Genomic DNA, 144,179 nt, shown 5'->3' with positions numbered 1-144,179 from the left:
TGGGAGTATGCAGAAGCATAACTACCTTCTTCAAATGTTGCATGCGTGTGAAGCTCTGCAGAGAGCGTGTGCTGTGTGCAAACACACGCTACACAAGTGCTGTGTTAAGTAATTGTGTTAATTACTAAGTGCAGCAGGGACACGGCGGTGCTGAGCTGCTGATTAGGAGGAGAAATGGCCTCCTCTTCCCTTCCTCTTCCCTCGGAGAACGTCATATTAGCTGCTAAATTAGAATTTATTCACAGGATGAATCAGACACTTCAGAAGCTTTAAACCAACCACTGACGGTTAGCTTTGTTTACTCTGCTCATATTAGCTGCCAATCACATTCAGAGTCCAGAGAGGTTGAAGAGTTGAAGATTTAGAGAGGTGGTAACGTGTTTCTGCTGCAAAGATCGGTTTTTGAATGGGTGTGTATGTGGCTTCTGGTGTCTCTGTGGTCAGCCTCAAGTGGACACACGAGTAACTGCAGTTTGTTTGTTTTTTTTCTTTTTTTCAGACTTTTCTGCCTTTCTTTGGAGAGGATTGGACAGTGGATAGAGCAGGAAACAGAGCAAGAACTGGGAGTGACATGCAGGTAAAGAGGCCACAGGTAACAAATAAACATTACTTTGGTTTCAGCAGCTTCATGTTGGCTGCAGTCGAGTCACACGTGCTGTAAACGGTATGGTCTTCTACAAAATAACCTCCTGGGTGAGACGTTAAACCCAGCGACTGACTGGCTACCAATAAAAATGTGCTTGATGTGTGGCAGGCACTAGCAAACATCAAAAAATGATGGGTCAAGCAATATCATCAATATATGTCATCACATTCAAGCATTATTTTAAAGAAATAAAAAAAAATGAAAAATGTTTTAAAAACATTTAACATTTTTGAAAATTTCCAAATTCAATAATTTTCAAAGTTTCATTTTGCAAATTTTTATTTTTATGCATTTTTTTGTTGTTTTGCAATATTTTGAAATTTTAAATTTGCAAATTTTTGGGATATTTAAAAAAAATGATTTAAAAAAAGACTATTTTCTTAAGTTAGAAATTTGAATCAATAAATTAATTTATAGATCACATTTTTGGAATTATTTGAATTATTCAAAATTTTAAAATATAAAAATTCACTTTTTCGATTTCTGCATCTTTTTTAAAATGTCCAATTTTTTTAAAGGTTATAAGGATTTTTTTGTATTTTATATATATATATATATATATATATATATATATATATATATATATATTTTTTTTTTTTATTTTATTTTTTTTTTTTTTTGCTGTTGTTACTTTGCAAATCTTAAAAATTTCTAATTTGCAGATTTTTCAGATTTTTCTTAATTTAATTTTCTTCAAAATTACTGTATTTTCAAATTTTTGAAATTTAAATTATTAAATTTATTTGTGTTTTTTTTTTTGCAATTGTTTGAATTCAATTTTCTTGATTTGAAAGTATTTAAGACTGACTTTTTTAAGTTCTACATCTTTTGAAATTTCCAAAATTTTTGAAAATGTATTTAATACTAAAGGTTGCAAATTTTGGAAATGTATCCCTTTTTTTAATATTTGCAAAATAATCAAAAGTAAAAAACTAAGACATCAAATATACAATTTGATAAACTCAAAATTTTTCAAATTTTTGAAATTTAAATTATTAAATGTTTTTTATTGCAACTACTTGAATTTCATTCTTTTAATTTGGAAATATTTTAAATTCATTTTTTCTCTACATCTTTTTGAAATTTCCAAATTTTTTGAAAATGTATTAAATATCATAGTCTTTTTGGTCAATTTTGGAAATTTATTTATTTATTTTTTAAAATATATTTGCGAACTTATCAAAAAAAAAAAAAAAACCTAAGACATCACATGTACAATTTTATAAACTCAAAAAAATGTCATTTAGATAATAATTCACTAGAATTTTTTACACTTTATAGTTTTTATTTTGAAGATAAAGTAGAGAGCCCCTGAATAAGTGAAACCCAAATGGGCAGAGGCAAAGTGGCTTCTCTGAAAGTAAAAGTTGCAGACCCCTGGTCTTAAAGTTTAATAATCTCTCCATTGTGTATTTTGACAAACCAGGGGCCCCAAAGCAGCAGCTTGCATAGGGCCCCCAGAAAGCTAGCAACGGCCCTGCATACTGGTCACTTTAGTCATAACTGGCAGCAGGCACCTGGAGTCACATCTGTTCATGTCTTAGAAATACAAAGTGTCTAACAGGAAATGTGACTTTATTTCTAGAGGCAGCGGGTGTCAGACTTCATGTTGCAAACAGTGACACTTACCTCTGTCGCTCTCACACTCTGGCTCTCGTCGTGTTGTCAAGGCTGTCCAATGAGCTGATTTGTTAAAGGTCAAAACTTCAGCAACACTTGTAATAAAAGGAATAACTGTTCTTTGTCGACTGATGCTTTTCAGCGTTTGGCCCCATCAGAGTCCACGTAGAGAAACTAAAGACGACATTTAAATGGGAAAGTTGTTCGTCTGAACTGTAACTTTACTACAAACAGAATCATCTCATTACAGCCGGTCATGGTCCAGCAGTTTGTGTTTTTTTCCATTAAGGTAGAAGAAGAGTTTGTCTTCATTTGACTTCATTTGTCAGCGTTAAGACTCTGAGTCTGGGAGAAATCTTTTAGAGCTTCTCCTCGTGGATGATGTTTCCTCCTGTGTTTGCCGTATTTTCACTGCAGATAAAATCCTCATGCAAACATGCTCCAGCCCCACGAGCCCCCCCATATCTCCCCTCCTATCTGTCTCTGCGCCGATACGTCCCCCAGCCCTCCATTAGTGTCATCATGCTCTATTGAGCTGCACTTGTCATACTGATACCGAACTAATCAAGACTAATGAATTCATTTAACTGATGATAATAATGTTATTAAAATGCAAATTGTTAATTTCTTTTAATTGCTCTACATCACATGTAATCAATCACAACAACTTCTATCGTCGCCACAAATCTTTGCGCTTCTTCTCCCACTTTTCTCGCTATGAATCTCCATTCTGCGTCTTTCTCTCAAGGAGCGGGGCTGTGCCGGTTCGCTCAGTCATGGTCTGGTTAGATGCGTGATTGTGTGTCATATCATTTATTCTTAATCTTCTTGTTTGTGTCTGCACCGCTGCCTGTGAATGGGATGCCGACTGTAGAGCTGTAATTGGAAAATGCCTGACTGATTTGCTAAGACGGTGCAAACATGGAGAGAGCAGTTTTTATCAGGATTCAGTGTTCCCCTCAGAGTCTAACTGTAGCGGAGAGGAGCAACATGCCAACTCCATCCTGGGCTCCAGAGTTCAGACTAAAAGCAATAAAGCAGCTCATGGAAATTATCTCTGTGACTTGTTGAGCCCAGATTCATTAATCATGTTAATCAGGCTGCTGCTGGAGTCTAAAAACAAAGCAGAGCCCTGAGGAGAGGGGGAAGTGATCTCAGTGGTCAAATCTCAATCCTTAGTTTGGTTTCTGAAAAAAGTCTAATTAAAAAGGTTTTCCTGCTCCATGGTTTCACTAAAACTGCTTCATCTTATTTATTTATTTATTTATTTGTTTATTTAGCCGACCAGCATGGAGCTAATGTATGCTAACAAAGCAGCACTGGTAGTGTTACATTTGGTCATCGCACAGTTAACAGTAGTTGGAGAAAAAAGAAGAAAAAAAGAAAAGGAGTTGGGTAACAAAAAAAGCACAAAGTACCAAATAGAAATTAAAAAATATAAATAAATCATTTAAAAAAATACATTAAAAAATACATAAATAATTATTGCACAGAATGAAAAATTAATTATAGTAAATAAAAATGTATAATTTTTTTTTTAAATAAGCACATTGAAAAAATTATATTAAAATGAAAAATAAAAAAGTAAATATTCCAAAATTTAGAAATTTCAAAAAATTAACCAAAATTTATAAATTTGCAACAAATTTAAGAATTGTAATTTCAAACATTTTTTAATATAAAATCTTAAGATGTTTGCAAAATCTTCAAAAAAATCTGATTATTTTTTACTTAATTTAAAAAGTGTCAGATGATTTTAAAAGAAATCTTTAAAAAATGGAAAGTTTTATTGCAAGATGTGATGCATATTGAGTTCAACAAAATGTTGAAGACTCTTGGTCCAAGGGCTACAGAGCACTTGAAACAAAGACAAACTGAGACCTCACTTTAAACCAGAGTATGACAAATTTCCCATCACATGAATTTATTTTTCAAATTTCTCTTTTTTTTTTTTTTAAATAGAAGTTTTGAAAAGTTACAAAAATTAAAATAAAATAAATAAAAAACAATTCCAAAATGTCAAAAATTTGCAAAAAAAAAAAGTTATTTTAAAATTTGCTAAATCTAAAAAAAAATCCAAACATTTGAAGAAAAACAAACATTTGCAGAAATTTGAAAAATTCTTAACATGTTCAAATTTTCATCCATCCATCCATCCATCTTCTTCCGCTTATCCGGGGTCGGGTCGCGGGGGCAGCAGCCTAAGCAGGGAAGCCCAGACTTCCCTCTCCCTAGCCACTTCGTCCAGCTCTTCCGGGGGGATCCCAAGACGTTCCCAGGCCAGCCGAGAGATGTAGTCTCTCCAGCGTGTCCTGGGTCTGCCCCGGGGTCTCCTCCCGGTGGGACGTGCCCTGAACACCTCTCCAGGGAGGCGTCAGGGAGGCATCCTCATCAGATGCCCGAGCCACCTCATCTGGCTCCTCTCAACGCGGAGGAGTAGCGGCTCTACTCCGAGCTCCTCCCAGATCTCTAAGGGAGAGCCCGGCCACCCTACGGTGGATCTTATTCTTTCGGTCACTACCCAAAGCTCATGACCATAGGTGAAGGTGGGAACGAAGATCGACCGGTAAACAGAGAGCCTTGCCTTCAGGCTCAGCTCCCTCTTCACCACGACAGACCTGTGCAGAGTCCGCATTACTGCAGACGCTGCACAGATCCGCCTGTCGATCTCTCGCTCCATCCTTACCTCACTCGTGAACAAGACCCCAAGATACTTAAACTCCTCCACTTGGGGCAGGATCTCATCCCTGACCCGGAGAGGGCACTCCACCCTTTTCCGGCTGAGGACCATGGACTCAGATTTGGAGGTGCTGATTCTCATCCCAGCCGCTTCACACTGGGCTGCGAACCGCTCCAGAGAGAGTTGAAGGTCACGGCTTGATGAAGCCAACAGGACCACATCATCTGCAAAAAGCAGTGATCCAATCCTGAGGTTACCAAACTGGACCCCCTCGACACCCTGGCTGCGCCTAGAAATTCTGTCCATAAAAGTTATGAACAGAATCGGTGACAAAGGGCAGCCCTGGCGGAGTCCAACTCTCACTGGAAACGAGTCCGACTTACTGCCAGCGATGCGGACCAAGCTCTGGCACCGGTCGTACAGGGAACGGACGGCTCGTAACAAGCAGCCCGACACCCCATACTCCCGGAGAACCCCCCACAGGACTCCCCGAGGGACACGGTCGAATGCCTTCTCCAAGCCCACAAAACACATGTGGACAGGTTGGGCAAACTCCCATGCACCCTCGAGGACCCTGCTGAGGGTATAGAGCTGGTCCACAGTTCCACGGCCAGGACGAAAACCACATTGCTCCTCCTGAATCCGAGGTTCGACGATCTTACGGACCCTCCTCTCCAGTACCCCCGAATAGACCTTACCAGGGAGGCTGAGGAGTGTGATCCCCCTGTAGTTGGAACACACCCTCCGGTCCCCCTTCTTAAAAAGGGGGACCACCACCCCGGTCTGCCAATCCAGAGGCACTACCCCCGATGTTCAAATTTTGTTTTCCAAATTGGAAAAAAAAGTAAAAAAAAAAAAAAAAAAGAAAGTTTTATTCCAAGAGGTGGTGCGTTTTTAGTTCAACAAAATGTAAATGCATGATTTTATTTTGTGTCACTGTCTTGTGTCATCAATACCCTCTGTAAAGAAAAATAAAAGAGACATATTCAGATCTCACTTTAAACCATAATTGACAAATTTCCCATGACATCGATATTTTTTTTAAATTGGGCTGTGTTTCATGAGTGACTGGACAGATAAGCTGCGTTCAGGAGCTGCATCAGCTACATAAGCTATGACAAGCTATCGCTACAGTATTCAAATGCTACAAGATACAGCTTCTGAATACTTTAATGTTAGCTTAACGTTTACTTTTTTCGGGGTTTAGCTGTTTATCGTCAGTTTGGTTTGGATGTGAATGAACAGTTGCATTGCCTACGACGGCCAGCGAGTGTCCAGGGGTGATGACGTCACAAGGATTGAGTGGCGTCTTGTTTCTGACCTTAATCTGCATTTTCAACACTTAACAGACTCAGAAAGAAAAACAGTTATGAAGAGAAATGCATTCAGATGAAATCCTCTGTTAGGACGGGTAGGTGTGTAAATGAGCAGAGAAGGGTGGTGCAGGTCTGGAGTCTGAATAATAAACAAACCCCAGCGTGGGGTGAGCATATTAAGCAGACATCCTTAAACTACAGCCGTGTAGTTTCCAGCTCCTCTCTGAGCCCTCAGGTAACAAAGCCTCTCTCTGCAGAAACCCACTGCATCTGAAAACCATTTCAACACTGTTCAATCTCCCGTTTCCTTTGGCTCGGCGTGCGTCGTTAATGCACAGTATGTCAGCGGCGTGAACAAGAAAAATCGCCACAACCCAGAATCAATCAACAAAAACAATGTGCCGTGCATTTAATCCTGAGGGTCTGTGACCTTCGCTGCGTGGAATATCAATTCATCTCCAAATTATTTGCAGCACTCCATCATCCGGCGTTTGGTTACTCCGGGTTGTCCGTCCCAGAGTCTTCCTCTGATTTCACCTCAGGCGGAGATTAATTTGGGTCTTATGAACTCAGAGCAAAGTGAATCTAAAGTCAGAGAGTTTTGGAGTTGATGGTGTTTTATCACAAAGGATTTGAATCAATAATAAAACTTTAACGTCTAATAAATGAGGAGTCCAGGCTCGTTCAGCGTTGAATCAGAAACACGGGACAGATCTGCCTTCAGGGTTTGGAGGCGTTAAACATTTTCACAGTTTTCACCTCGTTTTAAAAAAGCCCCAGCTCCCTGAAAACAGTTTGCTCCCGTTTATGAAAAGGTCACAGTTTGGGTTCAAAAAAACAGGTTAGCGTTTGATTTGAGTCTGACACAGGACACACACCCCGGCCTCCTGGGTGGAACAAACTGTGCTGTTTGGATCCATCCATCAAGAGACTTTCAGGCTCTTTGTACTCCCACCTTGACTCCCCAAAGGCCGCGTCTGAGCGGGAACGAGTGGCTGTAAACACATCTGAGAGTCGCCCAATCGTGGCTCTCAGAGGGGTTAAGAGCTGGACTCGTCTTAAAGAGAAAACGCAGACTCTGAGAGTTAAAGACAGCCTCAATCTGAGCAGACACAGAGGATCTGTTCTGTAAGAGGGGAGGTTTTATTCTCAGGTATAATTTCAGACTATTAATCTGACATAATCCTGTAGATTTCAGAAAAACTTGAGCATAGTGGCAGGATTTTTTCGTCTCTTTTTTGTCGACTTTGTATTTGGAGTGGATCATTACTTTGTATGGTTCATTTGTTGGTCGTGGACACCAAACTTTTTGTATCTTCCGTGATATTTTTACTATTTTTGCTCCTGTGTTTGTCTGGAGATCCTACATGTAACCATGGCTGCATTGCTCACATGTGAAATCAGCTGTTAGCAGCCTATAGCATGTTGATGCTATCTGGTGCTAGGCCGGATGTTTCCCCACAAGATGAGGAGAAAGGGGTGAGGACGATGTGCTGGTTCGACCTGTCCTTCCATCCATCGTTATTGGGAAAGTAAGATCTATCTCCAATAAGATGGACGAGCTAGCTGTGCTAACCCAGCAACAGAGGGAATACCAGAAGGCAGAGTAGCATCATGCTAGGATACAGGATCCAGGAGACAGAGACTGAACAGACTGCTGAAGAAGCTCAGTCCTGGACCCTGTGGAGGTGGAGGCTGGCTGACTGGACAATGATGGACAAGCTGTCAGCATCTATTTTACTTTTGTTTTTGACTGCTGCTGTGACTCCTCCTGATTTCTAGTCTATGACAATGACTAGTCGATTATGTTGTCTAATCATTGCAGCCCTAGACAACAGGTGTCTGTCTTACTCTGAAGCTAAGCTAGCAGGTGGTGGTGGTGTGGCGGTGTCTCTACTATCCCCACTGGACATAGTTGCATCCATGATGCTGAGCTCCAGTTATTCATGAGCGAACACACAGGGCTCTAATTTCATAGACCAGGCGCAAGCGCAAGCGCAGGCCCAGGCGCAGGCGCAGGCGCAGGCACACCTGCCCTGCGCCGGCCTTTGCCGCGCAGACAGGGCATGACTGGCGCACTTTGCAAGTTTCCTGCAGTGCAGAGCTGCGCAGAGCTGCGCGTCCACGCCTCCCTCCGCACAAATGGCAGAGAGGGAGGAGAAAAGCTGTGAGTGGGTTTAACACAGCCGAGCACTGTTTTCACCAATCAAATGAGCGCATCTCCTCGCCTTTAAATGCCCTGTGGCCGAGGCGCAGCGTCTGATTGGTCTGAGTGATCTCCAGCACCACGGAAACAGTTCTGGTAGTGGAGACGGTCAGAGCCGCTGTCCCTGCAGCAGGAGAATGGACAGCGGGCCACATCGGAGGACACGAACCGCGTCACTGTGTGGGTCAGCTCCTGGGACAGATTTAATCTGTTCCTTTGTCATTAATAGGAGAACAAAATGAAGAGACAGTTACACAGCTGGCTTATCCATTCAGAATACTTTTGATCCACCTGCACTCCTGGTTTGTCATCGCCAAGCAAAGCCTTTGGTGATATACTGTATACTCTCCCGGTGTCTCCACCTCATCCTCCTTACAATAATGTACTCCATCTTTTTAGATCAGGTTAAAAATAAAGACTAAAACAGAGAAATATGGGAAATCACAGGTAAATCCTGAGTGACACACATTTATTTTGTCTCTTTTTTTCTCATTTGTTTCTTTGAATTAAATGAAATGAGAGAACCAGATATATACTCAGTATCAGATGTTAAGGCTGTTTATTGTTTAATTGTAAGATGTGCATCAAACTTCCAGCTGCCGTCAGGTTAACTTTCCATTATGACAAACGGCTTTAATCTGACATCAGATGTGACGGGACAGTTAATATAGATACAAATGTATATGCTGGTTCAGATGGTTACATTAAATAGTGATTGCTGTGATTGTTTATTGCATTAAAATGTGCCTGACACTCTGGAAACCTGCCTCTGAGGCTTTGATGACATGTGTGCACATGTGCGCTTGTCACCAAATTACAGCTGCGGAGGGTGCACTCCGCTTTGCGCCGAGAATAGACCAGGTTGGAGTTGGCGAGCTTTCAGCGCACTTTCTGCGCTGTTTTTGGCACAAAATTGTCACTGCGCCAACATGAATCTGCTGACACCTCCCCCTGGTGCGCTGTCACACCCATCTCTGCGCACAAAAATTAGCACTGCGTGGGGTACGCCAGGCTTGCACCCCCTGCGCTGCTCCACGAAATTAGAGCCCACAGTCTTGATAGTCCATACATGATAAGAGAATTATATTCACTTTTTTTTTTAGTGAGTTACAGAGTTACATTTTTTCTTTTTCATATAGTGAAGTAAAGGTAAAAGTTGTGAGAATATAGAAACTCAAGTAAAGTATAGATCCTCCTAAAACTTAATGTAACAAAGTACTTTTTCTTCGTTTCTTTACATCACTGCTTCTTTTAATAAGCCTGTCATCACATGAGCGTGGAGGTTCGGTGAACTCTGAGTTAACATCCTGTGAATTCGCCTCGGTTATCTCTGAAATAAGAGTGAACCAAGAGACGGAGAGGATCCCTCTGCTGTGGTTCTGTGTCTTTCACCTGGAGCTGCTGGAGGAGATGATCTTCAGCCCGTGTCACGGCGCCCCCCGCGGTCCTGTCGTTGTGAAAGGTTAGCGTTCAGCCTCTGACTCCTGGACTCGTGGATCAAACGAATTGTGCGCGGCTTTGGAAAGGTTGTGGCCTCGGCTCAGGCTGCGGCTGAGCTCAGCTGTGTGTGTGTGTGATACATGTCGGTGTGTGTGGGTGTTTCAGCAGCTTCAGAAGTGCTCGGCGTGTGTTGGTGTCAGAGGTGGAGAGTCATTTGAGTACTGGTGGATAAAATCTTTTAACTCTCTTTCCTGTTCACTGGTGAAACCAATAAACCAGATTAAATGTAGCGAGGTTTAGAAATCAAAATTCTTCGAAGACTTTGAGGAGAGGATGTGTTTCCCAACCAGCGAGCGTGTGAGTCTGTCTTTACACTCTGGAGTCAAACTGGCAGCCTCCATTCATCTGCCTGTCAATCAGCGCGGCGTAACGATCGCAGTCTGAGGGAACAGAGGGACAGAGACAACACCTCATTTCTCTGATAACTCCAGGAGCTCCCAATTAGCGTCTCACCGCACGTCAATCAAAACAATTATCAATCAATGAGCCGCAATTACGCCCAAACCAGATTAAAGCATCATTATCTCTGACAGCTGCATCAGCCCGCGACATGACGAACACTCAGGGAGGTGACAGCTGGGTTCAGGAGGAGTGTGAAGTCGACTGGAGGCTGGGAAGGGGGTCACTGGGGTCACGACGCTCGCCCTTAAAAGAAAAAATAGATAGTAAAATGTGCTTAAACCCCATCACTGTGTTAAACGAACCAATCAGGGCTCAGATTAATGCCCCAGCAGCTCATCAGCGATGCTGCACAGCAGTTGTTGTTAAACTCTCTGCTGCTGTTTCCGTCCTGCTGCTCTATAAGGAAAGAGGAGCTAATTATTCCCTCAGTTTGGTGTTATCTCTGCTGCCATCATCGCTGATCTAAAGACCCCATCGAGGCCCATTCACGGCCGTGTCCACAGATCACTTCCTGATGGAGGAGCACTCAGGAGGAGTAGGGCTTGTAATTATGTGAGGATATTAACACCAACACGATGGAGGAGGTCAGATTGTAATCCAGCTTCGATTCACCTGAGCTGTTAAAAAGCTATGGCTCAGTTTTTGGCTCTTTGTAGATTTAAAAAATACTTTTTATTGATGATTAAAGACTCTGACACTAAATAAAATCCTGCGTTAACATTTAAAATCTTCATCCCATCGGTCAATAAAGCCTGCCACCGCTCTACTTCACCTCCTACAACATCAACAGCCCACCAACTTTCCATGCACCTGTGGCTAACCTCAAGTTTTACAGCCCTGGGAAGATAACTACATCTACAAAAAGACTAATCTGGAAGAAAATACAGATTTTAATTCTGTGTGGATGGATTCATTAAACTGACAACGTGCTGGATTAAAATACATGAATGATATGTGGCAAGACATTAGCTAACAACAAAAAAGGATGAGTCGAGAATTTTATTGATATATATGTTACCAAACTCAGGTATTATTTAAAAAAAAATGAAAATTTCCAGATAATTTTTTTTTTTTTTCTCATTTTTTAAATTTTGATTTTTTTTTTTTTTTTTTTTTTTTTTTTTTTTAATTATTTGGGTCATTTAGTGAATTTTTTTGCAAATATTAGAAAATTTCAAATTTTTAGAAATTTAAATTTTCAGATATTTTGTTAGGTTTCTGAATTAAAAAAAAAACTTTCTTAAAATAACTTGAATGTATTTTTTGCAAATGTAGTGCATTTTTTTTTGTTTGATTTAATTTTTTTAAAATTTCAATTCTACATTTTGAAAACATTTGGTTTACTAGCATTTTTATTTTATTTAATTTTTTTGCGCATTTAGTGACATTTTTTGCACATTTAGTGAATTTTTTGCACATTTAGTTAAATTTTTTGCAAACATTTGAAAATTTCAAATTTTTAGAAATTTAAATTTTTCAGATATTTTGGGAGTTTTCTGAATTTAAAAGAAATCTTTTTTAAATATTTTGATTTTTTTTTTGCCAATTTATGGATTTTTTTTGTATTATTGCATTTTTTAAATTTCAATTCTATATTTTGAAAGTATTTGATATATAAGCATTTTTATTGTTTTTTTTTTAGTTTTTGTGCACATTTAGTGACATTTTTTGCAAATATTTGAAAATTTCCAATTTTTTTACAATTTAAAATTTTCAGACATTTTGAGAGTTTTCTGAAGTTAAATTTTTTTTAAAAAAAATATTTTGTATTTATTTTTATTTATATTATATTTATATTATATTTTTGTATTATTGCATTTTTCAAATTTCCATTTTAAAATTTAAAAAAATTATATATATTAGCATTTTTTATTTTAATTTTTTCGCAAATTAATAAACCTTTTTTTTTTAGCTTTATCGTCAATATACGTTAATGAATTTGAGTACTCATTCAAATATGATTTTTTTTGTAAATTTGTCGATTTACTTTTTTCAATTTTTTTAACAAATCTTTAAAATTGCTAACTTATTTGATTTTTTTGTTGGTTTTTGTTTTTTGTTATTGCTAATTTCTGAATTCTTGCATTTTAAAAAAAATTGCAATTTTTTAACAATTCAAAAATTTTGCAAAATTTAAAAGAAGTAATTCTAAGTGAATAACACCAGGCATCGCATGTCGAATTTCCCAAATTAAAAAAAAAAAAAAACAGGTTTAGATATTTACTAGATTTCAACTATATATTGAGTTTTATAAACTTTATTCTCTTATTCATAAAAATAAAGTAGATTTTGTGGCTCCTGAATGACTTTACTTCAGCTGTGCTAAGGCAGACTGGCTCAGTAAAGGTTGCAGACCCCTGCACATGGTGTAAAATCTGATCCACATGTCAACAGATATATCAGCTGGTCAATAACCAAGTGTGTAAAATCAGACACTGTCCAATAGTTATTGACCTTGAAGCTAAACACTCTCCAGAGCTGTGGTGGTTTGAGGCCTAAAGCAGACTCCAGGCCCACTCTGCTGAATGTGTCTGGGTAAAAACTGTTTGGTAGCAGCAGTCTGCCAATGTTTCCACCAGTTAGTCAACAATCAGCGCCCACTTGGCAGGAGCAAAGCTGTCTGATTACAGACGCAGCAGATCCAGAGGAGCTCGGTGTTGGAGCGTCTCTCTGGAGCCTTTTCGCTCATTTTATCTCTGCTCACCTTAAAAAATCGTCTTGATTTCTGAATCCTCACGATTTCACTCCCTGCTGGACGAGCCAAGGCGCTGCTGCTGCTGCTGCACCTCACTGTCTCTTCTTTACATGAAATGATTTAATCCTTCACACACACACACACACACACACACACACACTGTCACTCCACCATGATAGATGCTTCCTCCTGTCTCCAAAGTGAAGCCTGGCGCTCACCAGGTGGGCGGCGGTGATTTGGCTTGATAATAAGTCGCCTGACTTCGTGAGTCCATTCCTCCCCCCTGGAGACACATCCTCCACGCTCGAGCTGCTGGGGGTGATAAGACTGTGGGGAGATAACGACTTTTGGTGCGGCGTGTTATAGCACCTCAGAGGACGTTCGTTACTGTGATTATGGCTGTGACAGCCGTGATGAGAGGTGAGGGGACAGCCCGTCTCTGTCAGCAGCAGCAGCACAGTCCCATCAGCACAGGTGAGCTGTATGCACGCTGCAGCCTGATGAAGTCGTCTGTACGCATCACGCTCCAGAGCCCATCATATGGTCGACCCAAACAACCAAACTTAAAGCCGGGGAAAGTTCTGCACAGATGTTTCAAACTTAACGTCGACCAAACCTTCAGACACTTTTCTTAAACTTATTCAAAATCAGCAAAACAGATTTTCTGAACAAACTCACATTTGTATTCTTTTAAATTGTATTTATCAGTTTTGAACAAATCGTTCCCAATTATTCGTCTGTTGACTTTGAAGAGCTTGAAGGCCTCATCTCATTTCAGGGTCTTAGTAGTTTTTTAATGAGCAGAAAAAACACAAAGTCGGACTTGATCAGACCGTTATGAGAGCAGGATGAATTCAAACCATGACTCCAGGCATGAAAGTGAAACTTTGACCTCCAGATGTTTTAATTTAAAAGTATAAAGTCCGTCCTCTCAGAAGTAAAAATGTCTGTCAAGTGTATTTCTAACTTTTCTGTAAAAACGAAAATAATTCACTGAATGTAAAAAACAAAAACAAAGTGAGAGTGAGACGCGTGTTTCAGTCAGCAGAGGATCTGACGACAGAAACTCTGCAGGTGACATCTGCACATGACGTGGTCTGTGGCTGTGTTTCTCTAAAAAGGCTGTTAGCCAGAACGCCCATCAGGCTGAAAATCAGAAGAACTGTCAGTCAGACGGCCCATTAGTTTAAAAAAATCAAGGTAGTTCATTAGGAAATCAGAAGGCCCTTTAGCCAGAAAATCAGAAGCTCCATTTGTCAGAATGCCCATCAGACCGCAAGTTTCAAGGCCTGTCAGTCAGAAGACCCATCATTTTTAAAATCAAGATGGTTGGTCAGGAAATCAGCCGGCCCATCACTATAAAAATAAGAAGGCTCTTTAGTTCAGAAAGCAGAATGCTGTTGCTCAGAAGGCCCTTTAGTCAGAAAACCAGAAGGTCTGTTTGTCAGATGTCTAATTAGTCAGAAGTCCCCTTAGTCAGAAGGCTCTTGAGCCAGAAAATCAGAAGCTCTGTAAGTCAATAAGACTTATGAGTTTGAAAATCAAGGTGGTCAGTCAGAAAATCAAAGGCCCATGAGTCAGAGGGCCTGTCAGTCAGGAAATTAGCTGGCCCATAACTTTGAAAATCAGAGAGCTCTTTGGTCAGAAAACCATAAGGCCTGTTAGTCAGAAGGCTCTTAAGTCAGAAAATCAGAAGCCTCAACAGACCACAAATCAGAAGCTCTGTCATCAGTTTGAAAATCAAGGTGGTCAGTTAAAAAATCTAAGGCCCATGAGTCAGAGGGCGTGTCAGTCAGAAAATCCGAAGGCCCATCAACAAAAGGCCCTCTAATCAAAAAAAGATCAGAAGGCCTGTCAGTCAGGAAATTAGCTGGCCCATAACTTTAAAAATCAGAGAGCTCTTTGGTCAGAAAAACAGAGGGCCTATTAGTCAGAAGGCTCTTGAGTCAGAAAATCAGAAGCCCCATCAGACCGAAAATCAGAAGCTCTGTTAGTCAGAAGACTCATCAGTTTGAAAATCAAGGTGGTCAGTCAGACAATCAAAAGCCCCCTCAGTAAAAAGGCCCATGAGTCAGAAGGCATGTCAGTCAGGAAATCAGAAAGCCCTTTAGTCAAAGTCCCTTCAATCAGAAAATCTGAAGGCCCATCAACCAGAAGGCTCTTTAGTCAAAAAAATCAGAAGGCCTGTCAGGAAATTAGCTGGCCCATAACTTTGAAAATCAGAGAGCTCTTTGGTCAAAAACCAGAAGTCCCCTTAGTCAGAAGGCTCTTGAGTCAGAAAATCAGAAGCCTCATCAGACCAAAAATCAGAAGCTCTGTTAGTCAGAAGACTCATCAGTTTGAAAATCAAGGTGATCAGTCAGACAATCAGAACCCACGTCAGTCTAAAGACCCATGAGTCAGAAGGTTTGTCAGTCAGTAAATCAGGCAGCCCTTCAGTCAGAAAATCAGACGGCCCATCAACCAAAAGGCCCTTTCGTAAGAAAACCAAAAGTACTTTCAGTCAGAGGGCCCATGAGTCAGAAGGCCTGTCAGCCAGGAAATTAGCTGGCCCATAACTTTGAAAATCAGAAAGCTCTTTGGTCAAAGAAGGCCCGTTAGTCAAAAGGCTTATTAGTCAGAAGTCCCCTTAGTCAAAAGGCTCTTGAGTCAGAAAATCAGAAGCCCCATCAGACCAAAAAAACAGAAGGCCTGTAGGTCAGAAGACTAATTAGTTTGAAAATCAAGGTGGTCAGTCAGAAAATCCGAAGGCCCATCAACCAGAAGGCCCTCTAGTCAAAAAAAATCAGACGGCCTGTTAGTCAGGAAATTAGCTGGCTCATCACTTTGAAAATCGGAGAGCTCTTTGGTCAGAAACCAGAAGGCCTGTTAGTCAGAAAAACAGAGGGCCTGTTAGTCATAAACAGAGGGCCTGTTAGTCATTAAAACAGAGGGTCTGTTAGTCAGAAAAATAGAGGGTCTGTTAGTCATAAAAACAGAGGGTCTGTTAGTCATAAAAACAGAGGGTCTGTTAGTCAGAAAAATAGAGGGCCTGTTAGTCAGAAAAACAGAGGGCCTGTTAGTCATTTAAACAGAGGGCCTGTTAGTCATTTAAACAGAGGGCCTGTTAGTCATTAAAACAGAGGGCCTGTTAGTCATTTAAACAGAGGGCCTGTTAGTCATTTAAACAGAGGGCCTGTTAGTCATTAAAACAGAGGGCCTGTTAGTCATTTAAACAGAGGGCCTGTTAGTCAGAAAAACAGAGGGTCTGTTAGTCATTTAAACAGAGGGCCTGTTAGTCATTTAAACAGAGGGCCTGTTAGTCATTTAAACAGAGGGCCTGTTAGTCATTAAAACAGAGGGCCTGTTAGTCAGAAAAACAGAGGGCCTGTTAGTCAGAAAAACAGAGGGCCTGTTAGTCAGAAAAACAGAGGGCCTGTTAGTCAGAAAAACAGAGGGCCTGTTAGTCATAAACAGAGGGCCTGTTAGTCAGAAAAACAGAGGGCCTGTTAGTCAGAAAAACAGAGGGCCTGTTAGTCATAAACAGAGGGCCTGTTAGTCAGAAAAACAGAGGGCCTGTTAGTCATAAAAACAGAGGGCCTGTTAGTCATAAAAACAGAGGGCCTGTTAGTCAGAAAAACAGAGGGCCTGTTAGTCAGAAAAACAGAGGGCCTGTTAGTCAGAAAAACAGAGGGCCTGTTAGTCAGAAAGCTCATCAGTTTGAAAATCAAGGTGGTCAGTCAGAAAATCAGAACCCACGTCAGTCTAAAGGCCCGTGAGTCAGAAGGCATGTCAGTCAGGAAATCAGTAAGCCCTTTTGTCAAAGATCTGTTTAGTCAGAAAATCAGAAGGACTTTCAGTCAGAGGGCCCATGAGTAAGAAGGCCTGTCAGTCAGGAAATTAGCTGGCTCATAACTTTGAAATCAGAAAGCTCTTTGGTCAAAAACCAGAAGGCCCATTAGTCAGAAGGCTCTTGAGTCAGAAAATCAGAAGCCTCATCAGACCAAAAATCAGAAGCTCTGTCAGTCAGAAGACTCATCAGTTTGAAAATCAAGGTGGTCAGTCAGACAATCAGAGGCCCATGAGTCAAAAGACCTTTGAGTCAGAAGGTTTGTCAGTCAGGAATCAGTGAGCCCTTTAGTCAAAGTCCACTTAGTCAGAAAATCAGAAGGCCTATCAACCAGAAGGCCCTTTCATAAGAAAACCAAAAGGACTTTCAGTCAGAGGGCCCATGAGTCAGAAGACGTGTCAGTCAGGAAATCAGCTGGCCCATCATTTTGGAAATCAGAGTACTCTTGAGTCAGAAAACCAGAAGGTCATTACTTCAAAGGCCCATTAGTCAGAAGTCCTCCTAGTTAAAAGGCCCTTTGGTCAAAGTCCTGTTAGTCAGATAGATAGATCTTTATTCTTCACTGCAACAGGTACAACAGCATTGCAGAAGACCCTTTAGTCAGAAAACCAGGAGCCCCATCAGACCAGAAACCAGAAGGCCTGTCAGTCAGGAGACCCATCAGTTTGAAAATCAAGGGGCCAGTTAGTCAGAAGGTTCTTTAGTCAGAAGGCCAATCTGTTTTAAAAATCAGAAGGCCTTTGAGTCAGAAAATTAGTTTGTATTAAGTTAATATTCTCAAACTCAAACTAATTTTTCTAAGAAACGAGCCTCCTGGTTTTCTGACTAACTGGCGTTCTGATGATAAGGTGTTTTCTGGAGCTTCAGGTCACAGTGAACGAAAATGAAGACGTGTTTTCTGCTTTATCCTCAGAGAGCTCCTGTAAACCTGGAGAGCTGTGCTGAGTTTGCTGAGTCAAAGAGCGTCTCCAGCATCTCATGGATATTTAGATAAACACTCCTCAAGCTTCACCTTGAATCTCCTCTTCTGTTGGTAAAAATCTTTTATGCTTCGGTCTCCTTGTTTCTCGCCCACAAATCGCTTTCATGGCGTGTAAACGGTACAGCCGGTAGGAGTGATGGGAAATTTATGAGATTACAAAATTTCTTTAAAGAGATGAAATGCTCCTTTTAAAGAACATCCCCGGGGTTTTCAATACTTATAGACAAACCTTAAAATGCATGAGCACTGACTGGGAATTTCTCCGCTCGGCAATAAAAGAGAATAAAACAAGTGGAAACGAGCGTGATTAGCAAATCGCTCCCCAGCCGCTGTTGGCATGGGAACGATTAAGAGCTGCTCTCCGTGCACTTTGGAGGAATTATCCGCACAGCTGGGGGCGTCTGATCAAACTGGAGAAAAACTTCTTTTAAAGTCACACTCTTTGTTTGATGATCATCAGGAAACACGCTAACACACGCTAACACACGCTAACACAGCGCTGTCACCAGGCTCCAAACATGGAGCTGCTCTCAGAGAGAGAACCTGTGAAAAGCTCCACAGGTGAGCTCAAAGGATGATGGGTAAAAAGAAAAAGGTGTGTGTGTGTGCTGCGATGTAATTACAGCCACTTGCATATTTCTGCCTGTCATTTAAAAATGAGTGTCTGGGAGCGGGATAATGGGAATAATCCTTCTGCCCATCTCCAAATTAAATTTGGGTGTTCATGGCGAGAGCAGAGTGTGTGCGCTCGCCTCTTGGAAGCAAATCCTCCGTTTGAATAACTCCCCTGAAGGCCTGATGGATGTGATACAGATATTAGATTTCCATCACTTCAAACTCGGGACTTTCTGCCACTGGCTGACTAAATAATTGAAGACTTCTCCCATAAAAAACGCAATATATCTGTTTGAGAAAAATGTTGCTTCCTCAAATTTATCAGTCAATATTTCAGAAGTGGGGATGAGTCTATCCCCGGCAGCCATCAGATGACTCACTTTCACTTTTATTTTGAAAAATAATCCGTCACATCTTTTCAAGCTCTCCAGCATTTTTATAAATTAGACTCAACTTTTTGGGTTTCAAGTGAGTCAAATTCTGTCGTGTTAGAGTCGATTCAAGTATCTTCAAACTTAGAGACTTTGTCATCTCTACAGGAAGTTATTTATCCTGTTGGACAAAGTTTTATAAAGAGAGGCTACGACTGAATTAAAGATTTATTAACTCTTATAGTTCATAATTTATTACTGCATCATCACATCTCATTAAAATATAAGTACAAATAAATAAACACAGGATGATTTTATGTGAATGCAGTAATCCATCCTTTAATTCAATGTTCTTCAACTTTAAAAGGATAAACAACATGCTAATGCTAACAGTAGACAACACACTGACTTACAGCTAACTCATCACCCAAACAATAAACCTACTGTAACCCTGAGCCCCACCTTTGAATCATCTTGCGCCTTAAATACACCAGATGCATCTCCCATCCGGCACAGGAAGTGACCATTCTTTTAACCAATCAACGGTCTGCAGTGTTGTAGCTCCACCTTCTGGGATTGGATCGGTTTAGTCTGGCACCCAAACGAAAGGGTTTTCGAAAAAGGGATGTGGATCTGTCCCAGGATTAGAAATTACACAGCACAGCTCTAGAAAAATAGCATGGCTGCGTATTACCTGCGACCTGACAGACCAGCCACGCAGCCAGACTGCGACAGAGCAGATCCAGTGTAAGTTGACTTGAATGAAAACCTAACTGATCCAGTGTGGTGGCATAGCAGGGATGGACTGGAAGCATCTGAAGATTTTAAGCCGTTAGTCTACATTTTCCTGCTGGATATATTAGATATAAGTTTTGCAAATTTTCAAAATTTTAACATTTTTAGATTTTTTTTTTTTATTTAACAAGAAATATTGTTTTTTCAGATTTTTATAATTTAGTTTTTTTTTTTTTAACTTATTGAAATGATTTTTTTGCAAATCTTTAAAATAATATATTTTGAGGAAATTTGCAATTTTTTTAAATCTCAAAATATTTGCAAATTAATTAAATACCCATTTTTTATTTTAAGCTGTATAATCTGTTAATGTTATCAAATTCAAGTTTTCTTTCAAAATTTTTAATTTTTTTTTTTTTGCAAATTTATTGAACTTATTTTATTCAATTTTTTACAATATTTTTGAATTTCAAAATATTTGCAAATTAATTAAATATCCATTTTTTTTATTTTTAGCTGTATAATCGATAAATGTCATCAAATTCAAGTTTTCTTTGAATTTTTTTTTGCAAATTTATTGAACTTATCTTATTTATTTTTTAAACAATATTTATAAATTTCAATATTATTTAATATTTTTGTAAAGTTTTGAATCTATTTACTTACATTTTTTTAACAATATTTTTAAATTCCAATATTTTTAATTTTTTGATATAACTTGAATTTTTTGCAAATTTTTGAAAGTTTTGTTATTGAATAAAGAATTTAAAATAAAATGCAAATTTCAACAATTTTGGAAAAAATGTGAATTTTTTAAATCTGAATTTTTGACGATTTTGCAAAATATTTAAATAGTATCGGGTTGTAAACACTTTTATGTCTTTATTGTGAAGATAAAGTAGATTTTGTGGCTCCTGAATGACTGTGGAAAAATGGCTCCTGTGAAGGTAAAAGTTGCAGGAAAGTGTAAATCTGATCCACAAGTTTTCAGATACCAGGTCAATAACCAAGTGTGTAAAATCCCTTAGATGTAAGGGACTAAAAATCTACACCTGCTCAAGGGTTTTATTTCATTTCCAGTCAGAGGGAAGTTTTCCTCACTTGTTGAGCCTCCCTCAGATCTTTGTAGCCCCTCCTGTTAGCATAGAGCCTGATATCAAATCAGGGTTTTTTTTGTTTGAACAGCAGCTTTACGACCCTCAGGTATCCTCTGGTAAAGTGATACTGGTCTGTTCGATTGCTCAAGGCAGAGAAAATTAAAAGAGAAGGAGAAAGACGCCATGAGATATAATGAGAAGCTGCTTCTGTGAGTGTCTGTGTTTGTGTTTACTGGCTCCACAGTCAGCAGTGAAAGGGTTAAAGTGTCTTTAAACCGTTTGCTCTGGTTGAAACTCCCACAGGTTGGTCTGACAGAGCTCCAGACGCTGGGAAACGGCTACCTCCCCTTGGTGTTTACCTTTCATATTGAATCGGCGTATTGTGATGGGCTGGGAAATGTGCTCATATTGAACAGCAGAGTTTTATTTGGAGAAGCGTTTTTAACACTTGCCCCGGGCCACCAGGTGATTTTAAAGGTCAGGCCTGATGGTCTCTGAGCTGTGGAGCGAGAAACGCCGGCTGCTCTCCTAAAAGCATTTGGAAGTTAACTTTTCTCCAAAGAGGTCAAGTTGTGTGTATGAAAAGATGTGATCTACCAAATGTCAGGGAGCATGAAGAGCGGAGCAGGGAGAAGCTAAACTCCAGCCCTGACTTTTTCAGGCAGCTCCACTCCAAACGCTCCTGTTTCTCCCCTCGTCTGTCTGCGGAGAGTAATTAGCAGCGCTCTTCATTAAATACACACGAGGGTTCATGACCAGACACGCCGCGCTGCCCGAGCAGGTGACTGCATCTGTCAGCTCAATCCAATTTTACCCACTCGCACAACATCCGTGATTTGTTCAATCAAGACGTCACAGACAATTTGTGTGGCGCGCCGTGTCTGCGGGCCACCTCGGAGCTCTTCACAGGAAAGAAAATTAGAGTATCCGTCAGTCGTCCCAGAGGGTCCTGCCTCTGGGAGACGTGGCGTCCTCCCCTCTCTGTTGACAGACCTGGCTCCTGCCTCACTTGTCACTGTAATTAGTTTTGTTTCGCTACCATTGTGCTCCTCAGCCACGCGGCGCAGTCAGGGCTCAATCCACGGCGTCGTATTAAAGCTGCTGTGTTTAAGAGTCCGGACGTGAAGACGTGGAAAAGTCTTCTCCTCCAGCATTGATTCCTCCTCTTCCCAACAGCCTGTAATCAGAAAACATGTTTCTGCTGTCCGTGTAGCTCCACGCTCTCTGCAGAGCAACAATCACAGGCCGCTGTTCCCGTGATGGAGCGTGTTCCCCTTTAATTGATCAGCTGGATACGGCTGGATGTGGCTGTGTGTGGGTGAAAGGGTCATGAGGGGGCATTGTGGATGGGGGCGGAAGTACGTTTCCAGTCTGTGCTGGATTTTAGGACACAGAGGGATCATGGATCAGGGAGGTAAATATTTCTGGAAAGAACTTTGTCTAAAAAAACTTCCTCCTGGATTACTGAGTAAAAACTGTGGAACCAATATATAGCAATTGTACAAGTGGGTCTTGGTTCTTTGCAAAAGTTCCTTTTTTTTTTTTAATTTGAAAAATTCACAGAAATTTCGAAAATGTTTGAAATTGTTAAAAAATGTGTAAAAAAAAAATTACATAAAAAAGGCAGTAATTAAAAGAAAAGAAAATTCACAAAAAGTTGAAATAAATTTTAAATAGAAAAATTAATGAAAATATTTAATGTAACAAATTTGCAAAAATACATGACAGTGGTGTTTTAAAAAAAAATAATAATTGCAAATATTTTAAAAATTTGCATAGAGTTGAAATAATTTTGAATTATTAAAAAAATGGTTAAAAAAAAAAAAAAAAACATTTAAAAATTGGTTAAAAAAAATTGTTAAATTTTCTTTTTTAAAAATGCAGGAATTTGGTCTTAATTCTGTCCCTCTTGTCCCCCCCTAGTATCTTTGTTTGATTGCCAACTTAAAATTGAATCTTTTGAATAAATAAAATTGTATATGTGATGTCTTAGTTCTTACTTTTTATAATTTGCAAAAAATAAAAAATTAGTGAAAATTAATTGTTCAAAATTTGCTAAAATTTTATTTTTTAAAAATGCAGTAATTAGAAAAAAATCACAAAAGTTTGAAATGATTCTGAAATGAAAAATTAAATTAAAATAATTAATGTAATGAATTTGCAAAAAAATAAAATGAAATGTTGATTTTTTTTAAAAAATGAATGATTCCAAATTTTCAAAACTTTGCAAAAAGTTTAAGTAACAATGAAATATTCAAAAATTGGTTAAAAAAAATCAAAAAATTTAAATATTTCATTTTTTTTTTAAGTTGACTTTTTCTTTTTTTTTTTCTTTTTTTTTAAAATGCAATTATTTCACGAATTTTGTAAAAAATTGCAAAAAAATTGTATGTATATAAATAAATCAATAAATAAAAAAAAAAAAAAATCTGTAAGAATACTTCAAACTCAATATCATGTATCTATTATATTGGTTAACTCACCATATGTTTTGTTTGCTAATGTCTTGGCACATAATAGTCGTGTACATCAAGCCAGCACGTTGTCAGTTAAATGAATCCATCCACACAGAATTAAAATCTGTATTTTCTTCCAGATTAGTCTTTCTGTAGATGTAGTTATCTTCCCAGGGCTGTAAAACTTGAGGTTAGCCACAGGTGCATGGAAAGTTGGTGGGCTGTTGATGTTGTAGGAGGTGAAGTAGAGCGGTGGCAGGCTTTATTGACAGATGGGATGAAGATTTAGTTCAACTAAATGTTAACACAGGATTTTATTTAGTGTCAGCGTCTTTAATCATCAATACCCTCTGGAAGAAAAATAAAAATTCTATATTTCAATTTTTTTAACTACAAGGAGCCACTGCAAAGGAGTCAAAGAGCTGCAACTTCTGAGCTGAGATGACGTGGAAATCATGGACTCAAAATCAGAGCATCCAAACTATACCCAGAGAGAGAAACTCTCCCTTTCTTTTTATCAGCGCTCTCTGGCTCAGGTGGGCTCTGGTGTAAAAACAAAATCTATTTCCAGCATGAAAAACTCAGTCTTTAAAAACTTTACTGATTAATGAAGCGGTCTGAACCGCACAGATTCAGCTCCTGCCTCTTCTGTTCTGTGGATATTAGCTCACACTGAGCCCAGCTTTGTTCTGTAATTCGCTCTCACCAGAAACAGGCTTTACTTGGTCTCGCCCACCTGAAGCGCACAATTACAGAGTTCAAGCATTCATTGAAGCTTTTTTTTTTTCCTTATTATTCCAACCCTGAAACACACACTCCTCTCCTGCCTCTCCAGGCCTCTCACACACAGGTGTCACATCCTGCGACCACAATAACAGGCGTAATGAACTGACTGGCAAGTGGCAGCTGCGCTCTGACCGCCCGTCTGGCCTAAACGGATTCACAGGAGCCTGTAATGGCTTTTTCTCCCAAGGCCCCTGCGTTACCAATACCACACACATGTTGTGGGTTCATTTATAACCGAGGACAGCCTTTTAGTAATCAGATAGTGGTTCGATAAGCGCTGAACTGCTGACTCCCTTGAGGAAGGCTTCTGAAGGGCGATTTACCACCTCAGTGCTGATGTGATGTCTATCCTCTGTTGGCTCTTTGTGTCTGTGTATGGCGAGGTGTTAGGGGGCTCTCCGTCTCTTTCTGTGTGTGTGTGTGTGTGTGTGTGTGTGTTTGCATTCCTTTGAGGAGGGATAGACACTGTGTGACAGCAGAGCAGACTGATAGGCCCAGCATCCCCTTTGGCTCCGCTGGAGGAAAGAAAACAACCGCAGCAGATAAGCAAGCGATGATGCAGCCTGCCTCTCCGCTCAATGACAACACAATTTACACCTCTGAGAAGAAACACCCGCAGAAAAAAAGCATCTTTATGACATTTTCATATAAATAAACATTTCCCTCCTCTTAAATGCCGACGGATTGAACAAAAAAGCGATCAAACCTCTGCTCGTTTGGTTAAAGCGTTCCTATTTGCATCTGGAAGAGATCTTCAGAGGAAATAATCCTCCTCCACACGGGGGAATTGTACATGTGATATATTGGTTTTTACTTCTAGTATTTTGCAAAAATAAATAAATAATGAAATTCAAAATTTTGCAGAAATTGAAAAAAAAAAAAAAAAGGAAAATTAGAGAATTTTTTTTTTTTTAAATTGCAGTTATTTAAAAAAAAACAAAATTCATAAAAAGATGAAAAAAATTTTAATTGAATAAAATATTTATATTAATATATTTGCAAAAATATGTTTAATTTTTTTAAAGAATTCAAGAATTATTCAGAAAAAAGAATCAAAGATTTTAAGAATTTGCAAAAAGTTTGAATAATTTTAAAAATTTGAACAATTTGTTAAAATCAAAAAGAAAGAATTAAATAAATTTGCTTAATTTATTGAAATTTCAAAAATTTAAAAAAGTTTTTTATTATGAAAAATACAGTTTATAATAAAATAAAAAAATGAAAAATACATTAAAAAATGAAAAGAATTTTGAAATAACTGAAAATTTTTGTATAAAAAAAAAAAAAAAAGTTTAACATTTTTTAAGAATACTTAAAACTTGACAACATATATTTATTATTAAGCACACTTTGTTTTGCTTGCTTAAGTTTTGCTACATATCAATCATGTATATTAATCCGGCACATTGTAAGTTGAATGAATCCATTCGCACTGAATTAAAATCAGTATTTTCTGTTCCTATTATCTCGGCATCTGGAGGAGACCTTCAGAGGAAATAATCGTCCTCCTCAAGGGGGAATTGTACATGTGATGTATTGGTTTTTACTTCTAGTATTTTGCAAAAATAAATAAATAATGAAATTCAAAATTTTGCAGAAGTTAAAAAAAAACAAAAAAACAAAGAAGTTTGGGAAAATTTTGATTTTTTTTTCGAAAAACAAAAAATGCAGTTATTTTTAAAAAAGACAAAATTCACAAAAAAATGAAAAAAAAATCTGTTTAAAAAAATGAATAAAATATTTATATTAATATTTTTTGCAAAAATATGTTTAATTTTTTTAAAGAAGTCAAGAATTCAGAAAAAAATCAAAGATTTTAAGAATTTGCAATAAGTTTGAATAGTTTTAGCACAGTTTACCATTTGTTTTGTTTGCTTAAGTTTTTCCACATATCAATCATGTATGAATCCATTCGCACAGAATTAAAATCTGTATTTTTCTGTTTCTTGCTCGGCATCTGGAGGAGACCTTTAGAGGAAGTAATCCTCCTCCACACGGGGAAAACCTGCGTTTCTCTGCTGCACCCACAGACAAACGCACAAGCCTTTAATGCAGAAAAGAAATTAGCATGAGCAGCATGACGACTTCCACAGAGAGAAACTTTTTTACTTTAATTTCGTCGCACTGAATGAAAAGATTAAAAAATCTTAGAGAAACAAAAACTCTGTCGAATGTGGAGCATCTTATTTTGGAAGTTCCTAAATTCATGAGCTCATTATACAGTCCTGGTATAACCGTATCATCTCTGCTCTGCTCGAACTAAAAAAAGATGCTTACACCACATAGTAAGAAAAAAAAGGAGCCTCCTCCGTCTTCTGATCCCGTGCATCCTCTTTTGTCTGGTGTGAAAAGTGTGTGCACATGTTTCCTCTCTGTTTGAACAATGCTCAGTGTGTGTGTGTGTGTGTGTGTGTGTCTCCCCCGTCCTCTGAAGATTACAGCCCCGTCATGACAGCAGCACATAAAGCAGAGAGCAGGAGGAAGTAGCTTAGCGCGGGTTTGACATGAACACAGCGTGACATACGAGGCTCAGCAATGCAAACAATACAGTTAGCATGTTCTGTGTTATTTCTGTCCCTGTGGACGAAATCTGCTGCGAAGGAGACGCTCGATGGAGGGTGGAGTCAGGGAAACACGGCAGACCCTCACAGACCTGACTTTAGACTGAGGCCTTCAGCAGCTTTAGCTTAAAGCTGCACAGAACAACCTCCCATTGGTTATTCATACTGAACTGAGCTTATCGAGTAAACCTGATGATGTGAGCACAGCTTATAACACAGAATGACTCATTTTATCATCTTTTTTTTTTAACCCGTTTTTGAAATTTCAAAATATATATTTTAATTTACTTGATATTGCAAGAGCCAGAAAATGTACTTTATATTCACAATAAAGACAAAAAGTAAATTAAATTTGAAATGTAGCAAAAATCAAGTCAATATATGTAAAGTTTTGTGTTAATAACTTTATAGTGATGTCTTAGTTTTTTATTTTTTTAAAAATTGCTGACATGAAAATATATATATAAGAAAATTGTGATGTCAAATCTGACATTAATCAGTGAACAATATGAAATTTAAATGAGATGCAAATTTGTGAAAATATTTTTTGATTTCGAAAATAAAGCAAAATTCCAAAAATTGAATTTAAAAAATTGTGCAAAAATGTGTAATATCAAATCTTACATTATTTTGCAAGCATTATGAAATTAAAATATGAAAATTTTTGGAAACATTTTCGAATTAAAAAAAAAATGCAAAATTTGAAAAAATTGACTTTGAAAACAAAATTGCAAAAAATGCAAACAAAAAAATTAAAAACTTTCATAAATTTGCAAAAAAGAAAATTCAATAATTCGCCAAAACTTCAAAAAAAAATGATGAAATTTGCTTGTTAAAAAATAAGTTTCAATAATTTGATTAAATTTGCATAAATTCAAAATTTTTGCAAAAAAAAAAATTCCAAAAGAGCTAAAAAAAATTCTAAATTTGAAAAACGGACAAAAAATGAAGTTTAAATAATTTGCAAAAATTTGTAGAAATTTTAAATATGTTGTTTGCAAAAATTAGCATAATTTGAAAAAAAAATCCAAAAGAACTACATTTTTTAACCGATTCTAAAAATTGGCAAAAAAAAAAAAAAAAAAAAAAAAGATAATGATTTGCAAAAAAAAATTGCAGAAATACAAAATATGTTGAAATTTGTCAAAATGAGCAAAATCTTAAAAAAAAAAGCATATAATCTACATTTGTTCTATTTTCTAAATCTAAAAAAATTACAAAAAAAAAGAAAACTTCCAAAAATCCCATAAATATTTGAAAGCTTTATAGCAAGATGTGATGCTTAATTGTTTTCACAAAATGTTAACGCAGGATTTTATTTAGTGTCATGTCTCTTATCATTCATACTCTCTGTAAGGCAAAGTAAAATTCTTTATTTCAATAATATTTTATTTAAAGCTACAAGGAGACAATGCAAAGGAGTCAAAGAGCCACATCAGGTGAGTTTTAATCGGAAAAGGATATTTTTTTAAATTGAAATAAAACATGACGCTTTGTTTGAGGTTTTCACAGTTTTTATTTATAAAGTAATTTTTCTTCCAGTTTTGAATAAAAATGAGGCACGAGAAGACTGTAAGGGGAGGTAAAATACAACTCAGTGTGTTGTTTTACCTGAAATCTGGCAGATTTAAATGGAGTAAATGTATTAAATTGAGTATTTTGGTAGAGTAAGCGCTTATAAAACACTCTTAGATCCATCAATCGAGCTCATTTTTGTAATAATGTCACTTGAGGATACTCACACAGAGCTCACCTTAAATAAACCGAGCGGTGTCGTACTGAATAAAGCTGGAGTTTTAAAGTATATGTGGTGTTACAGAGGAGCGTCAGTCGTCTCTGCTGGTGTTCTGCCTTCACGCTTCACCTCCTTACTCTCTAACTGTGGCTCTAATTGTGAGACGTGACAATGACTCCAGGAAGTTTCAGTTTACCTGACACTTTTATCGCACCAGCGACTGAGACCCTGGGCTCACACACCTGCTCTGTGAGAGGGGTTTACACACCTGACTTCACACCGTCTGCAGCCTGAGAGGAGCTGCTGCTTTCAGCTCATTTTCCTCCCTCTGTGCCGAGGGTTTGGAGGGTCTGAGCCATGGGCTGTGGGGCCGGTAAGGTGCTTCCCGAGGCCTCCGTGAAGGGCTACGTCAGCGTGGTGCAGTCACTTGTTGCCTTCAGCAGAGCGAAGGGTGGAGATGAAGGGCTGAAGAAGAAGACGAGAGGAACATGGTTTTCCACAGGAGATAAAAATCCTGCACCAGAGCCGAAGAGCCAAGGACAGACGCTGAGAGACGGACGAAAGCTGGACAGAGTCGCCAAGTACAAGGACACGTTTGATCCACGAGTGACAGCCAGGTAAATATGAACTCACAATCATGTACCGTCCTGTTTGGCAGAGAAAAATCAACCAAAGCAAGGAGAAAAGTTTGAAAACAGTTGGTGTTTTAATACTCAAAGCGTGACCTCAACTGTGTAAAAGCAGAGTCTGCTCTTTAATCAGATCATGAGCGTTTGTTCCTAACTGGATTATCTGCAGAACAACATGAGGTGAGGAGCTCATTAGGACGGATTGAAGATCTCACGGGAGCTTTTTAATGTCACCAGATTTTCTACCCAGACGGGCACAAACAACAATCACCATGTGATCAGATTTCTGCAGACACTCTCTTTGTTTGGCTGAGACAGCAACGCCTCAGGATGAAGACTTTACAGGAGTCAGTAAAGGCACAGTACGGAGTTTTTAACTGGTTTGGATTGGTTGTTTCTGCTGAAGTCTGATTGTGTGAAGTGAGGAAGGAAACAGGAAGAGTTTCTTTCTATTTACATAATTATCTTGGGACATGTTGATGTTATCATGTCTGACACTGGAGCATGATTAGCGAAAAGCTAGTAGCGCTGAAATCCAGAGAGCCACGTCACGCACGTGGTCTTACAAACACACTTCCTCTCACACATAAACGAAATGTCATAAAATGAAAATCAAAACATTTCTAACTTTCAAAGCGAGATTTACTGTGTTTGTGTGTTTAAATTCGTACTAGAGAAGAGAAACTGAAACTTAAGTATCAATCCCAACTGATCCCAACGTTGGTATCCATATGTATAACTATAAATGTATTTTTTATGAATGGATCGAAGTGCCACACACCAAAAAGCAAAGAGCCACATGCGGTTCGCAAGCCACAGGTTGGCCAACCTTGCCTAAAATCTCTCAGTGATACACACCAATCTGAAAGGGACACCTGCCAAGTACTCAGTGACACAAACCAATTGCTTAATGATGCCTGCTAGTCAATTAGTGACAATTTCAGTCAATCAATCAATCAATCTTTACTTGTATAGCGCCAAATCATAACAAACGTTATTTCAAGACACTTTACAAAAACAACAAGCTAATCACTCAGTGACACCAGCCACTCCCTCAGCAACACCTAAAATCTCTTAAGTGGCACATACCAATCTGACAGTGACACCTTAAAACACTTATTGACACCTGCCAATCGGTCAGTGATGCATGCCAGTTGCTTAGTGGCACCTACCAGTTGCTCAATGACACCAACCAATTGCTTAGCCATACTTGCCAGTTGCGCAGTGACACTTTCTGGTGGCTCGGTGACACCAGCCAATCCCTTAGCTACCCCTCCATTCTCACAGTGACACATACCAATTGCTCATTGGCACCTGCCAAGTGCTCAGTGAGATCAACCAATTGCCTAGCAATGCCTGCCAGTGGCTTAGGGACATCTTCAAACAGCTCGGTGACACTGGTCATTACCTCAGTGACACCTAAAGTCTCTAAAGCCACGTTTCCACCAAGCAGACCGTTTCAGTTCGTCTCGGTACAGCGCGCAATTTGCAGCGTTTCCACTGACTTATCCTGGGGAACCTTCCGTATGAGTGCCAGACTGAACCGAACCACTCTCTGTAGGTGGAGCTACAACACTGCAGGCTGTTGATTGGTCAAAAGAATCGTCACTTCCTGTGCGACAGCGGCTGTATTTCTCCTATCGGCTCACAGTCTTCTCTGAAACAAACCTTGATTGTTCTTTGTATCAAAGAGCTACATGCCAATCACAGAGAGGATGAAATGCTGCATGTCTTCATCGCTGCTCTTTGTTTGTTTCCGTCAAATCACACTTCCACATAGATAAGTGTTGATTTCTATGTGGCATGTTTGACGTGTTTTTCCACCTGCTGAAACGTCCCGCAAGCATGTTCATCAGTTACCAGATGTTTGCTTCACACAGCCACAAATATATTTGCCATATAGTTCATGTTTACACCACGTTTCAAGGCGCTGGCTTGAATAGGGCGTTGCAATACGGTAGTTTATATGAAGTTAATTTGCTCCTTAGGCCTTTGGTATGTTTGTTGTTTTGCATGATATGGACCATCAGGATGTGTCCGAAATAAAGCTCTCATTCTTTCCTTAAGCCGACAAGCAAACACGATACAGAGGCTAGCCGACACGCGAAAGAAAGTAATGTAAAGGCTAGCCGGAACGCACCCAAACATGAAAAATACAAGAAATTGGGATTAGGTTGTAGAAAACACTTAAATCTTACCGTTTTCACCGTTTTCCTTAATAAACAGCTGATTGGTAGGACGATTCTGTGCTGGTGCCGTTCAGGCGATGCTGTTGACTCGTGCGCATGCGCAGTGACGCAAAGTAGAAAATAGAATAGAATAGAATAGAAAATACTTTATTTATCCCCGAGGGGAAATTCAGGAGTCACAGCAGCATTTAAGAAAACAAAAGTAAGAAAGAGTATAGAAAGTGCAAAAATGTCCATGAGAAATTAGATGACGACATCCCGTCCACCACTCGTCCACCACTCTCCAGCCCAGCCAGCCTCCACCTCCACAGGGTCCAGGACTGAGCCTCCCCAGCAGTCTGTTCAGTCTCTGTCTCCTGGATCCTGTCTGCTCACAGCAGGTGAAGCTCCTCCGATGTGTCGCGGCGTCCGATGTCTGCTCCGTCAGCCACGTCCGTGAACAGCACGATGCCGCTGGGTTAGCACAGCTAGCTCATCCATCCCCCGGGGCTAGATCCCACGTTCCCAACAACGATGGATGGAAGGACAGGTCCACGTCGTCATCTCCCAGCTCACATCCGAGAACCAGCACGTCGTCCTCACCGCCTCCTCCTCAGCTCGAGGGAAATCATCAAGCCCTACACTAGCTAGCATTGACATGCTACAGGCTGCTAACAGCTAATTTCGCATGTAAACAATGCAGCCATGGTTACATGTGGGATCTCCAGACAAACACAGGAGAAAAGTAGTAAAAAATACCGCCGAAGCCACAAAAAGTTTGGTGTCCGTGACCGACAATGAACCATACAAAGTGATGATTCACTCCAAATACAAAGATGACGAAAAAGAGACGAAAAAATTACAAGAAACGGACAAAGACGAGAGAGCTGCTGCAACAAAAAAAAGGTAAAAAAAAAGTAGGACGTCTCAACAGGTAGGACAACTCGACAGAACACCAGCATCCAGCTTACACGCCGCCTACCACGAGAGGGCGCAGTTTTGCTGTGGAAATGCAAACGGGATCAGGCTTAACTGTACCAAACCGTCCCAAACCGTACTGAGCCGACCCGGACTGCTTGGTGGAACTGGCAGATGCTGCCCCCTGCCCCAAGCATCCAAAGCTGATGCCTCCACCTCCCCCTACTCATGCAGCGCAATCAGTTGGTGACGTTTTGACATGGCTCCAGTGTTATTAATGCTTATGCGTAACTCATATGTTAATAAATGTTGGGTTACACATTCGAATACTTATTGGACTTAGAGTTGATGCTTAATTTTGCATTAACTCTCATTAATTAAAAGAAGCATGTTGTAAAGCGTTTCCTGATCTTTCCTGCGTCCAAAAAGTGAAGAAAGTTTCCTTTAACTCAAAGTTATTGCCCAATAATTAGTTTTCTGTTTATTTCAGAGGCCTGTGTTTGGAAGTGTAAACCCCGCAGAGCTGGATCTGCCCAATAAACAAGTGATATCATCTGATCAGCCACTTTTAAACATTTATTCATAACCAGATTATTCGCAGCACAACACAAGGTGAAAAGACTTATTAGGAGCGTTGGCAGATCTCACGGGAGCCGTTTAATGTCACCGGCTTTTTTCATTCTGCTCGGCTCACAAACGCCAACCTTGATGCAAAACACATCGTCTGAGATTTTCCTCTAACGACCCAGGCCTCAGATTCCCTTCCTGCGCTCGCTGGGTGGAGGGAAGTGGCGTCTGTAGGGGACGTGCGTTTTTCTGCGTGTGAATTATCGCTGAGCTGAGCAGAAATCAAACGCTCTGCTGCAGTGCATCATGGGACAGTTATGACTCATCACCCCCCTCTGCCCCGTCAGGTACGACATCAAAGCGCTGATCGGTCGAGGCAGCTTCAGCCGCGTGGTGCGTGTGGAGCACAGAGCCACTCGCCAGCCCTTCGCCATCAAAATGATGGAGGTGGAGCTCCCGGAGGGCCGCGAGGTGTGCGCGTCGGAGCTCGCCGTGCTGCACAGAGTGAGCCACCCCAACGTGATCCAGCTGATCCAGGTCTTCCAGTCGCCGCAGAGGGTCTACGTGGTGCTGGAGCTCGCTACGGGAGGGGAGCTGCTGGAGCGCGTGGTCAGCAGGGGCCACTTCACGGAGAGGGACGCCACCCGGGCGCTGCAGATGGCGCTGGCTGGAGTGGGATACCTGCACCGCCTTGGGATCACGCACAGAGACCTGAAGCCAGAAAACCTTCTCTACTATCATCCTGGAGCCGAGTCCAGGCTGCTGGTCACCGACTTTGGACTGGCGTCTTTTGGTGGCGCTGAGAAAGTCTCAGACGACACCCGTGGAACTCCTGAGTACATGGCCCCTGAGGTTTTGCTGAGGAAACCCTACACCTGTGCGGTGGACATGTGGGCGCTGGGAGTGGTGGCGTACATCGTGCTCAGCGGGACCATGCCGTTTGAAGACGACAGTCGCACGCGCCTCTACAGATCCATCGTGAGAGGGAAGTGCAGCTTCCACGGAGACGTAAGTGTTTTTATTCGAGCAAAACAAAGAAACAACCTGGATGCAAAAGTTTCGCAGAGTTCCAGCTGATAATAAAAGTTCAGGGAGAAAAAGTCTTCTGTTGCCAGCTCAGGCTCCCGTAGAAATACATACATATTGGATGACTCTGTCCGACAGGATTTATCTCCTGTGCCAAGCGACGCTGTATATAAAGGCGAGGTGGAGCTCAGACTGAGCCGGCCGCGCTGATAGATGAGCTCAGGGTGCAGGTATGAAAAGTAGCAGGGCTGGCCGGTGATACAAATCAGGAGACGGGTCCAGGGTGGAGGAGAAGTGCAACTTCAAAACAAGAGCTGCTTTGTTTATAGAAATATTTTAAAATGGAAAACAAAAAAATGCAGGGTAAAGAGTCAAACTTAAAAAAAATGCATGAAAATAAAAGAACTGTGTTACAAAGAAAGTGACCTTTGCAGGGATTCGATGTAAACACTCTGATTCCACCTGTTTTAATGCATATTGCACATATTTTTTATTCCTAAAGCACTGAATATTCCTTTAAAATCACATTAAATGCAAACAATACTTTAAGGTTTTATTCAGAAAAACAGTAAAAAAAAAACTTTAACTTATAAAAACAAAAAAATCCTCACTAGTTATTGAGCTGTGTGGTCTGAACATCTTCTCACCCGAGGATTTGTTTTAGCCTTTAGCTTGTGATTGAGCTTTTATCTCATGATTTTGCCTTTTGCCCTAATGTTAGCCTTGAGCTTGTGTTTTAGCCTTTAGCTCTTGATTTAGCCTTAAGCCAGTGATTTAGCTTTGAGCTCATGTTTAAGTGTTTTGCCCTCATGTTAGCCTTTAGCTTATTTGTAAGCTTTTAGCGTTGGTTTTAACTTTCAGCTCATATTTTAGACTTAAGCTGGTGATTTAGCTTTTATTCTGTGACTTAGCTTATAGGGCATGTTTAAGCCCTTTTGACTCATGTTAGCCTTTAGCTAGTATTCTAGCCTTTAGTCTGTGTCTCATCCTTTAGCTCTTGTTTAGCTTTTAGCTCGTAATTTAAAATCTTTGGTCCATTTATCAACCTTAAGCTTGTGATTTAGTGTTTAACTCACATTTTAGCCTTTAGCTCATATGTTAGCTAGTAGCTTGGGCTTTAGCCTTTATCCATCTTTTAGTCTGTTGCTCATGTTTGAACCTTTGGCTCCAGCTAAGGCCTTTAGCTCATGATATGCCCTGTAGCTCGTGATTTAGCCTTTAGCTTGTATTTTAGCCTTGAGCTTGTGTTTCTTCTGTTAGCTCTTGTTTAGCCTTTAGCTCGTAATTTTAAACCTTTAGCCCATGTTTTAGCCTTTAGCTTGTGATTTAGCTTTTATCCCATGATTAAGCCTTTTAGCCTTATGTTATTCTTTGGCTTATGTGTTTTAGCCATAAGCTCATGGGTTAGCCTTTAGCTTGTGTTTTAGCCTTTGACTCATTTTTAAGCCTTTTGCTTATGTTGTAGCCGTTGGCTCTTGATTTAGCCTTAAGCCAGTGATTTGGCTTTTAGCTCATGTTGAAGTGTTTTGTCCCCATGTTTGCCTTTAGCTCATGGTTGACTCTTAAGCTTGTGATTTAGCTTTAACATCATGTGTTAGCCTTTTGCCCTCATGTTATCCTTTTGCTAACGGTATACCCTTTAGCTTGTGTTTAACCCTTTAGTTTGGGTTTTAGCTTTGAGCTCATGTTCTAGCCTTTAGCTCTTGATTTACCCTTATCTCATGATTTTGCCTTTTGACACATGTTAGCCTTTGGCTTGTGTTTTTGCCTTCAACCTGTTTTTTTAGCTTTTAGCCAGCATTTAAGCCTTTAGCCCGTGTTTCATTCTTTCGCTCTTGTTTAGCCTTTAGCTCGTTATTTAAAACCTTTAGTCCATGTTTTAGACTTAATCTTCTGTGTAGTCTTTAGACAGTGTTTTAATGTTAGCTTGTTTTGTAGCTTTTATCTTATATTTTAGCCTCTTGCCCGTGATTTAGCCTTTTAGCTCGTGCTCTATCTCTCTCCTGTTTCTCTTTCTTCTGCTCTTCTGTCCTTTTTCTGTCTGACAGTTAGGCACCAGTGTCCACCATCACTACAAAATTAAGTTCTGGTCTTTGTGGCTTAAATCGAATCATATCGAAACTGAGAAACAGCGTTTACTCTGGGGTGACGTGGTTTGTGTGTATGCTTTGTGTAGTTATTCAACAACACAAAAAGCTGCGACCAGCTCCAGAAGAAAAACTCTCCCCCTCATCATTTTTATTAAAAACACCATAAACAGCTGCAGTATTAAAGCCACACAGAGGACTCAGCAGCTCCTCAGGTGTGTAAACAGGGGGATGTTGTGTCTCCTCTGCAGCAGCGTAACGCACACCAACCACCAACCACCAGCCACCAACCGATCTGCAGGAGTTTGTCGCTGCGTCTTGAATCCAGCTCTTTGAGGAAGCTGGGAAACGTGGAGAAAGGCGGTCTGCGAGTTTTATTTTGCTCCTGGTCTGCTCTGTCACTGCTCTGAAGAAGAGGGTATTTTTAACAGCCTGGTCTGTCAGGCTCCGTGCTGAGTTCAGGCTTGTTCTTTCACGCTGATTACACCCAGGGCTGGATTATTCACTGGGCTCTAAGCCTGGCCTGATTCTCAGGGATGCAGTCTGACATTTTAGTCTGGCATATGAGAAGTTCCCTTACATAGGCCCTGGACTATTATCCCTGTGTTTACCGCTGCACTGACCACCAGCCCAACAATTGTGCAGAAAACCCTCCCAGAGTTTATGCAAGAGGCTTATTTCACGTTTTTCATGGTGGCTTTGGACGCGGCGCGTATGTAGGCCACAGTGGTGGAGGAAAATCCTGGGGAAGAAAGATGAGAAGCCCATTTTATAGAAATCCAGAAGGCAATTTGAGCGATAGAGGAGAGGATTCCTCCCTTTTTACAGGAGGAGGTTTGCCCTGGTGTAAACCTGACTGCTCCTACCAAACACACCACTCCTCATCGACTCTGCTACGGGATCCAGGACTCATCAAGGCAGAAAAAAGCCTGAAGGGCTGAAGTCAGTGTCTTCTCTTTGTAGGAATGATGCGTCATGAGTGTTTTAAAGCAGCACATGTGGTTTATTTTAGATTAGGAGATTTGACTTAAAGAGGGGTTATCGTGCTTTTTATTTACGGCTGAAACACACCAACATCTCCTCTCCGTCACGGCAACAGATCAGAGAAGTCATTTCAAGCCAATGTGTCAATAGACACTGGGTCTGTTCCCTTGCAGTCTGTCTGTGTGGGGAATCCAACATGTCGAGGGGTCTGCAACCTTAACTTTTATAAGAGCAGTTTTGCCTCAGGTCACCTTAATTAAAGACATTCTGGAGCCAGAAAATCTACTTTATTTTAACAATAAAGACTATAAACAGGAAAATATTCAATACATAGGTAAAATCTAGCGAATGATTATCAAATTGAGAGATTGTTTTAGAAAATTTAAAGTTGTGCATGTGATGAACGGGTTTTGAATTTTAAAAGGAAATTTCAAAAATGTCAAAAAAAATTCAAAAATTGTGACATTTATAAAATTTCAAAAATTAAAAAAGACAATTTCAAAAATGTTTGAAATTTAAAAAAAAATATAAAAACTGCAATTTTTTGAAATTTGAAAATGCAAATATTGCATTGTCTTTTCTGCAAAAATTGCACAAAATTTCTTTATTTGAGAAATCTGCAATTCATTCAAAATTTAAAAAAATTCAAAAAAATTGTGACATTATATAAATGCTAAAATTAAAAAAAGAGATTTTTTTTTAGAAATGTTGAAATTTAAAAATACATTTTTTTTTAATTCAAAAAAATGCAAAAGTTTCAAAAATGGTTTTTTTTTGCAAAGGTTGAAAATTTGAAATTAATTTAAAACTTCAAAAGTTTGTAGAAAAATCCCAAAATGTCTTCTATTTTGTGACATTTTAAAAATGCAAGGATATTTTAAAAATGTTTGTAATAAAAAAAATTAAACTTGCAATTATTCAAAAATTTTCAAAATTCAAAATTTACTGTTTTTTGCAAAAATTGCAAAAAAAATTAAAAATGTTCAAATTATTTTAAATTTCAAAAGATTGTAAAAGAATCCCAATTTTTTTTCTAAATTTTTGACATTTAAAAATAAATTTAAAAAAAGGAAATTTCATAAATGTTTGAAACTTTAAAAAAAAAAATAAAATGTTGATTTTTTGAAATTTAAGAAATGCAAAAATTTCAATAATGTCAAATTTTTTTTGCAAAAATTGCACAGAATTTCTTAATTTTGGAAATTTGCATTTTTGAAAGAATACTTGAATCTCATAATAAATATTGATAAAATTTGCTCAAAGTTTCATTTTTTAACAGAAAGCATGTATTTTTTGCCAGCATGTTCTCAGTTAAATGAATCCATCCACACAGAATTAAAATCTGTATTTTCTTCCAGATTAGTCTTTTTGTAGATGTAGTTATCTTCCCAGGGCTGTAAAACTTGAGGTTAGCCACAGGTGCATGGAAAGTTGGTGAAAAATTGTGGCCTTGACCCCATCTCACCTTTTATCACTGTGGAAAAAAAACTGTATCCGTATTTAATGTGAGCATAAACAGGCCCTTAAACACTGTTTCCATGTAAACAAGAGGCCAAAACACAACAATACCTTTGTGTTTCATCCTTGGACTGTTGTCATCTCAACAGCTTCTTATTTCAGCGACTGTCTCTTTAAGGCTCCCTGCTTTACAACCCCCCCTCCCCCTGATTGGCCCAGCCCTCTGGAGGCCTAACATTGGGCGGGATCTTGTTATCATGATCAGTTCACAGACAGATTCATAGATTTCTCCACCATACGAATCATCCTTTGCCTCCGTGATCCTTTAACGCCTGTTTTTAAAGTCTTGAGTCTGTTTTTGGGGGAGAAACGTTGACCCTGATTAAAATCTGTGACTCCCATGCTGCTGATAAATACGGCGTTCGACTGACACGCGGTGAAGACATCAATCTGTCCGCTCAAACGGGGACAATATGAAGACGTCAGACATGCCCGAGTAACGTTCCAGGACGTGATGGATCAGCCATCAATCTCGTTTTCATGTTGACAAGACACTTATTCTCTGTCACGCTGGAGTATCCACCCCCTCTGACACACACACACACACACACACACACACACTGGGTTTTGTGGATAATAATGTTGTAATGCATGATGAAAGCTTACAAGTATCAACCAAACGCGGACCTCTGCCATCAGGAGGGTCCTTCATGTCGCTCAGAAGTGTGCTTCTCCCCGAGCCGAGCTGCTCCCTCCACGTATTAAAGTCCACTTGAAGAGTTTTATGTGAAATGAGCTGTCCACTGCCTGAGCAAAGTGACAGGAAGACCAGAGGAGTGTGTCTCTGCTTTTCACAGCAGAGGAGGAGGAGGAGCGGGTCGTGAAACAGCAGAGGTGTGTCTCAGCCTCTTCTCTGCTCCTGCTGGTTGTTGGGAGGAGGTGCTGGTTACTTATGAAGAATAAAGAGGATGTTTGACTCAAACCAGCACTGAGCTGATGGTTTTAAAGAGTCTGACCTCCTCTGGAGACAGGACCACAGGTGTGTGTGAGGTTGGAGGCCTGGATGACTCAGCCTGCTGCTGGTGTTTATGTGAGGATGAGTAATCAGCCCTGCAGCACATGAACAGAGATAATTATTATCATTATTATAATAACGCTAATTTTATTCATACCCAGTCTAAACATCCAGTTACAGCGTGTGGAATACATTTATTTAGTTTAATCAAAGGTTTTTATGTTTGAAGATTAGGATCAGTGTAAATTCAGTCTTGAATTTTCTTATTAACTAAAGGAAAGTCTTTAATTTTCTTATTTTCCTGCGCCTCAGTGGAATAAAGATGAAAACGAATGGAGATTACTTTTTCCGTTCCAGTCAACTTTTTCCCAGATCCAGCTCCACAAGCTCATGTTTGAGCCTTTACCCTTTGAGCCTGTGTATTAGCCTTAAGCTTTTGTTTTAGCCTAAATTTTCTGGTTTAGCCTTTAGCTCATGTTTTAGCCTTTTGATATGTGTTGGCAATAAGCTTGTATTTTAGCTAATAGCTCTTGGTTTTTGCCTTTAGCTTGTATTTAGGTCTTTAGCTCAATTTTTAGCCTTTAGCTCAAGATTCAGCCTTTAGCTTATCTTTTAGCCATTAGCTCTTGGTTTTTGCCTTTTGCTTGTGTTTAAGTCTTTACCTCATGCTTTAGCCTGTGGCTCATGATTTAGCCTTTAGCTAATGGTTTTAGCCATTAGCTTGTGTTTAAGTCTCAAGCACATGTTTGATCCCTTAGCTCTTGTTTAGCCTTTAGCTGAGTTTTAGCCATAAGCTCATGGTTTTTGCCTTGAGCTTGTGTTTGAGTATTTAGCTCATGTTTTAGCCTTTTGGCATGTGTTAGCATTTAGCTTAGGCTTAGCTGTTTAAGCTATTAGCTCTTGGTTTTTGCCTTAAGCTTGTGTTAAAGTCTCAAGCACATGTTTTATTCTTTAGCTCGTGATTTAGCCTTAAGCTTAGTTTTAGCCTTTGGCTCGTGATTTAGCCTTTAGCTAATAGTTGCTAATAGCCATTAGCTTGTGTTTAAGTCTCAAGCACGTGTTTTATCCCTTAGCTCTTGTTTAGCCTCCAGCTGAGTTTTAGCCATAAGCTCATGGTTTTTGCCTTCAGCTTGTGTTTGAGTCTGCAGCTCATGTTTTAGCCTTTTGGCATGTTTTGGCATTTAGCTTAGGCTTAGCAGTTTTAGCCATTAGCTTATGGTTATTGCCTTTAGCTTGTATCTGATTCTTCAACTTATGTTTTAGCCTGTGGCTCGTGATTACGCCTTTAGCTTATGTTTTAGCCTTTGGCTCCAGAATTAGCCTTTAGCTCATGTTTTAGCTTTTGGCTCGTGATTAAGCCTTAAGCTCATGGTTTTAGCCTTTAGCTTGTGTTTGAGTCTTAAGCGAATGTTTTAGCCTTTAGCTCATGTTTTAGCCTTTGGCTCGTGATTTAGCCTTTAGCTAATGGTTTTAGCCATTAGCTTTTGTTAAAGTCTCAAGCACATGTGTTACCCTTTAGCTTTTGCTTAGCCTTTAGCTTATGTTTTAGTCATTAGCTCATGGATTTTTACTTTGGCTTGTGTCTGAGTCTTTAGCTTATGTTTTAGTCTTTGGCTCGTGATTTAGCCTTTAACTTATGTTTTAGCCCTTAGCTCATGGTAAGCTCATCAACTTGCATTGATGTCTCGGGCACACGTGTTATCACTTAGCTTTTGCTTAGCCTTTAGCTTATGTTTAAGTCATCAGCTCGTGTTTTTTTTTTCCTTTAGCTTGTGTCTGAGTCTTTTGCTCATGTTTTAACCTACAGCTTTTTATGTAGCCTTTAGCTTGTGCTTTAGCTTTTAGCTAATATTTTAAGCCTCCTGCACATATTTTAGCCCACAGCTGGAGATTTAGCCTTTAGCTCATATTTTAGCCTATAGCTTATTTTTTAACCTTGAGCTTATATTTTACCCTTTGATTCGTGATTTAGCCTTTTGCTCTCATGTTAGCCTACAGCTAATGTTTTAGCCATTAGCTCATGGTTTTTGCCTTAAGCTCTTGTTTAGCCTTTAGCCTGTGTTTTTTTTGGTCACATGTTGCTGTGTTTCCTTAACTGTTTGCACATTGTTAGATCAAATCGAACTCCTTTTTAAAGTCAAACTGTGCTTTCAGACCAAGGTTCTCTGGAAACAGGTTCAGTTTTTAACCTCACTGCAGCTTTTAGTTCAAACATGACTCACAGAGGAGCAACATCTTTAAATCATTTCAGTGAAATTAATTTCAGCAGAACTGCATCGTTCCTCTGTGACTCAATGATTTTCATTCCCATCAACTTTTATCGTTTAATTAGCTTCAATTCTTCGCCCTGTGGGAAACAAATACCGTGTTTAAGATGCAGAAGCTGCTGATGGAAAATGTTCAGACCAGTCAGATTTTAGATTTCACAAGTTTTAATTTCTCCTCCCAACCAGCTGACTTTTTAAGTAATTTTTAATGTGAAACTTTGGAGGAGGTTTTCCCTTTATGGTCTGTTCTGTAAAATACAGATTTAGACTCTGTGTGGATAAATTCATCAAACTGGCAACGTGCAGGATTTATATACAAGATTGATATGTGGCAAGACGTTAGCAATCAATTATAAACAATGAGTTGAGCTAAATATTCAGTAAATATTATCACATTGAAGTACTCTTTCACAGATTTTTTAAATTATTTTTTGCAAATTTATTTAGGTTGTTTTGGTATAATTTTCAAAAATTAAGATTTTATAATCTGTTAAATTTTTTTTCTAATTTTTTTTTTTCTAAATTTATTCAATAATTTAATACAAAAATTCACATATTTTTATTAAGTTCAAAAAATGTTTTAAAAAAGTTTAAAAAAAAAGGAAAAAAGAAAATTTTTCATTTCTTAATTTGTTTGCATTTTTTAAAATCAAAATGTTGACAGTTTTTTTAAAAACTTAATCAAATTCCAAATTTGTGTTTTTTTTTATTTTACATAGTTTTTTCAAATAATGTTCACATTTTTGCAAATATGCAATCTTTTAAAACAAATTTTTTGCAAATTTTTAATAATTTAAAAAATGTCAAATAAATGGATTTTTTTTCATTTTCTTATTTGTTTGCATTTTTAAAATAAAAAATTTGACATTTTTTTAAACTTAATCAATTTTCCATTTTTTAATTTTTTATTTTTGACATTTTTTTTGAAGTTATAAAACAAATTGTGCAAATTTTTTACCAATTTCAAAAAATGTTGAAATTTTTGAAAATTTGAGAATTTTTTTTTTTTTTTTTTTTAAATTATTGCTTTTTAAAAAATCAGATTTTTGAATTACTCAAATTTCAAAAAACTGTCCCAATCTTTTTTTTCCTTAACAAAAAAAGAAAAAATCACAAGTCTTTCACAAAAATTGTGAAATTCCGAAATTGTTAAAAAAAGACATTTTTGCGAATTATTTAAAGTATTAAATCAAGACACTACACAAACAATTTTTCTTAAAATAATAATAATAACAATAAAAAAAATTGTGTTAATTGTTAACTCGATTTGAACTATGTGTATTTTTTTTCTGGACTTTATAGTTTTCATTGTGAAGATAAAGTAGGTTTTGTGGCTCCTGAATGACTTTAATCCAGGTGAGCTGAGGAAAAACTGCTCCTATGAAAGTAAAGGTTGCAGACCCCTGGTAATGAAGAATCTCTGTAGCTGAAAATAAGTTAAAAAAAGAAGCTGGAAGCGTGCGTAAAGAACTCGTTTGACCTCTTTCATTATTCATGGTTTCTCCAGATGTTTGAAACTTTTCTTCTCGGATGCAAATGAATACACAGGGGCAGCAATTACAAAAAGCTTCCTCCAAAGGTGTCGGTAACCTTTCCTGTTTGTTGGAGCAGAATACCAACAGGCAGTACATGTGAGAGTGTGTGGGTGATCCTGTGTGTGTGTGTGGGAGTGTGTGTGGGTGGGCTGGGGGTTTAGAGAAGGTGAGAAATGCAAACAACCTGCAGCACCTGCACACAAACAGGTTCCTCCTCCTCCTCCTCCTCCTCTTCTTCCTCCTTACAGCAGGGTCCAGAGCAAACATACATCCCCCCAAACAGCCTCAGGCCTTCAGACCTGTAGTGTAAGCTCACACTGACACACAGGGTGAGGGGGGGAGAGAGGGGAGAGAGGGGAGTAAGGATGTCAGGATGGAGGGAGGGAAAGGAGGAGAAGAAGACGCGTGTAGCCTTGGGGGCTTTTCACACCTTATCACTCACTCCGTTAGCCGCACGTCGCATGAAGCGTCCCCTCACACGCAATCAGAGCGTCTCATCTGGTGTGTGTGAGTGGATTCCTCTGCATGCATGCATGTGTGTGTGTGTGTGAGTGTGTGTGTGACAGTGAGGTAACCTCCTCTGCATTCTGCTGCTGCCGTGTTATTGAAGACACACTTCCCTGACCCAACCCAAACATCTGCATCCCTCAGCAGCAAGGCAGCGTGGGTAACGGCTGTCCCACTCTGCCCCCTAGTGAGCAGCAGCGGTATAAACCTACACCCTCTTCCCTCTGCACGGTGGATTGTACATGACAGCCCAACCTCCTCGGCGTGCGGCGTATTGATATTTTGATCAGTGCGGTTTAGCCGGACTCTCACCTGAATTAGCGCCCGGCTAACCTCCCACCTTTCCCCGCCCCTCGCCCCTCGCCCCTCGCCTCGTTATGATGTGAACAGTTTTTGCAGCAGACGAGGAAAACGAAGAAGCAGCAAGGTGAAGTTTGACGGAGGAGACTCTCACTCGGAGGAGTTCATTACTCAAAAGTGCATTATCCTGGTGATCACATTAGCGTAATCCAACCTTCCAGCGTTTTCTTCATTTGTTGCAATTACAGCTCTGTCAGGTGAAGATGTAGCACGCCACGAACGCCGTCAGCAGAAATCCTCATTCAGTCTAACAGGATGTTTCTCAATAAGTCAGGCCCTGTAGCTTCCTCCACTCCGTACACGCCATATCTGCGCTCCCCCCTCCTCCTTCTTTTACCTCTGCCGGCTCAGCAGTGATGTATAACACCGGCTCTCGCCCCTTTTCCTCCAAACACAATAAAGCCTTTGTGTTTTCTGACGTGAAAAATGTTGGGAATAAGGAGCAGAGATAAAGCTCCTGCAAGTGGCTCCACTCCAGGAAAACGGCACGTCTCTTCTTCTTTAGGTGTTCGCAGCTGCAGGGAGGGAAAGTTTCTGCTCCTCTTCAGAGATTTCTCTCAGCGTCAGTCAGTGCAGGCAACAGGAAGTGGATATGAGCTGCTGTTTGGGATTTTTAACCCACAAAGAAAATATCAAGAGCAGAAGTTTTCTTTTGTGCATAAGTTACGTCTGCAGGATTCTCCTAAAAAATAAAATGTCAGCTTTTTTTGACTGGAATAATCCTACTCCATCGTCTCCTGTAGGCCTCTTGACATGTGTGTCAGTATCTGTGTCTGCCTCAACCCCCTCCTCAGCCTGGATGTTGATGTTTTGGTTGTATCAGGACGTTCCTGGGCGAAGAGTAGGGTCTTACTACCTCAGCCAATCACAGCATGCTCAGTGCACAAGGGACTGGTATGTTGCATGTTGATGCTAGCTAGTAGCATAAGCTAATCAGAGCAGCTATGCTAGCGGACGTAGCATGGATAATAATAATAATAATAATAATAATAATAATAATAATAATAATAATAATAATATTTTATTATTATTATTATTATTATTATTATTATTATTATTATTATTATTATTATTATTATTATTGTTGATATTATTATTATTATTATCATTGGAAAAAAATGCTCTCTCAACCAGGTCATTATGAAGAACTAAATGATAAATAAATAAATAAATTGTAAAAAATAAAAAAATATATTTTAAATAATTTTTATAATAACTATTATTTTTTATCAGTAGTATTATTAGTATTATTAGTATTATTAAAATGATAATAATTATAATAAATAAAAAGCATAAATCCTGAAAAGGTCACTATCAAAAGCCAAAACACAACTCAATTTAACAAAATAAATTAAAAAAACTCAACAGTTCGAGACAAAACCCGTTCAAAGAGCTGGTGCTAAACTTTGTACACAAATAATACTGGCCAAGACACTTCAGAATACAGGGAGATATACAGCAGCCATAAAGCGTGACGGTGCTGAAAACACATGAAAAGTGGATCTAATGCTATCTGTTCCTCCAAAACTAGCCACACCAGGCCATCGGTGTATCGGATCAGAACATGCCTAATGGGTACCCGCTGTGGCTGCCTGAGGATGTTAATGCCAGTAGAGGCATTTTGGCTTCGTTTTTGTGCACTGGGAGGATGTGGAGACATGTTGTCCATGCTTATAAACAGTAATCTGCTCTGGTCCATGAAAGGCCCCGTGTTTTCTTCCTACAAATCCAGAGAAGAGTCGTATGTTCCTGTGACCGAAGGACACGAGGCGTCTGCAGCACCTGCTGCTATCACATGTGTTTTTCACGGTGCAGGAACACGGAGCCCGGCTGAATCAACACCGGCGACGGAGAGGAAAAGCAGACTTGTTAGCTGTGGGAGCTCAATCAAACACTTCCTCTCCTTCCCGGGGAAAGTGTCACTCCGTCTGCCTCTCAGGTGTGAAATAACACCACAAAGAAAGAAAGTTTGAGTGAGAAGCATTTCTCTGACTTGTTCAGTGGGGCAGCTCTCTGCACACACACACACACTCACACACACACACACACTCTTCTCTCCAGTCAATGCACTGTGAGAATAGGCGAGTCCCTGCTTCTTTGAATTCCTCTCACCGGCAACAGTCTCGCGATTGTCAATTTCATGCTTGATTAATTGTCATTACTCGGAGAGAGACAAAAAAAGGGGGAGAGAGAAATGCATTTCAGGATTAAGATGGAGAGCGAGACCTCCCTAAAGAGCCAGATTTAGTCTGAGCCAAAAAACGAGGGAGTTTTTTTCTCACACTCACTCACACAAACAGATGTATCTATCTTTTATTCTCCTCTGTCAAACTGTGGGCAGAATACTTCAGCTAATTGGTCGGTAACTTTTAAAAAAATCAGACTTAAGCTGCTGAAAAATTAAGCTTTAAACTGTAAAAATATTTTCATGATATCGAATGAGGAGTGCTGTGAAACTAATGTCAATAAGTTTGTTAATAGTAGTAAAGTTACCATGGTAACGGAACACTTGGGCTGCAGGTTGCTTCCTGAAGGGGCGGGGCAAACCTGAGCTCATTTGCATATTTGGTTTCAGAAGATGAAACAGTTTGCTTGGGACATCAAATTTCCAAATCAATTAACTTTTAGTTTTTTTTTTTAAAGTTTAATATGTCACCTTTAAAGGTGAAGCATGGCCGTAGCCAGGTATGAGGTCAGCGAGGTCTGGACCTCACCTATCTTTTCCAAGGTTTTTTTTTTTTTTTTTTTTCCAAAAATGCCAAACTGAATAAAATATAAACTCATAAAAACTTGAAACCTCTCTATGAAACATGCTTGTAAATTGAATAGAACAGAATAGAACCTTATTGTCATTGTAACAAGTACAAAGAAATTGGTGTCACAGCAGAAATCAGGAAAACCAAAGTAAGAAAGTGTATAGAAAGTGCAAAAAGCTCCATTAGAAAATAGATGCTGACAGCTTGTCCATCATTGTCCAGTCAGCCAGCCTCCACCTCCACAGGGTCCAGGACTGAGCTTCTTCAGCAGTCTGTTCAGTCTCTGTCTCCTGGATCCTGTATCCTAGCATGATGCTACTCTGCCTTCTGGTATTCCCTCTGTTGCTGGGTTAGCATGGCTAGCTCGTCCATCTTATTGGAGATAGATCTTACGTTCCCAATAACGATGGATGGAAGGACAGGTTGAACCAGCACGTCGTCCTCACCTCCTTCTCCTCACCTTGTGGGGAACATCTGGCCTAGCACCAGTTAGCATACAGGCTGCTAACAGCTGATTTCACATGTAAACAATGCAGCCATGGTTACATGTAGGATCTCCAGACAAACACAGGAGAAAAAATAGTTAAAATATCACTGAAGACAAAACCAGTTTGGTGTCCACGACCCAAAAATGAGCCAAACAAAGTGATGATCCACTTCAAATGCAGAGATGACGAAAAAATGTAAATTGTAAGTTGTGGTTAACATCTATGGGCTTTGTGTTCTGTTTGTGCCTGTGTATGTGTTACGGTGAACAGCTGTTTGATCAGCTGATGCACGTACCTGTAAATACGCCCTGTGACACGTTCAGCAGTGGGCAAAACCTCATTCGAAAATTAGAGTGTTTTTATTATTAGCACTTTGTAGACCACATCCCCGCCCATCTAAACCTAGGTGACCACAATATATATATTTTAGATAATTCAGCACTAGTTCGGCCAGTGAAATCATCTGATCAAAGCCAGTTTATTTACGGCACTTTTTATATTTTGATAAGCGCCTGGCTCATCAGTTGGCCGAGCACACGTCACAATGATGCAACTACCCGAGGACCTGGAGTCACGTGACTTGTGCTCTGTTTTCAGCTCATGTTAATTTTAATATTCCCATTCCACAGTCACAGAGAGCAGGGCAAACATGTCCAACGCATGTGCATCAGAAAGAGGAGTTGAACCAAGAGAATATCCTTCGATGGTGGGATGCCTCTGGAGGGTTCAGCTAGCCTTTGATGTAAAAAGTTGTTTTGTTGTTGAAAAAATTTACATTTTTGTTTGGAAAATGCTGGATTAACACCATGAAAAGATATTTAAACAATAAATATCTTCTGTGACTCGTAGCCTAAAATAAAGCAAAAAATAAAACATCACTTTTTTTTTCCGGTGCACTTTGCGCGCTCATCATGAACTTCACGTATTCCAAAATCCTTGATACGGCCCTGGTTAGAAGTGTGCACACAGCTGTGTTGTTTGCTAAAATTCAGGCTGTCAATCGATTTAAATATTGAATCACAATTAATTGTATAGTTGTTCATAGTTAACTGCTGATTAATCGCAAATTGGTTGCACAGTTTTTAATCTTTTCCAAATGTACCGTAAAGGAATAATTCTCAAGTTTTTAAACTAAACAGGGATTATTTGGCAGCTCAACACAAACTAATAGAGCTCTTCTGTGTAAATGCAGATTTTTTTTCTCTGCGTTTTGGGGTGAAACTTCAGCGTGTTAACGGGGCCTAAGTTAGAAAGTTTGCCCCTTTGCATTCTGGGACTTCTCACCTGCATTCCTGTCCTCGTTGTTTCGTTTGTGTGACGTCAGTTTTTGATCGTCCTGCAGAGGAAAACCCGGATAAAGCTCTGGTTGTGATAGGGATGGGTACTGAGTTAGGTACTTTTATAGGTTCCTAAACGCATCCTCGTGACTGTGTCATGAACACAGCATTACAAGGTTATGTATGGAAGAGTCAAAATTTTAAGTTAAAAAAGAATCTGAGATTGTTGAGTTATAGATTTTTGACGCTTTTTCAAAATTAAAAAAAAAGTTGTCAATTTTTAAAGTTTTTGCATATATTTGAAGAATTTTTTTGCTAATTTCATTTTTTTTTAACTTCTGCAAATTCTTGCCGGTTATTTTAATTCCGTTTTTTTTTTTTTTAATTTGCTAATTTTTGGAAATTTACATTTTTTTTTATTTTAACTTGCAAATTTTTTTCTGACGCAACGTTTGGAATTTTTGCACATTTTTTTTTAAACTTCCTTTTTTAAAAAGGATTTTATTTATTTTTTATTTGTTTTTGTAATATTCTTTAATATTTTTTAAATAATTTTGCATCTTAGTGAAATTTTGCAATTTTTTGACATTACAATTTGAAATGAAACAAAACTAAGACACCACATTAACAAATCGCTTCTTTTAATAACTAGTCACAAGATCACAAGACACTTTTTTTCTGCAGTTTTTTGTGAAGATAAAAAAGATTTGTGGCTTCTGTATGACATTAATCCAGGTACAATTTTTTGAAAATTATTTTAATCCTTTTTTTTTAATTGCAAAGGTGTTACATTTTGTCTTTTTTTTACCACATAAACACAAAAAAGTAAGTAACTGATACCAATAGCCAGGTACCGAGCATTGGTATCATATCATTTCAGATGTGAAAGGTTCCCGTCCCTAAATTTTAACCTGACGCCTCGTAAACCTGTGATGTTTCACCTGAAGCTCAAAGGTCAGCAGCTTCCTGAGGACGGCTCTCCGTGATGTTTCTGATGATTTAACCCTCCTGAATCAGGATAATGATCCTGGTGTCTCCTCTCCCCGTGGAGATGTGGCGTGGCAGAAATGAAAGTATCAGGAGTGTCAGCTGAGGTCATGGCGAGGAGAGCGTTTGCTGTTTGAGTTAAAGAAAGAGACGACGTTTTCAGGCTAATGATTAACACCCAAATCCTCCACGCCGTCAGCGGGGCCGTCTCCCTCTCGTTTAGTTTGTTTCCTGCGTTAACTCCAAGCCGGCGCCCCAACCTTCGCCCCGTCTTTGTGCGTATCCTGGACTGACCTCCTCCCTCTGCTCCTTCCTCTCTCTGCAGCCCTGGCCCTCAGTCTCCAACCTCGCTAAGGACTTCATCCAGCGCCTGCTGCAGGTCGACCACGCCACCCGTCTGACGGCAGACCAGGCCATCCATCACCCGTGGGTGGCAAACATGGCGCCCAGCTCCTCCATGAGGAACCTCCATCGATCCATCTCCAGGAACCTGAGGCAGCGTCTGTCCCGCAGCTCCTCACGGTGCCCGAGCAGCGCCGCGTCTGCCGCGTCCTCCGCGTCCTCCGCGTCCTCCGCGTCTGCCGCTGCTCCTCAGCAGTAACTGGAGACAAAACAAAGCGCTGGGCCAGGCCGGGCATCTGGAGCGGCGAGTCCAGCATCATGAGAGGTCTAATGAGGGGGTCCAGCTGCCCCTGGCTCAGTGTGTGTCACTGCAGAGCCAAAGAGTCTGGGACAGGTGTTGTGACAAAAAATGCTTCCTCTGCTCTCTGGAGCTCAGTCAGGACGGCCCCTGAAGGCCCGGCTCCATCCTCCATTAGTTTCCGCGGTCGGGTTAAGCTGTTAGTGGATCTCACTCCGGGTTAGCGTCCAGGAGTGTATTGAGACAAAGCTGCCGCCTCCTCTGGCCACAGCTCGGTCTCATCTGCATCATCTGGAGTCACCGCGTCACCTGGCAGCGAAAGCTCAGATCCAGAAATGAGGAACGAGAAACGAGCGCTAACTTCAGGAGACGGGAGAAATGAAAGTTTCCTCTCCAGCGCTGAGGAGGAAGACTCTCATTTGTTCACGTTTAGAGGCGAGGAGACGCTGTAATCTCTCCTTTTGTTGTCGCTCCTCCCACGCAGCAGCGCCCACGAGTCCTGAGCAGCCGCTGAAAGCCCGATCCAGATCTGCGGTGACAGGCCTCTATCAAGCCACAATGAAACAGTGGGTTTAAAGACCCCCACACACACACTCACACACACATCTCTCCCCCAGTGGTTATGTAAGGCTGCAGAGAGGAGTCTGAAGTCAGACGGGATGACTGGAGGGGAGCTCTTTAAGTGCATTAAGCTACGTATGGAAAACACAGAGTGAGCGTTTAAGGAAGGAAACCCTCTCATGGGAGAAAACCCAAACAGAAAGAAAGAAGAAAATCCTACATTTCATTTCCACCCTGCTGTAGGAGAAACATCTGATGTTTGTGTGATCCAGTGTCGAAAAGTGGGATGAAAGAAAAGTGTTTTTCTTTTAAAGCTGCGACTGCAAAGATCAGATTTTTCTCCCGTTTTTGTGCCGTCGTCTATTTTTGTTTCCAGTTCCCGTAATGTTTGATAAAATCCTCCGTTCATACTCCATGGGAAGCTCGTTTCTTTAGCTGGATCTAACGATTGGAGGGACTTCACTGATGTGTTCACTGTGGTGACAGCTTAGCGTGAAGTCTGCAGCGATCTTTGCAGATTTGTCTCTTTTCGAAACATGCATGAATAAATTCACATCCTTTTAATAACACTCTTTGTAGGTACATACCTGTTTTTCATGTTTTTCCCAAGTTTTCAAACAAAAATACAAGGCAAGGAAAATACTCAGGAAGAGCCTCATCCAGCTTTCTCTTCAGTCAAGAAAACAAAAGTAAGAAAGTGAATAGAAAGTGTAGGGTTACTTTTTTGTTTTTGGAAATCAACATGGTTTTCAATTTTCATTTCTAAATTTGAAAATGAAAATCAAATAACCACTTGTTTTTGTTTTTTGTTATCATTCTCTGAAAGGAAAAACCAATTACCAGAAAATACACTGACCCCAAAAGGCTCAAACTAAAGGCTGGATTTGAACCGAGGATTCAGCTCTCAAGACTAAAGTTACTGCAAAAAACCACAAATAAGAGAAACAGGCTAAGATTTACAGAAAAAAAGCAAATAAGCAAATAAAAAGAAATAAAATACAGCTTGAATGAAACAAAATAACCACAAAAAAACACTACACATGGCCATACTTGGCTGTTCATTATGTCTGCCTCTGTGAACAGGTATGGCAGTTATGTGTAACCCAATGCTGTTTTATTTTTAGTACTTTTAGAACAGACAATGTAGACAAAAGTGCTGTAAAAATAATAAAATAAAATAAAAATAGGAATAAAAAAATTAAATACATAAATATATATAATGAAATCTAAATAAGTGAATGAAATAAAATGAGAAACAAAAAATGAAATAAATAAATAAATAAGATAGATATTAATAAAAAAAATCTAAATAATTGAATAAATTAAAATAAGAAATAAATAAAAAATATCAATCAAAAATCTCAATAAATAAATAAAATAAAATAAGAAAGAAAAAATACTATAAATAAAAAATATCAATCAAAAATCTAAATAAATAAAATTATATAAGAAATAAAAATTGAAATAAATAAAAAATATTAATCAAAAATCTAAATAAATAAAATAAATAAATAAATAAATGAAATAAGAAATAAATAAAAATATTAATCAAAAATCTAAATAAATAAAATACAAAAAGAAATAAAAAATTAAATTAATGAAAAATAAGAAATAAAAATGTAAATAAATAAATAAAATAGAATAAGAAATCAAAAAATGAAATAAATAAAAAATATCAAAAATGTAAATAAATAAAATTAAATTAAATAAGAAATTCAAAAAGGAATTAATTAAAAAATATAAATCAAATATCTAAATAAATAAATACAATTAAATTAATTAATTTAAAAATCAATAAAAATACAAAGAAAATAAAAAGAAATAAAATATGTAGCAGCTAGAATCAGACAAAATAACACTACATATACTCTACAAAAAAAAGCAAATAACGCCTCAATTGCTGTAACAATTTAAAAAAAAATCTGCCTACGAAACAAGATGAACTTTTCTAGTATTAAGACAATATTCTAGTTTCAAGCTGATGAGTTGAATCTGGCTCATATCGAGTTCAACAAGACACTTTTTACTTAAAGTAAGACAAAAACATTCGGTAAGATTTCATTTTTTTGCAGTGTTTTCTTTGAAATCTTCCACATTTCTGGTTGAAATGTGTCAGAGAAGGGACTCCTCAGCTCTAAGTTGTTGGTTTGTAGCTTCCTCTTTAACTCAGTCTTTGGTTAATTACCTCTAAGAACAAACTCCATCCTCTCAGGTCAAAGCGGCCTGGCTGAATGTGAATATGGATGGTGTCGTTTGGAGGTGGCTCATGCATTATTTCTCCAGCAGGGTGCATTGGAGAGTTGTTAAGGCCCTGAACGGCTGCCCATACTCACTGACCTGAGATCAGTGTCCCTCTGGGCCGGGGCGAAAGCTCCGTAAAGTGCTGCAGTTAGCCGTGCGTGGTCCTCTGTCTCTGATGAGAGCTTCACATTTTGCTGTCAGATGAACTTTTAGCACGTGGAGCGACACGCGCCATGAAGTAAAACTCCTATATTCTTATTTTACTGAGCTGCATTGTGCAGCTTCGCCGTATCTTTTGTTATCAAACGACGTTTCGCTGCACGGCGGGAGGAGGTGATTCGTTATGCATTCTCATTTGAAATTCTGTCTGCAGACGAATTCTTCTCAGACTGATAAAGAAAGTTGAATTAAACCAAACAGAAGTCAAAAATAATGAGAAGTGGCCTTTTTCTTCCTTTTCTTCCTCTAACTGTTATCATTTCATTCTCACAGCGTTATCTCTCAGAGGGAATAACAAACCAACTGTCGCTGCTCTGCTGCTGTGTCCGTTTCTGCACACACACTAATTCCTTTGTCTTCTGCAGTTACAGTGGGTTTAGAGTGGGCAGTGAAAGCTGCTTGATCTCCAGGAAATACACCCCGTATTTACTCCCAGGCTTTAATGGAGTGCTGCAGATAATCCTGCTATGATGCTGTGTGATCGCTGGCCCAGGGAGCCGACTCCTCTGTGGGAGAAAACTGCAGTCCTCCACAGATGGATGCAAATAAATCTGGGTTTAGTGTGGTCCAGTTTTTATTATGTTTGAGTCCAGCACCTTTTACAACAGGGACACTCAGCTGCAGTTCCTGGAGTGGCCACTGCAGGAAGCTTCATTTATAATGAGTGCATCCTTAACCTGGGCGCTTGTTTCCCAAAAGCTGCAGAGAACAGGCTCACTCTTCTTCTTCTACTGTATAAACAACAACCCCCGCCCTCTCTTCTTCTCTGCCTGACTTCCAGGTAGATCTAAAGACCAGCAACCAGGCTGGTACTAAAAACCACATTTAGCTTTTTCTGTCCTAAAAATCTGCCGTAGACAAACATGGCTGTTGGTTATGTCTGCGTCTGTGAACAGGTATGGCAGTAATTTGCAATCCAATAAAAGAATTAAGAAATAAAAAAATGAAATAAAGAAAACTATAATAATAATAACATAAATAAAATATGTGTGTGTATATATATATATATATATATATATATATATATATATATATATATATATATATATATATATATATATATATATATAGAACAATAAATAAAATAAAATAAATCAATAAAATAAAATAACAATACATAAATTAATTAATTAATTAATTAAAAATAAATAAATAACATGACAAATTAAAAAATGAAAAAATATATCCAATAAAAGAAAATTAAGAAATAAAAAAATTAAATAAATTAATAAAAAATATATAAATAAAAAATAGATATATTTATAAATAAGATGGAATAATAAATAAAATAAAATAAATTAATAAAAAATATATATAAAATAGACGAATAAATAAAAAAGATCATAAATTTTGAAAAATGAAATACAAAATAGATAAATTAATTAATGAATCAATTAAAAATAAATAAATAAAATAAATAATAAATGAAATGAAATTAATAAATTAACTCACTAATTAATTAAAATGAAAATAAATGAAATACTTTTAAAACAGACACTGTTGACCAAAGTGCTGTCGAAAGAAAAAAATAAAATAAAATAATAAAAAATTAAACAAAAAGATAAACAAATAAATAGAAAAAATATATGAATTAATAAATGAATTAAAGAAATAAACTAACTGATAAATTTAATAAAAATAAATTGAATAATTAATGAAAATGAAATAAATAAAATAAGTAGCAGCTAGAATGAGACAAAAGAACACTATATATAAAATAAAAAAAAACATTTTTAAAACAATTTAAAGATACAAAACATAACTGAACATAATTAAAAGGCACAAAAAGGAGCAGTTTAAAAAAATAATTAATTTGATAAAATCAGCAATTACTATGTTTTTAAGGCCAGAGAAAATAAGGTTACTAAGAAATGATTTAAAAACTGAGGAAATAGGTTGGTTTCACATGCCTTAGTGACTTATTCCAGATTTTGGAGTAATGTAATGTAAAAATAAAAGCCTTTTTATTTCTAACTAAATAAAAAGGAAAGTTTTAAAGGGATTATTGTGGGCCAAAAGCTGCAGTTCCTGAAGTGGCCACTTGAGGCAATGCAGATTCTGAAGGAATCATCATTTATATCAAGTGTTTCTTAAACCTGGTTGCTTGTTGTAAAAGCTGCAGAGAACAGGCTCGCACAGTTTCAGGAAATCAACACGATGACGGTGAAAATGCAACACATGAGGCTCCTTAAAGAAGAGTTAACAGAGGAGGAGCTGGCGTCATAACAGCTGCATCCATTATTTATCTGCTCTGAGCTCTGAGGTTTGCAGTGGAAAAGTACCAAACTTCTGCATGGAAGTGAAAAAACACACATCCTCAAAACTCATTTAGCTTGAGCACAGCTGGGTCAATATCGTCCTGTAGAGGCTTTGGTCTCGTTCAGCGGTCAGCAAGGCCGAACAATTGAGAAAGCAGAGCGCAGCAAAGATTGGAGGAGATATAGAGCTTGCTCTCTAACACGGCCGCTGTGCTTTATATTAGAGGACAAGTATGACAGGAAGTGTCTTTTTCTTTTCTTCAGCCTCTCTCAGCAGAAAACTAAAGACTTATTCTCTTTATCTCCGGCCTTACTTGAAGAGATCATTTGCTGCTCAGGACCCTGAAACATAAGCTGGCAGATCCACTTGTGGCTGCTGTAAGAAAGAGGATAACAGACGCCGGAGAGTGCTGTTGGTGGAGTCCCTCGGTTCATATCCTACAGAAAACGTCCAGAGGAATTATTTGGTCCCTCGTGTCGAAGGGGAGAAACTCACTCTTCCTGTCTCGTTTGATCCTCGCAGCAGAAGCTACGAGGTGTGATTAAGGTAACAAGACAGAGCCAGATTTTCATTTCTGAGGCATAAGATTGCAGACAAAACAAACAAATAAAAATAAGATGATACAGTGGAATGAAAATGCAAATCAAAAAACTGCTGTGAAGAATATTCTGAGCATAAAAGATGAACGACTGGATGGAAAACCAACATTAAAATCAAACACAAACAGTTGAAGTTGTCCCAAAGCAACAGCTTTGTCTAGTGCCTGCTAGCTAGCAGCTGCTAACCAGTTTTAGCTAAGGTAACTGAAGGCAGACAGCACATGGCTAACTATGAAGGTAACTTACATATTGTATCACCTGGTTCAGATGGTATCATTCATCATTGTCTTATAGTAACTTCAGTAACCAACTCCTGCTAGCTAGCAGCTGCTTGCCATTGCTAGCAAATGCAATTGATAGCAGGTAGCACAAAGCTAAGGTAGCTAACTTTGACCACAAAGTTTATCTACATATTACCTAAACTTCTTTTGTCTGTCCCTGTCTTTATTGTCCTGTAGAAGTGGCTATATGCTAATACCACTAGCTAGCAGCTGCTAAGTCAATATAGCTAATGTAAGCTAACAGAAGAAAGCAAATAGCTGAAGTAGAGCACTTTAGACTAGAAGGCTTAACTTCCATAAAACTGCAACTGGTTCAGACTGTCCACATTATCAGTATCCAAAAGAAACAGCTTTATTTAACTCTGGCTAGCTAGCAGTGACCTGCTAGTTGTAGCTACCTGTCAGTTGCGGGTCATTTTAGCTTAAAGTAGATAACATAAGGCTAAACTACCTTAAGTTTGACCATAAAGTTAGTCCAAATACTATTTCAACTTCTCCAGGAAGTCCTCATTATCCTCATTCTATGGAAACATAGGCGCTTGCTAGGTGCTAGCAAATGTAGCTGAAAGCGGAAGGTAAACATCTAAGATTGCCTACACTTGACCATACAGCTAATTTATCACCATAATGCAACTGGTTGAAACAGCGCATATCGGTATTTAAAAGAAAGGCAATATTTGACTCCTGCTAGCTAGCAGTTGCTTGTCAATGCTATCCATTATAACCAATGCTAAATAACACATGGCTAAAGTAGCTTACAGTTGCTATTTTGACTTCTTAAGACAGTCCTCATTATTATCATCCAATAGAAACAACAATACTGAAAGCCTGCTACTTAGCAGCTGCTTGCTAGCCTTGGCACATAAAGGCAGATAACGCATGGCTAAGGTAGCTAACTTTTTACCATATAGCTTGTTTTTCCTATTTATGCCACTGTTTCAGTCATCATCATCATTTACCTTTGGAGCAGCAATGTCCAGCTTCTGCTAGCTAGCTGGTATCTAGCTGATGACAGATAGCATGTGGCTAACACAGCCTGCTAACAAACACAAATGTAGTCTACACACCTTAAAGTTCTGACTGTCACGGACTTCACTGTCAAAGAAAAACAGTAAAAACCAACTCCTGCTAACTAGCATCACTTACCATTGCTAGTCAACATCTTTCTATAACTAGCTGATTTTAACAGTCGTCGTGCTCATGACAATTTGGAGGTCTCACCTTTTCTAGGTGGGCTCATGACCCTCCCTGTGGTTGACTCTAGTGTCCTTAAAGTGCCACTTCCTCCTTTCTTTTTTTCCAAACCAAAGTAGATCAAATATTGGACTTTTCGTGAGCGGCTCAGTGTACTGATTATTTTCTTTAAACAACAATTACAACCTCACTCCACCTTAATGTCCTGAGAGGAAGGAATGCTCCACATTTTTACTCCCTAAATTGCTTTCTTTCCTTTTTTTGCCACAGTGAGCCAGCTATTTACTGCTGTCCTGTTATTGTGCTGCAGATCCAACGCCACGGGAGCCAGGGAGGGTCAATACTTTTCTCATTGAGGATGCAATAAAAGTAAACCATCTCATTATTCTTCCTACTCAGAAATTCTCATTAAGATCGTTGCCTGGGCGCCACCGGTTGTGCGCGGCTTCAAATGGCGGTTGTCATCTCCTCGGGGCTGAGTGGCTCGGTGGAAGTGTTGATTCAGAGGTGATCAGACAGCAGGTGGGGTTGTTTTCACCGTGGGGCTTTCATCTAATGTAACAGGTTAGATCCAAATAAAATGAGTGAGGAAATAATGCTGTTAAACATTTTGGAAATAATGCTTTTTGCCAACAGCTGGAGGACTCTGCTAAAAAGACAAAACATAGCACTTACAAAGAAATAAAGCAATGTTCCTGATAATTTCCAGGTGTCTTTAAAGAGGGGTATCCTACTAAATGTAGTCTTTATTCTGTCTATTATCTTTACATGACTTAAAGTAAAAAACTGTATTATTTCATTTCTGGTGTTTTAGAAAACCTTTATTTCCACTTTTGTCTGAAACACTTGCTCCCAGGTCACAAACCCCCCTTCATTCTGATTGGCCAGCCCCCCTGGAGGCCTGTCAGGGGGCGGAGCTACACAGGTTGAGGGATTTCTGCAACGTATGAATCTGTAGAGGCTTGAAAATCTGCACATTTTTAGTCTGAACATCCTGCATTTGAACTTTAAATCAATATTTACAACACAGGAAAGCAGAATACCCCCTCTTTAAAATTTCTGGAGTGGTTCAGATCAAATCCTGCTTTATGAAGAAATAACTGAAATTGTCAGGAATAGGAAGTCAAGTGGCTGTTAGGCCCAGACGGTCTTAAAGCTCTTAATTGAGACGGCTCTGTTGCCTTCGAAACTGCCAACACAAACAGACGCCATCGCCTCTCTCCGGCGTAACACATCGACCGTCTTCACGTGCTGACCCTGACTGTTCATCTGTTTACTCTGTAAGACAGCTCCTCTAGCTCTAGCTCTTCTTTTCCAGCCTCTTTGCCAGCTTTTCTTCAGCCCATTGCCAACTCTTCTCAGGCTCTCTCTTCTTCTGCCAACACTTTGTTGACTCCTTGCTTGCTCTTTGCTAGCTCTTCATCAACTTTTCTCTTGCTAGCTCTTCATCAACTTTTCTCTTGCTAGCTCTTCTTTTGCCATCTCTTCTCTTCACCAGCTTTTCATCAAATCTTCTCTTGCTAGCTCTTCTCTGGTCAGTTTTTCATCAACTTTTCTCTTGCTAGCTCTTCTTTGTTCAGCTCTACATCAACTTTTCTCTTGCTAGTTCTTCTTTGGTCAGCTCTACATCAGCTTTTCTCTTGCTAGCTCTTCTCTGGTCAGCTCTACATCAACTTTTCTCTTGCTATTTCTTCTTTGGTCAGCTCTACATCAGCTTTTCTCTTGCTAGCTCTTCTCTGGTCAGCTCTTCATCAACTTTTCTCTTGCTAGCTCTTCTTTGGTCAGCTCTACATCAACTTTTCTCTCTTGCTAGCTCTTCTTTGTTCAGCTCTACATCAACTTTTCTCTTGCTAGCTCTTCTTTGGTCAGCTCTACATCAACTTTTCTCTCTTGCTAGCTCTTCTTTGGTCAGCTCTACATCAACTTTTCTCTCTTGCTAGCTCTTCTTTGTTCAGCTCTACATCAACTTTTCTCTTGCTAGCTCTTCTTTGGTCAGCTCTACTTCAACTTTTCTCTTGCTAGCTCTTATTTTGCCATCTCTTCTCTTCACCAGCTTTTCATCGAATCTTCTCTTGCAAGCTCTTCTCTGGTCAGTTTTTCATCAACATTTCTCTTGCTAGCTCTTCTTTGGTCAGCTCTACATCAACTTTTCTCTTGCTAGCTCTATTTTGGTCAGCTCTACATCAACTTTTCTCTTGCTAGCTCTTCTTTGTTCAGCTCTACATCAGCTTTTCTCTTGCTAGCTCTATTTTTGTCAGCTCTACATCAACTTTTCTCTTGCTAGCTCTATTTTGGTCAGCTCTACATCAGCTTTTCTCTTACTAGCTCTTCTTTGGTCAGCTCTACATCAACTTTTCTCTCTTGCTAGCTCTTCTTTGTTCAGCTCTACATCAACTTTTCTCTCTTGCTAGCTCTTCTTTGGTCAGTTTTTCATCAACTGTTCTCTTGCTAGCTCTTCTTTGGTCAGCTCTACATCAACTTTTTTCTTGCTAGCTCTTCTTTGGTCAGCTCTTCATCAACTTTTCTCTTGCTAGCTCTTCTTTGGTCAGCTCTACATCAACTTTTCTCTTGCTAGCTCTTCTCTGGTCAGTTTTTCATCAACTTTTCTCTTGCTAACTCTTCTTTGGTCAGCTCTACATCAACTTTTTTCTTGCTAGCTCTTCTTTGGTCAGCTCTACATCAACTTTTCTCTCTTGCTAGCTCTTCTTTGTTCAGCTCTACATCAACTTTTCTCTCTTGCTAGCTCTTCTTTGGTCAGTTTTTCATCAACTGTTCTCTTGCTAGCTCTTCTTTGGTCAGCTCTACATCAACTTTTTTCTTGCTAGCTCTTCTTTGGTCAGCTCTACATCAACTTTTGTCTTGCTAGCTCTTCTCTGGATATTTTTTATCAACTTTTCTCATGCCATCTCTTTACTAGCTCTTTCCTAGCTCTTTGCCAGTTCTATTCTTGCCTGCACTTTGCCAACTCTTCGCTAGCCCTAGGCCATCTCTTCTCTTTGCCTGCTTTTCATCAAATGTTCTCCTGCTAGCTCTTCTTTGGTCAGCTCTACATCAACTTTTCTCTTGCTAGCTCTTCTTTGTTCAGCTCTGCATCAACTTTTTTCTTGCTAGCTCTTCTTTGTTCAGCTCTACATCAACTTTTCTCTTGCTAGCTCTATTTTGTTCAGCTCTACATCAACTCTTCTCTTGCTAGCTCTTCTTTGGTCAGCTCTACATCAACTTTTCTCTTGCTAGCTCTTCTCTGGCCATTTTTTATCAACTCTTCTCATGCCATCTCTTTCCTAGCTCTTTACTAGCTCTATTCTTGCCTGCACTTTGCCAACTCTTCGCTAACCCTTGGCCATCTCTTCTCTTTGCCTGCTTTTCATCAAATGTTCTCCTGCTAGCTCTTCTCCCGCCAGCTCTCCAACAACTATTCTCTTACTAGCTCTTTCAGGTCAGCTCTTCTCTGGCCAGTTTTTCATCAACTCGTCTTGTGCCAGCTCTTTGCCATCTCTTCACTTGCTCTTTACCAGTTCTATTCTTGCCTGCACTTTGCCCACTCTTTGCTAGCACTTAGCCAGCTTTCTCTGGCCAGCTTTTCATCAAATGTTCTCCTGCTAATTCTCCCGGCTCTGTGCCTGCTTTTTAGCATAAGGATCTTCTAAAGCCGTGTTTCCACCAAGCAGTCTGGTCCGGTTCAGTACGGTTTGGCTCGGTTTGGTACAGTTAAGCCTGATGCCGTTCGTGTTTCCACAGCAAACTGTGCCCTCTCGTGATAGTGTGACGCCGTAGCAGCGCAACACAGTTTACCCGAAGAAGAAAAACGCTACACAGTAAACAAAGAGCATAGATGAAGACATGCAGCATTTCGTCCTCTCTGTGATCGTCATGTAGCTTTTTGATACAAAGAACAATCAAGCTTTGTTTCAGAGAAGTCTGTGTGCTGCTGTTGCGGGGTAAGTTTCGATTCTTTCGACCAATCAACGGTCTGCAGTGTTGTAGCTCCACCTTCTGAGAGCGGATCGGTTCAGTCTGGCACCCATACGAAAGGGTCCCAAAAAGTGGGACGGCTCGTCTCTGTTGGGGATCTGTCTCAGGATAAGTCAGTGCAAACGCCACAAAATGCACACCGTACCGAGACGAACCAAACGGGTCTGCTTGGTGGATCAGATCTTCTCTTGCTAGCTCACCTTTGGCCAGCTTTTCTCCGACTCTTTGCCAGCTTCCAAGCATAGGTATCTGCTAAAGGCCCACTAGCCAATCAACGCGAAGAACAGGGAACCTTAAATTGAGTGTTTCTGACAGAGGCTCAAATATGAGTTTTCTAAAACACCACTGAGAGAAAAATGGGATTAATCTGATCTTTAAACCATGTTTAGATACTATGGGTGCACCAGAGGGACATAATAAAGACTGAAACGACCACAGCACCCTCTCTTTAAGCATTCCAGGCTATTCCCTATAATGAATTCATACATTAAAGCTAATGATGGACAGTTTTGATGAGAAACAGAAAATGTAGTCAAATCATTTGAAGCCAGCTAACAGAAATGCCTGATGCATATATGTGTTTAAGACCATATGGGAAAAGTGATTTTAATTATGTTTGACACATTTCATGTTCTTTTTCACACGCCTGCTGAAAAGTCACATTAGCTTACACCACATTCAATCTGTATCTGACACAAACACCATGAAAAGAAACATGTGTTGAATGCATAAGGCGTTTTTAATTACACGTATTTCCATAACGAGAGGCGCAGCTGAACAAAGAGAGAAACACAAGCTGCTCTTTATTTTCCCGTCGTTCTGTATGAATGTGATTTTTATAACAGAAAAACAGCACGGAGCTGTTTCATCCTGACGCCGTCCATCACTGAGCGACGTGTGGGTCTGAATCTGTTTTCACCTGAGCTGCTGGTTCCCTTAAAGTGGGTCACCATGCATGGGAGCACCGTGACACAGCCGAGGCGCTGCCGTGGAAAGGCCGTCCTTTAGTCTTAGCCTGCAAGACCCCCAGAGGTTCCAGTGTCCTTCACAGGAGGACGGACACCAACAGCAGCACCAGGCAGGTCACGCAAAGCCAGTCTCAGATGGTCCTGCTGCACCTCAGGCCTGGAAGGAGGCTCAGTAACACCACCTTTGGTTTCTGAGGTAGGCTGCTAAGGGTTTATTCAGAGCTGTGTCTGGTTAAATTCAAGCATAACTAAGAAACAAGAAGAAATGTGGTCAGTTAGGGTCAGGTTACATAAGAGGTCTGCAACCTTTACTTTACTACATGCCATTTAGCCTCAGCTCACCTGGATTAAAGTCAATCCAGAGCCACAAAATCTGCAATAAAGACAATTAATTGAATTAAACTTTATACATAGTAAAATATTTTGAATAAAAAAATCAAAACAAGACTTTTTTAACCTATGAAATTGTACATGAGATGTCTTGTTTTGTTTTTTGTTTTTTACTTTTGATAATTTGCCGAACAGTAAAAAAAATATTGAGATTACAAAACTTTGCAAAAACTTCAACATTTTTTAAATTGCAAAATTTTGATTAAAAATGCAAAAATTTCTTTAAAAATGATAATAATAATAATTTCAAATAATTTCAAAAAGTTTTAAAAGTTCAAAAATCTGTAGAAAAATAATACAATTTTGACAAATTTTATAAAAAAAATTGCAAATATTTCAACAGTTTTAAAATGTCAAAAATCTGTAAAAAAAATATCAATTTGCGAAAAATTTCAAATATTTTTTAAATTTAAAAAAATGTGAAAATGAGTAAAACAAATTTAACAATTAAAAAAACAACTTGCAAAAAATTCAAATAATTTTAAAATTTCAAAAAACTGTGAAAAAATGAATTTGCAAAAATTTCAAATAATTTTAAAATTTCAAAATCTGTTAAAAAAAAAAAGAAAAGTAATAAAAATTTAACAAATTTACCAAAAAAAAATCAATTTGCTAAAAATTTTTGAATAATTTTAAAATTTCAAAAATCTGTAAAAATATTAAAAATTGTCATATATTTGAAACTTGAATTTTTTAATGTACATTGGTTATATTGATAAACTCATCATCTTTTGCCTTTGCTAATTTCTTCCCACATATCAATTATTTATACGTTGTCAGTTAAATGAATCCATCCACACAGAATTAAAATCAGTATTTTCTTCCAGATTAGTCTTTTTGTAGATGTAGTTATCTTCCCAGGGCTGTAAAACTTGAGGTTAGCCACAGGTGCATGGAAAGTTGGTGGGCTGTTGATGTTGTAGGAGGTGAAGTAGAGCGGTGGCAGGCTTTATTGACAGATGGGATGAAGATTTAGTTCAACTAAATGTTAACACAGGATTTTATTTAGTGTCAGTGTATTTAATCATCAATACCCTCTGTAAGAAAAATAACAATTATTTATTCCAATAATAATAATTTGCCACTGCTAAGAAGTCAAAGAGTTTCACCTGAAACGTATGCTAACATCATTTAGCCTTCTTTTTCCATCCACACTCCTTCAGAAGCCATACCCCTGTGTCACATCCACACAGTCACACACCTGGGAGCTGCCCGGTGCAATAATAATCTGAGTAGCGGCCGCAGAGCAGCACCACTGGAGCGATCGGGGATTAAGTGCTTTGCTCAAGGACAAACGGCAGCTTTTCAGAGGAGGAGGCAGCATTAGTTATTCACTTTTCCAGCCTTCAGTCACAAAATCACTTCCCAAAACTTTACCCTTCTTATCTCTCCCTCCTTCCAGTCCCACTCCAAAGGGATTTGGTGCAGCCGCGGACAAGACGGCGACGCGGTGCATCAGCAAAGGACACGCTCAGCCCCCTGTAAGAGGGCTGACTTTGTCCCCTTCCTCACCTCTCTTTGTGTCCTCAGCAGCCAGGACACCTGAACCCTCCTCCATAAAGCCTGTCCGAGAGCAAGGGGATCCTGGGTAACCTGGATTTACCACAGGGGGGGGCTGCGTGCCCTGACGCAGGCCCCCGTGTTTGAGGTAATGTGAGGAAACCCAGCGGGGAGCAGCACTGCAAGACAGAGATTGTTGTTTTTGTTCTGGTGGGCGTTGTGTGGAGGAAGTGGAAAAACTGCAGACAATAGATGAGAGGGGTTTTCAGAGCGCTAAGCTTCCTTTGGGAAGCTGCTGCAGACACTTCTGGATGTATTTTAAACTCATTATAAGTTTAAAATGTGAACATTTGGCTTCAATAAACTGGTAATGGCTGGTTTGACTGATTCGAGCCCTAAAGAGCGTGAAGGCAGAAAGTCTGACTCACCTGCTCTCCTTTGATTACATACAAAAGCAGAAAGGTAATTCTTTTTCTGAAGCTGTCAGAAATACTTTAATCTGTCACGCCGCTCTGTTCGCCGACAAACGCCATTTCACTGACAGATGTTCCTCACTTGGTCGGAGAAATGGAACTTGTCTGCCGGTGTTTTCCAGACGAGGTTAGCGTCCGCTCCGATGGAGACGATTAACTGGACCAAAGCTCATTTTCAAATAATGAAAAGTGTCACATTGAATTTAAGTCAGAGTGAACTCCAAGGTTTGGTATCAAGCTGGAGGAGGCGCTGAAGCCTCGAATTTTCTCCACTTCGACGCTCAATAAGACGCGGACGTGTGGAGTTAGAGGGTCAGCTGGAAGTTATCGCTTCCTCAACTTAAATCGTCTCGTTAATTAAACTCTGAATCACGCTGCATCAGTCAGGAGAAACTTTCCAAAGGGTTGGATTAAAGTCTGGTTTAAACTGTAAATGCACTGGTGTGGTTGTGAGTGTCTGCAGTTCCCCTCCGAAACACATGGGGGCAGTGTGGTCTATTTGAAGTGATTTTGAAGTGTGATATTCAGGGATGGGTAACTTTAATAGGTACCGAGCAAATTCTGTTTTTATTCCCGGTTCATGTATAATCAATCAGTACCATGATCTGGTCCCTAAATGCATCCTTGTGACTGTGAGGGGGTGGAAGAGTAGGCGATTTTCCTACTGGACATGAACGCAGCATTACAAGTTTATAAAGTGAGACATAAATATGTTAAAGTGAAAAACTTTGAGACTTTATAGTTAACGAATAAAAATTGTATACACTTAAAAAAGTACCAAAAATGGTACTGTTGAGCAGGGGCGGCATTATGGGTGGGCCCAAGGGTCCCAGGCCCACCCTAGACTTATCTCATATTTTTTTGATTTTTAAATCGTCTTTTAAAAAGCATAGTAAAATTTTGTTACTTCATGTTTGTTTTGTTAGCGTTACATGCTATTTCTTTGTAATAAAAAAAAAAATCTAACAAACAAAAAAAAAAAGGCTGTTTCTTAGCCTGCTGGAATTTTTTTTAAAGCTCCCATCTCCTGCTCCTTTCCTGCAGTTTAATCTGGATCATTGATGTCTTCATGAAATGGTAGTAACATGTTTTGGTCCAAAAAGCCAAAAAATCAAGCACAGCAGCATTGTTTCCAGGCTCTCATAGCCCCTCTGTTCAGAACGCTCTGATTTAGTGGGCGTGGCCTTCATATGTAAATGAGCCACCGCTGATACCGCCCCGCTCTTCCACGTCACTGAGAGCGGCGCCACGAGCTCCGAGTGCACAATGTTTAGAAAACAGCGAAGCTTGTTTACCGTAACATTACAGGCTAAAACAACAGGCTAACTGCAGCTAAAGTTAGCATCCTGAAGCTAACACAGAGACAGGGGGGACACTGAGGAAAAGCTCTTCCATCTGCTCCACAGCACACAGCATTTAAAATACTCACATTTCCAGGGTCCCAGGTTTGTTGGAGGATGGTTGGTAATGCGCCTGGATTCAGGACCAGTCTATTGGCTAGCCCTCTGTTGGACTGTCCAAAGTTGGAAAAGCAGTCGGCCGTGAAGTGACTAGCACACACATGCACAGTTTTACTGAGTGTAGCTGGAACATTTCCTGATAAATGAACTCTAGACACTTAGTCTGTCTTCTTCTGAGATGGGAAGCTTGAGCATGGAACTATGTGGCTGTTTACAGCCAAAAACAGAGCAGTGATGGCAGCGGGGAGGAGGTTCGGGGGGTACCAATCAGGTCAGACTTGCTCCTGATTGGTCAAAAAAGGACATCGCTGACGTCGGCTATTTGCGCTTTATTAAAGCTGATGCATGTTGTACTTTATCATTATAATTTCAAGGGAAGGATAGCAGATGAAAATGTTCGGCAATTCTGGAAATGAAATCACGTCCCAGGTGATGCTCAGCAGACCAATCACGGGGCTTGCTGTAATTAGGGCTCAAGCCTGCTCGCTGTCCCCAGGTTGCGCTCCAAAACTCAAAAAAGAAAAATTCCCCCGAGTCAGTCATGGTATCAAATTTATGCATTCAGTGCTTTCATGCTAATACTCGCCCCACAGCGCCCCCTGGTGACTTAAAACTGAAGCTCCTGCAGCTACTTTCACCTGCATGCAGGACATTTTTTGTGCATGACAATAAGGCAAAGACCTAAAAAAAATTTTTACGACCATAGTGAAATCCATACAGGAAGTTCAATTATTTAAGTTAAACGTTGGGTTTTGACGAAGCCGGGGGCACGGATTTCAACAAACTCATCTTATTTCTCTTTAGTAGCATTTTTTCACCTTCAAACATGCGTTAAAGAATCCAGACTCCCAAATGATCCCACGTCAGTATTACTGCAGATGGTAACTACATCAAGGTCACAGCCATACCTAGTGGTCAAAAGCGGTACTGCAGTTCATCAAAGGAAAACTTTGCCACAGTTTTATATTTTAGTCTGTCAGTGTTGGTGAGAATAATGTGTGACTGCAGAGAAAATATAAACCGCCTCATCGAGGGGGAGTTCTGAAAACTTCAGCTTTGTATTTTATTTCATGTTATTTTTTTGTATTTGTTCTGTTTTTATTTCACATTTATACAAGAGTCTCAAAACTTCCTGTCAACACCTCTCTTCAGCTTTGGCAGGAGGAGGAATCCCAGGGGGTGTGAGCTACCTGCCAGGCAGCAAACAGCAAACAGAAAAAAGACAGAAACTGACTTAAAGTGAAGTTTTTCTTCAGCTGCTGAAGTTCAAAGTTGAATTTAGAATTTTTGTTCCACTTACCGCAAAGTATGATTTATAAAAAGAACTTTTATTACACTTTTATTTTCTCATTTTTATCTGCTTATCTACCTTACTGGCTACAAACAGGATCAGAAACTCTGTGTGGCAAAAACAGAAGGTATTAGGAAAAGCCGAGAAAGCGGACAGCTAAACTGTTCAAGCTTTCAACTTCAGTTTAAAGCATGAACACAAAGTAAAATCACCATCTAATCAGTGACGAGCGGATTGACAGGCATTGATTGATTGTGTGTGTGTGTGTGTGTGTGTGTGTGTGAGTTTGTGTGTTCTATAATCCTAAAGAAAAATACCCAGGAGCCGGACTCAATGTTAATCTTTTAATCAATAAATCAAACCCCTGCCCAGCCCGTGTGTATTCCCCGTTCCAAAATAAATCACAGCTAGGGCTGTCATTTTAACGCGTTAATTAGATTAATTAATTTCACCGCAAATTAACTCGTTATAAAAATTAACGCAGATTAATCTGGATCCCAAACCCGCGAGGCGTTCAAAGACGCACTTATTTTTAAATGTCTGGCATTTACAAACCGTTTGTCCTACATGAAAAAAGTGGTGTTCTTGTCAGATTTTCAAATTTCCGATGGTCCCTGAATGTATCACACGTGACGTCAGCAACATGGTTTGAACCGGGGGGAAGAGAGAGCGCTGTTAAGGGGACTGCCGTCCACATCTGGTTTATTCGCACGTCCTTTTTGAAAATCTACAGAAAATCAACCGTTTGCTCAATTCTGTAAAAAACAGATAATTCTACACTCTTTACTGCTTTAAACAAGCCCTGAATGATCGATATTTGTCCTGTATTTAAATCTAAAGAATTCTTCGAAAATTTCCTTCCATCTTCCTGGTGTCATGTTTCAGCTTGGGGCTGCTCTGCACCAATCAGCAACAGTTTGTGTGTTCAGAGCATGTTAAACTGAGAATACTTCACTTTTCTTTGATCCAAGACTTGAAAAAAGTGTTTTGCACATAGTTCCTCACAGTTTTTAGCCTTTAGCCCTGGTTCTCCTGACCTCATAGAAGTATAGAAGTTCATATTGCAGTGAAAATTGAGTCAACCTAAAAATCAAATCAGCTTATCTTAGGTGCAGGACTGTGTAGATTTTGTAAAGATAGAAACATAAAACTTTTTTCATTTGTTCCTTATGCCTCAGGGTATCTAAAATGTGTTGTTTATATTCCCACCTTATTTTTAAATGTCTTTTAATGTCATTTTAATGTAATTTTAATGTCCTGGAATTCAAATTCTTTATTTTGGGACCTCAAGCAGATATGAGATTAAAATGTGATTAATTAGATTAATTAATTACAAATCCTGTAATTAATTAGATTATTTTTTTTAATCGCCTGACAGCACTAATCACAATCAAAATAAAACAATAATCTCAATGTTCATAAACCAAAATCATGAAAAAGTTCCCAACTAACGAAAAAATACAAGCTGTCCATCTTCACACTATTTTAAACGCTCCTATAATCCTGTTTTTCTGGTCCTCTTAAGTCCGTAACACAAAACGAGGTTGATCCACAAGAAACGAAAGATAAATCCTCAAGGAGAAAAAAGGTTGCCCAAAACAAGAAGTGAAAACCAGGTTACCGGCGTCTGTTCAGATCCCGGCGCACAGTCCAGTGCGAAGCCATCCACGGAAGGATCCAGAAGGATCCAGAAGGATCCAGAAGGATCCAGCAGAGACTGTTTGATAATTAAAGTAACCTGCACCTCGGCGTAAACCTCAGATTGTTGCTGAACAAAGTTAGTCTGGAGCCCTGGTGTCATCTCATTCAGATGAAGCAAGAAATGCTAGCATGCTAGGCTAGGCTACGTCTTTGCCACAGACTACACTTCACTTCACTATTTTCTGCTGTTACTGCACATTTCTGTAACTCACCAGAACAATCTACCACCTCCACGACACGACCCCAGGCAAAATTTTTGTTGTTGTTGTTGTTGGTGGTGGCTTTTCTGTTTATGAGCTTTTCTGTATCCAAGACGGAACTAGGAACCAAAGTTACATGTGTTGTTCTTTAGGGCCCGCTCGGTCGAAAGGACATCTCTACTCTGATTGGTTGCCACCGTTTGCCGCTGAACTGCGTCATAGCTAATTAGCATAAAGTTGAACTTCTGGCGTGCTTGCTGCTTTTGCCTCTTTTGGTGTGAACGCACAGTAACATTAGCCACACCACTGATGTTTATAACCTTAGAACCCCCTTATGACATCATAAGCTGTGTGGTTTCCGCAGTAACGGATCATCTCCATTCATTTCAATGGGCTAAAAATTTGCGAAAATGCTGAATAATCAAGCCAAAAAAAATCAAAACAAAAAAAAACCTATGGGAGAATAAGTCTAACTCAGCTTTGTAACATAATTATGCATGATTAGGGAAATCCTGTTGCTCTTTAATTGTCAGATTTGTAGGCTAACGCTGCTCTTTAAGCAGTGAGTGAAGCTGCAGTTTGTTAGCACATTTGTTTTCAGCCAGTTTGTTTTCTAACTCTTCTTCCTCGTTGGTTTTTCTCCTGCTGATATCTCATGCCCATGTTTAAAGACAAATCCTTAAGTCTTATCAGAGCGGAAAGCGCCATCACAGCGGTGTGCGTTTTGGCTCTGTTTGTCCCCGAGCATCGGCCAGCCGTGGTCCTGAGGAGCTTACAACATTCTTCCTATGGACCAGATATTGCCGCGCGTGCTAAATTGATTCCCGTCTGCAATCCCGGCTGAGAAATCGAGGTCCGGGCTGCAGCAGACAGAAGTCAAAGACAGTGATTTAAAGGTCAGAATCAACAGCACAGCTCCCTGGGTAAAGAAGACGCTGACAGGCGCACCCTGATGGGAAACAGCTGGAGAGTCTGTGGAGTAATCCAAACCAGCGCTTTCATCTCTTAATCTCACCGGGTTTGTGTAGAGGCAGCTCGGCTGGTGTGTGAGTGTGTGTTTACCTGTGTGTCAGACGTCCATACAGCTCCTGCTCATTATCCCCAGAGTGTGACGTCCTGACCTCACTGCAGCACAGACAGTCGACAGGTTGAGTAAATATAAATTTATTATTATTCATCTTTGTGTGTCGACATAAACGAACGCTCTAAAGCTGAAAACAGACGACTCTTCACTGAATGGTTCTTATTCATTTATTTGGACTAAATGGAAACTCTGTCAGGAGGAGGGGATGAAATGATAGAAAGAGGAGTTAGACGAGAGGGGAGCGTGCTTAACTCCTGATCGCTCTGTTTTTTCACACCTGAGCACCGTGCATTACACAGTGGGGAAAATAAGTATTGAACGCGTCAACTTTTTTCTCATCACATTTATTTCCAAAGCTGCAATTCAAACAATATTTCTCCCAGACATTGGTATTAACTCAAATAATCCACACATGAAAAGAAATCACAACGTTCAGGTCCATAAATAATGATTATGGTGAATTAAGTACGATAACACAGGAAAAAAGTATTGAACACACCATGGAAAGGCTGAATACTTTGGACAGGAAATGCACCATACCACCTGAAATCTGTAGCTAGCAGTTAAATAGCACACACCTCATGATGGGTAAAGGCAAAGAGCTCTCTGAAGACATTCACAACCTGATTGTTGCTCAGCATCAGAATGGAACTGGTTACAGACTTATATCAAAGCACCTGAATATTCCAGTCAGCACCGTTGGGGCCATTATTCACAAGTGGAAGAAGCACCACCTTACCATCAACAGGCCACGCACAGGAGCTCCTTGAAGATTTCTGACCAGGGAGTCAGAAAGATAGTCAGAAGAGTACTCAACCAGCCAAGGACCACCCTGAAAGTGCTCCAGAAAGACTTGGTGGCAGCAGGTATAATTGTTACAGAGAAAACAATAGGTAATGCACTCCACCACCATGGCCTCTATGGACGCTCAGACTCCATTCCTCAAGAAAAGGCGTGTTGAAGCTGGTTTAAAGTTTGCTAAACAGCATCTTGACAAGCCTGTAGAATACTGGGAGAATGTTGTCTGGTCAGATGAGACCAAAACTGAACTTTTGGGCTGTCATACTACAGACCATGTTTGGAGGAGAAATGGCTCTGCACATCAGCCAAAAAACACTACACCAACAGTGAAGTTTGGAGGTGAAGCATCATGGCATGGGGTTGTTTCTCATCTCATGGTGTTGGCAAACTTCATCTAACTGACGGAGCAATGAATGGAGCCATGTATGGGGAAATTCTTGATCTAAATCTGCTGCCATCCACCAGGATGATGAAGATGAGACGTGGCTGGACCTTCCAGCAGGACAACCATCCAAAGCACACGGCAAAGTTGACTCTCAAATGGTTTCAGAAAAAGAAAATCAATCATTATTTATGGACCTGAACGTTGTGATTTCTTTTCATGTGTGGATTATTTGAGTTGATACCAATGTCTGGGAGAAATTTTGTTTGAATTGTAGCTTTGGAAATAAATGTGATGAGAAAAAAGTTGACGCGTTCAATACTTACCCACTGTAATCTGACTCCTCTCCATCAGGACAAGCTTACAGTGGCTCACATGGTCAAAATACTCCAGCCAGATCATCTTTCCTGTCAGTGGAGGAGTCACGCTCTGGTATGAGATAAAGTCAGTGGGTTTTCTCCTCTTTTTCACACGTTTTGGTGCTATGAACACTTTATTTTTAACCAAAGCCGTGATAACAGCTGTAGTTCACAGTTTGAATCTTGTTTTATCAGGATTCTCCCTCAGGAATGGAGATTCACACGTCTCAGAGTCATTTCATATGGATGCGTTTTCATCTGTTTTAATCTGGAGGAGCTGGTTGAGTCAGACTTTGATGTTAGGCGTCAGGTCTTCCAGGAAGGATCTGGTTTCCTGGTCCCTGAACTCTCGTGTCCTCTGCTCAGATCAAGAGCGAGCGCTACAGCAGGTTCACCCTGCAGCCTGCGGAGGACGGAGAGAGACACGTGGAGGTCAAACTGTCCGATGACGGCACAGAGGTGGAGGAGGAGCAGGCGGGAGGCTCTCCCAGCTTCAGGCCGGCGCCCCCTCAGAAGCAGAGCCGGCGCCATCTTTGCTTTGTGGTCACAGGAATCGCTGTGGTCTTTACCATCGGTAGGCCGCATCACGCATCAACCATGGAGTCACATGATCCCTTCCAGCTTTCTAAACCATCTCACATATCTGTCTCTCAGGCTTCATGATTGGTTACTTCAGCCAGAGAGAACCAGAGGTTCAGACCGTTTCTCGTGTTAATTAAGCATCAGTGAATTTAACTCTTTGAGGCCTAAAGGTGAGGAATAAGGTTTAAAGTGTAGTTCTGGGGTATTTGATGAACCCTTTTAGGCGCCCTCAGAGGCAGGTTTCCAGAGTGTGAGGCACATTTTAATGCAGTAAACAATCACAGCAATCACTATTTAATGTAACCGTCTGAACCAGCATATACATTTATATCTATATTAACTGTCCGTCGCATCTGATGTCAGATTAAAGCCGTTTGTCATAATGGAAAGTTAACCTGACGGCAGCTGGAAGTTTGATGCACATCTTACAGTTAAACAATAAACAGCCTTAACATCTGATACTGAGTATATATCTGGTTCTCTCATTTCATTTAATTCAAAGAAAAGAGGGAGAGAAAAGACGAAGAAGAAAGAGACAAAATAAATGTATGTCACTCAGGATTTACCCGTGATTTCCCATATTTCTCTGTTTTAGTCTTTATTTTTAACGTGATCTAAAAAGATGGAGTACATTATTGTAAGGAGGATGAGGTGGAGACACTGGGAGAGTATACAGTATATCACTAAAGGCTCTGCTTGGCGATGACAAACCAGGAGTGCAGGTGGATCAAAAGTATTCTGAATGGATAAGCCAGCTGTGTAACTGTCTCTTCATTTTGTTCTCCTATTAATGACAAAGGAACAGATTACATCTGTCCCGGGAGCTGGCCCACACGGTGACGCGCGTGTCCTCTGATGTGCCCCGCTGTCCATTCTCCTGCTGCAGGGACAGCGGCTCTGACCGTCTCTGGTACTGAGTCTTTCCAGCACACTTTCAGTGGTGCTGGGGATCAGTTAGACCAATCAGACGCTGCGCCTCGGCCGCAGGGCATTTAAAGGCGAGGAGAAGCGCTCATTTGATTGGTGAAAACAGCGCTCAGCTCACGGCTTTTCTCCTCCCTCTTTGCCATTTGCGCGGAGGGAGGCGTGGAAGCGCACCTCTGCACTCCTCTGCGCCTTGACTGCGCCTCTCTTGGCACTGCAGGAAACTTGCAAAGTGCGCCGGTCACGCCCTGTCCACGCGGCGAAGGCCGGCGCAGGGCAGGTGCGCCTGCGCTTGCACCTGGTCTAAGAAATTAGAGCCCCTAATGTGCGGGACCGCCAGACGCGCGTCATATCTTTATCTTATCTTCTTATCTTTATCATATCTTTCCGTTGCTAGGCGCTACCCAAGTAGCTGCCTGTTGCAGCAGCTCTCTCGTCTTTGTCCGTTTCTTGTAATTTTTTTCGTCTCTTTTTCATCATCTTTGTATTTGGAGTGGATCATCACTTTGTATGGTTCACTGTCGGTCACGGACACCAAACTTTTTGTGGCTTCGGCGATACTTTTTACTACTTTTCTCCTGTGTTTGTCTGGAGATCTAACATGTAACCATGGCTGCATTGTTTACATGCAAAATCAGCTGTTAGCAGCCTGTAGCATGTCAATGCTAACTAGTGTAGGGCTTGATGATTTCCCTCGAGCTGAGGAGGAGGAGGTGAGGACGACGTGCTGGTTCTCAGATGTGAGCTGGGAGGTGACGACGTGGACCTGTCCTTCCATCCATCGTTGTTGGGAACGTGGGATCTGGCCCCGGGGGATGGATGAGCTAGCTGTGCTAACCCAGCGGCATCGTGCTGTTCACGGACGTGGCTGACGGAGCTGACATCGGACGCCGGCGCCACATTGGAGGAGCTTCACCTGCTGTGAGCAGACAGGATCCAGGAGATAGAGACTGAACAGACTGCTGGGGAGGCTCAGTCCTGGACCCTGTGGAGGTGGAGACTGACTGGGCTGGAGAGTGGTGGACGAATTTCTTATGGACCTTTTTGCACTTTCTATACTCTTTCTTACTTTTGTTTTCTTAAATGCTGCGGTGACTCCTGAATTTCCCCTCGGGGATAAATAAAGTATTTTCTATTCTATTCTATTTCTATATCTATGATGCGCCACAGCTGATCAGACATTTCATAGTTTTATTAATATTTATACGCCAGGAAAAGAGAGATCATAATGGTTGTTCACAAGTCCAAGTCGAGTCTGAAGTCTCTCTGTGGACATTTTTTCAGCGTGAGAAAGTTTCTGAATACTGTAATGTTAGCTTAACGTTAGCTTTTCCAAGTTTAGCTGTCTCATCACTCATGTAACAGCGTACATGGTAGTGAAGTTTCTTTGCTGTGAATGTGTCGCCCTAATCTGACGTCAGTTTATCATCACATAGGAGAAGGGAATGAGTGACAGCTGGGATTGTCCCTATATATCCTTGATTAAAATATGGGGAGCATTGTTTGGCTTCTTGGAGGTTAAATGACGATGAATAACTCCAGGAGTGAGTGACATCATTATTCTGAAGTCAGTTTTCCTGGATCCCAGCTTCATCCAGAGGAAGTTATTTTAAACAGTCTCTAATTCAAGCATCAGGCTTTCTTCCTTTTCCCACTGTTTCCTGAAAGAGTGGCGTATAAATCTGTTGGCGGACTATCAATAACAAACATGCATTCATCTATGCTGGGGATATTGTTGCTTTGCCGCAGGACAGAAGCATCTTCCCAAAAATGTGCAGCAGGAACGCTTTCCAACAACTCCCACAACATCCTGCAGATAATCGCCGGAGCATGCGATGCAAGTGAAGCGGAAACTCCCTTCCCACAAAGGTCATTAGCCTCATGTGTATATCCTGCTGACACCTCCTCATCTTTAAGAGGTTAACTGCTCTGCTGACTGCAGGCTCTGACCTCCGGGGTTGTTACGGGGAGCGGCGAGCTGGCGGCGGGCTGAAACCGCTCCGATATTTCACACAGTAAGGACCACAAACTGAGCAAATAAGGAAGTGCCGGAGCATCTCCATCTCAGGCATGTGGTTTGCTCTGCGTGTGGTAAGTGGTGTAAGTGCAGCTGTTAGCATGTGGCCATCAGCATCTGAAGCTACGCTAATGCTAATTATGATTACCTCATTAGTGGAGCTTCATAACTGTGCTCAAGGGATTCTCCCCCCCTCCAGGTGAGCTTTAATGTGAGCGCCGTGCAGATACGTGACGGCGCCAGCACAGACCACCCCAGGTTGTTATGAGGCCCCGGGGCTGCGGCCCAGAGGATGAGGCCCTGCTGGGACGTCCAGGAGATGTCATGTGATGTGCAGCCATGGCAACAAGGAGGAAAACTGTGGCTCAGGGAGGCAGGTGAAGGAGCTTGATGACACCAATTTCCCTAACAAGCTTTACTCCATGTTATTCAGGGAAGAATCAAGCAGCAGATATTTGTTGTAACAGAGCGGAGTTCGGGCTTAAGAGCAGGAAAAGCTCAGCTGTGATCACCTGTGGCGCTCTGGTGGCGTTCACCGTCACGTGTAAACACCATGTGAGCCGTGCTCTTTCTCCCTCAGTGTGAACACAGGTATCATCACCTTTTCACTTGGAAAGAGCAGCGTCCTGTGTTTGTTGGACGTTTTTAAAAAGAGGAAACAATGATCTCCATCCTGTGCAGGGAGAACTCACAGGATGCAGACCAGGTTTGGGTCAGACTGTTGTCCTGGCAACAGTGGCCCCCTCTCCAGGTCCTCACAGGTGTACAGGTGGACCCACGGGGCTGTAGAGTAAACAGCCTGCTGAGGACAGAACAAAGAGAGCTCCTGGACCAGGTGGGAAGACCTGGTTTGGTCTCTTTTTATGATGGCATTAAAAATAAAACCAGTCAGTGAATCCTTCTGGCTGATGGAGAGTGTGTATCTAACTACATGTACTGAGTGACAAACATCATGTGGAGATGCAGCCACAAAACAGAGATCCAATGGATCCAATGTTTTTTAATTGTTTGTCAGTCTCTGCGTGGAAGACTCAGGGTTTGTTTAAATCTGTGTCACATCTCGTCTGCTTGAACAATTATTTTTCTGCATCAGTTTTTCTTTGTGTTGTTTTCAGACGCCAGGATTTGGAGGGTTAATGCTACGTGCTACACACCTGAACAGAGTAAGCATTATAACCTCTTTAAAGGTCCCATATTCAGCAAAAATCACTTTATTAAGTCTTTTAGTGAAATTTGTGGGTCTTTGTCTTTCCTCCCAGCCCACAAAATGTGATATTTAATGACCAAACCTGTTCTTAGTAGAGCTTGTGAATGAAAAATCCTGACCTAAAACCAGCTGGTTGCAGTGGGGATTGGGCGCTGAAGTTGAAGAGCCATCACTGCTCTGTTTTTGGCGGTAAACAGCCACATAGCTCCATGCTCAAGCTTCCCATCTCAGAAGAAGACAGACTAAGTGTCTAGAGTTCATTTATCAGGAAATGTTCCAGCTACACTCAGTAAAACTGAGCATGTGTGCGCTAGTCACTTCACGGCCGACTGCTTTTCCAACTTTGGACAGTCCAACAGAGGGCTAGCCAATAGACTGGTCCTGAATCCAGGCGCATTACCAACCATCCTCCAACAAACCTGGGACCCTGGAAATGTGAGTATTTTAAATGCTGTGTGCTGTGGAGCAGATGGAAGAGCTTTTCCTCAGTGTCCCCCCTGTCTCTGTGTTAGCTTCAGGATGCTAACTTTAGCTGCAGTTAGCCTGTCGTTTTAGCCTGTAATGTTACGGTAAACGAGCTTCTCTGTTTTCTAAACATTGTGCACTCGGAGCTCGTGGCGCCGCTCTCAGTGACGTGGAAGAGCGGGGCGGTATCAGCGGTGGCTCATTTACATATGAAGGCCACGCCCACTAAATCAGAGCGTTCTGAACAGAGGGGCTATGAGAGCCTGGAAACAATGCTGCTGTGCTTGATTTATTGGCTTTTTGGACCAAAACATGTTCCTACCATTTCATGAAGACATCAATGATCCAGATTAAACTGCAGGAAAGGAGCAGGATATGGGTCCAAAGATTACGTCACTGAGAGGTAACATGTTGGGACATTTACTGAAGTACTTCAGTTTTAACATTTTCTCATCATATATTTTGTGAGGTGATGTTGGTTCTTCGTTATAATGAGCAGTGCATTAAAAACACATATTGCTTCATATCCTATCACCTCCTTTTTGCAGTGACTTAATGATGCATGCAGAGCCGTACCTTCACAAACAAACATTTCATCTGAAGTTAATGTTGGGATCAGACAGGATGAAAAGCTGGCACCATCATAATCCTGATCACTGCAGTGTTATCAGCAGCTGTTGTGCTGCTGGGTGTGGCTTTTGTTGCTGCTATGGAAACTACTCACCGGCATAATTGACCGGAGGGAGTTTTCCTGCTCCCGGAAAGATCTGGACTCCTCTGTCAGAGTCCTGTCAGTCGGCGGCTCTACTGTAAATGCAGGGATTTGTCTGGGTGACATTTCTGCAGGAGCTGTTTGACAGCTTGCTCCCAGCACACAGAGGAAAGAGGAATCAAATGGAGAAGGAGTCAGATAGAGAAAAGCTGCATGTGTTTGTTTGAGTAAATAACATGAAATAACAGTTTATTGCATAAATGCAGAGTGTTTGGAAGAAATGAGGCAGAATCTACACATAACCATGCAGGAAGCGACTTGTTTCCACTCTGCAGAGGTTGAACTCCATCACAAGATCAGCATCGCAGCAGGTGCCAAAAAACCAGGTCTATTTTTCTATCAGGATCCCCGCCGCGAAGCACAATGAAACAGCATCCTTCATCTGAACTGTTGTCAGCAGTTGGTCCAACTTGTTCGGATGTTGCCGTCTGACGCGCTCTCCTTTGATCTCAATATTCAGCCCTGCTCCTCTCTGCTCCTCTCTGCTCCTCCATGCATGCTCTGCACGCCCACAGCCTCAAACAGCCTCCCCCACTTAATAGCTGTCTGTTCGAAACATGCAAATTCAATGCCCTCGCATTATTATAATCCACACTAGCTTATTACATACAGTGCTATAATTTGCGAGGCATGTGCCAGGAAAAGCTCCCATATTTGCTGACGGAGGGCTCGACTGTGTAACTTGGGTCTCAGAAGGCACGAGATAGTGAGGTGAGCATTCTGCATTATGCATTGTAATCCCCCTGGAGTTGCAGGTCTTTGCACGGTGGTGCACTGCCCTCTAGATGAGAGAAGGAGAAACTGTAGCCCTGCTGGGAATGATGAAGCAACTTCACATTCATTTACAGTCCACAATCGTCAGAGAAGATGCTTTTGAAGGCACCTGTGAAAGTCTATTCCAGGGGTCTGCAACTTTTCCCTTCATAAGAGCCATTTTGCCTCAGCTCACCTGGATTAAAGCCGTTTGGGAGCCACAAAATCTGCTTTATCTTCACAATAAAGACAAAAAAGTGTATAAAATTGCAAACAAAGTAAAAATCTAGTGAATAATTTTAAAATGAGAAGTTTTTTGTATTTATAGTATTGTATATGTGATGTCTAATGTTTTTTTTAATTTAAGTATATTACCAAATATTAAAAAAAGAAAAAAAATACACTGTCATTTATTTCATAAATTTGCTAAATATAGAAAATTTTAATAAGTTGCAATTTTTTTAAATTAAATTTTCCAAAAATTGCCAATTTGTTTTAGATTTTTTTTTTTATTTGTCCAACATTCTTTTTTTTTTCAAAAGTTCTGAAATTAATAATAAAAAATAACCTAAATTTTATAATTTGTAAAAAAAAAAAAATGTAATTTCAAAAATTAGCCATATGTTAAAAAAAGAAGAAATAAATTTTTTAAATAAAAAATACTTTGGAAAAAAAATTCAGATTAAAAACAAATTTGAAATTTATTAAAAAAAAAAAAATCTAAATAAAAAAAAAAAATCTCAAAAATTGATAGCTTTATTGCAAAATGTGATTCATATTCAGTTTTAAGAAAATTTCAATCCATTATTTGATTTTGTGTCAATGTCTCTCATCATCAAATCCCTCTGTGAGGAAAAACAAAAATGCTTTATTTCAATTATAAATAATTAAATTCAAGCTTCATGGAGCCACTGCAAAGGAGTCAAAGAGCCGCTTGAGGCTCCAGAACCACAGGTTGAAAACCCTCGGTCTATTCTAACAGACAGCTTTGGATTGATCACTGCAGGCTCAGTATGGTGCAATATGGAGTACAACTTTAAGAGAGCAGCCAGACACTTTACCAGAGCGCTGGGCTGGATCGTGTAAGCGCAGGAAAAAAAACAATGGGAGTTTAAATCTAAATGGATATTAGTTTTTGCCGCTGCCTACAGATGGCTGCTGATGACCTTCCTCTGAGAGTTGAGCAAAGCAATATTAATCATAGCGATGCCTCCTCCACTCCCAGAGTCACTGGGCAGGCGTGCATGCAGTGTTAACAGCCAGTGGGTGGCGGTGGTGGGAGGAGGTGGTGGTGGTGGTGGTGCAGCCTGAGAGAAAATGACTCCATATGCTTCCACTATGCAGCATTCCCTTTCATCTGTGTCTGATCATAAAAAATGTGAGCTGAGAAGTAGCACAGCTTTCAGAGGCAGCGCCGCCCTGTGTGTGAAGGGGGCAGAGGAGAGGGGAGGTGGAGGCGAAGGGAGGAGGGGAGGTGATGACCAGCCCTGGAGACAGTTACATAACAAATACTGCAACCGTGTTGCTGCTGCAGAGCAAAACTTGTTGATCTGTGAGTGGATTTAACACATTGTTAGCATGTTGGTGGCTGCAGACTTGGTCTCTGTGGGCTTAACACAGTCAATATTCAAATTATTTTGATAATTAATCAATATTTATTATTATATATTTTTAAGATATGTGCTGTGAGGATCTCTAGAAATATTAAAAACAAACAGGACAGAAATTGCGTATCAAATATTAGCCCAAACATGAAGCTAATCATGAAATATCACATGGAAGAGACACAAAACACTTCCTGCATGTTTCTCTTTGAATTGTAAAACGTCCAAAGAACAATGGGAGTTGAAGAAACTGTTAAATTTCAATGAAAATGATGGTCCAGAGTAGGTCTCTTAAAGCTTTCTCGATATTTTGCGAGGGGTCTTTCTCTCCTTTACGTTAGCCCATAGCTCACAATAGCTTAACAACAAAAAAGTGGGGAAAAAAAAGCAAAGTTAGAGAAATGATTAGAAAAAAAAACTCTCAATATGAACTGTTTCATCTCATTATCATCTAGATTTTCCTGTGATAAGGTTAATAGTTCATTTTCAGAGGGGTTGCAAGCATTTTTTATTTTATTAATACCTTTGAAAAATGTGAAAAATAATTAATTAAGATTGAATTTCCGGTCTTGTTATCTTAAAATAACAAGACCCAGAAGTCAAAATTTTGAGAAAACAACCGGGTATCCTGCTCCATGCACGGAAATCAGATCAAATAAATTTTATTCAAGCATGTCCACATATGACTTTCATGTTCATCTCTGTATCATGCTTTAATAACTTTAATTATAATTGATTATGTTTGAAAAAGAAGGGTCTCGAGATATAATAATAATAATAATAATAATAATAATAATAATAATATCCTTAAAAATAAATAAATAAATAAATAAATAAATAATAATAATAATAATAATTATTATTATTATTATCATTATAATCATGATGATGATGATTAATATAATAATAATAATAATAATAATAATAATAATAATAATGATAATAATAATAATAATAATTATTATTATTATTATTATTAATTTTATTATTATAATTATTATTATTATTATTATTATTATTTTTATCATTATTGTTAGTTCATTTTTCCATAAATATTTTTTAATGTATTTTTGTTGATTTGTATATTTTATTAATCTTTTTTTTCAATATATATATTTTTTACAGAGTGCATAGCTTGTAATTCTGTATCATTTGAGTAGACCTCTACCTGATCGAAAGCAAGAACAAAAATGATTTCATTAACATGTATGGGAAGCCCATCAAATAATCTGTATGCAAGCAAGTTCACTTATGGTTTTCATGTTATATCTCTGTATCAAGCTTTTATTACTTTAATTATAATTGATTATGTATAAGAAAGTAGGGCCAATACGTATGATATTATAATATATGGTTTTTTTATATTTATCATTATTATTATTATTATTATTGACAATTATAATATTAATAATAATAATTATTATTAATAAGAATTTTATTATTACTATTATTATTCGTTCATTTTTCATAAATACCCCTTAATTTCATGACTATTTTGTATATTTTATATCTTAATTTTTTTTTTATTTAACAGAGTGGATCGCTTGTAATTCTGTATCATTTAATTCAATGTCTACCTGATCCAAAGCAGGGCAAAAAAACATTTTATTTTATTTTTTTAAGTATGAATACTGTATTATAATTGTTATTATTGTTATTGTTATGACTCGGGGTGGGCGGGGGGACCAGTGAGCTCATCCTCCTCGCGTTCTCCACAGGTGATTGGTGGCGTTCACCCTCCAATCACACTCCGCCTGCAAAGTGGCTTGGTGGTCAGTTTAGATCTTTTTTTTGTCGGAGTAACCCCACAAACTATCCAACTTTTACCCTCAGCGACAGGATACCACTTTCCCCACTCCGGGTTTTGGTCTCCAGTGGGCTCTCGTCGTGAGTCGTCCTCACTTTCAGAGATAAAAGATTAAAATCCTTTTCCTCAGAGGCGTCCTGAAGGGAGCTAACCAGCGTTAGCATCGAGCTAGCATGACAACCATTAGAAGAACTGCCTTCATCATCTTCATCATCCTCCCCTGTGGCTCTGCTAGCAGCAGGTAAGTTACAACTCCGGCTCCAGGTACTTAAACCCGTGTTATCTCAGCGGGGATCGAAAGCGACGCATTTCAGCAGCCGGTAAGTGTTTCATGAGTTGGACTAAAAGTGTTGAGAGTCTGTCCGCAAACTGTTAGCTGGCTGCTAAATGGCGCAGGGTCAGGGTAAGAAGGCTAAGCTACGTTAGCAGCCTGTCAGCTAGCCTCTCTCCCCCTTTCCCTGTGTGTGTGTGTGTGTGTGCAAACACAGCTGTGTCTGATCTGATGCTCCACACGGATCACAAACCCGTCAAAAGCTGTTTGATAATCGGCTTCGTCGCTGTGAAAGTGTGTCGGCCACAGTGAGGAAGACTAACACACATTTGTCGTGCTTTTCTGTTTGTCCGAGTTCTCTGCCATATGTGGGTTTGCTCTGAGATAAGACAAGATAGACTTTATTGATCCTCTGTGAGAGAAATCCGATGGTTACAGCTCACAATAATCAACGTGGGTTGTCAAATAACGGATAAAATGTGAAGGACAAGGACCAAATACCTTCATGGAGAAAAATCGAATAAAAATATTTAAATAAATTAAAACATTGTACACTCTTTAATTGTGTATAGATTGGTTATTGAACAGAAACTTGCACACAGCTGTTAAAATACAACATTTAGCTTATTGATCTGGTATGGTGGACTGATTGAAAGAGAAAGTTTTGTGTTACTGAGCAGAAACATGAGGAAAATGAAGAATCACACCAGAAATATTCAGGGAAGGTTTTCTAAAAGGCACATGGTTCATATTGGGGGGCCTTTCACTATGTTTTAAGACATTAAAGCTAACCGTGCAACAGTATAATGAAGATATAATAAGTAAAAAGAGTGAGATTGATTTTTGATTTGACTTTATTTCGTTCTGTCAAAAAAATAAAACATTTAGTACAATAATGAAGTACAGAACTTTTATATTTGAATGAAAAAGGAGAAGAAAGATGAAAAGTTGCCCCTTCCCTCACAAAATATTATTTACAAATGACCTGGTGATGCAAAAATAAAAAGCTGCAGGCCAACATGCAATATTTCACTTCAAAAATTAAAAAAAAGAAAAGAAAAAAGCAAGGATCCATAAAAGATCTCCATGTAGACATCCCTAAATTTCACAAAACAAAAAGTGATTTATTTAATCCAACTTTTATTCCCAAATTTTCTTACTACACGCTTGATTTTATGATATTTTTAAAGATTTCTCCTCTTTGGTTTCCCTTTCCAGATTATTCCATAAGATTATCCCTCTTTCTGTGATTTACTGTTCCTTTAACTTTGTTGCAAATCTTGGTTTTTAGAGCATATTTCCAACATACGAGTTAGCAACCCCCCCCTTTAAAAAAAATTAATAATAATAATAAGGTTAATTGGCCAAGATCTAGAGAAAACAACTGGGGATTCTTCTATTTATCTAGCAAACCGAGAAAATAAATTATATTCGTGCATGTCTGCTTCAGACTTTCATATTTACATTTTTTTTAAATTGGACTTTAGATATAATTCTGTGTTTATGGCAAAGTTTCATGTCTTGTTAAGAAACGGTTGTAGTTTGGACTGTTTTATATCTGAATATTTGATAACATGTAAGGAAAAATGACACAAACAGACATATGGATACAGCAGTCCTTATAATAGGTTCTATGTCTTGATCTGATGTTATATTTGCCTGGATAATAGAGCTGCACGCCATTTTTTATTTGTTTACAGTATTAACTGAAGTAAAAAAAGAAACTGAAGGCGTCTTCATTTTATCCCGTTGATCGTAGTCTAGCCAGTATTATTGTTAAACTCGCAAACAAAATCAAATTCTGCTCTCCTTCGTAGTTTTCAGTAGAGATTCACCGATCCAGCTTTTCTGGTCCAGATACCAATACCTGGGCTTTGAGTACCAACTGATACTGACCCTGATCCAACACCAGTGTTTAATAATATCCTACATGCTCTGCTGTGGGATATGATTGGTAATGTTTGGAGTAAAAAAAACAAAAATGAGTACATCTGGAATATTGAAACTGCAAGTGTTTTAATGTGTAACAGCAGTTTGGTTTAGAAAATGCTTCACATTTTAGATAAATTACTATTTGATTGTAAATTTTCTACCTTGTAGATTAAATCAAAGTTTAGCCTTAGTGTCAAGTTTGGACCGATCCTTTCCCACTGACACCCGATCCAGCTTTAAGGGACTGGATCAGCAACGATACCCGATACTGGAGATAGACTGATATGGATTTTTCAGGGCCGATACCGATTATTTATAGTCAAGGAGGCCGATGACCAGTATTTGAAGCCTATAAGTGAAAATATTGGTGTCAAAATTTTGAATAATACAACACTTAACTGCATTCAAATGCCTTCAAGCATGACTTTATCAAACAGCTCCCAGACTTAGCAGCATGTTTTATAGAGTTAAATGAAAACTTGAAAATAAATAGCTAGAGTTTTCTATAGTAAACAAAGTTTTCCAAAATTTCAATGCAACTGCAATAACTGTAATGACTGCACTGCTGATTGGCTGTTTCCCAAGCCATGGCTCTGGTTGTAACCAATCAGATAATGCTGTGGGTGGGACAATGCTGGGGACTGAGTAGTGACTGCAGACAGTGGAGTGCCTGCATCAGAGCTGCAACAACGCAGTTATAAATTTGTTTCTTATCGGCCGTCGTATTAAGAAAAAGGCCATGGCTGATGCCGATATGCTTCAAAATGCCAAATATCGGCCCAGCCGATAATCGGTCTATCCCTACCCGATACCAGGATCGAATCAGTGCATCCCTAGTTTTTGGTCACAAGAATCCATCAGTGATCCCTTCATGTGCTGTCACAACTGTTAGCATTCAGTTCTGATTAGATGGTATCTGAATGCAGTGTTTAAATGGCAAAATACACCAACAACATCTTAATTTATATCATGCAGATGAGCTGATTGTCCAAAGGGATGAATTTCAGTATCTTCTTGGGAATATTTTTGGCCTTAACGCTCTCTCAATGATTGGATTTTGATCTCAGAGATTTGGATGACACTCTACTTAAGTTCTAGTCTCAAGTTTGCTAACTCTGGGTTACTCACATGTTTATTTTCTACTGCAAATCAGGTTCAGTTTACAACATGTAAAATATGATCTGGGTGAGATTTTTGGTTCAGATCTCAGATTCAGGATCAGATAAAAATGACACAGATTAGTTATTATATCACAAGTGTCAAATATCAGAATTCAGAAATAATAAAGTTACCTTATCATATGTCCCTTTAAATTGAACACTTTGCTCTTTACCTTCAAGAGTTGGGGCTTTATTAATGGGCACTACGCAGATCTCACCCCTATGAATAAATCTGTAAATATAGATATAACAAGAGTATGATTTTAGAATATATACCAGAGTGTGTTTACCTAATTGATTCATCGATCTGATCCTCGTGTCTCAAATCAGTCCAATACCAACTCAGAAAGTTAAAACAGTTAATAGTGATAAAAGGATGATCCATAGTGCATGTCTATTTAACCTAGTTCTATGCTCTTTTGTTTTTACAGCAACCATCCATTAACCCACTGCACATTATTTGTAAAATGTAATAATTATTTGAGCATGAATAACTTCAGAAAACTGGAGCAAAGTGGCGGCTACGTAGTGAGTAATACTTGCTAACTGTGCTAACATACTGATGCTAACGATGTAAAGTGTCACTGCAGATGGGCTGAATGACCTGTGTTTGCTCCTCTTCTAACAGGATGGGTGTTTCACTCTGCTGCTGTGAAATCAAACTTGTTTTACATTATTATACAAAGTCGCATGATATTATCTGGTTTCCATTAGGTGTATCTGTGAATTTAGGAGGTGTGTGATGTAAATTGTTGAAATTGCTGAAATTGTCACATCACGCTCAGTGTTCCTCCAGAGATCCCCCATAATTGGAGTTATTACTAATACAATTTCCAGAAAAGAGGGATGTTAATGATGTAATTTTGTATAACTGTCTTTCTTTCCCTCTCTGTTTCACAGATCTCCATTATGGCCTGCAGATGTGAGCCCGTGCCTCCCAAATGGATGATGATTATCACGCCAGCCTCCTACGGCTGCATCATTCACTCATGCCCACAGGAAATCTCACCTACACCTGCAGGTATATATATGTGTTGATATCACTGAATATAATTTAATGAACTGCTTTCATCATGTTTGATTCGTTTATTGTATACCTCTGAGTGTCATGATGGAAACGTCTTGATCAGATTATGCTAGTTATATTAGCAGTTGAATTAGCTTGGTGTTGGAGTTGAAGCCGATAAATGTTGAGAAGCAGATGATCATATTTCAGATATTGCAAAGAAGAAAAGAGAGGAGGAATCATGGGAAACTGGATGCATGGTTGCTAATTCAGTTTCAGTTCGAAATAAAGGCAGTATGATGATACTTTATGCTAGCAGTCTGAGGACTTGCATGTTTCGACTTACATATTTGAGAAGGTTCACACACCTGTCTACATATGAAGTCTTCTTTGGACCTATCTTGGCATACTGGATTATAAATCTGGCTGAAAACCTTGATTCTGCTATATTTGTGCAAAAACATAGTTTTTTTTTTTTTTTTTTTTTTTTTTTGACGAGATAGTCTAATTGGGAGACAGTGAAGTATTTATGAGAAGGTTTTCTTGGTCTGGTTGGCTGCAGTTTGTCTTTTTTTTTAGATATGCTGTAGAGTTAGGCTTAGCTTAGCTTAGCTCAACAATGGCACATCTGAAACAACGGGCATCAAACTGTAATACTGAATTAAAAGTGAATGCATGCACTTTTGTATATGAACATGGACCTGCGGTAACTGACAAATGCCTAAAGCTTCTCTTGTTTTTATACTTAATATGACAAAATCTAAAATCACTGGTTTTAAAGATGCTATGAGGAGGATGTGTTTTATCTGACCACAGCGCCACCTTCTGGCCTGGAGTCTCACGCACAGTCGTGAAGATGTGACTTTTAACCAGGCATTTGTTTGTTTGTTTTGGGAAGAATTTCTTTGTTCAAGTCAACTTTTTACCGGATACAACGCAACGAGGTAAGGTATTCATCAGTACAGTTGCGTAGTGCTATATAGCACTTCTAGCAGCCTGGTGCTACGACCTATCCGTAGGCTAACATGTCAACAAGCTAACTGTTAGCAGAGCTAACGTAACCTCACTCTTCATTTTATTGATAGACTCAAGTTTGAACAGACCACTGCAGAATAACTGCATTAGCACAAACAGTTTAGCTCTTTTAGCCTTTAGCTGGTGCTCTATCTCTCTCCTGTTTATCTTTCTTCTGTCCTTTTTCTGTCTGACAGTTAGGCTCCAGTGTCCACCATCACTACAAAATTAATCACAGAAACCGTTTCCAGAAAAACACAGATCTCTCTTTTACTGCTAAACTTCGTTAGCTGGCGTGCTGCTGTTAAAGGATCACTTTCAAACTCCTCACAGCTCCTTTAAAGATGATCTGTTTTGGTTTGTGAGGTGTGAGAATAATGGGCCATCAAGAAATCTAAGGTAATATCTAATTAAAAGCAAACACACAGATTAACCGTCATTTTTTCAAGTGCCTCTTCAGATTTTTGGGCCAACAGCATCTGGATCTCTCTCCATCTGACAGCTGTAAACAAGACACTGAAGCTACAACAACATGAAACTCCATGATAGAAGAACATTATCTAAAACATCCTTCTCTTTTTGTAAAAAAAAAAAAAAAATTCGAACTACTAAAACATCACATTTTCATAACCAATCTTTTTTTATGAATAACATTTTATTTCCATTTTGCATCAATACACCTAAAAAAAAGAAGAAGAAAAAAAAGATCAAAACAAAATAATGATAATAAAAACAAAAACCCTACAATGACCCCCCACCCAAGTCACCACCAAATATGTTCGTTCTTCTCCGGCCTCCAAAATCTATTACTGCGCCCCTCCATGTTAACCACTGCATCTAAACCAACTGTATTAATATGGACAAAATAAATAAATAAATAAATAATAATAATAACTGCCATTGTTGACACAGGCCTGACACAGTGTGTATCACTAAACAGATAAATATAAAAGAAAAGATCATGCCCTTCATCAAAAAGTAAGCTTGAATTAAAATAAATAAATAAATAAAATAAAATAAAAAAAATACAAAATAAAATTAAAAGGGGGGGGGGGGGTAATAATTTTATGGTCAATAATATATGAAAATAATAAAAAATTATCATTAAGAAAGATTGCAACTATAAAACGATAATACAAAACAACAAACATGAAACATTAATACATTAATCATAACCAATCTTTAATAAAAACATTAAAAAATAGCAGTAATGTAATGGTTACACACTTAGATTGTAAGTATTTTAAAGCTTCTGGATTTTTTTTTTTAGTTTTGAGAAATTATGAAAGCATTAATGATGTTTTTTGAGAATAGCATATTAACATCAAAGAGAAAAACTTTTTTTTTTTTAATTTAATAATTTATTTCAATCATTACCAGTAGAGAAATGCTGATTTTTTTCCACATGAGGGCGATATTTCTTAGCAAACAGCTCCGTCTATAGGCAGAACATCTGTCCTTTTTTAAGTTGAACTCGCTCCAACACGTTTGATATTTTTGCGTGTCCTTCAAGGGTAAAAAAAACGCATTAACACTGTCTGTCTACGTGTGGAGATGCTTTTTTCTGCCCTGGGTTTTTTTTTAATCCGTGTTGCTGCAGACAGCCGACCAGCTCTGTTTTTTATGGCACCATTTTTTTTTTCCAAGCAGAGAATAAATATGTTTTTGTACGTCAGCGTCAGCCCGGCGCGTTATAGGATGAGAACATCCCGAGCCTGAGATGTTCACATCCCTTCATCAGCATCCAGCTCCTCGCCCCCTCCGTCGGTACACCTCCCTCCTCTCCCCAGTACCCCAAGGGTCTCGCGAGCGCGCACGCGTGCAAAACTGCGTGGGAATGGCTGTTGGTGTGATCGAGGGGGTTGGGCCGCTCCGAGCGAGCGGAGAGCTGCATGAGTTTGTAATGTCCGCCATGTTGGCCATGGCGTATTGAACCGGGGAGGAACAGCGGAGCCTAGGAAAAAAGAGACCGACAGAGAGCGACCGAGACCCGGGCCTGCGCGGCTCTGTTCGCGCTGCTACGTACCCGAGCCTGCCCTCAATCGACCGGCTGACTCCCAGAGACCGTCACAGATTCCTCCATGAGAACTCGAGGCAGACCTTCTGTTATTCCTAGCAGATCGAATAGATTTATGCTGCATCTTTTAATATAAAAATGAGTAAATTGTCGTTTCGGGCACGGGCGCTAGATGCTAGTAAGCCTCTGCCCGTCTTCCGCTGCGAGGATTTGCCGGACCTGCACGAGTATGCCTCAATCAACCGGGCAGTGCCGCAGATGCCCACCGGGATGGAAAAGGAGGAGGAATCGGTAGGTTTTTTGATATTTCTGCCCGGCTTATGGTGGCTCACTTTGGCGGTGTTTTCCTACAAGGAGCGCCGCTATGTTGCCTGCGCAAGCTTGTGCAAAATGGCCGCCATATCTGCTTTTTCGTGCACACGACGGAGCTCGATGAATCCTGAATATTACCACCCCGTTCTTACACGGGTGTATTCGTAAGGTTTCAGCTGTGTTAGATTTTATTCGTTAGCCGTGTTCTGCTCATTTGTGTGACACGAAATTGCGCCCAAATGCACAAAGAAGTCACGTGACTCGTTTCTGTTCCACCATTTTGTTGACTTTCTCCTCGGTGGAGGCTGCGGGGATAGGCCTGAACGGTGTGTACCGTCCGTGAACGAATGCCAGGGGGAGACAGTGAGCCCCCCAGCCCGGTTTGACAGCTAGATGCTGCGTGTTGACAGCTCCAGAGTCTGCCATGTGTGCTGCACACCGCCTGCACTCAGCAGAGAGGAGGAGAAGGAGAGGGAAAGAAAAGGCGCCTGCCATTTAATGATAACTTATAACACAGAGTTGCACAATACATTAAATCATGTTGTTTTAACATGTTAGGAATGGAGTAGTGTTATCCAAGAGGCAGGTTCATTCATGTTTTCAGCTTTACGACTCTTCTGTCAGGAGGGAGCGTGTTGAAATTATATATGAAGCTTGTTATGTTGTTTACAAGAGTGTGCAACAGCTTAAAGTAGATTTAAGTGTTATTTGTGTGTTATTAGTTACACCTGCAGACATCCAGATATTGCTTTTTTTCAAGAAATTTCACTTTTCTTTGTGCTAACTTAAGGAAACATGCTAAACTACACTATGGCTGCAGCTGTTTAATATTTTAATATTCGACTATTCTACTGAAAATCCCATCGATTAATCGAGTAATCGGATGAAATACATTTTTGTTTAGTCAAAGAGCAGTTATTTTACAAATGAAATTTTTTTCTGAATTTTCTGATACAGCATGTCAGTAAGAGCACTTGCTTTGGTAGCTCCAAAATCTGTAAACACACTTTGACACATTTTTTTCTTTGGCACTCGTTTCGTAGAATGACCCATTAGCCTCCAAACTCCAGAAAAGAAGCTAGATTTGTTGCTAGCTGCTATTTTGTATAAGAGGTATCTTGAGGGGTCTGAAAACTCTCTTAATATGGCCTCAGCTCTATTTGAACTACCACTCTTTGATCATTTTTAAAATAAAACGATTCCTCGAGGCGGAGAAAATTACTCGAGTATTTTTTGTAATCGAGTACCTCGAATCATTCGAGGAATCCTTCCAGCTCTAATTGTTTGCATGAAACTGCCATGGAAGGTGATGATTAGTTTAAGCTAGCACATTCATACCCATTCATACACCGCTGAGCAACAGCGAGAAGATTTGGGGTTCAGTGTCCAGCTCAAGGGCACTTGGGATCGACCCTTGGCCCACACATCTTATTGATTTTAAGGTTATATACCACTCCTTGTAGATTCTACTCATTACCCCAGCTTGTTCCCTTCTGCATAGCTTCCTTTTACTTATTCATCACTCTCAGTTAACCATCAGTTTACCTTCACACTGTTATGTCATGTGTAAATCTGCTCATCCTGCTGCAGAATTGACTCGCTAACTAATCCCCCATACGAGCGTTTTGTTCTTGAATTGCATTTGGATTCTATATCCTCATTTATGCTAATTGAGCATGCTATTGCTGGTCATAGAGAGGCATTAATTGCATTGAGCGGGTGTTAATTATCCCCCCCGGGCCAGGCTGGTGAATCTCTTGCTGTCACCTCATCAGACGGAGACCTTCTCTGAGACGCCGTAGCAGACACAAACACGAGGAAAGCACATTACAGGGGCCGCTGCGAAGTCAGCAGAAACATGCTCACCCCCCTGCTGGCCCTCCCCCACCTACTGTACACACACACACACACACACACAGTGGCATTACATAACAGAGTGACAGAAGAGATAAAGAGGACAGTTTTACTACAAGGCTGCGTGCATGGCTTAGCTCCCTGACCCACTTCCTGTCCAGCAACAATGAAGCATCGCTGTGCCGTGAGGTGACTGAGCCACCGCATGTTGACCTGAGAGTTATGTCAATTTAAGACGCGAGTAAGCAGATTTTGTGATTGGAAGTAGTCCATCTGCAGGCAGACCTGTCACATTTAAGCCAAATCTAAAGCGTAAAGACGACGAATTTAAATCATTCAAACAACTCTCGTAGTCAATGAACTGCTGCGAGACCAATTTTTCACAATTAGTCTTGCAGTTGAAGTGGATTTATGGTGCTTAGGGCATTAATAGCCTGTGACTTCAGCAGGTGTACAGATGAATGTGTTCCTGTTGTGTTATATCACAGTGTGTCTGGAAAAGCAGTGCACAGTTGTCATGGCAGGCGCAGATGGGAACATTTTGTCCGTTTTTCTGATTGTGGAGTCTGAAATAGTTTGGTTTGCACTGAGTGAGAAGCTGGTCAAGAATCTCTGTGATTTGTTCAGAAATATAGTGAGGGTTGTACTGAGCCATCAGGCTAATTGTAATTGTGACGTTGGGGCCATTGCATAACCACACAAAGCTGTGATTTGCTATAAAGGAAATTTATGTGTACACTTCACAGCCTCTCCTCTGACTGTTTGGAGTCTGTTTTGCTACTTATCATTTGCAGGGTGACGCACATAGATGCTAACTAGCAGGAGCATAAAGGGCAAGCGAAAGCTGAGCTATAGGGAGGAAATGAAAGCTACATTTTCATGTGTTGTAGAAATCTGTTAACTGCCTTAAACCCTCTGTATTTAAAGGTAGCACCAGATCCCCACAGCATACTGGGGTAAATTTCATGAAAGCAAGGTTCAAGAGTTTTCAGACTTCTAAATTGATAACTGATATTTGAAGCCGATATTAATTTGCAGTCTAAGTGAAAATTTTGGTGTCAGAATTTTGAACAATACAAGCTCCAACCCTTAACTCATTTAAGTACCTTTAAGCATGAGTTTATCAGCTAAAGTTTTCTAAAACTTTGATGAAACTGTAATAACTATAATAACTGCACTGCTGATTGGCTGTTACCTGAGCCATGGCTCTGCTTGTAACCGATCAGATGGTACTGAGGGTGGGACAGTGCGGGGACTGAGTAGTGACTGCAGACTGTGGAGCGGCTGTGTAACAACGCAGTTTTAAATTTGTTTCTTACCGGCCGTCAGATTTTTTTTAAAAAAGCCAATATGCTTCAAATTGCCAAACATCAGCCCTGCTGATAATTGGTCCATCCCTAATACTTCCAAAGAGATATGTGAAAAAAATAAAATTTTGCCACAAATCCTGTGTGAAAAAAAATATTTGAATTTTAAAGATAGCAGTTTTAAATGGTATGTATAGAATTACACAAAACTTAATTAAATATATTATAAATATTTTTCTACTTGTACAGATTTCTGTTATTACTGCAACACACCCCTCAATCAGCAAACAGTTTTTTTCTAATATTTCCTGAAAAAGTGTCATGTGTTAAATGCTACACTGAAAATCTAAAAAAACAAAACTCAGACATTCTCCATACTGAAGGAAAAGCAAAATATTTTTGTTACTCTGTTAATTAAGCTCTGAAGTAGCACCTTTTTTGGTAACGATATACATGTTTTGGATATGAGGTTGATGGTGTGTAACAAAAACATTTCTCAAAGAACATTTGTACATGCACCAATCAATCTGCGACAATTTCCTTAATTATGGGTGATTGGTGATTGGTGATCGGCCTCTCCTACATATGAAAGTTATCTTATATTCCTCCAGGAAGGTCTGACAGCCAGCCATTGTTACTTTTTGCTCTGAGACCTAAAACTCAGGACACTTATTGGTTGTTTAAGTTAAAACACAAAGATGTCATTGTTTTACAGGCATTCAATGATTTTCAATAAAATAAGATTGAAACACTGAAGGTAAATGCTGTCAGTTATAAAAAGTGAAAAATAAAAATCGGTATCGGCAGGTCAGGCTTTTTAAAGATCGGTGATCAGCCAGAAAATTGTGATCGGTGCAGCCCTAAACATAATGTAAAAAAAACAACAACAAAACCAGTGGTTCAAGTTTGTTCACAACTTCATTCTTACTAACAAGTGGTGAAAATGTTATTTAACAAACAAAACACGTTTCATGTAACACAATAAGACCAGTTACAAAACTATCTTTATAAAATATATTAAGTCTCCAGGGTGAGGAGTGGGCCTCAAACACCAAGGTCTGTCTAAGCTCCACCCTCTGACAGGCCTCTAGAGAACTGGCCAATCAGAAGGAAGGGGGTTTATGGGGCAGGGTGTGCTGCAAAAAACAGCGGCTAAAATGAAATGTTTCAGGCAAAGACTGAAATAAGAGTTTTCTGAAACACCAGAGAGATAAGTTGCTGAAAACCACGTTTAGATACTACGGGGGCACCAGTGGGACAAGATAAAGACTAAAGGCTGAAAGACTAGAAGCAGTTATGAAATCACAACTTTTAAGGAAAAGACAGTTTTTATAAAGATAGATAAATATCTGTAAAATTCTTGCAAACCCCGGTGCAGAGAAACTGTAACACAGATGTTAGACACAGATTTTTCCAGTTGTGTGTTTTGGCTGTGAGTTAAAGACGTGTCGACGTCCCTCTTTTTACTCAAACATCTTAGTGCACAAAGTGATATCTTGTGACTGAAAACAATATTTGTCTCACAGGCTGGTGGTTTCAGAAGTACAGCATTGATTCTCCTTTGAGTTCCCCGTGTTGCCAAACATCAGTCTCAGTATTTTATCAGTTTCTTTTTTTTGCTTTGGCTCCTTGTTTGTCTTATTCTCGGTGTGTGTGTGTGTCTTAGACGGGGTGTGTGCTTTGACTCACTGAACAGATTGCCTTCTTCGAGAGTTGCTCTCCTTCCTCGGCTGAAAACACCTGCTGGAGGCCACACTTTGGTTGCCATGGCTACTTTTATTGGAGTCATCTATTTTCCTCGGGAACATTAAATGGAAGGAACGTGCGGTGCTGTGAAAAATAGATATTCATTTGTCTCTTCTCTATCTGCATCTGAGGCTGTGAAAGAAAGAAGCTCTGCCAGTGTGAAGTCTCAGCAGTCCTCGAATACGGCGCACAGAAAGCAGACAGAGACGGTGTTTGATGTAATCTTTAAGTGTCCTGGGGTTGGAGGTAAAGCAGGAGGAGTTTGAGCATTTTTCCTGCATTAACATTCAGCTGTAAAGCGTCTGCTCTCGTACTTTTGTGGGGGAAGATGAGAAAAGCAGCTCTACGTGGAGAAGCTCTTTACATCAGGCTTTTTTTTTTAGGAGTGTTTACCTCCATTTTTCATAAACCAACAGTTGCATGACATCTTATAATACTCTTGAATACTCGTTCCTGTGTGCCATTCACAAAAGCCCTTTATCCCTACTCACCCAATTCCTCGGGAGAGGAAATCCCAGACTGTGAACCGTGTCTGTTAGGATCACAGCTGCGAAAGATCAGGATATCTTTAGGTCAGAGGCAGCCTGGGGTAGCGTGCTGCGGCGTGCCAAGCTGATATCCTCTGCAGAAGCGTGCAAAGGCTGGTCTGGGCCAGGCTTAGGTTTAATTGGATCCTTGCACTCACTCTTCTTGAAGGTACCTTAAATCTCAAAGCTCAGGGTTCATCAGCATGTCAGACAGCGGGATTTACACAGGGCTCGGTTGGAGGGTGTGTTTGACAAATTACATCAGAAGATGATCTCTGTGCTGTGGTGGTTCAGGATGAGCTCACACACTCCTGTCCTCGTGTTCACCTCCACGTTGTGTTAAACTTCAGCGCCTAGTTATTTCAGTACATTTCCTGTTAGCATTTAAAAAGTTGCTGCTTTTGAATCAACAACCAGGTGCAGTGGAGAAAACAAATCTTATCAAGTGTTTTGTCTTATTTTGAGTAGAAAATATCTTTTTAGGCTTAATATGAGCCACATTCACCTGATCAGTCCAGAAAAATGTCTTATTTCAAGTTATTTAGAGACAAAATGAGGTCTGAATTTCTGTAACAAGTGATAAAAACTCTGCCAATGGAACAACAGAAAAGTTATTTATCTCGTCTGATCTCATTTTTTCCTTTAAATATCTTGAAACAAGGCATCTTTCTGGACAGAAAAGTCAAAAGTAGCTCATATCAAGTCTATTTAGACAATTTTTACTTCAAATAAAACAAAAACACTTCATAAGATTTCTGTTTTTTTGCAGCGTGAAGGTGTTAATATGTTGTTGCATTTTCAAGGTTGGATTTCCCAGCATGCTTTGGCTTCTTGTGTGCAGTCAGGTGAATGAAAATACTAAAATAAAAAATTAGATGTGACTTTAAGCGTAAAATGTTGCATTTTCACCATGTTGAGGTTGGGATGGGAAGCCGCCGAGCCTTACGTCTACTAGTCTGCTGCAGCTATCTTAGCTTAGCAGTTCGCTAACGTTTCCCAAGAAAACTCTGATTCAGGATTTTCAGCTTGAAGTTTTCCTGAAGAACTGACTTCATAAAGAAATGTTCATCACTCTCTCTCAGGAGATTCATATTCAGTACATTTGAAATGGTATAAATCACCTTATTTACCAAAATAACAAAATAGCGCTAGCTCGATGCTAACTTATATGGGAAAGTGCGTTCATCACAGAAACATATCACATCAACTTTTTCCAAGGTCTGCCCATAGCTCCAACTATAGGCCTCCTAAGGACCGTCCAATCAGAGGGAAAGGGGGTTCATGGAACAGGAAGCCTTAAAGAGACGGTAGAAAGAGAAAAATGTGGATTTTTTTAGCAATAAATCACATAAGGATACTATGGTGGCCCCAGAAGGACAGAATAAAGCCTAAAATAGACTTTCATACCCTTCTCTTTGTGTCACCAGTCAGTATTTTCCCATCACAGGTGATGGCAGCTGTTTGTCATTGGCTTAAGCCGCCAGTACTGTCCACATAAAACTGATTTTGTTTCGTTCTCAGCTTTCAGACACGGCTAAGGGAATTGCAAACACGCTATTGCAGCTGAAGTGTTTCTTGAGAGCTTATTTTTTGATGTTTAAAGCTTAAAGATGGTGTGATCTTGGGAATCACTGCCTCTGCAGTTTTAAACTGGCGAAACAAGGGGCTGTTAAATGAAGGCTCACACGAAACTGTAAGCAATTTGCAGGCGCTTGTGTGTTTGTGGGCTGTGCGAAAGTTTCAGCAAGCTTGGCCGGACAGTCGGCACACATTGCAACGATTGAAGCCAAATACGGCTCTTTGTTGTCGTCCAAACCTGTGATTTTCCTGTGTTAGCACGCCAAAATCAGCCGTTGTTTGGAGTAACAAGCGGCTTAAGTTGGTGACAAATTAGTGCTGATGTGCGGCGTGTCTTTGTTCACATCCTAAAGTCACTCAGAGCAACCAACAAGCATCGGCTGATGGATGTTGTCTGAGCACTCTAACTTTAATCCCGAGGCCCTGGAGGTTAAATTCACACAGGTTCAGATAACAGAGTAAGCTGTTTTCTTTGTGTATTGCTTGTAGAGAAAGTGTTCAACACTGGGCCTGTTGATAAGCTTACCAGGGGCAGATGGTTCAGCTCTGGACACACGCTGTGTCCTTTCATGCCAGCTCACAGCTCTGATACGCTTCTCCTGTTACTCCACACAGAGCTGCTCATGGCTTTGGATTATCCTCTGGGTCCCTAACCACTTAAAACTCCCACGCAACTCTGCAACTTCTGCAGGTGATGAAAATAAGAGATGGGCAGACACAGATTTGTTGACGGTCATACTTGCCAGACGTTATTAGCGTTGCATCAAACACTGACCCATATCTTGAAACCCGAGTTATAAACCGTGGCTGTGAAAAGAAGTGTGCGATGTGCAAACTGAGTAGGAGCCCTGTTAAAGTACGTGTTGGAGCACGATGGGCCTCAGTCAGTTTCGACTGGATTGGCCATCTGTTGCATCAACCGCTGAGAGCAGGCCTTCAAAGACCGTGTACTTCAGGGTGAGCATACATTTGTCATAAACTGCACAGCCTTTGATGCAGATTTATTTTTAGGGCCTGAGAGCAGAGGCCGGTGAAATCTATTTGCATGTTTTCCAGATTAAGTTTTAATTTTCCCCAGATCACGTTTCCTGTGTTGCAACTTTCCAGAGTCTGTGCTTTTATGATGAAAGCACATTTTGTCTTCAGATAAAGAGAAACCATGTGGTAGTTGAATCAAAATCTCAGAAAGCAAGAAAGTGCTCTACATTGGATTTATAGAAGCTTGTGTGTTTGGAGAAGGTGATAAAATTTGCATTGCATACAGTGTGTGCTGATAGCAAAGCGGATGACCTGTCATTGGTTTCTTTTCCTGACTCATGATCATAGTGCCAGAAATAACTGTTTCCTACATCTTCTCTAGAACAACATTCTTCTTATTGTCGAACCTGCATTGCTCTGCAGTACCCCTCCGAAACACATGAGGGCAGTGTGGTCTGTATGGTTATCAGATCCGGCTGCATATTCTGCTTTTTCACTGGGAATTTGGGCAAATTATGTCATTACGTTGGCTGATACATGTCGCAGTAGATGAGTGTTGGATGAGATAAACCAACGGACAATGTGTGGCAATTTGGAGCCCACTCAGCGGACTAGAGCTTGCTGTTCATGTTGTTTTAACGCTTACTTCCCATTTCCACCAAGCAGCTCAGTTGGGTTCATCTTGGTACGGCACACATTTTGTGGCTTTCATACTTACGAAACCATGAAACCGGAATTTTCCAAAATCGTCACTTAGAAGATGTCCCAGAAAACATTGTTTTTAGTGACGTAAAACTGAGGTTTCATGTGGACAACAAGCCTAAATTTATAAAGATATAAGCGGTTTCCCAAATACCCAGCTACATGTGGACATGGCCTAAAACCGGAACAGGTCCCCAAATTACTGACCCGTACCGTACTACTTTTTGGCACCCTTCTGTTTGGGTGCCAGATGTCATGAATCTGACCCCAGAAGGTGGAGCTGAAAAACTGTGGTCCGTTAATTGGTCAAAAAGATTGTCACTTCCTGTGTGTCCGAGGTATCAGAGAACAACAACCTGCCATGTTTAAATCTCCAGTTGACTATCTGGATTTTCTTCTTTGTTGGTTTTATGAGCCGGGTACACTGTGTTGCACTGTACCCACATTGTGACATCTAACTCACACACTGCCTATCAAGAAGGGTACGGTTTGCTGTGGAAACACAAACAGGGTTGGGCTTTACTAATCCAACCAGTACCGAACTGTACTGATCCATACCCGTACTGAACTGTAATGATCCGTACCCGTACCAAACTGTACTGATTCATACACGTACCAAACTGTAATGATCCGTACCGTACCAAACTATACTGATCTGCACTGTACCAAACTGTAATGATCCATAACCATACTGAACTGTAATGATCCATACTGTACCAGACCATACTGATCCGTACCATACCAAACTGTAATGATCTGTACCCGTACTGAACTGTAATGATCCGTACCCGTACCAAACTGTAATGATACTGTACCAAACTGTACTGATCCCTACCCATACCGAACTATAATGATCCGTACCCTTATCAAACCATACTGATTCATACCCGTACGAAACTGTAATGATCCGTACCGTACCAAACTGTAATGATCTGTACCCGTACTGAACTGTAATGGTACGTACCGTACCAAACTGTACTGATTTGAACCGTACCAAACTGTACTGATACGTACCATACCAAACTGTACTGATACGTACCATACCAAACTGTAATGATCCGTACCCTTACCAAACCATACTGATTCATACCCGTACGAAACTGTACTGATCCGTACCGTACCAAACTGTAATGATCTGTACCCGTACGAAACTGTAATGATCCGTACCGTACCAAACTGTAATGATCTATACCCGTACTGAACTGTAATGGTACGTACCGTACCAAACTGTACTGATTTGAACCGTACCAAACTGTACTGATACGTACCATACCAAACTGTAATGATCCGTACCGGAACCAAACTGTAATGACCGGTACCGTACCAAACTGTACTGATCTGTACCGGTACCACTTGGTGGAAACGGGGCTTTATTTACAATTTGGAGGGTATACACGTCCGACAAAAAAAAGGCTTCACGTAGTGTCAATACCAGGCTTCACTAACTTAATTAGCCATCATTAACGATCTGATTAACTCCTCTATAACTCCTGATGTTCTTGAACACACACGCTTGACTTCTTGTGCAGCGTTGTCAGCTGTACCCGTAGTGTCTGAGTTAAACACTTCGGTCTGTCCCAGCTTTTCCTCTCACTTTAAAGCGTGTTTTGTTTCAGTGCAATCTTTGGTCTGAACTGGGTTTGAGAGCTCTCTGAGGATCTATTAAGCATGAATGGATGTGTGTGTGTGTATGTGTGTGTGTGTTGGTGTTTTGCTGAAAGAGCTGAAAGCAAAGCAGAAAGAAGAGGACAGAAGCAGCATGCCCTGAAAATGACACCAAACATTGTGTCTGTCAGCATATGCTGGGAGAAAGCAGAAATTCATATGCTGTGCGCTCACATACGCTGCTTTAAAATGTGTGTTTAAGAGGTTATCTGTGGTGTTCGCTCCTGTATTTTTAAACTGTCTTACAGACTGATGTTTTGGTGAAGGATTCCTGTTTGCACTCCATTTGTAAGCGACTGCATCAGATTACGTAATCCCCAAAACATTCTGTGTTTACAGAGTTCAGGAGTCAATCGAGTGACTCATTCGCCAGCAGCCTTGTTTGTTTAGCCCAGAAGTTAGATCCTCCTTTTGGTGTTTTCATCTCTGAACCCACGGCTCAGAACATGCACCACCCTTATTCCTACACTTTTTGATTTTCCTTCAGACCGACTTTGCGACTCTGTCTTGCTCGTTGTTGCAGCAAATGAAAACAGTGAGTCATCGGTGCGTTAGCTGGGTTACCTGTGCAGAGCTCCAAATGACGTCTGTGTTTGCCTTAAGTACAAATGCACCAAACGAATCTCAGCTCTTTGTTCTGGCAGCGGATTGACGGGCAGACACCTGGTGTTAGTCCTTATTTCATCAACAATCCTTTACCTTTACTCTCCCCATGCACGACTGGTTTATCTGAGACGTACCACTGAGAACGATTTCTTCAACAAATCATTGCCTGAAGTCATTCTGTCTCCTTTTCCTCTCAATATTTAAATCTCACATTACACGGCTGCTAATCCGTGTAGCATCTGCAGCATCTAATACGCTGTCCATTCCTGTCAGAAATGTTGTGTCTTTTGCATCCTCTGCTCCGTGTATCACATCAACAACAGACGGAAAATTAATTTAACTCATGTTGCAACATTTTTTCCTCCCCTAATCTAAATTAATCTTGTTCATTTTCATTCCCGTCCCATTACACACCAGTATACCCATTTGTTGATGCATATCTTTGTAATGAAGTGGTATTCATTAAAAACAGGTTCTGTCTGCTGCTTAATGAATCAGACATTTACTTCGCCATGCTGTTGTGAGCTTGTCTGGATGGAAATAAAGAAACAATCGTTGGGGAATGTGGAGAGAAAAGCTGCAAGAAATTTAAGTGTCTCTGCTTCTTCTTGCTGCTTTTAATTAAAAATGAATTTTCACCATCTTTAAAAAAAGTTTGATATGTTTCCCGTTTCATATGCTGACTGTCAGGGGAGATCATGGGTGATTGAATTTAGGGCAAATATTTTGATATTCGAGTATTCTACTGAAAATTCTATCGATTAATCGAGTAATCGGATAAAACATATTTATTTTTCAAATGAAATTTTGTTTGAAACCAGTAAAAAACAAGTAATTTGGGGTGATTTATTTAAAATTCAATGAGATCTGACTAAAAATGTTTGGCATAATCTTGATCAATTTTTGAGTCTTTGTGGTGTTCAGACTAAAATGATGATGGAGCACATTAGCCACCAGTGCTACTTGATATTTTATCCATCAATGACTTGTGTGCTAAATTTGACAACTACCCAGCTGGCTCTGTTATGTTTTTATTTTTTTTTTATCTCTTAACTCTACAGCACTTTGTTTTTACAAATCAAAGAAGTCGCCAAGTGATGCCATCATCAGATTAACATACTCTTAAAACAAAATTCTTTCAAGAATGTCTTATTCCTAGTTGAAATTATTATTATTGATATTTATTATTATTTATTTGTATAGCACTTTTAAAAACATAGTTTACAAAGTGCTTTGACAGCATTCAGCACAAAATAATAAAACACAAACAATGAGCACAATTAAAGTAAAAACAAAAAGCAGCTTAAATCAAGACTGACAGAGAGAGACAGTGTAAAAAGACATGAGGTGAAAAGGTCCTTTCCATAATTTATAGTACTTTATAGGAACCCAGACAATTCAAGAACCATGCAGCCTAAAAGAGACCATGAGGACCAAACATAAAAAACATAAAATCAGCAAGAATAGGAAACGCAATAAAAAAAAGGGATGAAAGCAGAAATCAGGTCAGAAAATATAAAAAGATGAAATGAACAATGATGATAAAATTACAAAATAATAAAAAATAAGTGGCGATGATAAATACAGTAATAAACATGAGCAAGAGTTAAGGCAATCAAAAAGGTCTAAAAGTTATCAATAAAAGAGTTTAAAAAGATGAACCATTAAAAAGTTAAAATCATAATTAAAAGCACATAATAGTATTAATAAATTAGAAAAAGGAGTAAAAGAAGGTACAGAAAAACAGCAAAACAAAATTAGAGATAAAAGACATTGTCTCACATCTTATCAGATTTCATTGAATTTTAAATATATCACCCAAAAAAACTTGTTTCCCTACTTGTTAGAAATAAATTTGTATTTTAAAAATAATAGCCCTTTAACTAAACAAAAATGTGTTTTATCTGATTACTCGATTCATCGATTAAATTTTCTGTAGAATACTCGAATACTAAAATATTCGATAGCTGCAGCCCTAGAAGTGTGTAATAACACACACACACACTGTGAACATGTTTAAACCAACACATGAATTTCCTTTGGTTGAGTCTTGTTTTTTGTTTTTTTTTTAATGTCAAAAATATCAACCCTTCGCTATTTGCTTGAATGCAGCTTCCTGCTTTTGTTGCCGCTGTGAGTGAGGAGTCCGTCTGTGAGTGTTTTGGATCTAGATCTGTCGCTGGTCGCTTTTTGGGGGGAAAACAGTTGCCAGATGGGTCTGAAAAGTTTCTAAATGAAGCAATTAAGTTGTGAAGTTGGCAAAAGAGCTGGTGTGGGTAATGTCAACGCTATGGGATTGGATGATTGGGCTTATACCGAGACTGGGGGAACTAATTTCGTTCCACTACATATATGCGTGAAATGATAATAAAAAATCATTGAATCCTTGAGTGTGCCAAATCAGAAGTAGCCAGGGCGGAGTATCATTCTCTGATCTTTTAAAAATTAAACGATTTTTCGAGGCGGCGGAGATTCCTCGATCATTTATTGCAACCGAGTTATTCGAGTAATCAGAGGAATCGTTTCAGCTCTAATTGAATTTATCCTTGAAATGCATGCCCTTGTTGAGCTTTGGTCTTAAACGCTAGTCTGAGAAATTCCTTCGACACACACCCACAAAACTTACACGATGCGTATTTGTCCATACATCTGCGTGTGTGTGAAAATCCTCTGGAGTCTTGTTGTTGTTTCATATTTTTAGATTTTATGGCTTTGACAGAACTTTAAAGTGCACAAATGAAAAATGTCAGTTTCTGTTTTAACAAACTGCCTGCCAACCAGGGCTGTATAATTTCTCATACTGGAGCGCATGTTTTCCAGGGTAAACAAAGATGTTACTCTGTCAGGTTTGTGTAATATCCTGTTCTGAAGCTCTTTCTCCTCTGCAGACAATCTTTTGTTAACATCTGTCTCCTCCGTCTCTCCCTCCAGGAGCACCATCTCCAGCGGGCCATCTCGGCGCAGCAGGTTTACGGCGAGAAGCGGGACAACATGGTTATCCCCGTCCCCGAGGCAGAGCGCAACATCACGCACTACGAGTCCCTGTACCCTGGGGAGTTCAAGATGCCAAAGCAGCTTATTCACATACAGCGTGAGTACCCGGCTGCTGGCTGCAGGATTATCCTCTGAGCCGTGTTGGTGGTCTCTGAGCACGTGGTGGTGATGTAGTCTCTCTGTTAGAGGCGCTGGGTTTGTTGTCTGCTGCGTTCAGAGGGTTTATGTCGCTGATTGAGAGATTTGAGTGTGTAAGTTTGTGGATCAGTAAGTCATTATTTTGGATATGAAGTCTGTCCAGCTGGCTGGTAATAAAACGGCTCTTTGGTGTAAAATCACATGACAGAAAACTCACATTAAGAAGTGTGGGGAAAGTAGAAACGCCACGCTGTGAGGCTAGAGCTGTGGAGGAAGAGTTTCTGTCTGACGTCCCTCCAGGCTACGACAGTAAGAAGTGTCTGAGTGTAAAGCTGTCTCCAGTGGAGAGAGAAATAGGGGTCAGTAGGTTATTAGTGCCTGTGTGTTGTCAAACACTCTGACAGCATGCTCGCTCCAAAAATGAAGCTGGCATACAAATACAAAGGTGAAGTGATGGGTTTGCAACCCTGAATCAGAGTGTTATATCTGCTTTCAATCTCCAGTGGCGTTTCTTGCTGTTTACTCATCGATCTGTGCAACTGTTTCACAAATGAACAACTTAACTTCTGCAGGCAACAGGTCAGCTGTCAGTTATCTGTGAGAGTGGTTCATACACAGGGCCTGACTTTACTTAAGGGTGCACGATAACTATAGCTGCGTTTCCACCAAGCAGTACGGGTCGGTTCAGTACGGTTTGGGACGGTTTGGGACAGTAAAGTCTCATCCCGTTTGCGTTTCCACAGCAAACTGTGCCCTCTCGTGGTGGGCGGCGTGTAAGCCGCATGCCGGAAGCCACAGCTGGTAAACAATAGCGCGACGCCGTAGCAGCTTATCCTGCGATTAAATCCAACAAAGAAGAAAACGCGACACAGTAAACAAAGAGCACGGATGGAAGACATGCAGCATTTCGTCCTCTCTGTGATTTTCATGTAACTCTCTGTTACAAAGTGCAATCAAGCTTCGTTTCAGAGAAGTCTGTGTGCCGACAGGAGAAATGCAGCCGCTGTCGGGGTGAGTGACGATTCTTTTGACCAATCAACCGTCTGCAGTGTGTTGCTCCACCTCCCGAGAGCGGATCGGTTCAGTCTGGCACCCATACGAAAGGGTCCCAAAAAAGTGGGACGGCTCGTCTCGGTTTTTAGGGATCCGTCCCGGGATGAGTCTGTGGAAACGCCACTAAAAGCGCACCGTACCGAGACGAACCGACCCGGACTGCTTGGTGGAAACGCGGCTTATCAGACCAATAATTATCAGGTCAATAACAGGAAATAATTATGTCATTCTGATACTATTTGTATTGTGGTCAGCACAGCAGTGCCCCGCTCCCACTGTAAGACCTGGGTTCAAGAGCCAACAAGAAAAATTTACCAAAAAATTTGCTTGAAACTAGAATATTGTCTTTATACAAGTATCTTTTCCATTTTTTTACTTGTTTCAATCAATTCAGACCTAATTTTGTCTGTCAATAACTTGTAACAAGACATTTCTGTGGACTAGTCAGGTGAATTTGGCTTATTTTAAGTCTAAAAAGACATTTTATACTGAAAACAAGACCCTAACACTTGATAAGATTTCCATTTTTTCCAGTGTATGAGGACGCCTGGGCTGCTAAAGACGCTAGTAACATAAAGCCAACCGCAACGAAGCTACCTGGAATTAACACTTTTGAAAAATCCAAGAAATATGCCAGACATGATAGATAGGGACTTCATTAATCCCTTCTGGAAGGTTCCAGTGGCAGTCGCACCAAAAAATAAAACAAGGACACAAATACAAAATGAATATAGGATAAAACTCATTAGCAGCAATTATAACAGTATTTTTGGTTTGTTCATAGATTCATGTCATGATCTAAGGTAAATATAAAGATGTTTGTGTGTGTTATCAGTAGGGATGGGTACCAAATTAGGTACTTTTATAGGTATCGACCAAATTCTGTCAAAAGTACCGGGTACCGATTCACATGAAATCAAAAGGTACCATGTTTGGGTACCCAAATGCATCCTTGTGACTGTGAGGGAGTAGAAGAGTAGAGGATTTTCAATGCTGAACATACTTCCATACTTTCCAAACTTGACATGAACACAGCATTGCACGTTTATATATTGAGTAATAGATATGTTAAATTGAAAAAAATACATACTGTATTAAACAAATTGATACTCTTTACCACAAAAACACAAAAAAGTACAAAAAATTGGTACTGTTGAGTTCCGGTACCAATTGCCAGGTACTGGGTTTAAGTACTGTATCATTTTAAATGTGAAAGGTACCAATCCCTAGTCGTCTGTTAACAGTTATCAGTATCAGTCTTAGGAAGCTGAAAGTTATTGTTTTAGCAAAAAAAGTTATCGTGCATTTCTAGGTTTACTGCACTAAAATTTTTATTTCTTGATGTCTGCGACTCAAACTGTTGGAAATGTGTGCACAGGACAAACCCCAACGCTTTAAAGACTAAAGAGATCAGTACCAAAGAAAAAAATTTGAGTCACAATGAAAAAAAATATTTCTCAACCAAACAGTTTGATTTGAATGCTCTCATCCTTCTTCAGATTTTACAGACGCAGGGTTTTTACGCCTCATTTAATGGTACTAGTCTTCATCGTCCTTAGATTTTTGCTTGATGTGTGCTTGAAATGCTGGAAATGAAATTTGCACACAGCAGCTGCTTTTGATCCCCACAGTCAAAACTTTTCTGTTGCGTCTTTTTGGTAATGAACACCACAGTTTTAGAGAACAGTCACATGCTACCATGTTGACAATTTACCAGGTTAAAGCAAAGGTTTTGCGCTCCTCAGATCTGTCTTCATACAGCCTAAAAACAGGACTTGTATGATTTTTGGGGTGCCAATCTGATTTAAATTGCAATTCTTCTCTGTTACTTATTGTTCTCCGATTTTTGAGTTTTCTTTTTTTTTGAGCATCTGAAAAAGTTGCACTATGATGTCTACAGACTATATCAGGAGCTGTATTCTCCCCAGAAATGCACATCACATTTTAGTTAATTTTTAAGATTATTCAGGAGATCTGACATCTTAACTTTTCTCCAACCAGGCCCTGTGGACACTTAAATTTCAAAGAAAAAAAATAGAGATTGTAAAAAAAAAGCACTATTTAAAATCATTAAATAAAAATTCCAGAAACACCAATTTTTTTCTCCCACCTCTACTTAAAACGCACCCTTCTAAAAAAAAAAAGCCAGACGAGGCCATCACACTAGGGCTGAAACACCAAGCTCTGCCTCCAGAAGGCTGGCCAATCAGAGGAAAGGGGGTTACAGAGCTGGGAGCCTTAAAGAGACAGTATCCTAAATGAAACATTTCAGTTTTTCTAAAAACCAGTAGAAATAAAATAGATTCAAAGCTACTATGGTGGCCCCAGAGGGACAGAACAAAGTCTAAAAACAGCTCAGTACCCCCTCTTTAAAGTCAATAGATGAGCTGTGCACTTAGTCTGTTTGTGGCTGATTTGTTCATGTAGATGTTTCAGGAGTGAAAGCTTGGAGCCACAGTGAAACCCTGACGAGTGTCTGAGGCAGTGAGTGCACTCTGCACGCCTCCCTGATCACTCCAGGTTGTGACAGGTTAACGTGTGAATTACACGACACCCTCATGGTGACAGCGAAGTAAACACTTCCCTTTTCTTCTTTCACTCGCTGATGGATTGCAACCGACAGCCACTTCCCCATTTTACCACACTAATCTGTAATTGTCTGGAGAGTCTCCAGGCCATGGCTGCAGAATTTGGCCAGACTCTCTGGTATGGCCAAACCCCCCCGCCTCCTCCCCTCCTCCCCGAGCATCATTAATGAGTGAGTGGCTGGTTTAGTTCCCAGCCTGGATTCTGGTATTTATCCTGGAGCACTGCTCCGCTGAGTTGCAGGAGGCAGAGGGGTAAACACAGGGCTCTGCTTTGTCATGATAAAATGGTTTGTTTATTTTTTGAACAATGTTTGGCTGAGGTTGTCTGATGATAAACACGTCTGTGTTTCATACCCCACGGCTGTGTTTATTGTCTTTGCCTGAAATGAACTGTTAAATAGGAACAACTCAGCATTACGGGTCTTTTTGGTTTCCTCGTACATCACATCTAGTGCACGCCCCGGTTTGGATGGTGCATGGTGGAAACTGTCACGTTTGTTTGTCGAAGTAAAGAAATGTGTTAAAGATGCTGAAATCTGTTATATAATAGAGGCATGCACCGTGTTCAACCATGCATACTCCAGACCGGCGTCCTCCTCCTGCAGCTTTTGAAACGCCGTGTCCGTCCCTTTGCTAACAACCGCTTTTTCCACCTCACAGCTTTCAGTTTGGACACGGAGCAGCCAGACTACGACCTAGATTCAGAGGACGAGACGTTTGTGAATAAGCTGAAGAAGAAAATGGAAATCACAGCCCTGCAGTTTGAAGAAATGATAGACCGGCTGGAGAAAGGCAGCGGACAGCAGGTATTTGTCACTCTGTGCTGGAGGGAAACGACAGGTTTGCAGAGAGTTTGCACAAACACATCCGTGGTTGTGAGTAACACAAGATAAATAAGCTCACTGAGTCAGGCTTTATCCTGCTGTGAGTAACATCTTGGCTCTTTCTTGATAATTTAGTCATTGGAGGAGCCTGTTAAAGAACAGCATGAACAAGTTAAAGCTGCTGCTTCTTACTCCTGTTGGAGTTTCTCTCCAGCAAGTCCATAAACGTCAAACTCTGTCTCATATCATCAGGATGAGCAGCTTTGTTTTGGTGTTTAAGATTGTTTGAAATAACTTCAACTTGTTTCAGAAACCATGTTTTTCTGTGCGTTACCTTTCAAATCTTGAATTTACGGTTTCTCCAGCAGCTCTGACCTGAATTTGCCCCTCTGCTTGTGTTTTGCAGCTCGTCAGTCTTCAGGAAGCCAAACTGCTGCTGAAGGAGGACGACGAGCTGATCAAGGAAGTGTTTGACTACTGGAGCCGCAAGAGGAAAACATGCAAGGGTGGCTCCCTCATCCCCAACGTGAAGCAGGAGAAGAGGGATGGATCCAGCACCAGCGACCCTTATGTGGCCTTCCGCCGACGGACGGAGAAGATGCAGACCAGAAAGGTGAGACGGAAGAAGCTGTCACACCTATAGTTTAAGGAATAAGAGTTCATTAATTCCCCTAAATCTTTTTTCTTTAAGGAAGTTTTTGTAATTGTAACCCCTGCTAGCAAAAAGCTTGGGTCACCCTCACTGTCAAGGCTTCATCTCTTTATAATGTGTGTGTGTTCCACATTCCATTTTCCCGCCTTCAGTGAGTCACATGACCAGCTGCACGGAACTCTCGATCATTGTGACATCATCACCAACTGCTGCTCTCTCAGGAGAGAAATTGACTGAAGTCTTGAAATGTCTCCTCATAGATGCCCAATTTTGACCAAATCTCTCCAAAAATCATATATTATGTATTAAATTTTGTCAGGAATCCATTCATGTCAATTTTAAAGCTGTATCGCTTTTACCTTTTTGTCTAACTGCCGCAGCTTGTGTGGAGCTGGATCTGCGTCTCCCATTCATTGTAATAGGGGAAGCTGAAAGGGCTTCTTTGGGGTTCATCGACTTCAAGGGCTCGTCATTTGAAAACAGTTTGAGAAACAACAAATTCCCTCAGAGCTTTTGTAAAGCAGAGTCCACTCTGTCATCTGAGCGAATTTTAAGGCGATATTATTTAAGGCCTGGGAGAAGATAACTTTTATTTTTGGCCCAAAATGTGCCCAATATTTACATTAAAAGGCAAATTGCCAGCTTCCTGTTAGAGATAGGTCAGGAGTGTCTGCATATAATTTGTGCGCCTCAATGAGACATACATTTTTTTTGTGTAGAGGCCTAACTGCCGCAGCTTGTGTAGAGCTGGATCTGCGTCTCCCATTCATTGTAATAGGGGGAGGTGAAATGGCTTCTTTGGGGATCACCAACTTTGAGGGCTTGCCATTCGAAAACTGTTTGAGACACAACAAATTCCCTCAGAGCTTTTGTAAAGCAGGGTCCACTCTGTCATCTGAGCAAATTTTAAGCTGATATCATTTATGGCCTAGGAGAAGATCATTTTTGTTCCTGGCCCTAAATTTCCCCAAAATTTATATTAAAAGACAAATTGCCGGTTTCCTGTTTGAGATAGGTCAGGGGTGTCTGCATATAATTTGTGTGTCTCAATGAGACATACATTTTGACGTTGGTTTAATCTCTCTATGACGTTCCTACTGTCATCAAGAGCTATTTTAGTGTGCCTAGGTGGCGCTAGAGAGCACATTTCGGCATGTTGGGGTTACAATTTTACTCCAGAGCTAAAGTTTTAATCACCAATTAAAAGTCTCAGTTCAACTTCTCTAAAAAAAACTCAGTGCCATTTGCTGCTTTATCTCTGACTCATCACTGTTCCATTTTCAGAACCGAAAGAATGACGAGGCGTCGTACGAGAAGATGCTGAAGCTGCGCAGGGACCTGAGCCGAGCTGTCACGATCCTGGAGATGATCAAGAGGAGGGAAAAGAGCAAGAGGGAACTGCTGCACCTCACGCTGGAAATCGTGGAGAAGAGGTAAGAAATTGGCCCTGAGAGAGTTTGGAAACGGCTGTTAGTTGCCTGCACTGCATCAACAATCTTGTTAGGGAAGAAGCTGCTATTAGGAGGCTTTTATCTCTGCGATTTATGATGCAAGAGATTGATATAAGCACGCTTGGCCTGTCAGATGATGGCAGATGTTTGTGAAAGGATCTATTCTGGGATCCAGCAGGGATGGGGTTATTAAATCCTGAATGTGAAGCGTCAGAAAGTCGAGCAGGCTTCAGTGTTGGCCCTCTGTGAAGTGTTTCCTCTCGTGGTTAACCTACATGTTTGATTAGGCTTTTGTTTTCCTGTCATGTTGAAGTCACGAGCTGAGGCCATTAGGACACTTGTCTGCGAGACTGATGGTATAAAAGAGTCAACCACGTATTTTCTGTAAAGTCAGGCTCTGCTGCTCGAGTTAATTGGGGGCACGGCTGTGTACACTGTTTTGCATGCTTTATCAATTTAGAGTTCAGCCTGTTTATTCAGAAGTGTCAGGAGCAAATTAGCTCATGGACGACTCTGTACCGTGAGTCTTTTTATCGCAGTCTGTTAGGAAGAACATCAGACTGTACTTTGTTTGTGTTATTCCATGTTTCCCAAACCCCTCCTCTCCCCGCAGCCTTCGCCATCCATCCAAACATGACATCCCAATGAAATGAATTTGTCCTGAAAGTAGCTGTCAGTGTGAGCTTAAATTGGACTCTTCTCTTCAAGTGCTTTTGATTTGTAGTGACATTTCAATTTCCTCTTGTTATCCCGGCCTGCTTTCTGCCTGCACATCAAAGCTAGTGTTTCCTCCCAGATTGGACCGCTCCATTCTCAGTTGATAGCTTCCCGTCCCACTTCATGATATTATGTCGAGGGAGAGTGACCCAGGTGCATGGCGTTATTGTTGTGTGTAGCCTGACACAGCCTCTTCCGGTGCACTTAGATTGATGGGCTTGATTTTTTCGTCTTCCGGCTCAAGCTTTATCTTTTTGAAAGTGTAGCATGAATCTCCTCTTGTCATATTGCTGGAAGAATTACCAAATGTGTGCTTGGACACAAATCTGTGTGTTTCAGAGGGTTTGACCATGTGGTTAAAAGTAAATCTGTAACTGAGACTTAACTTGTACCAGCTGGTTTATGGACTTTTGTTCAACTCAAACCACTTATTTGTTGTCATAGAAAACAACTCAAGATCTTTATTCTTTACAAGACTCACTGAAATGATGACAAACCCAGGCCTCGCTCAAATTCAAAGCTCTTCCTCTGGCTTACAAAACATTAACAAGAACAGCTCCTGCCTACCTGGAGTCCCTCATCCAGGTTTACAGTCTTCCTGGTCCTCTACGCTCTGCTTGAGAAAGACGCCTGGTGCTCCCAGCCCAGCGCGGCTCCAAATCTCTAGCCAGACTCTTCTCCTCTGTTGTTCCCAAATGGTGGAATGAATTACCTAACTATACGATCCACAGAGACCCTTTCTACTATAAGAGATGTCTGAAGACTCATCTGTTCAGGGAACATTTAGACCCTTTATTTGAGCCTTGTCCTCTTTGTCATCAGGAATAGAATGAGTCAAGGCTTTAGACCCAGCTCTTATCGATTTTTCAGCTCTGTTGCTGAATGTTGTTGTAGGTTGAAGTATATTGTTGCAGCAACTAGGGATGGGAATCAAAAATCAGTTCCTGTAGAGAATTGATAAGAAATGTTTCAATCCATCCATATCGTTAGCCTTTGTGCTTAACGATTCCCTTATCAATTCTTTACATTGTGCCAGAGCCGCCGGGCCTTACATTGACTAGTCTGCTGCAGCTAGCTTAGCTTAGCAGTTAGATAACGCTTGAAGTTTTCCTGAAGAACTGACTTCATAAAGAAATGTACATCACTCTCTCTCAGGAGATTCATATTCAGCACATTCAACATGGTATAAATCACCTTATTTACCAAAATAACAAAAAAGCACAAGCTTTATGCTAACGTATATAGGAAACTGCATTGATATGCTAGCAGTTAGCATACATCAGTATAACTTCAGCTTCAGAATAGGATTTCAACTTTCATCACAGAAACATGTCACATCAACTCTTTGTAAAAAATACTGAAAATACTAATTTCAAAAGTGAAAAGCTAACAGGCTAATGAAAGGCTAATGGCTGACGGAAAGGTTCCAAACAACTTACACGACTGCTATAACTACTTTGAGACACTAGATGGCCTACTTAAAATTATTAATATATCATAACACAGTATATCAACGTCACATTGTGTGAAATTTTGACCTGTTTCTGTTTAGTTATGTCCAGAAATATCCAGACTCAGGGAGCAGTTACATTTTATTCACTTACAGCATAAACTCAATTAAATGTTACAGTCTACAGAAAACCTGTAAAGCTACTTTTTGTACCAAGAAAATTCACAACAGGAATTGATAAAGAATCAGATCGATAAGCAGAACCAATAAGGGCATCTGTATTGACAAAATCTTATCAATTCACATCCCTAGTCGCTTTGGACAATAGCGTCTGCTAAATGAAACTGTAGAATCCCAAAGGTCTGCTCTTAGCTCTGCCTCCGAGAGGTCTCGAGAGGGCTGGCCAATCAGAGAGAAGGGGGTTTGTAAAGGTACAGCAGCTAAAATCAAATAGGGTTGTTTTAAAAACTACCGAGAGAAAAAAAAGTGATGTTTTGATTCATACAAAGATGCTACTGATGCATCAGAGGGACAGAATAAAGACTAAAAAAGACTTTCATAGCCTCATCTTGTGTCAACAGTCAATGGCAGCTGTACAAATAAAACTGATTTTGTTTCATTCTCAGTTTTCAAACTGCTTCAGAGACAGCTGAGGGAATTGCAAACATGCTACTGCAGCTGAAGTGTTCCTCGAGAGTTTACTTTTTGATGTTTAAGCCTTAAAGTTGGTGTGAACCTGGGCAGAGGGGACAGAACAAAGACTAAATACCAACAGTACCCCCTCTTTAAAGTCACAGATTTATGTTTTTTGTAACTGAAAAGAAACCATTAAAGTTTATCTCACAACAGGTTATTTTATTCCCCAAACTGTGGATCTGTGCAGTCTGTCTGAGGTTTCATCCCCTTCTTGTAGCAGCACCAACATGTCGTCTGTCTCTGAGTGTTTCCTTTTAACTGTTGGGACCAGTTTCTCTCCAGTCAATACGGCAGATTAGCTCTTGGTAACCGGCTTTGTTGCCCACTAAAACTCCACTCTTTCATTTTCGTCTTCCAGGAATCTGATGCCAGACTTTGGCAGCGAGGTGATGGCAGAAGCACTCGCTCAGCGAGCTCTGGTGAAGCCAGTCTACACCATCCCCCTCATCCCCCTGTCCAGCAGCAACCAGTACAGACACCAGGACCACTTGGACATGAAGGACTACAAGAAAGTAAGTCCCCTCCTGCGCTCTGGGCTCTTCCTCTGCGATAACGTCAGGAAACAGAATGAAAAGCGTTTCCAGCCTCTCTGGCTCTGGGTTGGTGTGGGTGTTTGAACAGAACGTCTGCAGGAGTATCAGAAAATGTTATTGACTTAACATTTATTCTTCCCTTGAGTCAATTCCCACATTGATGATGAATACTGTACTTCATATTGAACGAGCACAAAGCTTGGCATTTTCATTTTTGGACCGGCACTTCATATGAAATGGCAGCTGAGTGTGAATTATTGAAAATCATTTTCATATTGTGAGTGAGTAACAGTTTCTGGATGAGGAGGCCCACGCTTTCTTTTTACATTTGTCAGCGTAACTTTTCAGAAGACGTTTCTTTTTTAGTCCTGTTTATTAAAATATTAAAAACAACACAGAGCTGTTTGATTATTCTGCTTTAGTCAAAGTGTTTTTACACAGATTTAATGCCAGGATTTTAACTTTGCACGGTCAGAAAGGACAGGGTTTTGTTTTGAGGTTATTTTCTTTGCTTATAAATCGAGCTGTCACATTGGTGCAAATTCAAGCCTCCTTCCTGAGTCTCATCTGCCTTCAGGGGGAAGAAACAAAAACATCCCTCAGTAGGACTGGGAATTGATGAGATTTTATCGAAAAGGATGCACAATATTAGATCTTTTTGCTGATATTTAAAAACACATTTAGCTGATATTACAGATACGAATATTTTTCTGGGTGGAGATCCTCAACTGTCTTCTGTATTGGAAGTAGCATGCTGTGTTATGGTGCATATTCTTACCACATTTGTTACATAATATTTATTTCTTGTGAAAAATAAAGATATAAACTTGAAACTGTATATTTAAAAAATATAATTATACATGTAAATTGCTTTAAAAAAAAAAATGTAAGCGACAAATCCTACTTGGAAGCTGGATGATGCTCTTCCTGAAAAAGACTGCTGCTTAAATTTGACTTAAAAAAAATCTGAACTGTGCAAAAAAACTGCAAAAAGTTCAAAAAAATTATGCAGTTTCAGCTCATTATTTTATCAGTTTATTACAGGGGTGGCCAACCTGCTGCTCTTTGATCAATTCATTATTATTATGATGAGTAGTGGTGTACCAATCAATCTAAATTATTATTTTGTTTTGAAGTTGTGATCAGTATTGATCAATACTTGGGTGATGTGATTGGTACTTAAGTTTCAGTTTCTTTTCTCGACATTGCATCTAGCTGAATAGATTGATGGACCTTTGTCTTTTCTGCTGTAAAAACAGAAATTTGTCTTCGACACGGCTCCAAGTACGAATTGAAACACACTAAGGGCGTATTCAGACCTGGACTGTTTGGTCCACTTTAAGCGGACCAGGGTTCGTTTCCCACGCTGGTGCGGACTTTTCATGCAGGTGTGAATAGACACAAATGAACTCTGGTGCGGTTGGTGGTTCTCCAGTGCAGGTCTGAATACAAACCAAGGTCCATCCAAACTAACTACAGGACACATGCTCCTTTTGGGCCTAAAAAGCCACCGTAACCTAACTGTCTTTGGTTCATACCTGATCCTCCGTCTTCTGTTTAGCCACGCTGTTGCTGGCATGTTGTGGGTCAGGACACGCAGAGCATAGCGCCTCCTTGCTGCGATCATTGGTCTTCCTGTTCCTAAATTGTAAACGGTGTTGTTAAGCTGCTTTGAAGGAGCTGCTCTTGAAACTGAAAATGATTTAGCAGCTCTAATAAGAGCACAAACACACATGTTTACCTCCATTTCCAGGTCTGTACTCTGTGTGCCGCCCTTTGTCAGTGCTGTCCAATGAGAGCACTGATCCTCACACACCTGGATGTGTTTACAGAATATAGTCCACTTGCAAAAAGTTCAATTTGAATATGAACCGCACCAAACGAAAAAAATAAAGTCCGCTTTTGGTCCGGACCAAACAAGTGGACCAGAGGACTTTTCTGGACTGAATACAGCCTTACAAACGCAATAAATGTCGCTTCAAAATTTGGAAGTTGGTTGCTGCTGCTGGTTGGTCACCCCTGGTTTATTATTTCGGTGGAATTTGGAGTGTTAGCCAGTGTCTGATATTTTTTTAGGGCAATATCAGCTGATACGATAACGTGCTAATAATATCGTGCATCCCTAATTATCGATTCTGCTTATCTATTCAATTCTTTAACAATTCCATTATCCATCTAAAAATAATCAAACCACAAACTACTTGTGCAGCATTTACCAAGGTTGATATTAGTGCTGAGACGGCGCTGCAACAGCTGACAACCAGTGGAGAGCATCGGATACTTATGACCCCTTATACTTAATACCGTGCCCCGTTAACAAATGTTTTAAGCATGTTTCTGGCGTTTCTACCTTTGCATGTTATCACTGTTGGACGCACGTTGCACGTCACGCTTCTATCTTGGAGAAAAGAAGCCACACTTTTGATCCTTTTTGCCTACTTTTCGTATCATCCGCCACGTTTTTTCCTCAAAGTGTTTGAGCTCAACGCAGGAATTGTAAAAATGTAAACAACGTTGATGCCTCGAACCGTTAAAATCCGGGTCTCATGCCTATCCCTCAGCCAATCAGAGTCTCTGTGTTTTTACCTGTTAACCAGCGTCTCATTTTCAGCCGGCTCTCTCAGTGCTGACTCCTTCAACCTCACAGCTTTTAACGTAAAGCTGAGTCGCCATATGCCTCTGTAATGCAGCACTTCATTACCCAGCACTCCTGTGAACTCTGTGTCACCTCTTCTCGTTATAACTTCATTAGCTCCAGCGTCCAGGCGCCGTCCCCCGTGCCCTGCAGGGACACCACTATTTCCTCCTCTTTCTCCCTCCTCCAGCTGGTTGACTTCTCCCTTTTGTTTACACACTCTCATCTTTCAGTTTGACTCCGTCCCCTCCTCCCGCCTGACTCCGCTCCGTGCTCCTTCCATTGATTTGACGCAGCACTTCTTCACGGCTGCCTCTCTGTTTGTTTTGCCCCCCCTCCCACGTCTGAGGCCTGAATAGGATCTGACTAATCCTCGTGGAGTTGGAGTCTGTTCAGACAGGGAGGGGTCGTCCCTCTGGGGAAGTCCGGGTGAATGGTGGCACAGGGTGGATTGAGGAAGAGGAGGAGGAGGAGGGCAGCCATCTGGCAAGGCAGTGGCATCTGGCGCACGCTGCCATCTGCATATCAATGCCTCCTTTACTCACTGTTGTTTCTACTACGAGCACGAGAGCAATCAGCAGCACGCTTTGGATGGTTTTGATCACGTAGTGTAAACACTGAACGCTGTGTCCTCCTCTTTCACAGCCGGAGAAGGCAGAGGCAGTGAGAACCAAGAGGAAATACGAGAAGAAACCCAAGATCCCTCCTCTGTCAGCGACTCAACATTCAGGACCCTCGGTGTTCAACCCCAAGGATCTCAACCAGTATGATTTCCCCAGCTCGGACGAAGAGCCCTTCTCACAGGTACCGTCATTTTAGATCGTGAATCAGGCGAGTGAACATGTTTGTTTTGAGCTCTGGAGAGTTTGTTTACTGATGCTGTTTCCTCTTTCAGATCCATTCAGGTTCCTCGGAGGCAGAGGAGGAGAATGACCCAGATGGCTGCTTTGCGTTCAGGAGGAAGGCCGGCTGTCAGTACTACGCTGTGAGTGCCCTCCTCTGACTCCACATGAGTCTATTTATAGGTCCATCAGCAGGCTGGTCAGCCGGCCGCGCTGGCTGTTAGTCTGCCACACTCTGCTGGACGAAACAATGTGATAACACAGCCTCCTTCCCTCACAGCCTCATGTTTGTGCTCCTGCTCTCTCCTCCAGCCTCGATCCGATCAGAGCGGGAGCTGGCCGTGGGTGAGTCCGCTGGAGGGCGGGCTGGGCGACCCGCGCTTCCGCTACTGTCTGACCTCGCTGAATGTGCCACGACGCTGCATAGGTCTCGCACGGCGCCGGTTGGGCAGAGGGGGAAGGTGAGTGTAACGTGAAAACCTGATTTCTGCTCATGATGAGACTTCATCAGGAGGCGCAAAATAGAAGTTTATTTGTCTCCAAAACTTCAGGTAGCAGATCATTTTTGTCCCTTATTGCATTTTGCTTCTTTTTTAATTGTTATTTTTGAGATTTTCAACCCATATCAGAGCGAATCACGTTAACCAGTGCTCACTTTTTTCGTTTTCATATTCTCTTTGATTGCAAATGATACACCTGGAGTTAGGGCTAGACAATTATATTGATAGATATTGAAATCAAGATTAATAAACACGATTATTCATAATTTAAAAACTTGAGTATTTATTAAACTACAACATGAAAGAAAAATCAAAAATAATCCTGGGTTGCTTACGGTACTGATGGGGCACATGTCTTTTGCTTGCATAAATGTAACAGCCTTCGTTATCTCTTGATGTCTCCTGGTGGGATATGGAGTGGCGCTGTAAAGAGTGTCCTTAATGGAGGAATCTGGCACTTTTTCGTCTCTTTTTGTCCTTTAAAACTTGGTCATAGACCACTTTGTGGATGAACTATCAGTGGTTAAATAAATTGGTTGTGTTGCTTTGGGGAGCAGACACGACAGCGGGACAAATTTTGAGAGTAATGTCCAAAGTTAAAGCCAAAATGCTTCCCGATGACCGAAATAGTCCTACCTATCCTGTCAACTAAAGGCCCTTTCTGCCATGTTTGTTAACCACTTTCTTCATGTGTTGCTGATCGATAAACGCTTGCTTCTGCTGCGCACACAACACAGGTGCATTCATGGTGTTTTGGCAGCACAGGAAATTAAATACACACTGCGCCGTGTGGCACGTTAATCGTTTTTCTTAACGTTTTATGATCCCGAGTAACCAAAATCGAAATCAAGATTAAAATTCAATCAATTGTCCAGCCCTACCCGGAATGTACTAAATGCATTAGTTAGCTAGCTTAAGCCTTTAATGAATTTTTAGATATTAAGGTAACAAAAAAAAATTTGGAGTATAATTTTGTCAACTGTGTTATGGACAAAAGTTTTTCAACATCAATCAATATATAACTGAATTTAGAGTACGCTCCCTAGAAATGTCCCTCATCAGTTATATCACAGTTTAGACAAAGTTTAAAAGAATTATGGCTTCCATCCTAGCGGCAACCTCCGGTCTGAGAATATGAGACAGTGATGAAGTGCTAAAATCTGCTGTTTCTCCAGTGTCCACTAGAGTTTGGCTCCAGAAGTAAGTTTTTAAAGCAGAAATTAACCTATTTACAGCCTGGTTCAAAAAACGTCTCCTGTCTGAGTCGCTGATTTTACCATTGGTACACACTGTACGGGGGGTGATTTTTTTAGTTTTTTTTAATATTAAGATCGCAAGCTCGCCCAATCAGAGACACAGCTCAGGTAACGTGACGGACAGGCGCCCTATAGCTGTACGCGAAGCCTTTGCCACTACCAATATGGCCGTGATAGCCGATCTGCTTCAATTTCTGTTTCAGAAACACACGGGTGACGTCCATGCCTTATACAGTCTGGTTAAAACACAGTCGACATTTCCTCCATTTTTTGTCCCTTGAACATGCCACCACCTGACCTCCATCAGCTCATATTTCTACTCCTTTTCTTCCCAGTTTGCTCTTTATAACATCTATAGTAAGAAGAGCAGAAAATGTTGGTAACACAGCTGATGAACAGTTAATGCGCCCCATGTACAGACAATCATTCTGATGAAATATAGATGAGGAGGAGCTGAAACATGACACACTTTCTTCAAGGTTCACACCAAAAAAGATGGGACCTCAGCTGATTGGGGTCATGTGACTTTGGAGCAAACCATAGCTGATTTATGATTTAACCACCTTTGTCAAATTTTAATGGTTATTTGAAACAAATACTGAAAATAATAAACACTAACATGTATTCCAGTGATTATTTTAAAGAGCAAACTTGACATTTGAGAATTGGACAGCACAAAAACTGTCAATTTCAACACATGATTTGCATTTTTTTCTAAATAAATGATGGAAATGATTTCAACTTTCTGTATTAAAAGTGAAGTATCACCCAAAATAACCCACTGTAAAAATGCTTTAAATTAATACAAAGTAAAATTGATAAGAATACTCAAAGGACATGAGATGAACCCCTAATTATAGAATCACTCATCCTTAAATACAGTCAGAAACATTTATTCTTGGCTCAAAAATAATCATTTTTGATAAAAAGAAAGATTTTTTAGCTCCTGAAACTGTAAAAACCGACCTTTTCCGAACATCTGTGGCATCAAAAAGACGAGGGATTGAAAAAGTAGGATATCCAGGTGGTGCACGCTCTCATCATCTCAGCAAACGGAGTCAGAAAAATGCAGAAATGTGAAATGAAATGTGTGTAGGAACGCTGCCAGTTCCAACACTGAGCAGGTGAAACCCAGCCAAGGGTTGGCTGGATCTGCCGCGGCTGTTTACCATACCGGCTTTTTGGCAGGTCACCAGCGATCATTTGGCGGGCATATTCCATTATAAATATCAAGCTGGCTGCGAAACATGATGAACACGATGCTCACATTTTGGGATTCACCTGTGGACCAATCAGAAACTTTTAACAGAGTCGTGGCTCGCAGCTTTGTCTGAATCCACAGCGATGGATGGAGACCAACTGGTTTTCGACTCTATCTGCCCCACACCAGATTGGCAATGTTCAGTTTCTGTCCGCAGTCAACCTTATCACCTGCCCCGAGGGGAGCCGAGGGAGCAGACTATCTGTCGTCTTCAATATGATCAGAGCTTGTGATAGCAAAACCCGATCGAGTCAGAAAACACGGGGCTTACTGTGATTGTTTTGACAGACTTACAGTTCGCCTGCAGGGGCTGCTGCGCTGGTCTGTCCACTTGTTTTTCTTGGACGCAGGTCTGCATAAATCTGTGAGGAGGATCTTTATCGAATGCTGTACAGTGATTCCTTAAATCAAAGAGCTTAGGGTTTGTTTACGTACGTCTGAGTATGATGGAAGTTTTGTTTGTCTCCCCACGCAGCTTGTTTCGCCTACACTTCTGCTAAAAGACGGGCAAAAAACAGCTCCTCCACAGCCAGGAAGTGCGTCATCTCCATCATCTAAAATATTCACACTTTTGATTTGGAGTAAACGTCTCTTTCTCCAGCAGCAGCAGCTCAGACTGAACTAAAAATAAAGAAGCAGGCCCTGAAATAGCTGTTGTCTGTTTCATGAAGCTGTAAACTTTGCGTTTTGTTCCCTTTACATAAGTGTACTGTTCTGCTCGGCTATAATTGGTACCGGCCCGGTGGACGTAGTAATTATGAGCCTGGTATGCACAGAACTTGCACAATCCTCCCGTCTGGAGCGGAGGATGTTGATGTTGTAATGCACGGCTAATGACTCCAGCATGTGTGTGTGTGTGTGTGTGTGTGTCTGACCTGAAACGCCTCTCTGAGGGGAGCTCTGTGTAACGGTTGTGTTCTGGTTTCAGGAGCCTTTTGGACCGAGCGCACGCAGATTTAGACAGCATCTGTCAGAGCCTGGACTCTGACCCGGAGCCTGAACCACTCTCCTCGCCACTTCCAACTTCTCCGCTCCGCAACTCCAACGCCAGTACCTCAGAAACCAATACCTCGGACCCAGCCTGCTCCTCCCATCCTCCTTCCTCTTCATCACCCCTTACATCATCATCGTCATCATCATCATCAACACCCATGGACCTCAGCCAGATTCTTTTGAACATTAAATCATGCCGCTGGAGGCACTTCAGACCACGGACGCTATCCCATCACCCCTTGGGTGGAGGAGACTTGTCTCGCAGAGGATTTAGGGATTTTAGCCGGACCGTGTCAGGACTTACCCGGACCCTGTCTGGAGGAGCCAGCTCCCAGAACCGCACCGGCCCAGCCCCTAACCCCGTCAATGGTGAGTCACTTTCTTTCAGTTTGCTTTCATTCACCAAAAACTGTTTCTCTAAGCAGCGTGACCAGCTCGGAGTGGAGCTGAGCGAAAGGTTTTCTGGCCGTGCAGGCTCAGAGTTTATTCTGGTTTTGATAACCAGGCACAGAGGTCGGTGTTTACGGCCGTTATGTGTGTGAGTTAATTTAGCGGAGGCAGGCTGCCCTTTATGTGCTCTGTGCTTTCATTAAAGCTGGAGTCAGATTCAGAGAAAGTTTGCCTGTTTTTGGAAACAGCTGTTTGGGAAAAAGGTCAGTTTTGGATGGAAACTTTGGATGGGTTAAACTTGCTTTAACGGGTGTTTTGAGGCTCGGTTTTGCAGATTTCAGTTTTCACTTACACAGTTTCTGTCTCTCCACTCTTACACAGGTGTGTATTATTGTTGTTGCTGCCGGGACTGACCTGTACACTCTTGACATTGTTATTTCCAATATTTTTAATTACGAAGCACCGACAGTTTGGGCCTAATGAAGCACAGCTTGGCACGGTATCACAAAACCTGTGGGTAAAATGTCAAATTGGTTTGTTCCCACACCTTTACCTCATTGATCTAAGGGTTGTGAAGTGCTTTCCAAAATCAAAAGCTATTTACAATTTGAATGTTTCATCTTACATGATATTAATATTTTTTTTAAAAACCCAAAGAAATGAACATTACTCTCCTACCAGATTCCTATTTAATTCATCCAGCATGGTATAAATCTCCTAATGGACCAGAAACAATACAGAAAAACTAGCACTAGCTTGATGCTAATGTACGTGCATTTATGTATGTATTATTTATTAATTCATTATAATCAATATTATTTTTATTATTATGATTAATATGATATTTTATAATACATGTATAATATATTATTTTAATAAATATTATTTTTATATTATTTAAATAATTATAATATATTAAGAATATAACATTAATAAATTAAAATATCTGTATGCAATTTCATTGTACTTGTTGCAATAACAAATTCCATATGGAAATTGATGAGCACATTTTTCTTATCCCATCAGCAGATTTCTTTTTCTTCTTGCAGCAAATCAGACTAGATTTTTTGTCTTAAAATATCTTGAAATACAAACTGTTTCTGGCCACGTCAGTTGAATTTGGCTAATATCAAGTATTAAAAGATAATTTCTAGTTCAAAAAAATAACCTTGCTTTGATTTCAGATTTTACCAGTGAACCAGGAACTTACATTTAGCACTTCATAAATAAATATATATATGTATATATATAATAAAATAAATATATTACACATTATTAAAATTAAATTTTTTAAATAATATTTTAACATTATATATATATTAATAAATTAAGATATCTGTATGCAATTTAATTATTTGCAATTTTTTTTGTACTTGTTGCAATGACAAATAAAGTTCTATTCTATATGGGAATTTGCATTGATATGCTATGCTAGTGGTTAGCATACATTGATACAGAATTTTTACTTTCATCACAGGAACACATCACAGTCTTTGGAAACTATACTAATTGCAATTTTTACTAACTTTTTTTTTAACACCAGACCAAGTAAAAAAGTTGAATCATCATGATGTCTACAGCAATATTTCTCCCCCAAAAAATGCACATCCGACCCAGCTTATAAACAAAGGACTGAAGGACTTAAATTAAAACAAAAAAAAATTGAACAAAAAAATTACAATTTAAAATAAACAAAAAAACATGTAACTACAATATGATTATTTTTTCTCCTACTGTAACTAACTAATAACTTTGGCAAGGTCAGTGTTCCAAACAACCCAAAGCATTGCTATAACCACTTTGAGACACTAGATGGCATACTTCAGTCAATAACAAATAACAAAACGACGCATAGATGTCACGTGACAATCACTTTTTACTTGATTCTCATTACGTCCACAGATATCCAGATTAGGGTTCCACCAATTCGATCCTGGTATCGGGTATAGGCGGGAAAGGATCGGTCTAAACTTGACCACTAAGGTTAAACTACAGTATCAGAGGAGGAGGATTCATTCAGGAAACAGGGATTTTGGCACATGTGTAGCTAAATTAAGTATCAGGGTTTTTTCTGTCTGTTGTTGGATTGGCCTGCGAGTGTTGTCTCTCTGCAGGAAGTCGCTGGTCTCCAGCATCAGTAATTTTGGGAATGTGGGCTTATTTGCTTTCATGTATCTGAGCGTTATCAGCCTCTGGCAGCAGCTTGTTTCTACGGTAGCTCAGAACGGACAAACTACCATGTTTTCATAGTTAGTGAGAGCCTGTGGTGAATGCACTGGTTGGAAGAAGACAGGACTGTTCATGTGGTTAAACTTTGAGATTAGACGCTATAAAAATCTCTGTTTCCTCTGCCAAAACAAGAGCCTCTTGTTGAATTTGCTGCACGTATCGGTGCAGAAATTGTGGTGGAAAAAATAACTGTTGTGATTATTTCCAAAGATATTTTTCCTGGGTACAGTCCAGGATTAGTGCGGATGATAAATTTGAAGCAGGATGTTGATTTTTGAGATGATTAAAATCATAAATGCTGTGATGTGTGCTAGGATCGTCGCCAAATCAACTATTTTTAGACGTATTTTACCTTTTATTTAAAGCCTCCAGCTCCTGCAGATAATATTTGACTTCCTCTAGTTTTCTGTGCTGTTACAGGACGTGTTGTCATCCTGCCAACCTCAGTAGCAGCTTAATAAATAAATAATGCCAGCCTTGAAGGGAATATATTGTTTGGAGCTGGGCCAGATGGCGAGCAGCTCCGACCACGACACTTTGGCTCGTCGTGTGTTTGACTGTACACAGAATAATTACAGAATTTCCTTTGTAGCGTCTAATTGAAAAGCGTCTTCATGCATAAAATGAGGTGAGCTGTTGCTGTTTAATTGATTTTCTGCGTGTGAATATTCAGTTGAAAGGCGGGTGCCGGCTCGGGGTTTTTCGTGGTTTTCTACTCCTGCTCTGGTGAGACACTTTTTGGTGCTGCTGCTAAATCGCATGAACTTCCTGTTTGAGCCTCTCGACGTGTTTTAATACATTAATTCCCGCTCCCATGGCTTTTGGAAGTCAATTAGCTACGGTGATGTATAAATAGATCCGTGAGCCGTGCTGGAGTGGGCGTGCAGAGGGTCAGGGAAGGAGGGAAATGTCAGGGTTATGAATTCATCACACCTTACCTTTTAACGCCTGAAATCTCCCCAGGTTGTAAAAAGTGTCTGAGGATGAGGAAGGAGCTCTGAGCTCTGTGGGCGTTTATTTTCCCCTGTGATCGATTCCTATATTTGGAGAAATAATATGTTTTTACCTTGGGGTTGTTTCTGTAATTAAAGTGAAATGAGGTTGACAAATATATATAATTTGGTGCACAGTGTGCCCACAGCGCTGGCTCATGAGGGGCTTTGCTTTGTTTGGTGCTGTTTTGTGTTTTTCTTCAGAGAGGTTTTTATTTCAGCTCACTGTGATGAAGGATTCAGCGTTTTTCTTCCATCTTTTTCTGTTTGCAGCAGGTGAATCCTGGAGTAACATTTAATTTAAGGCAGAAGAAAAACTGGTAGAGAAGAGAAACAGTAGCTGTTTTCTGCTACAGTTAACAACCAGGCTCGATCTGACGAGGAGGAAACTCTGACTCCTAGTAGACTGATTATTTTCTCGAGGCCTGGTTTTTCATCCTTCACAGTAAAAATCTGAGCTAAAAATCACTGAAAAGAGCCTTTTCAGACATTTTTTATCCCAAGACAGCTGCAGACATGTTGGGTGTAGATTAGAGATAGATCGATGTGTTGTTTTCAAGGGCTGGTACTGATTATCAGAAGGCAAGGAAGCCGATAACAGATATTTGGGGTCGATATTCTTATGTAGAAAAAGTGAAAATATTGGTGTCCAAATTTTGAATAACACTAACTTTATTTATTAAACAGCTTCCAGGCTCAGCAGCTGTCAAACAAAGTGAAATGAAAACTTAAAATAATAAAGTTTTCTACAGGAAGTTTTCCTAAAAATGCTAGAGACAGAGTAGCGACTGCAGGCAGAGAGGCGCAGCTGTATTGGAGCAAAAATAACACAGTCTGAAAATTAATTTTCGGCTCTCTGATTTACATAAAAAAATAAGTCAATGCTAAAATCCCTCAAAAATCTAAATATCACTTATCACACTATCACCGATATCGACCTGCCGATAATCGCCCTTTAAAACGAAGGCAGATGATGAAAAATTTTGATAAGCTGAATATTTGCACCAATATCGCCCTGGTAGAAAATTCATCTTTAAAAAAAAATCAGATGCGGTAATACCTCCAAACACTACATATCAGTGCCAATATCAACCCAGCCGACAATCGGACCGACCAATGCAGAAATGCCTCAAAAAGCTAAGTATTGGCGTCAATATTCCCCCAGCTGGTAATTGACCTTTAAAAAAAAAAAAGGTTAACGCTGAAATGCCTTAAAAAGCTGAATATCGGCATTGACATTGCCTGGCCGATAATCGCCCTATAAAACAAAGGACAATGCTAAAATGCCTCTTAAAGCTATATAGTGGCACCGACATTGCCCAGCTGATAATCGCCCTGTAAAACAAAGGCAGATGTTGAAATACCACATAAAGCTAAATATCACCGCCGATTTCACCTGGCCGATAATTGCTCTTTAAAACATAGGCAGATGCTAAAATGTTTTAAAAAGCAGAATATTGGCGCCGATATCGCTCTGGCTATAATTGACCTTTAAAAAAAAGGCAGATGACGAAATACCTCAAAAATCTATATAACGGCGCCAGTATCGGCCCTGCCGATGCAGAGATGCCTCAAAAAGCTAAATATTGGCGCCGATATCCCCCAGATGATAATTGACCTATAAAAAAATAGGCAAATGCTAAAATGCCTTCAAAAAGTAAATATCGGCACTGATATTGACTGGCGGTCAATCGTCCTTTTAAACGAAGGCAGATGCTGAAATGGCTCAAAAAGCTTAATATCAACATTGATACCGCCTGGCTGATAATCACCCTTTAAAATGAAGGCAGATGCTGAAATGGCTCAAAAAGCTAAATTTCTATATCGCCCGGAGAGATTATTGGCGCTGATATTTAGCTTTTTGAGTTATTTCGGCAGCTGCTTTTTTAAATTAGGGAGCGGATAAGAAATTAAATAATAAGCCTGGCTGCACACATTAAGGTATTTGAGGTCCATCCCGGGTGTAGATTGGCGCGACACCTTCAGCAAAGATCCACAAACAGGAGTGAAACCAGGACTTATCCCCTGCATTTGGTGCAAATGCAGCTCTGAAAAGAAAACTGTTACTTTAATATCAGCAAGGAGCAGACCGTGTCATAATGTTTGTTATCCTGCTTTAATTTGTATCACTAGAAGAAGTAAAAACCTGTTGGTTTACGTTAATGTCCTCAGCATGTCCTGTGGGCTAATGCTGCAAGATCTAAAAATGTCAGCTTTGAGAAACTTTCCCTGTAACCTAAAAAATGATCTTATTACAAATATTTTCCGGCATTTTTAAGATGTCATCTGTAAGAAGCTTCATATGACTTACAGGTAGACTAATGTTTTGATTTTTTAGGGCCGATACCGAGGCTGATACTGATATTTAAAGACAACATTAATTTGCAGTTCAAGTGAAAACATTAGTGTTATAATTTTGAAGATTACAAACTCCAACACTTAGTTAAAATACCTTTTAGTTTATTAAACTTCTCGCAGGCTCAGCAGCATGTCTCAAAAAGTTAATCAAAAACTTTCTACAATAAATAAAGTTTTCCAGCATTTCAACTTTTTCACTGAAATGTTATTTTATCTTTCACTTAACCTCGTTTTTGAATCAGTTAAGAAAAGTAACCCTGTTTTAAAATTGATTATTTATGGGCTGTTGGATTAAGAGAAAGTCTGATGTTGATTTGCTTTAAAATGTTGATGATCGGTCTAACCCTAATATGAACATGGGTTTCTGCCCTGGGACTTTAAAGTTCCTGATCTGAGCCTATAACACTAACCATAAGTTTACACATCACATATTTATATTAAACAATATTAAGAAAACCTGGAGGTGATACTTACATCTGTTAGTTTTTCTCTGACGTGTTTCATAACTGAAGCATCTCGTTCTGACTCCTCAGATAAAGAAACTCATCACACTCAGTACATCTTGTGCCGTTGCCATGCAGCATTGTGTGATCTTGAATGAGAGCTGCAGACGAACACCTGAGAGCTGTGTGAAACATGATGTTCATGCTGCATTTCTTTGGTTTTACCTTGAAGCCTGAAGTACTCAGAAAATCAGCCCCAGCAAAGCGTGGGGTCAGGGTGTGTGTGTGTGTGTGTGTCGTCTGAAAGCCTGCAGACATCGCTAAGGGAAAGGGTTAATGTCAGGGACTGTTACCACATTTATGGTGATGATTTACCAACGTCAGATGTCAAGTTAACCCTAAAACCTTCCAAAAATAAGTTTGTTTCTGATCATTTGTTGAAGTTTTTCAGATGTTTTCTTTTCCATGAAATCTCTATAATCAAGTCTTGCAGTATTTTGTCTCACTTTATTTGAGTTATTGAAATTTTGGTGGAGAAAACACAGAAGTTTGGTTTATTTTTCAACCGATTTTATGAGATAAAGATGCAAAGACCAAAATAACTGATGGAAAAATAATCCTAATAACATTAGTCTCTTGTAGTAGCATCATTGAGCTGTTTTCAAACTGAACGCCTGGATTTTTTGACAGATTAGTATCGATTTAAAGAGGCGACAAGTTTTTGCTGGTTTAAACTTTCCTCCTACATTAAGGATTTAATTGCTTCCCGCAAAGTCTGCAATGTGCAGTTCCTGTGATACGTTGCTAGCATTGACGGCTATCGTTGTTGAGTTAAGCTCAGCAGAGGTTTTTTTAACAGGCACACCGCCTGCAACTAAGTAGCTTAAGTATTGGCAGATATCGATATCAATGTGATATGTTATTGGTATGATTTAAACATACTTTAATTGCATATTTTGTTGTATGCATTATTAGAAAAGGTTTGATCGTGTGTTATTGCTCCAACTCAGTGATAACGTTGCTCGTTCCTCGGTTCTCTGACCCAGATAAATACCGCCACACAGCCGACATCACTCCTACTCCATGCTACTTTACTCTCTATAGACTTTAATAAGAATGGTGAGGTCTCCACAAAAAACTGCTCCCCCTGGTGGCTGGCTGTAGTATACGTTAAAAACTCCATCTCCCCAGTCATTCCAGATGGGCTGTGGTCAAACTTTTAAAAAATAATACACCTGGTAGAAATGTTTCTCACGTCTGATTGTTGTGGTGATTTGAAGATATCATTTGGCTGTTTTGTAGTCAAGTCCTCTTTTTTCTGAAAAGTTTTGTTTTCTTTAGTTATACGAGGTGAAAAACGAGGTTCTACGTCACGTTTAATGATGATTGACAGCTGACGTTCTTGTTTATTTTTTTCGGGGATTGTAAAATATGACGGGAGGTAGAGTAGAGTTATATACAGACTATGGTTAGCCCCTTAAAACATGTTGTATTGATAAGGTGGGCTCTGCATGCTGGATAGAAGAGCAGGAGCGGAGTCTGGAATGGACTCTTTTTATCAGAGATTTTAAATGCAGATCTGCTACTCCCTTTTTTTGTGATATCGGACCGATATCGGTATTTGATCGGTGGCTGCAACCACTTTGTCAAAGCACTCTTTGTAAATTGAAGAGTCTTATCCATCGAACCAGCGCTTCAGAGGGTTTGTTTATTAAAAAGTAAACCACTTTTTTCTGAAAATGACTCAAGGAAGAAAACTTGCTACTAGGTCCCACAGCAAAGTGGTTGGTGGTTTCTCTCTCGGGACGGGACTTGATAAGATTTTGTCAATACTGATGCCCTTATCTATCTGCTAATCGATCTGATTCTTTATCGATTCCCTTATCAATTCCTGTTGTGAATTCTCTTGGTACAAAAAGCAGCTTTACAGGTTTTCTGTGTCAACAACATTTAACTGAGTTTATACTGTAAGTGAATTACATACATAAATAATTAAACAGAAACAGGTCAAAACTTCACACAATGTGACGTTGATGTTCTGTGTTGCAATATATTGATAATTCAAGTAGGCCATCTAGTGTCTCAAAGTGGTTATAGCAATAGTTTAAGTTGTTTGGAACCTTTCCATCAGCCATGAGCCTTTCATTAGCCTGTTAGCTTTTAGCATTTTAAATAATCAGTGTTTTTTTTACAAAGAGTTGATGTGACATGTTTCTGTGATGAAAGTTGAAATTTGATGTATGCTAACTGCTAGCATAACAATGCAGTTTCCCATATACGTTAGCATCAAGCTTGTGCTATTTTGTTATTTTGGTGAATAAGGTGATTTATACCATGTTGAATGTGCTGAATATGAATCTCCTGAGAGAGAGTGATGAACATTTCTTTATGAAGTCAGTTCTTCAGGAAAACTTCAGGCTGAAAATCTTGAATCAGAGTTTTCTTGGGGAAATGTTAGCTAACTGCTAAGCCAAGGGCATTGCCTCTCCTCTGCATGTTAACTAGTTTTTCTTTAGATGCACAGGTTTACAGGAAGCAGCTCTCTTTTTAGAAACAGTAAGGTGTTAAAATGTGTCTCATACACTGAGGTTTACGGTAATTTCTTCATCAAAAGCAGAGTAATAAATTACAAAGGCCTGAAAAGTAACTTTATAAAAACAGCACTCCTTGTTTTTGAACTCTTCTTATGTCACTTCCTGTTTTAGAGCAGGGCTGAAATGTGAGGAGGTGAACTCCTGTGAATCAAGCTTTGAGCTGTGCAAACAGAAGGTGTTTTCCTGACCTCCTGTTCTGACGTCTCCTCCCTCCCCTCCTCAGTGTTCACGGCCGAGCAGTACCAGCAGCACCAGGAGCAGCTGGCCCTCATGCAGAAACAGCAGATGGAGCAGAGCCAGCAGCAGCAACAAGCCAACAGCTCTGCAGCAACCACCAACACACAGGTCAGTGAGGAGGGGGGGTACACGTCCTGCAGCCCGGACCACACCGGTGCTGCTGGGTAACGACGAGAAACACAGGGGTTTACACGTCTGTGGAGCCTCCTTTCTGTTAGGTCACGTCTTTTCTCAGTCTCACCTGTTTTTTCCTCTCTGTGCTTTCACAATCAGGCCCTCGGGTCCAAGACTCTGGACCAGGCCAGCGCCCAGTTTGCTGCTTCGGCTCTCGTCACCACGGACCAGCTGCTGACCTTCAAGTCCAAAGAGGAGCTCGTGCTGCCGAGCGGCGTCAACGGGGTCCTGACGGGAGCAGGTGATGCATCTATTAATTCATACCTTAGTGGGCTTTGTTGTTGGGTTTTGTTTGGATCAGATGGATTATGGGAAAAGAAAATGTTTACATGACTTTGAACTTTGACCTTTCTGGGCTTTTACCTGAAAGAAGTTGAGATTTGAAGGAAAGAAAACTGTATTTTGAGGAGACAAAACACAAGAATGACATGTTTGAAAACACTTTTTTAAGAAGTTAAGTATTTTTTTAATCATGATTAAAACTGAACCCTGACTCACAGATCCTGTGACTTTAGAAACACCTCTTAAATCCCGGTTTCTGGCGAGTTCCTGCAGCTGTGTCTCAGTGTCCGTGTCCGTCTCCTCCCTCAGGCGTCTTCAAAGGCCTGCACCTCTCCAACACCACCACCGCGCTCCACCAGACCAACCAGACGACAAACACCACCGCCTCCGCGGCCCAGACTTTCCTCCAGCCCACCTCCATCTCCTCGGCACCCTCACCGGTCAACGCCGTCCCCACCTCCCTCACCTCCACCCCCAGCGCCCACGCAGCAGCAGCGCTGGGGATCCTGGGATGCAGCCCCGCCAACGCCACCGCCCCCGCCACCACTCAGGTCCTCATCGGGAACAACATCTGTCTGAGCGTGCCGTCGGCCGCCAGCCTGGCCGGACGCCACATTCCCCGGACCCTCGGCAACGTGCCGCCCTCTGCCTTAAAGCTGTCCGCCGCCACCAACCTGCAGATGCCCAAAGTCTCCGGAGCATCGCCCATGGACCTGGGCTCAAGGTGAGGACGGGGTCAGATTACAGATCCTTTAGTCCGTCATAGAGCAGGGAGGAACAACCAATCAGACACAGAGATTAAAACACAAAGTGCTCGATGTACAGAAACATAATAGAATCAAAATAATACACAACACACCAACTCACACCCCCTGTGCATCAGAAAAACACAACATGGTAAAATGTTGGTAAAAAGACTCAACAAAGAGCTGCTATCAGTGAGTCCATCAGGTAAACAAAGAGAAAGAGAAAGTTTGGCGATCTTGATCAGAGTGAATGTGTGTGGTGTCTCTGATTGCACAGTAAAATCAAATAAAATAATAAAATCAGAAATAAAATAAGGAATAAATTAAAAACATGTAAATAAAATATGTATTCAAATATTTATTTCAATAATAAATATATAAATATTTATTTAAATACATAAATATTTAATAAATAAAATAGTAAAACCATATATGAAATAAAATTAAAAAAAATCAGAAATAAAATAAGAAATAGAATAAAATACATAATAAAATAAATATTAAAATATTTAAATATTCAAATATTTACTTAAGTAATAAATATATAAATATTTATTTAAATACATTTATAAATAATGTTTCATAAAGAAAATAATAAAAATCAAATTAAATATGAAATAAAATAAAAAAAAATCAGAAATTAAAAATAAAATCAGAAATTAAATCAATATTCAAATATCTTTTTAAAAATTAAATATATAAATATTTTTTTCAGTTGAATACATAAATAAATTGAATTAAATCAAATTAAAACAAAAATTAAAAAATCAGTAATAAAATAAGAAAATAAAAATACATAAATATAATAAATATTCAATATATTTATTTAAATATTTATTTAAATAATAAGTATAAATATGTATCTATTTAAATACATACATATTAACTACATATTTAATACTTTATAAATAAAATAATAAAATCAGATATATGAGAGCTGCTTTGAGGAACAAGTGCTGCAGCAATGCTCTAATATCTCCATGAATAACTCTCAAAGAAGTTTATTAACTCCAACATTTCACCACACACATCTTGAAGGACTCAGAGGTATAAAAGCAGAGAGTGAATTTAACTTGTTAAACTGACGGCAGCAAGCCTCGCCGGTTTGTCTCCCTTATCTCATCTGCTTACTGAAATAAGTGTCTCCTAAATCTTAATTTGCTGTACAGCTACACATCGCCACCTTTCCAAAGGATTGTCCACCGTCCTTGGGTATTTTGTCTCAAACTGTAACGTATTGCGCAATGTCCAGGTGCTGTTATCCTGTTATCATGTCAGTTTGTCGTCGTAGTCAAGATAAATACGGACTGGTTCTTTTACAGTTTGTTTTATTGTGAAAGTCACTGGGTGTTTTTAAGTAATTTCCTGTCACAACTTCCCTACGCTGAATTCAAACCTCACAGCTCCGTGTCCGTTAGATACAGGAAAGCTAAGTATTACCTGCGACGTGACGGAGCAGCCACGCAGGACGGATCCAGTGTGAGTCGACACATTGACTTAAACGGATCAGTTTGCCGTGACGAAACAGAGATGACCCCCAGATAGGGCTGGGCGATATGGCCTAAAAATAACATCTCCACTTTTTTCACAAACAATTCTACGATTTTACATTTTTTTTATTTCCTTTTGAAGAAAAACGATAAGTACAAATGACAGAGAAAGCTCAAAACATTTTTTTTTTTTTTTTGTCAAAAACGTAATAAAAGTAACCTCTATTTGACTCTGAATTTAAAAACACTGCTAGGAAAAGCGTGTACAGTACTGTTTCAGTGCTGTATATGTGTTTTTTTTTTAAGGCTGTAGCCTGTCAAAGATCTAAACAAACTCCTGAAAAGTGACAGATAGAAAACAGAGGATTGGAGGAAAGGGATTTGAACGTTTACTGACGAGAGGTCTAGTTCATATTAACCTCTTAGGGCTGTTGATACGGACTATAAGGAACAAATGCGCGTCAAGGTGCTGGGTGTCAAAAACGCACAAGAACATTTTTATAGCATTTAGGTTTCTGTTGTTTTGTTAGTGAACTGTTAAATCACATTGCAACCATACAGTCAGGGCTTGCCGCGGTATAAAAGCTGCAAAATAGCAGGGGAGAAAAAATTGAATTTTTCATTTTTTAAATCGTCCACAAGAAAAAAATCTAATTAATCGTTATAATTAACATATCGCCCAGGCCTATTTGCAGACACATCTGGTGTTTTTCAGCTGTAGAAGTATATAAAGGTTAAAATAAGTGCTGTCAGGCGATTAAAAAAAAAAAAAAATTAATTACAGGATTTGTAATTAATTAATCTAATTAATCACATTTTAATCTCATATCTGCTTAAGGTCCCAAAATAAAGAATTTGAATTCCAGGACATTAAAATTACATTAAAAAACATAAAAAAGATAAGCTGGGAATATATACAACACATTTTTAGGTACCCTGAGGCATAAGGAACACATGAAAAAAGTTTTATGGTTCTATCTTTACAAAATCTACACAGTCCTGCACCTAAGATAAGCTGATTTGATTTTTAGGACGTTTTTTGCTTCTGTCATATTTTTACTCGATGTGGACTCAATTTTCACTGCAATATGAACTTCTATACTTCTATGAGGTCAGGAGAACCAGGGCTAAAGGCTAAAAACTGTGAGGAACTCTGTACAAAACACTTCATTCAAGTCTTGGATCAAAGAAAAGTGAAGTATTCTCAGTTTAACATGCTCTGAACACACAAACTGTTGCTGATTGGTGCAGAGCAGCCCCAAGCTGAAACATGACACCAGGAAGATGGAAGCAAATTTTCAAAGGATTCTTTAGATTTAAATACAGGACAAATATCGATCATTCAGGGCTTGTTTGATGCAGTAAAGAGTGTAGAATTATCTGTTTTTTTACAGAATTGAGCAAACGGTTGATTTTCTGCAGATTTTCAAAAAGGACGTGTGAATAAATGAGACGTGGACTGTATCACTCTCGCTGCCCTCCTTAAAGCATGTTGCTGATGTCAGGTGTGATACATTCAGGGACTGTCAGAAATATGAAAATCTGACGAGAACACCACTTTTTCCAAGTAGGACAAACGGTTTGTAAATGCCAGACATTTAAAAATAAGTGCGTCTTTGAACGCCCCGCGGGTTTGGGATCCAGATTAATCTGCGTTAATTTTTATAATGCGTTAATTTGTGGTGTAATTGATTAATCTAATTAACGCGTTAAAATGACAGCCCTTGTTAAAATATAAAGGACCCGGAACTGAACCCTGCGGAACACCTTAGTTTATTTTATGCCCTTTGATGAGCATTAATTTCTAGTTACATAAAACTTTCTGTTGGTTAATTAGGATTTAAAGCGGTTAAAAACAGTGAAAAAACAAAATATTTACGTCAGCGTTCAAACTCAGGAAACGGGAAACGATCACTTTTAGTCGGCAGAAAAGCTTGGAGCTGATGTGATGTAAAAGTATAAATCTGAGGAGACTTTAACAGAAACAGGAATCCACAGAAATCCCCCTGGAAGAGGAGCCGACAGTTAATCCTCTTCCTCTTCTTCTTCCTCAGGGATAATCACGATGAAGACAAGCCAGCACTGAACAGTATAGCAGACAACACAGTGGCCATGGAGGTGACGTAGTAGCGGTGCAGCGAGGAGTCCGCTCTGTAGGTGCTGTGCATCGTAGCATCGGGAATGCAAAGGGACGGCGGGACTCTGACGCAGACCGACGGATGGAAACGGGAGGCCGCGGCCGCTCGCTTGCAATTCTCATCTCTCCTCCTTTTTACACCTTTATTTTTGTTTCTGCTTTTTGTTACTGTTCCAAGTTCGAGATCAAGTTCACACGTGTAAATTATGAATATGGCAAAAATTAGTATCTGTACAGTAACTACATATTTGTAATATCCCCTCTTGTATATATATTACTTGAATACAGAACTGTCCATTTGTGATGTTTTGCACTTGGGAGTCAAACTTAAAGGAAAAAAAAAGATAGCCAAGTAACTTGTGGCGAGTGTGAGAGACGTGGGAGTTGTATAGACAAAGAGTTTTTATCACATCATGTGCATGGTGCGGAGCCTGCTGTTTTTATCTATTTATTGTGCTGTGTTTACAGTTTTTTTGTTTTGGGTTTGTTTCGTTCCTTTTTTATTTGTACACTGTACCTTCGTTGGTTCCTGTGCTGTAGTAAATGTTAGGTAGCTACGGACTCCTGGGTATTTTTGTATATTGTGAACACAAAGCAGGTCCCCCACCCCCCCACCCACCGCCGCCTACCCACCTTTCTTTTGGGTCCCTGTGCTTCTCTCTGTGGATCGTGTGAAAACCAGTTGTGACGTACAAACAGGCCAGGAGAGCCAGGAGGAGGAGGAGGAGGAGGAGGATGAAGAGGAGGAGGGAGACTGTGGTTCACGTGAAGAGAGGCGCTCCTCTCTCCCTGGGAGCTTCCATTCACATTATCCCAAACACAAGTAACAAGACAGGGATGAAGTCTCTTCCCAGAAGCCTTTGCTGCTTCTGATTAAAGCACTATTTTTTGTGACGTTTCTGTTTTTTTTTTTTTTTTCGTTCATGGTTTTGATAAAATATCAAATTGCTGCTTTTGTATTTTCGTTTGTTTCCAAAGGGGTCGTCCTTCATCCGTCATCATGCAAGCAGAGTCTCCCTCTTCCACCTTTGTTTGATCCATTTTTGTAAACCAGAAAAAAAAAAACGGAGTTATTTTTGTATTTTTTCATTTCTCCTTCTTGTGGTCGACTTGATTGTGAGCTTCTCGGTTTGTTGAAAGACTTCATTCTGTGGCTCCTTTGTTACTTGGTCATGCATAGGTGATAAGGGAGGCGAATGGGCAGTAACCGCTGTACGTGTTTCATCATTCCAGTTTTTAATAACAAAAAATGCTAACGAGGGGGACGCGGGGAGGGGTCCTGAAGAAAAAAACAGCAGTTTCTCCCCCCTCTTCCCCGTTTTCGTTCTTTTTCTTTTGTTTTTTCTTTGAAAAAAGAATCTCCAGACGGCTGCAAGGCCAAAAACCACAAGTATTGGGTGCCTTCCTTTGGGGAATTTACTGTTCTCTCTTCTGTGAAGAGTTAGGCACAAAGGCAGCATTACTTAGTAGTGCCTCTCGTCTTTGTCTGAATCTGAATGCCCAGTCCAATGGCAGGATATATCCTTGAGGTTTACTTGTCCCACCTGGAGGCTGAAAAGACTAAAAAAAATGTGACAGAACTCTCACTAAAATAAGACAATAAAGCCCAGGGCATTAAATGTGAACTGTTTGGACTCTGCTGTCGTCTCTTTTATTCATCCTCCCTTCAAGGTTCTTCATGTGCCGCAGAAATCTGAGCGAGGAAATCATGGTTACACGTTTCTCTTATCGGTGTAAGGAAAAGTTTTAATGCCTGATTTTACTAACAGGATTTATTTATTCTTTAACCCTCAGAGACATTTTTGTCCTTTTAGCCCAGGAGTCTGCAACCTTTACTTTCACAGGAGCCAGTTTACTTCAGCTCACCTGGATTAAAGTCATTCAGGAGCCACAAAATCGACTTTATCTTCTGATAAACAGAAGATAGTGGATGAAATCCTGTTCTATCTTGTTAAAGGCCTGTGAAAAATTACCTAAACCACTTTTTTTTTTTTTTATTAAAAAAATGTAAATGTGATATCTAAGCTGTACACTTTCACATTTGCAAAAGAAAAAAAATCTGAACTTACACAAATGTTTGATATTTAATAAATTAGCAAAAAAAAAAAAAAAAATGGAAAATTTTTTTTGGAAAAAAATGAAATTCAAAGAGTTTAGAGTTGAAATTACATTTCATAATTGAAAAATGTGTTTTTTGTTAGATTAAACAAAACAAAAAAACAGATAAATTTTAACAAAATTTCAAAAACTCTCAGGGTAAAAAAAAATAACTAAAAGTATAAAATTCAAAGAATGCAGTAAAAATTAAATTCAAAAAATTAAAAAGGTATTTTTTATTGAGTTTTTTTAAAATGCACAAAAAAACAAATAAATAAAAAAAATCAAAAATTCTGTTAAAAAAGAAAATATTTGAATAAAAATTAAAATGAAATTAAAAAAGGTTAAAGCAAAATTTACATTTCAAAATTGATAGTTATTTTTTATCAAATTTTAAAAAATGCACAAAATGTAAATTTAACAAAAAATTAAAAAACTGGAAAAAAAGAGTAGTATTTGGAAAAAATAAAATTAAAGAGTTTACAGTAAAAAAAAATAATTTTTAAAATTGAAAAGGTTATTTTTTAGTAAATTTTAACTAAGTGCCACAAATTTAAAATTTAAAAAATTTGCAATGATAAGATTTTTTTTTTTTTTTTGCTCATCTCTTGCCACATATTGAGCATAAATATTAATCCAGCATGTTGTCAGTTAAATGAATCCATCCTTACAGAATTAAAATCAGTATTTTCTTCCAGATTAGTCTTTTTGTAGATGTAGTTATCTTCCCAGGGCTGTAAAACTTGAGGTTAGCCACAGGTGCATGGAAAGTTGGTGGGCTGTTGATGTTGTAGGAGGTGAAGTAGAGCGGTGACTTTCTTGTGAAGTCACAGGATGAGAAACCACCCAGGAAAGAAAACGCCAACAATAAGTGGTTTATAGCCTTAATCAAACATCACGATAATTATTATTTATAGATATTATTTTATTTCTCCTGAAGCTGAGTGTCAGAGCTTCACACTCACGTATTCCTCAGACGGTTGTAAATCAGTGTTTTAGGACACGTTATCACACAAACAGAGACGTCTCCTCCTCATCAGACTCCAAACCTCTCTGACTTTTCCAATTTCAGCGAGCTGGAGCTCTGCCAGCTCCGCTCAGCCTCAGATTATTCATTTATTTATTCTGCAGAGGAGAAATCAGTCAGCAGGAAGACAACTGGCCCTCCTCACACACACACACACACACACACACACACACACACAGGGTCACACGCGCTCATTACTCTACTGAGCGCTCTGTGGAGGTGACAGAAACCGTTTTTTAACAGGCGCTCTGTGGAGTAAATCTGTCTCCTCGTCCTCTCTCACCACGGGGAACTTTCTCCAAACTTCCTGTGCGTCTCCGTCCAGGGCCGGGCCTGGCAGAGCCCCCCCCAGCTGCAGCTGTTGGCTACCCCTGGATCAGATGTCACAGAGAGGTGGGAATCGTGCAAGCTGGAGCCGGAGTGTTAACACCCCGTCCCAGACGACAGGTGTGTGTCCGCAGGCAGCGGCGCAGGCGGTGGTGACGGACGGTCTGCCCGAGTGAAAGGAGACGCCGCTCTGAGGGATCAGGAGCAGGAAGTCACACACGGGCTGAAAAATGAGTCTGAAGGAGGAATCTGAAGGTTTGTGTTTCAGTGAAGCGTGCTGGGTTTGATTTCTGTTCAAAAACAGGAAACGATCCTCTGATACAGGAACCAGCTGAGACCAGGCGTCACAGCAGCATTTACAGCACGTCTCCATGACAACGACACAAGAGAGATCTGAGTTTTTCTCTGCTGGAAACGATTTCTGTGATTAAAGCACAAGCTACAAGGGCTAAAACACAAGCTAAAGATGGAAAAAAAAAAAACACTTCAATGCTTCAACACAAGCTAAAGGTAAAAACTCAAGCTAAGAACTAAAACACTGACTAAATATTTCATCACAGGCTAAAAGCTAAATTAATGATTAAAGGCTAAAACACAAGGTAAAGGTTTAACATAGACTAAAAGCTAAAACACAAGCTAAAGGTAAAAAAAAAGAAAAGAAAACCCTTAATGAAGGCTAAAAAACAAGCTAAATGCTAAGACACTGGTGAAATGCTTAAACACAAGCTAAGCTACAAAACACTGGTTAAAGGCTAAAACAGAAGCTCAGAGAGCTAAAAAAAAAAAAAAAAAGAAAAAAAAAAAGGTAAAGGCTAACACACTTAGTGAAGGCTAAAACACAAGCTAAAGGCTAAAACACTGGTTAAAGGGCTGAAACACAAGCTAAAGGCTAAAACACTGGTCAAAGGCTAAAACACAAGCTAACGGCTAAAACAATGATGAAAGGCTAATACACAAGCTTGATGGCCCATAACCCAAGCTAAAGGCTTAAACACTGGTTAAAGGCTAAAACACAAGCTTAAGGCTAAAACACTGGTTAATGACTGAAACAAGAGCTAAAGGCTAAAACACTGGTTAAAGGCTAAAATACAAGCTAAAGGCTAAAACACTGGTTAAAGGCTAAAACACAAGCTTAAAAAGCTAAAACACTGATGAAGGCTAATACACAAGCTTAAAAAGCTATGACACAAGCTAAAGGCTAAAACACTGGTTCAAGGCTAAAACTCAAGCTTAAAAAGCTAAAACACAAGCCAAAGGCTTAAACACTGGTGAAGGCTAATACACAAGCTTAAAGGGCTTAAACACAAGCTAAAGGCTAAAACACAGGTTAATGGCTAAAACACAAGCTAAAGGCTCAACACTGGTGACGGCTAATACACAAGCTTAAAAAGCTAAAACACAAGCTAAAGGCTACAACACTGGTTAACAGCTAAAACAGAAGATTAAATGGCAAAAAAAAAATAGGCTAAAGGCTCAAACACAAGTTAAAGGCTAAAACACTGGTTAAAGGCTAAAACACAAGCTAAAAGGGCTAAAACACAAGCTACAAGTTAAAACAATAAATAAAGGCTAAAACACAAGCTAAAGGCTAAAACACAAGTTAAAGACTAAAACACTGGTTAAAGGCTAAAACACAAGCTAAAAGGGCTAAAACACAAGCTACAAGTTAAAACAATAAATAAAGGCTAAAACACAAGCTAAAGGCTAAAACACAAGTTAAAGACTAAAACACAAGCTAAAGGCTACAACACTGGTTAACAGCTAAAACAGAAGATTAAATGGCTAAAAAAAAATAGGCTAAAGGCTCAAACACAAGTTAAAGGCTAAAACACTGGTTAAAGGCTAAAACACAAGCTAAAAGGGCTAAAACACAAGCTACAAGTTAAAACAATAAATAAAGGCTAAAACACAAGCTAAAGGCTAAAACACAAGTTAAAGACTAAAACACAAGCTAAAGGCTAAAACACAACTTAAAGACTAAAACACTTGTTAAAGGCTAAAACACAAGCTAAAAGGGCTAAAACACAAGCTACAAGTTAAAACAATAAATAAAGGCTAAAACACAAGCTACAAGTTAAAACAATAAATAAAGGCTAAAACACAAGCTTAAGGCTAAAACACAAGTTAAAGACTAAAACACAAGCTAAAGGCTAAAACACAAGCTAAAGGCTAAAACACAAGCCAAAGGCTAAAACACTTGTTAAAGGCTATAACACAAGCTAAAGGCTAAAACATTGGCGAGAGGCTTAAACAGCAGCTAAGGCTTGTTTTTAGTCTTAAGCTTGAGCCTTTATTCAGTGTTTTTGCCCTCAGATTGTGGACCTGGTCAGTGTTTTGTCTTATTTTTAGTAAAAATGTTTTGTTTTTTTGACTCAATATGAGCCACATTCATCTAAACCAGTCCAGAAAAATGACGAGTTTAATAAATTTGAGTTATTTAAAAACAAAAATGAGGTTTGAACTGCTTGTTACAGGTGAAACAAAATCTGCCAGTAGGGTAAGAAAAAAAACTTGTATAAAGACATTATCCTTACATTATCCTATCTACTATCTTTCAAGAAACTTGACAAACACATTTTTCTACCTCACTAGCAAATATTTTTTTTACCAGTTACAAGCACTTTAGAGCTCATTTTTGTCTCTGAATATCTTGAAATGAGACGTGTTACTGGACTTAGTTGAAAAATTAAAGAAAACACAAAAAAAAATTGCCTCAGACTACGACTGTGAGAAAATGAGGGTGGTGGGAAACAAAATAATTTCAAAATAAAACAGGAAGTAAAAACATGAAACATGAATGTGTAAAGTTAGTTATTCAGCTTCTGGGGCCCCTGGTTTTAAAACAGAGTCTGTAACTGATCTGGTAAAGAAAATGCCGGCTGCCTCTGGGTTTGATGAGCAGCGTTTCCTCATGTTCTGGTGGATTTTTCTTCATGATTTAAGGAAAGACTTTAGTCCATGACCTGAATCCTGAAGGTTAAGCTCTTCCTGTTAGCTTTAAGCTAACACTTTGTTGTAAATCTGCTCTTATCACCTCTCTTACCCCTCCCCTCACGGTTGTTTTCACCTCCTGTTTCACGCAGCTCAGCTGATGTTTGTGTCTTTCTCCTCTTTACCAAAACAAATGACTCACTGCACTCAGCCTCCAAAAATATGACGGAGAGCTTTGATGAAAAATGTTCCTGACAGGTTGTTTTTATCACCGTTTACACTCTCTGCTGACACGCCGTCAACGGTTTACTGACCTGACACATGTTTGGTGTCTTGTTTTTATCTCTCTGTGAGAAATGGAGTTTGATGTTTAAGATGATCTGTGTCAGGAAAAAAACAGATCCTGATCCTGCCACAAAAAATAAAAATCTGGACGTATTTCCAACATATCGCCCCCTAATGGAGACACCCAGAGAAGAAAATCCTCTGTTTTCATCTGTTTCACTCTGTGGTGGAAACAGGAAGTAGATGTGGGCTGGTTTCCGCGGCGACGTGTCTCGGCTCTCCTCAGCCTCCAGGATGAAATCAGTCACCTGTGATTCAGAGCGTCCATCAGCAGCTCTCTGCCACAGCGTCGCACCTCGCCGTCCCCATCGTCGGCCTGTGTGACTCACTTCCTGTTCAGGGAAGCTGAGTTCTTCAGAGGCTGCTGAGAAGAGGAGGGCCATGATCACGACCGCAACCACGACCACGACCACGACCGCTGCTGAGAGTGCCACTGTCCTGAGACACGGAGGAAGATCATTTCAAGAGGAGACGGAGGTTTTCCCTGCAAATTCACAAAGAAAAAAAAGGAAATGAAAAGCTGCAGAAACTCAAAATCTCGAACAACAGATGATGGTTTCATCAGCGTACGTACGTACACTCATGGTATTTGTCAGATTTTCACATGAGTTATTGAGAGAAATGGAAAATAAAACGGGTCCCAGAATCAAATCCTGGGGCACTCCGTAAAAAACGTAAACATGTTTTTGTTTACAAATGTAAAGAAATACTAAATGAAACATCTCGAGTTAAACTGGGTCATCCAAACTGTGCTAAAATTCCCTTCGTGGGCGTTAATTCTGGTATTTCATTTATTTTTGTCTACCTTTTTACTGCGTACTGCTCCTTTAAGACAAGAAATCTCTTTCCACTACATAAGTTCAGCTATTAAACTTCAAAAACTAAAATTTAAGCAAGGTTTTTCAACTTATACTGAATAAAAATTGGACTTAATATGACACAGATTAACCTGAAAAGTCCAGAAAATGTCTAATTTCTGGAAAAAAAAACAGTCATTTATTTGTGACGTTTGAAAAACTCTGTTTCCTGGTTTTTCCATGAAACCTGGGATTTTTAGAAAACATAGTTATTGGTGCCGTTTGGTGTGGATGACAGGCCTAAACTTGTAAAAATAACAACAGCAGATTCTCAGCTAAGTGTGGACATGGCCTTAAGAGTTTTTTGTTTTTGGTTTTTTTTTTGTCCAAAACTTGTCACATGTAAGAAAAGAAATTCGATCCCATGTTATGGCGATCGTGTTTGCAGGATCACACTGAAACTTTCAACCATTTAATTTTTTTTGCATTTCTTTGCATCCGTACAGCTCGTTTCCTGAGTTGTTTGACTTTACGTTACGTTATATTTTCACTTTTTCGAACACATTTTCTGCAAATTTGGGCTACGTTTAGATGATGAAGGAAGACTTTTTCTGTACTTCAAATTTTCACCGTAAAAAGAAAAATAAAACACTGGCCTTTGGTCGAGCCATGTCTAAACCTTTCCTGTCTTTTTTGACCCTGCTTTTTTGCCTGATCTGATCAAACCTTTTAGAGTTTCTGGTTTGTTGTCGTGCATCTTTTTCCACCTCTTTGTGCTTCAGTTCACGACAACTTCAACATGTTTTTGTTTACAAATGTAAAGAAATACTAAATGAAATATCTTGAGCATATCTGAGTAATCCAAACTGTGCAGAATTTTGTTTTACCTTTTTAACGCGTACTGCTCCTTTAAGACCAAACAATGTCTATACAGCGCATAGTTTCAGCTATTAAACTTCAAAAACGTAAGTTTACGCAAGTTTTTTCAACTTATACTGAAGAAAAAATTGTTTATTGGACTTGATATGAGACAGATTCCCCTGAAAAGTCCAGAGAAATGTTTAATTTCTGGAAATAAAAGTCCAAAAATGACGCCTTTTTGGGTGAATTTTGTGATTAAAACTTCTTCATAGCTCAGTTTTTGCTGCATAAATCATAAAACTGATGTCGTAGGTGAAGAAAAACCAGCTTTTACTGAGCAAAATGTTTCACTCAGCGCTTAAAAACACTCAGGGTGAAACCAGTTCTGGGCTCAGAGACCATCCTAAAGATCCAGGACCTGAAGAGTCCAGGTGTAGCCCCGCCCCCGCTCTCCATCCTCTCCGTCTGAGTCTCCACAGCGAGCCGAGCCGAGCCTC

The 144,179-nt window shown here is 39.8% G+C and overlaps 2 protein-coding genes across 3 annotated transcripts; both read left to right on the top strand.

The window, feature by feature from the left end:
* The first annotated feature begins 28,589 nt into the window (after window positions 1-28,589).
* LOC141807819 (serine/threonine-protein kinase H1-like) lies at window positions 28,590-50,878 on the top strand. The gene is made up of 4 exons (XM_074694038.1): window positions 28,590-28,849; window positions 32,862-33,522; window positions 49,587-49,841; window positions 50,218-50,878. The coding sequence occupies exons 1-4, from the start codon at window positions 28,590-28,592 to the stop codon at window positions 50,281-50,283; spliced, it is 1,242 nt and encodes a 413-aa protein (XP_074550139.1). The 3' UTR covers window positions 50,284-50,878.
* A 31,034-nt stretch (window positions 50,879-81,912) lies between these two features.
* epc1a (enhancer of polycomb homolog 1 (Drosophila) a) lies at window positions 81,913-136,914 on the top strand. Of its 2 annotated transcripts, XM_074693458.1 has the most exons (15): window positions 81,913-82,208; window positions 86,231-86,351; window positions 103,574-103,733; window positions 108,076-108,221; window positions 108,646-108,852; window positions 110,176-110,324; window positions 113,564-113,717; window positions 117,019-117,177; window positions 117,269-117,358; window positions 117,528-117,676; window positions 121,161-121,594; window positions 130,455-130,576; window positions 130,742-130,883; window positions 131,234-131,648; window positions 135,215-136,914. In XM_074693458.1, exons 3-15 carry the CDS (start codon window positions 103,634-103,636, stop codon window positions 135,285-135,287), a joined length of 2,340 nt encoding a protein of 779 aa, XP_074549559.1. In that variant the 5' UTR covers window positions 81,913-82,208; window positions 86,231-86,351; window positions 103,574-103,633; the 3' UTR covers window positions 135,288-136,914. The 2 variants fall into 2 exon arrangements, with proteins under 2 accessions (XP_074549559.1, XP_074549558.1); XM_074693457.1 differs by lacking the exons at window positions 81,913-82,208; window positions 86,231-86,351 and adding an exon at window positions 89,137-89,658.
* The last annotated feature ends 7,265 nt before the right edge of the window (window positions 136,915-144,179 follow it).

This window comes from Halichoeres trimaculatus, unplaced genomic scaffold, assembly GCF_033239565.1.
Source record: "Halichoeres trimaculatus isolate MK-OKI-2021-1 unplaced genomic scaffold, fHalTri1.1 fHalTri1_scaffold_18, whole genome shotgun sequence".
Classification (NCBI taxonomy): domain Eukaryota; kingdom Metazoa; phylum Chordata; class Actinopteri; order Labriformes; family Labridae; genus Halichoeres; species Halichoeres trimaculatus.
This window is presented reverse-complemented; position numbering and strand designations above follow the sequence as displayed.

Bases quoted from the DNA above. Each gene is read 5' to 3' on its own strand.
- LOC141807819 (XM_074694038.1), top strand. From the start codon at position 28,590: ATGGGCTGTGGGGCCGGTAAGGTGCTTCCCGAGGCCTCCGTGAAGGGC. The intron at 28,850-32,861 runs GTAAATATGAAC...CTGCCCCGTCAG, and splicing joins GATCCACGAGTGACAGCCAG to GTACGACATCAAAGCGCTGA. The intron at 33,523-49,586 runs GTAAGTGTTTTT...CTCTCTCTGCAG, and splicing joins AGTGCAGCTTCCACGGAGAC to CCCTGGCCCTCAGTCTCCAA.
- epc1a (XM_074693457.1), top strand. From the start codon at position 89,506: ATGAGTAAATTGTCGTTTCGGGCACGGGCGCTAGATGCTAGTAAGCCT. The intron at 113,718-117,018 runs GTAAGTCCCCTC...CCTCTTTCACAG, and splicing joins ACATGAAGGACTACAAGAAA to CCGGAGAAGGCAGAGGCAGT. The intron at 130,884-131,233 runs GTGATGCATCTA...CTCCTCCCTCAG, and splicing joins CGGGGTCCTGACGGGAGCAG to GCGTCTTCAAAGGCCTGCAC.